The 121,896-nt window shown below is 42.2% G+C and overlaps 1 protein-coding gene across 4 annotated transcripts; it reads left to right on the forward strand.

Annotated features, from left to right (window-relative positions):
• The first annotated feature begins 18,411 nt into the window (after positions 1 to 18,411).
• TNRC6A (trinucleotide repeat containing adaptor 6A) lies at positions 18,412 to 120,577 on the forward strand. 4 transcript variants are annotated; one of them, XM_026515623.4, is made up of 23 exons: positions 18,412 to 18,584; positions 18,953 to 19,000; positions 42,028 to 42,115; positions 50,025 to 50,046; positions 80,839 to 83,421; positions 84,767 to 84,943; positions 86,113 to 86,288; positions 87,449 to 87,481; positions 89,072 to 89,152; positions 89,491 to 89,542; positions 93,927 to 94,069; positions 94,764 to 94,901; positions 95,352 to 95,480; positions 95,845 to 95,922; positions 96,172 to 96,382; positions 99,287 to 99,418; positions 108,754 to 108,912; positions 110,025 to 110,165; positions 111,939 to 112,046; positions 113,760 to 113,981; positions 116,306 to 116,376; positions 117,098 to 117,237; positions 117,681 to 120,577. In XM_026515623.4, the coding sequence occupies exons 1-23, from the start codon at positions 18,580 to 18,582 to the stop codon at positions 118,054 to 118,056; spliced, it is 5,313 nt and encodes a 1,770-aa protein (XP_026371408.2). In that variant the 5' UTR covers positions 18,412 to 18,579; the 3' UTR covers positions 118,057 to 120,577. The 4 variants fall into 4 exon arrangements, with proteins under 4 accessions (XP_026371408.2, XP_048080753.1, XP_057171420.1 ...); XM_057315437.1 differs by lacking the exons at positions 18,412 to 18,584; positions 18,953 to 19,000; positions 42,028 to 42,115 and adding an exon at positions 79,465 to 79,558; XM_057315438.1 differs by lacking the exons at positions 18,412 to 18,584; positions 18,953 to 19,000; positions 42,028 to 42,115; positions 50,025 to 50,046 and adding exons at positions 70,891 to 70,983; positions 72,118 to 79,558.
• The last annotated feature ends 1,319 nt before the right edge of the window (positions 120,578 to 121,896 follow it).

Below are 121,896 nucleotides of genomic sequence, written 5' to 3' on the forward strand. Positions count from 1 at the left end.
AGGTTGAACCATATGAAATTGCCTTTTTTTCTGGCAATAGCTTTATTGAGATATAATTCACATACCGTACAATTCACACATCTAAATTGTACAACTCACGGACGCCTGTAACTAACGTAACGTTATGTGTCGACTAAAACTGCAATAAAAAAAAGTAAAGCGTGCTATTCGGTGGTTTCTAGTATATTCACAGAGTTGTGCAACCATCACAATCTTAGAACACTTTTATCACCTCAAAAAGAAACCCCAATATCCTTTAACTATCACCTCCCAGGCCCCCAACTCCCCACCCATACTCTAGGCAACCACTAATTTACACGTCTCTATGGATTTGCCTGTTCTGAACAGTTCATATAAATGGAGTCAGTCATATAATATGTGATTTTTTTTTCTGCCTGGCTTCTTTCTCTTCACGTAATGTTTTCAAGACTCATTCATGTTGTAGTGTGTGTCAGTAATTCACCCCCCCCTTTTTTTAAAGGTTTCTTTATTTCTTTGAGAGAGAGAGCACAAGCAGGGGGAGGAGTAGGAAAAGGAACAGAGGGAGAAGCAGACTCCCCGCTGAGCAGGAAGCCCAACACAGGGCTCGATCCCAGCACTCTGGGATCATGACCTGAGCCAAAGGCAGACGCTTAACCTACTGAGCCACCCAGACATCCCCAGTACTTCATCCCTTTTTATGGCCGAATAATATTCCACTGAATGGATATACTCCATTCATTTATGTACTCATCAGTTGATAGACATTTGGGTTATTTCTACTTCCTGACTATCATGAACAGAACTGCTAAATACATTTATACACAAGTTCTTGCCTGGATGAATGTTTCCATTTCTCTTGGGCAGATACTTATTTAGACGTGGAGTTGATGGATCCCTGTGGTAACCATGTTTAACTTTTTGAGGTACTGCTACATTGTTTTCCAAAGTGGCTGCACCATTTTATGTTCCCATCAACAGTATATAAATGTTCCAACTTCTCCACATTCTTACCAGTCCTCGTTATTATCTGTCTTTTTGATTACAGCAATCCTAGTGTGATGAGTAATATCTCATTGTAGCTTTGATCACGTTGAGCAAATTTTCACGTACTATTGGCCATTCGTATATCTTCGCGGTGAACTGTCCGTACCCATCCTTTGCGCATTTCTTATTTGGGTTACGTGTCTTTTTATTCTTGAGTTATGAGTTCCTTATATTTAATTTCTAGATGCAAGTCTCTCATCAAACATATGAGTTGCAAAGGTTTTCTTAAATTATATGGGTTATCTTTTCAATTTCTTGGTAGTGTCTTCGGATGCACAAAGTTTCTAATTTTGATGAAGTCCAATCGATCTATTCAATTAATCTATTTTGTTGTTGTGTTGCTTGTGCTTTCAGTGTCATATCTAAGAAATCATTGCCAAATCTGAGGTCATAAAGATTTACTCCTGTATTTTCTTGTAAGAGTTTTATAGTTTTTAGCCCTTACATTTAGGTCTTTGATCCATCTGGAGTTATGGTTTGTATATGGAAAGAGATATGGATCAAGCTTCATTCTTTCACATTTGAATACCCTGTGTCCCAGCACCATTTGTTGGAAAGACTTTTCTTTCCCCCATTGAATTGTTTTAACATCCTTGTTGAAAATCATTTGATCACAAATGTGAGGTTTTACTTCTGTATTCTCAGTTTTATTCCATTGATCTATGTGTCTACCCTTGCATTATTATCAAACTGTTTAATTACTATGTTTTGTGGTAACTTTTAAAATTGAGAAATGTAAGTCTTCCAACTTTGTTCTTTTTCTAGCTGCTTTTAGCTATTCTGGGTCCCTTGCATTTCCATATAAATTTCAGGATTGGCTTGTTAATTTCTATAAAGAATACAGCTGGGATTCCAAAACAGACTGTGTTATATCTCTCGGTCAAGTTGAGGAGTGTTGCCACTTAAAAAATATTGAGTCTTTTGGGTGTCCTTCCATTATTTAAATCTTTTCTGATGTAATTGCTATTTTTGTAATTCCAAAACATTGAATATTTGCAATTTGGTATGGTTCAACTTCACAGTGAAAAGAAAGTCTTTCAAACTTTTCCACAAAGACAGCATAATGTTGATACACAAATCAGAATTAGTAGCACCTTAAAACCATAGTGCACCACAACCTGTTAGCAAGGAGGACGGTGGTTTCCTGTGTGGGAGGGATGTAGTGTTGAAGCTGGGAGGAGGATGTGGGGATCTTCTGGGGGTAGAGTTGCATGTGTGTTATTAACTTTTACAGCAGTGCATCCAGCTTTGCACTCTTTGCTCCCATAAATACATAAGTTTGTTTGTTTATTTATTTATTAAGATTTTATTTATTTATTTATTTATTTATTTATTTGAGAGAGAGAGCACAAGCAGGGGGAGGGGCAGAGGGAGAAGCAGACCCCCGCTGAGCAGGGAGCCTGACACAGGGCTCAATCCCAGGACCCTGAAATCATGACCTGAGCTAAAGGCAGATGCTTAACCCAACTGAGCCAGCCAGGCACCCCTGGTTGATTGTTTTATAAAGGAGGGGACAAAGGCACAGAAAAGCTAAGAAAGTTGCTAAGTGGGCAATTGGGAGATCTAGAACTTGAACCAGACAGAGTGACCCTCAAGTTCTTTGTCACACAAACTCTTTATTGATATTAGAGAAACCTTTCATACTGGCTGCAGAAGAATGACCACATGACCCTTCTTAGAGACTAAAAGAGTATTTAATAAATTTCAACATCCATTATTGACATGATAAAAACACATTTCAGTTTTAAAATGCGTCATGTTTAAGATTGGACGCGAGAAGCATTTTCCATTAAAGCCGGCAACGAGATAAGAGGAATATATTGCAACTATTATTTAACATTATTCTAGATGTAACAAGATTTAAAAATAAGAAGTTTAAGAACTCCAAAGTAGAGACAATCTGATAGTTATTTTTAAGTAACAGAATTGTATATCTAGATAATCCAAGAGAACTAATTGAAAATCTCTTATAAACAGTGAATTTAGTCAGAAAGGTAGTTGGTTATAAAATGAATACCCCAAACCAACAGCATTTCTATGTTTCAGAAAAAAGCTAGAAAGAAAGAAAGAAAATATTGTGCTTAAAAAAAACGCCAACACCAACTATTACCACATCAGCAACAACGAAAATGAAGGAAAATGAAAGAAGAAACAAATGAAAGACATACCCTGTTCACCAGTAAGAAGATTTGATGGTGTACAGACGCATGTTTTTGCTACATGAAACTTTACATTAATTTTATACCAATAAAAATACAGTATGAGGGTTTTTTTGGAAGTTGACTCACTGAGTCTAAAGTTCAAATGGAAAAATAAACAAGTGAGACTAGCCAGGAAAATTCTGAAAAAGGAAAGTAATAAAGAAGGATTAACCCTAGTATGTATCAAAGCATACTATAAAGTTGAAAAAAGTTTGGTACTTGTACATGAAGAGAAAGGTAGATTAACAAAACAGATTAGAATCTAGAAATCAACCAAAATATATTTGAGAAGCTAGTATATAGTAAAGCTGTTTTGAATCAGGGAGGAGGGCTCCTGGGTGGCTTAGTCGGTTAAGTGTCTGCCTTTGGCTCAGATCATGATCTGGGAGTCCTGGGATCAAGTCCCCCATGGGGGGGGGGGGCGTTCCTGCTGAGCAGGGAGCCTGCTTCTCCCTCTGCCTCTCCTTCCAATTTGTGCGCGTTCTGTCTCTCTCAAAATAAATACATAAAATCTTTTAAAAAAAGAAAAAAATGAATCAGGGAGGAAAAAATGAAAATATATAGTACAGTAATTGGTGTTGGGGTGATTGGCTAGTCATTTGGGAAAGTGTAAGTTAATACTGGATGCCTATCTGATTCCATATACCAAATAAATTCCAGACAGATAAATAATTTAAATGTAAATACATGAAACAAGGAAGGGAGCCTGGGTGGCTCAGTCAGTTAGATGTCTGACTCTTGATTTTCACTCAGGTCATGACCTCAAGGTTGTAAGATCGAGCCCCATGTAGGGCTTCATGCTGGGCATGGAGCCTGCTTAAGGTTCTCTCTCTCCCTCTCCCTCTGCCCCCTCACATGTGCATGCACACATGTACACACTCTCTCTCTCTCAAAAAATTTTAAAATGGCTGCACAGTATAAAAATATCACAGACTAGGGGCACCTGTGTGGCTCAGTTGGTTAAACGGCTGCCTTCGGCTCACATCATGATCTCAGGGTCCTGGGATCAAGCCCAGAGTTGGGCTCCCTGATCAGTCTGCTTATTCATCTGCCTCTCCTGCTGCTGCTTCTGCTTTCCCTCTCTCTCAAATAAATCAATAAAATCTTTTAAAAAATTGCACAAAGTTAAAAGGTAGGTAACAAGCTTAGAAAAAATAGTGTTAAAATCCAGACAACAGATTAAAAAACCAGTGTCTTCAATATACAAAGAGCTCTTAAAAATAAAAAGGAAAATAGGAATAGCTTTAAAATTGGACAAAGAATATAAAGATGTAGCTCTTTATATAAATACAAATTGCTTATAAATACACAGAATGTTTCTCAACCTCACTAGTGACTAAAGAAATATAAATTTAAATGAAATAACAGATTAGCAAAGATACAGGTGTTTCATAGTGCCCCAAATGAATAAGGAGATAGGTGCTTTCATAAATTGCTGGCAAGAGTATAAATTGGCACAATCTTTTTGAAAAGCAATTTGGTAATATTTATTACATTTTTAAATGTTCATATCCTTTGACCCAACTAGTCTACTTCTATGAATCTATGCCACAGAGATCTCAGATACGTAAACAAAGCTGTAAATAGAATAATTTTCTTTAACCATCACAAACTTAACAGAAAAGTTGGAAGTACAGAAAAAGAACTTTTTTCTGGAACTAACCCACTGACACAATCTGGAAATAGACCCAAATACATGTCTCCTCACCTTGGAGTAAGTTCTATTTCCTACAAGCTAGGAAATTCTCCTTAACACAATCACTGAAATCAGGAAATTAACATTGATGTTATCTAATCCTGAGACCCCTTTTAAGCCCATAATTATCTTAATAATGTCTTTTTAGCAAAGGGATCCAGCTGAGAATCCCAACATTGCTCTTTTTGGTTTTTTTAAGATTTTATTTCTTTATTTGAGAGAGAGAGAGCACACAAGTGAGCAGGGGGAGGGGCAGGGAGAGGGACAAGCAGACTCCACAATGAGCAGGGAGCCCAATGTGCTACTCCAGCTCCGGACCCTGAGATCATGACCTGAGCTGAAATCAAGAGTCAGGTGCTCAGCCGACTGAGCCACCCAGGCGCCCCTCCCACATTGCTTTTAGTTGCGCTGTCTTTCGTCAACCACAAACAGCTCTGGAGTCTCTTCTTGACTTTCATTAACCTTGACACTTGAACGAATTACAAGCCAGTTATTCTGAAGAATGCGCCGTTATTTCATTGGTCTGAGTTTTCCTCACGGTTCGGTTCAGTGTACGCACCTTTGAAAGGACTCGAGCTAGAGCTTCTCCTCAGTGCATGCTACCAAGTGCTAGATTTTGAGGTGTCCCATTCTGACAACATTTACTTTGATGGCTCTGTTAAGGTGGTGTCTCTCAGGCTTCTCTATTGTAAAGTTACTCTTTTAAGTGTCTTGTGGGAGGCGTTTTGATATTATATAAATATCCTGTTTCTCATCAAGCTTTTTGTTTGTGGAAATGGCCTATTGCATATTTAAAAATGTGTAATCTGGTAAGTTTTGACATATGTACACAGCTGTGAAACTATCACCACAATCGAGATAATAAACCTCCATCACCCCCCAAAGTTTTCTCCTATTTTTTTATAATCTTTCTCTCTCACCTTTCCTGCATCTTCCCCATCCCCAAGCAAGCACGGATCTACTTTCCATTGCTATAGAATAAGTTACACTTTCTAGACTTTTATTTAAATTGAGTGATAGTTTCTTCTTTCTTGGGGTCTGAGTTCTTTCTATCGGCATAATTATTTTAAAACTCAATCCATGTTGTATACAATAGTTCATTCCTTTTAAGTGCTGAAGAATATCCCATTACATGGATGTACACCCATTTGTTTCTTCCGTTGATGGACAATCAGGTTGTTCCTAGTTTGGGGGTATTACAAATAAAGCTTCTATAAACATTCACACACAAATCTTTGTATGAAGAAATGTTTTCCTGTCTCTTGGGTAAGTATCTAGGCTGTAATGGCTAGGTCATATATCAGGTGTGTGCTTATTTTCTTAAGAAACAATCAAAATGACTTTCCAAAGTAATCGAGTGATTTTACATGCCTGCCAGCGTGTATGAGAACTACTGATGCCTCACATCTTCACCAGCAACAGTACGACCAGTCTTTTTAATTTTGGACACTCTTACAGTCGTGTGGTGTTATCTTACTGTGGTTTTAATTTGCATTTCCCTAATTAAACTAAAGATGTTGAGCATGTGGTTATCTTATGAACTGAAGTGTCTGTTCAAATTTTTGGCCCATTTAAAAAATAGGTTGTTTTCTTATTATTGAGTATTATATCTCTTTTGTATATTCTGAATGCAAATTCTTTATTGGATACGTGATTGGCTGTATGCATATGTCAAAACTTATGTCCCAGTCAGTGGCTTGTTTTTGCATTCTCTGAATAGTGTCTTTTGAGGAGCTGAATTTCTTAATTTTTATGTGCTATGGATTATGTTTTTGGTAACTATGAAATCATTGCCCAAAACAAGGTCACAAAAATTTCTCCTATATTTTCTTCTAGAAATTCCATAGTTTTTGTTTTCATATTTAGGCATAAGATCTGTCTGGAGTTTATTTTTGTATATGGTATAAGGTATGAGTTGAGGTATTATTTCTTCCATATATATATATCCAGCAGAGTTGTCTTTGTACTCTTTGCTGAAAACAGATTGACCATATGTGTATAGGTTTATTTCTGGATTTCTTGTTCTGTTACATTGACCTATTTGTCTCAGTTGATGCCAATAACCCACTGTCTTGATTATTACAGCTTTCCAATAAGTCTTAAAGTCAGGTTGTCTATATCCTCCAATTTTGATCTTTTTCCTTTTAAAACAATTTTTTATGCATTTATTTTATTTTTAAGTAAAGCTCTACGCCCTCTGTGGGGCTTGAACTCACGACCCCAAGATCAAGAGTTGAGTGCTCTATATGGACTGAGCTGGCTCAGTGCCCCAGTTTTGATCTTTTTAAGATTGTTTTGGCCATTCTATCTCCTCTGCAGTTCTATATGAGATTGAGAATCAACTTAGCAACTTTTACCAAGCCATAAAAAGCCAGGCCTCCTGGGATTTTTATTATTGTTGCATTAAATCTATAAATCAATTTTGGAAAAATTGACATCTCACCAGTATTGAGCCTTCTGATCCTTAAACACAATATGCCTCTCTTTATATTTAGGTATTCTTTAATTTGTCTCAGCAGTATTTTCTAGTTCTCTGTGTATAGGTTTTGCATGTGTTTTGTCAGATTTATCTCTAAGTATTTCATAGTTTTTGAAAATGGCTGTGCTTTTAGTCCCAATTTCTTTTTTTTTTTTAATTTTATTTTTAAGTAATCTCTACACCCAATGTGGGGCTTGAACCCACAGCCTCGAGATCAAGAGTCACATGCTCTACCAACTGAGCCAGCCAGACACCGCTTTAGTTCCAATTTCTGATTGATCATTTCTATTGTATAGAAATGCTACTGATTTTTTCTGTGTTGCTTTTGCACTCTATAACCTCATTAAAGTCATTTATGAAACCTTGTAGCTTCTTTGGAGTGCCATAGAATTTCTGCCAAGATCATCATGTCATCCGTGAGTAAAGATGGTTATACTTCTTCCTTTCCATTCTTCTGCATTGGTCAGAAGCTCCAGAACAATGTTGAATAGAAGAGGTTCAAGCAAGCATTTCTGTCTTCTTCCTGACATTAGAGGGAAAATGCTCAGTATTTCATCATTCACTATGATGTTAATTGTAGAATTTTTGTCCACATCGTTTACCATGCTGAGCACATTCCCTTCTATTCCTAGTTTTCCATGAAGCTTTTGCTTTTTGGGGGCTTTTTTGTTTTTAAAGAATTTATTTATTTTAGAGAGAGAGAGTGCTTGAGAAGGGGGAGGGGCAGAGGCAAAGGGAAAGAATCTCAAGTAGATTCCGCTCTGAGCACAGAGCCCCACACAGGGTTTGATCTCACAAGCCATGAGATCATGACCTGAGCCGAAAGCAAGAGTCAGATGCTTAACTAACTGAGCCACCCAGGCACCCCACAAAGTCAAATTTTTAAATAGATATAGGACTATGCAGGCCATTGATTTCTTCCTGAGTGAGTTTTTTAGTTTGTGTCTTTCAAGGAATCTGTTCCTTTTACTTAAGTTGCTGATTTTGTGGGTATAAACTGGTTCACAGTATTTCCTTATTGTCATTTTAGTCTCCACAGAATTTGCAGTGATGTCACCTCAGCTATTTCTGATATTACTACTTTGTGTCTTCCATCTTTTGTCTTGGCCAAAAGTAAAATTTTTTTCATTTTCTCAAAGAACTAGTTTTTTGTTTCATGGATTTTTCTCAATTACTTTTCCCGTTTTCTGTTTCACTTACCACTCTGAGCTTTATTATTCCTTTTTTTCTCTTTAAGTTGATTTTCATTTGCTCTTCTTTTTCTGGTGTCTTAAGGTAGAAACTACGGTCATAGATATGAGACCCTCTTTTCTAATACTGATATTTAGTCTGCTATAAACATCCCTCTACTGCATTAGCTACATTCTACAAAGTGTGGTGTGCTGTGTTTTCATTTTCATGTATTCATACATTCTAGTTTTCCTTTTGATTGCTCCTTTGACCCTTGGGTTATTTAGAAGGGTATTGTTTTGTTTCCAAATATTTTTTTTTTCCCATCAGGAATTACTGTCTTTCATTGCTTGATTTTCAATGTCTTAAAAACTGTTGTTTCATAAATTCTGTGTGTGTCTTTAGTTGTTTTAGAAGGGAGGGCAAATATAGCTTTGTTTGCTCCATCTCAGTTGGAAGCAGAAGTTCTTGTTCCTCATTAAACATTGGTTGGATGGATGGATGGATGGATGGATGGATGGATGGATAAATGTAATACATTTGTGTCTATACAAACATATAGTTTCCTATTTTATTGAGTGGGTTATAATACCTTACTGTCCTTATTTTTTTAAAGATTTTATTTATTTATTTGAGAGCGAGAGAGACAGCTTGCACCCAGAGGGTGAGGGGGAGGGAGAAGCAGACTCCCCACTGAGCAGGGAGCCAGATGCGGGGCTCGATCCCAGGATCCCGAGATCATGACCTGAGCCAAAGGCAGATGCTTAACCGACTGAGCCACCCAGGCATCCCCTTTGCTGTCTTATTTATTTTAATGTTAAAACTATCCTAAGTTTGGTTATTGACTCTAAAAAATTTAAAATATAAAAATGTTTTCAATGAGACATTTCTCCACCCAAATGAATGGACCGAGAGTGAAGAAGTTTGGTCCTCAAGGAAAAGCAGGATGCCATTATCACTTGGTTCATTCAGAGAAAAAAGTCAGGAAAGAACAACAGATTATTTTTTTGGAAAGATTTTGTTTTTAAGTAATCTCTACATCCAACATGGGGCTCGAACTTACAACCCCAAGTTCAAAAGTTGCACTCTCTACCAACTGAGCCAGCCAGGCACTGGAATAACTAATTATTTTAACAGTGAATGTCTAAGAGACCTAGTAAGGGGCAGAAGTGCCCACTTTCTTCTCAACGAAACAGTGAAGGGACCTGGTGGATCTGATGGCAAACAAGTGCATTATAGAAAGAATATTGTTTGCATCCACAAGATAAAGCAAAACCCAGCAGATCTAAGAAGCCAAGCAGATGTTTAGATGAATTTAGTTCTTGCTGGCAGTCAAGACTGTAACAAGCAAGTACCTGGGAGAACAATGATGACACACATTATGGAACTGCTTGGAACAAAGACATTCATTCTTCATCATTCAACAAGTATTAATTCAATGTTTCATACCTCCTAGGCACTGCTGTAGGTCCTGGGGAATACAACACTGAACAGACAGGTCCCCACTCTCTGGGGCCTTCCATGCCAGCAGTGTCTGGATAAAATGAGTTATCTTATGAGAACATGTGAAATTCCAGCCATAAATGATCACAGGGTTCTTTCCAGAGGGCTGAGTTTCCACCTGAATAGGAGGGGACAAGAGTCAGTGAAGTCTAAGTTAGGATTGGTACTTGAATCCCATCTACATTGTTATGAGGTCCAGAGAATCCCAGGGAAGGCTTGTCAAAACATTGGAACCAGGCTTTGAAGCAGGCGTTTGTTAGGTGGACGTAATAAGGAAGGCATTCCACTCAAAGAAATAACACGTTCGAGTCTCAGAGGCATTGAAAAACACGAGAGAGTAGGGATGATTCGGTATCACTGGAGCACAACATAAGAATTCTAAGAAATTGGGCAGGCTTGGTTAGTAAGAATTCCTGAAGGGCCTTTTATGCTAGGCAAGGGGTTTCAGATAGTGTCCTATAGAATATAGAGAGCCATTCAGGAATTTTAAGCTGACCAGATTTACTTATTGAAAGACCACTTTGGGGGCATTGCGGATGTTTAGATAGAGGGAGGGGAGTAATGCATGGAAGAACCATTCCTTCACTTAGTATTATTAAGGACCTAATACGTAGTAGGCATTTGTGATAGATGCTAAAGATACTGTGAGAACAAGGCAGACATGGTTCTTGCTCTCCTGGAGCTTACAGAGAATCTGGAGAATCAAAGATTAAACAAATACTGACAGAAATACTACATCACAAATGTGCTCGTGCTATAAAGAAGTTGAGAATGCCTTTAGAATATGTAATTGGGACACCTAACAGGTGGTGCTCAGAAAGTCCTTCCTGGGAAAGTTACAGAGGGGTTGGAGAACCAATGGATGGTTAGCAGTGGGCGGGATCAAGGAGCTGGGCACCTTTTAGAAAGTGAAAGAAGGGCCCGAGAAAGAAATCTTACCTGGACTTAAGAACAGGGGGAATAACCAGAGATACCATTGAGGAGGAACCACAGACCATGTTAAAGCTATTAGGCTTTGAATCAAGAGCCTTGGAAAGTCTTTCAATTATTTTAAGCTAGAGAGTAAGATGATTAAGTTTTCATTTTAAGAAAAAGTCATGAAAGATGCTATGTGGAGAATGATTTCAAGTGGCGAAGAGTGAACATGTGTGGTCCTGGCCAAGGATGAGGAGCAACAGAACTCTTCCCGGGATTGGAAGGGTAACCTGGTGGAACCATTTTAGAAACATTCTAGAGTTTCTCATAAACTCTCATCTACACTTATCCTGTGATTCGGTAATTGTGTTCCTAGTTATTTATCCAAGAGAAAGAAAAACATATGTCAAATGTCCACAAAAAAAGATGTGTACAAGAATGTTCTTAGCAGCTTTATTCATAATAACCCCAAACTGGAAATAACCCAAATGTCAATCAACAGAAGATGGTGAATAAGCTGTGGTGCATTCATTCAATGGAATACTTCTCAATAATAAAAAGAAACACACTTCTGATACTTTCAACATCAATGTCTGTCACAGACATTGAGCAAGAGAAGCCAGGCATGAAGGATAGATACAGTGTGTGACTCCATTTGCAGGAGTTCTAGAATGGACAATACTCATTGATGGGGATATAAGTCGGAAGCACAGTCTCCTGGTGTCAGAGGTGTGTGTGTGTGTGTGTGTGTGTGTGTGTGTGTGTGTGTGTTGCAGGTAGCAGATGAACGACTGAAAAGGGGCCCAAGGGAATATTCTAGGGGTGATTGACGTGTTCTATATATTGACTGTGGTAGTGGTTACGTGTGTGTTTATTTGCCAAAACTCATTGTTTTTCACTTCACACACGTGCATTTTATTTTATATAAACTGTACCACAACCAAAAAATAAAAGAGGGAAAAAGGAGAGAATCTGTGGAGTTTTTAGGGAGGTGGCAGTGGAGAAACAGAGGAAGGGAAATAGAGAAGTTTGGAGACGAAATAATTGATTGATGCATTGGGTGAGGTGGAGGGAAAAGTCAAAACTGATTCTTAGGTTTCTGGCTGGGCAGTTCAGTGACTAATAGCGTTATTACTGACCTAAGGAAAACTGTCCCCTTGGGGATACATTTGTGTGTGGTGGGGGAAGGGAGTAGAGCAGGATGAAGGAGGCTCAGCTTTGACATGTCAGTCCGAGATGTCTGGGAGGCATCACTTGGCCCCATTATACTACTCTTACCCTGTTTTCCCTCCTCCCTCACTGGGTTCCTCCCTGGAGTATCAAACTTCCTCAAGACTATTCTCATTCCATAGCAATGGTTCTCAATAAAATAATACCTCACCTCCGTTCCTCAGGAGGTTTGGGAAAACCATTAAAAGTGGTTTCGGTTGTCACAAAGTGGTGGGGTGTGTGTGTTAAGATTCAGTGGATAGGAGCTGTGAGTGCTGGAGAGTCCCACAAAATGGAAAATTCCTTGTCTTGCTGGACACTGACACAGGTGAAAGGTGTGTTTATAATTATCTGAGGACCTAACCCCTTAACATTTTCAGTTTTAATAGACCCTAACTTTCATGCAATTACCACGTCAGTTGAAGGAGAATTATTGTCTAGTTGTTCAGAACTTGAGGATTGTTCTGTGTTCCAGAAAAACGTTGCCTCCAACACCACTACAGTTCTTGGTGTGTGAGGAATCCGTGTGACACTACCATGTCAGTTTGCATTTGGAGTAGGGATTCTACACGAAGCTGCCAGCATCTCCCTGCTTTACTAAGGCTTCCAGGGGTCACCATTTCCAAGCATTTACTTGGTGAAAGACATTTTATTTCATATTTACTTTTCTCTTATTTCTCTTTTAAATCAGAAATAAGTCATTATTTATGTGTTAGGTAGATTATATTATCTATGCTGATCATTTTGGGATAGTGAGGGGTGGTGTTACAAAATATTTGTTATCAAAAGGTCCTGCAGAGTCTACTATGGTTGAGATAAACCAGTCTACAATGTAGTGGTTAGTGACATGGGCTCGGGAGTCAAATTGTTTGGTTTTACTACCACAATTTATGTGACTTTGGGCAAGTTAATTAATTATCTTCATCTGTAAAATGGGGATCACACTCCTACCGCATGGAGCTGTGAGGAAAACAATGAATGTTTAGTTAATATTTGTAAAGCACTTAGAACAATGCATGCCTGGCACATAGTAAGTGCCAAATAATTTTAAAAGAAAAGAAATACTCTCTCCAGGAAATCTAATTTATGTTCATGCCTTCAACTCCCATCTATACATTATTGTGGGAAATTTTCTAAATTTAAGAATATTTTGAGTGAGCTTTGCCTAAAAAATACATATATAGATATATCATGATGACATTTGGTAAAGACTTGGAAGGAAAAAAAAAATCATTTTCTGGGGTGCCTGGGTGGCACAGCGGTTGGGCGTTTGCCTTTGACTCAGGGCGTGATCCTGGTGTTATGGGATCGAGCCCCACATCAGGCTCCTCCGCTGTGAGCCTGCTTCTTCCTCTCCCACTCCCCCTGCTTGTGTTCCCTCTCTCGCTGGCTGTCTACCTCTGTCAAATAAATAAATAAAATCTTTAAAAAAAAAATCATTTTCTTTCAAGCACAGAATTTCCCAAGTCAAGCTAGTCATTTACTCTTCCCAGTGAGATAAAGAAGAGAGGGCTGGAGAACACTTATGTTCCGGTAACCTCAGAAACCAAAGAAACAGGAACCCAAAGAAGAAAGACAAATGGAGAAAAGGTCTTACTTATATTTAAATTTGTACAGCCTCTGCTTCTTATTATGCTCACTAAGAAGAAAGAAGAAGTTTTCTGAGATAGTTACAGGTTATTTCATAAAAAAGTTATCATTGGAAAAGCATTTCATGTTGCATCCAAATTCTCAATAATGTAAACTTCAGCAATGAGCCATGCAAAATATTCTAATATTCACTGAATCTAGGGAATATGCTTGTTATAGGAAATGGCATTTGCTTACTTCAGTGAGCAGTGGTAATGAAACCCATTACTCTATATACAAGACCTTGTTCCTGGTTGTGTTCTGAATTGATTATGTGATTAAAATAAAAATGGTGGCTCCAGTGGATTTAAAGCCAAATGCAATGCAAAGCCTGTTTTCATCCTTAAGGAGGATGCCCAAATGTAAACTTCCAGCCTGAGAACTTTCCTCTCCTGTTCCCTGGGTCCTGGTTGGCTGCCGCTCAGCCTTCAGCTCTCAGGTGTAGCTTGACATTTTCAAAGAAACCTTCTTTGACCACATAAGCTATGTTATGTTCCTTTGTTTTACACATGCTTAGATCAACATTCCTTCTGTGCACTTGTCATCATTTGTAATTATACACTTTATAGTTTGCTTAAAAAAAAATCTCTCTGCCCCATTAGACTTAATCCACCAAAGTAGTTCCTTACAAATGGCAGAGAACCAGGCCCTAACCCAGTAGCTAGCATACAGTAGGTGCTCAATAAATATTTGTTGCATTGGTGATCTGTCATTTTGGTATTCTGGGCTATGGGCTAAAGTAGGAATTTGAAAATCCTCTGCATTGTGTGATATGGGCTAAAGTAGGAATTTTGAAAATCATCTGCATTTAAACAGCATTTGGGTACAAGAAAATGTATGAGATCACCCATCCCAAGGAGAAAGTGGAAAGAGAGGGGGAAAGGTCTGGAACAGAGCCTTGGGGATCCCTACATTTATTTGGTATAAATCGGGAGATGCTGGCAAAGGATACAAAAAAAAGGAATGCATAGAGAGATAAAAAGAAATTTAGGGAGAATGTGCTGCCAAGACAGCCAAAAGAAGAGACTCTCAAAAGAAGGTAGGAGCAGCCAGTTGTGGAAATACAGCTAAGAACTAGGACCATGCAAGAAATACTACCATTGAGTTTGACAGCTTCAAGGTCTTTTGTGACATTAATAAGAGCAATTTGGGGGGAGGAATAGCAATGTCAGGCAAAAGTGGGTTGGGACAGAAGGTGAGCAGTTGGAAGTAGCTGGTGTAGAACACTTTCCCAAGAAGCTTTGCTGGGAAGGAGAGCAGAAAAACGGAGCTGAGGGGGAGTGAGGAGGCACCAACTGAGTTTTTGTTGTTGTTTTCTTTTGTTTTTTACTCTAACATCTTTATTGTTTTAAAACAATTGTCTACATGAATTACAAAATGGTCAGCAAATCCATTAAAAGAAATAACCCGTATCTCCATGTAAGGAGCAAGGAGCATTTTTAGAAAATCATTTGAACATGTATCTTTTAAAAAATAAAGTATAATTAACATACAGTGCTCTTTAGTATCAGGTGTACAATACGATGATTCAACAATTCTGTAGGTTACTCAGTGCTCATCATGATACATGTGCTCTTAATCCCCTTCACTTATTTCACCTATCCCTTTACCCTGTTTTATATGTTTTCTTTTTAAATTTTAATTCCAGTATAGTTAATATACAGTGTTATATTAGTTTCAGTTGTACAATGTAATGATTCAACAATTCTATATGTTACTCAGTACTCATTGTGTTAGTATTTTTTTGAAGTGGAAGTTACTAGAATATGTATGATACTACAAAATATTCAGTAGAAAGAGAGACTACTTATTTAGTAAAGAGAAATGATAATAAGAAGACAACATTCCTTAGAAGGTTACTGGTAAGGAATCCCTGCTGGTCTTACAAGGTCATTCTTCTTTGATCTACCTCTATGCGTAAGAGCTCATTAAAAAGTGATTAGCATGACTTCATAATGCAGCCCTGGAGGGGTCATGTCAAGTCACTCTGGAAAAAATCTTCAAGAAATCCTACCTTCTCAACTTCCCTGGGGCTGGTAATAAGTTCCAGGGCGTCTTGGTTCAGATACTCTTGTGTTGTGGGGCTGTACTTTGCATAGTAGGATGTTTGGCTTAACCCATGACCTCTACCCAGTAGATACCAGTAGCATCCAGTTGTGACAACCAAAAACCAGACATTGCTAAATGCCCCAGTTGACAACCACCGGGTTACTCAAACTTAAGGAAGTCTAATTTTTTAAAAAATCGGCTAATCTTAACAGCTCTGTAAATGTTGATAAATATTGTTTTCATTGTGTTATGTTGTCATGGAAAATTATTCATAAACCTGGTATGAAAGCATACTGTGCTATACATACATGTTCATATTTTTTAACTCCTAAGGAAATGATGTAATATAATTTTTAACAATTTAAGTAGAAAGAACCATAAAGGAAAACCAAACCAAATATATGTATGGATGGACCTTAGGAATGATGGCCGGAAAAGGAAAGTCACTTAGCATTTATTTGGTGCCCTTTACATTTTACATTGTTTAAACCTGATTTTTTTAAAAAAGATTTTATTTATTTGACACAGAGAGAGAAAGTGCACAAGCAGGGGGAGAGGCAGAGGCAGAGGGAGAGGGAGAGGGAGAGGGAGAGGGAGAGGGAGAGGGAGAGGGAGAGGGAGAGGGAGAGGGAGAAGCAGGCTCCCCACTAAGCAGGGAGCCCTATAAGGGGCTTGATCCCAGGACCCCTGAGAACATGACCTGAGCCAAAGGCAGACACTTAACTGACTGAGCCACTCAGGTGCCCCACCTGATTTTTTTTTTTTTAAGATTTTATTTTTGGGGTGCCTGGGTTGCTTAGTTGGTTAAGCGTTGGATTCTTGATTTCAGCTCAGATCATGATCTCAGGGTCCTGAAATCAAGCCCTGCCTTGGGCTCCGTGCTGGGCGTTGAGCCTGTCTAAGATTCTCTCTCTCGGTCCTTCCCTCTGCCCCTATCCCCTCTCTCTGGCTCTGTCTCTTAAAAAAAGATATTTTATTTTTCAAGTAATCTCTACACCCAATGTGGGGCTCAAACTTACAACCTCAAGATCAAGAGTCACATGCTCCACCAACTGAATCAGCCAGGGACCCCTACAAACCTCGTTTTCTTAATTGTGTGTATGTGTGTTTTAACATGCTCATGGTATAAAAATGAAACAAAACAAAAAAGCCAGATACGTTAAGAGAAGAAAATTAAAATCCTCATAATACCAACAGTTAACATTTTGGTGCATATGCTTTAGGACTTTCTGTGCATTCATTCATTTATTCATTAACTTATTTATTACGCATCTCCCTCAGAACTGGGCAGTGAAGTAAGGTTTTTTGTTTTTGTTTTTGTTTTTTTAATGGGAGAGATTTGGGCATGTTTTAAAGCCAGTGGAAAGAAAGACCTAGTTTAGAAAGAGGAAAATGGGATGATCCTTAGAGTGAGGTTTCTGAGAAGGAATGGATTTTAAGCAGGAAAGGAGGGATCGTCTTTTGATTAGAAAAAAACAAAAAACAACAACAACAACAAAAACGCGTTTTGAGAGGACGGAAGGAAGAGCCACATATACACACGAACACATGTATCTAATTGTATCTACATGTAAGTATATTGCTGTATTTGCCTGTAGGTATGTATGAATCTCCCACAGACACTTAGGTAGATATTTTTACTTTACTACACGTATGTATCGTATTGTATCTATATGTTCCCTACCATGGGACCGAGTTTGGAACCCGCTTTTTCACTTACTCTATTGTAACCACTTTCCCCCACGCCGTTACTTTTCCTCCCCATCATTTTTGCAGTACCCTAACGCCCGCCAGTAGTTCAGTTTTTAAAGCCATCTCAGTGTTGGACATTTTGGCCGTTTACAATTTTTCACCGTTATCGTTGCCGCAACTTAACATGTTGACGGTGAAATATTTGTAGATATCCAGGATTGTTTTCGGAACAGAAATTCATGCCAGTGGAATTGCTGAGTCAAACGGTCTGCAAAATTCGGTGGATAAAAATCGCTTTTAAGCCTCATAGTCCGCCTCAGGTATGCATTCTTTACCTGAGGAGGAAGCAGAGGAGCAGCGAGGTTAAATAACTGGCCCAAGGTCAAAAATAATTACAAGTGGCGGATTTCAAAAGCCGCGCGGGCTCATCTTGCTGCGGCAGGGGTAGAATTTGCGGCTTAGCCTTTCCCTCCACCCCCCCACCCCCCCACCCCCCCGCCTTGGTGTGCTTCGGTGGGGGAGGGGCCGGGCGGCAGGGAAGGAAACTTGTGTCGCAGCAAAGAAGGAGGAGGAGGAGGGGCGGGACTCCAATCGGATCGCAGCCGGCCGCGGCGACAGAGGCTGGGCCCGGGGCTCGGCGGGCCCCCCAGCCGCTGTGCGGGGCGCCTCTGAGGCGGTGACCCCCGCCTTCTCAGGGAGGTCCGGCCGCTGGCCGCGAGCCGCACCCGGGTGGTTGCCAAGGGCCTGCCCCGGCTGCGGGGTTAGTTGCTAGGGCCTCCATCTTGAGGCCGGTGGCCGCGGCGCCCCCGGAAGGGGTTGCCGAACAGGGCATTCACTTCCGGTCTGGGGCCTGCGGCGGCGGCGGTGGCGGCGGCGGCGGCGGCGGCAGCGGGTCGGTGTAGAAAATGGCGCTGGTGCAGCGGCTCGGGCCTCTCCCCGCGGCGCTGCGGAGGGCTTGAGGCTCGCGAGCCTCACTCGCCGCGCCCCACTTGCTCGTGCACTTTACACACATGAGGTGAGTGGGGCGGGGGCCTCCCTCAGGGCGGGAGGAGCCTGGGGCGCTGCCGCAGGGCCCGCTGCTGCGGGCGGCGGCAGCGGCGGCGGCGGCGGGCGTCCCCGAGACCTCGGGCCCCGGCGGGGGGGTGCGGGGGCGCCGCTGCGGAGGCCGGGCTGGAGGCCCGGAGGGGACGCGCTGCGCCGCTGGGGCCGGGCCGGGGGCTGTGGCTCGCCCGCACAGCCTGCCCGCAGTCCGGGCTGCAGCCCCGCAGCTTTGTGAGCACCCCCGGGCTCCCCTCCCCTCCCCCATCCGCCCCGGCGCGAGCCTCTGCCGCAGCAGCTCCGTTTTCACGCGCATCTCTCTCTCTCTTTTCTTTTCTCTTGCAGAGAATTGGAAGCTAAAGCTACCAAAGACGTAGAAAGGAATCTTAGCAGGTAAGATGGGCGAGCTTCCGTCTGTCGCCCCATTAATCGTGTATTTCCACTCTGGTTCGCCCTTTCTGGGTTTAGAAGTTCCCCCGTGTCATTTTCTTTTCGCACGCAGGGAATAGACATTCGGGAAAGGAGGCCAGAGGGAATACTGGATGGAGGGATTGCGGGGAGATGCGTAATTACGCGTGTGTTCTTTTCTTTGGGGAAAGAAAAAACAGTGAAAAGCAATTCTTGTAAACTTAGTTAAAGCATTCTCACCCTTTTAGAATTTAATTAGGGGACTTGTGCATTAATTACTATTGTAAATGGTTGCAGGCATTGTGTGACTCATGATTGAGGCGGCCCTTATGGCGGGCTGTCAAACTGTTTTGGCTTCCCCGTTATTACTTTGTAACTCAAATTGTTGCCTTTATAAGAAGATACTATGTTCGCATTTTTTTCTCCCAACACATTGTAGTCAGGCAGATTCTGTTGCACTGGAAACAGTTTTGCCCTTGAACTTTACCGAGCATAAACTGCGTTTTGTTTTCTTTTGAAACTACATTGGTGTCTATGTTCGGTGTGTGCTCTTTTTATCAACTGGTAAAATAATTAAAAATCTGTTCCCCATAAGTGGTTATCGTTTCTACTGGGCCTGAGTGTTTTTGCCCTGGTAACTTAAATCATCACCACAAAGGGAGTTTTTTGGTTTTTAAACGTTGCCTTTATGGAAACGTTTAGCTTTAGTGAGCTGTAATTGCTTAAAGCATCAGAGCATTGCACTGTATTTAACTCTTTTTCAAATTCATTTTCTTACGGTCTTCCTTTGTTGGCCGTTTTCTTTTGAATCATATGGGGAGACTCAGAGAAACTTCTAGATGAACCTTATCAGTGAGCAGCTTTCTTTTTCACTTGGACAGGATAAAATAAAATCTCTCCTATCTCAGGTCTTAATGTAGTTTGTCCTTGACGATTGTAAGTTTTAGGTTTATGGTGAGGTTAATATCACTCCGTTCAAATCATGTGAATATTTTTTCACCGTATAAAATCATCCCAAATTGCCAGTCTTTTGAGGTTTATAGATATTAATCTGTTAAGGTGATAGTTAAAAAATCTTTTCAGTGGGTGAAGGTTGGGCATCATTGGCTTATCAAATAAGAAATTTTCTTACAATTATCATTTCTTTCAATTATGGGGACTGGTTCAAGGAAATTAAGCCTGACATCACTGATTAAACAACTGTTCTTTGGGCATTTAATAAGTTTTGTTGGCAAAAGCTTTTTAAAAATGTTAAGATACAAGACCATTAAAGAAAACAGGTTGAATTTTCAGCGGCAGAAAGGAGGTTGGAGTCTATTTCTCCCCCCATTTTTGCTTTGTCAGGTGACTATATCAGTATAATTTCTGTGGAGGTTTTCTGGGGCTTAATTAAAAATTGCCTCTACCACAGGTATAATTTTCATATGCTGTTATAGTGGGAGAGAACTTAGAGTGTCTATATCGGTTATGTATCAGAGTTTGAATCCCAGCGCTGCCACTTAGTATGACCTTGACTCTTGGCAAATCACTTAGCCTCTTTGTGTGTAACCTATAAAATGAGAGGTTTGGGCCAGTCAGTTCCCAAGGTGTGTGAGGCCCCTTGGGTTGTGTTAAAAAGGAGTTAAGTGTCGTCCCTGGCCACAGAGAGAACGTACAGTCTGGTAGGAAGATTGTCATGTGTACATAAATAACTAATACAAGGTAGATGGTGTAGAGGTTAAATTACCATCTCATTCCATACTTGAGGCTGCTTCTGCAGTTGGTAATCAGGCATAAAAAGGAAGAGCAATTATTAAGGAGGTTACAGGGCAGTGTATCAGGACTGTGAGAGAGTAGCATTGCCTAAAGGTTAAAAGGTTCCAAGGAGGGAGACATGTGATTAGGTGGGCAGATGCTTTCCTTCAACTCCGTCTCTAGCTCTGTGCTTCCTTTTTCCCAAATAAGGAGAGTGTGTATGTCTTGAAGCATTTATGCTTTCCTCAGGAAATCAAGGCGTTATTCTGTATTCCTTTAGCAAACATTTCTTGAGCATCTTCTATGTTCCAAATGCAAGGCTAGGCTCTTGGGAGGGGAAGAACAGAAGTAGCTAAGTGTACTGAATGCTTACTGTCTGCCTGGCACATTCTTCGGAAGACTTTGCATGGACTCCTCCGATCTCTGGATCACTGTGTGAGGTAGGTACTATTATTCCTGTTTTACAAATGAAGACTTTGAGGCACAAAGAGGTTAAGTAACTTTCAGGAGTCCACATCACTGGTACTGGAGGAGCTGTCAGGCTTCGGATCATATTGTATCGTCTCTTACTAGAGGCATGGTTCTTCATCTTGAAAAATTTGAAAATATCTTTGAGGAGGCAGAACCCACAGGTACATTTGATACTTCTAGATCAGAGTTTCTTAACCTGGGCTCTGTTGACATTTTGGACCAGCTAATTGGATCGTGAGGTCTGCCCTGTGCCTTGTGGGATGGTCAGCAGCATCTGCCTGTAGCACTCCCCGCCCAGTCGTGACATTCAGAAATGTCTTCAGATATTGCCAAATGTTCTCTGGGGGATAAAATCACTCCCAGTTGAGAACCGTCATTCTAGATCTTCATATTCCCAGAATATAACCAAATGTATGAACTTCTAATGTCAAATATTTAAATGTTAAATTAATTTTTACATGTTTTAATACCATGGAAATCCACATCCTATTGCGTGGGCCCCTAGTTTGAACCCTCTAGTTTCTGAATGTCAGAGTTGTGTTGCCATTCTCCTTTCCCTCTGCTGAGTGGCAAATCCTCAAGACAGTGTGCCAGGTAGCCAGTGCCAGTTAAACTTGGCACAAGAGAAATTTAGTTTACTACCCGGGGTAAGCATTATTTCTTAATTCACTGTTGGCCATTAAAATTGTCACTTTATGTCAGTATCATGGGCATTCAAAAGAGGGAACTGTGATATCTAGATGGGGGTGGTCACCACTGGAACTGAACTTTAATTTTTTCAAAAAAGATTTTATTTATTTGAGACAGAGAGAGAGAGAGAGTGCACAAGCGTGGGGGGAGCAGAAGGAGAGGGAGAAGCAGACTCCCCGCTGAGCAGGGTGCCTGATGTGGGACTCGATCCCAGGACCCCGAGATCATGACCTGAGCCAAAGGCAGACGCTTAACTGATTCATCCACCCAGGCACCCCTAGAACTAAACTTTAAAGGATGAAATCAATTTTGAAAGGCAGAGAAAAGGGCAGTGTAAGAAGAATAGAATTAATGGCACAAAAGTCAGGAAGTACAGGGAATTTTGAAATAGCAATGGGCAGTTTGGTTGGATTGGCACAGAAGAGCAGGGGCAGACGCTGAGGTTCTTTTTTTTTTTTTTTTATAAGATTTTATTTATTTATTCAACAGAGATAGAGACAGCCAGTGAGAGAGGGAACACAAGCAGAGGGAGTGGGAGAGGAAGAAGCAGGCTCATAGCAGAGGAGCCTGATGTGGGGCTCGATCCCATAATGCCAGGATCACGCCCTGAGCCGAAGGCAGACGCTTAACCACTGTGCCACCCAGGCGCCCCAGACGCTGAGGTTCTTGAATATTAGGTGGAGGATTTCTGGCATAGATCTTTTCGGTAGTATGGAGCTATTACGTGCTCTTGGGTAGGGTAGTGTGATATGCTAGAGTAAGGCAGGTGTTGATGAAGACCTGAATTACAGTGGTGGGGGAAAAGAGCTGAGAGTGGGAGATACTGAGGAAGTGAAATCTGGGATTTGGCAGCTAACTAAGCTGGGATTAGTTGTGAGAGGGGTCTAAACACCATCTTGGGTGAATGCGAGATTGACCCAGCCTCTGAACTGAAGAGGGGGCAGAACAGAAATAGGAGTTTGGTGAGAGAAGATGGTAAGTGACATTTTCTAGTTGTAAAAAAATCTAAGGCAACTGATCTAATTTTAAAAAATATTTTGGAGGCCAAAGCCATAGAATCATTCAGTATTTAGAGCTGGACCATGACATCAGAGAGACCGGCCAGTATTCTGATCTCTTCCATTTTACAAATGAGAAAGCTATGGTTAAGACATCCAGTAACTCAGTCAAGGTTATATTCTCTCAAGTGACAGAGCTGGGATTCCAACAGGCCTTTTGACTCTAATACTGAGGTCTCGCAAATGTACAATATTGTATTTTATATTGCACAAGAGAAAAATAACTTTGATTTCTTCTTTCTTTCTGAAAATGTTAGAACGCTTATCTTAATGTATTTTGTGCCCATTCTGGTAATTAATTTATTACTATAACATAGGGTATATTGTCTAACGTAAAAGTTACACACTTCATGTTAGCTGATTCTTTTTCCCCCAAACCAACTATTAAACACTTACATCATTTAAGAAAAATTATTAAAGATGCTGTAATGTCATATAATGTAGCATTTAAACTGGGACATGGTTATCTGAGGCCCTTTTGCCTGGGACAGGTGCTAAATAAGAGAAGACTAGGGACAGCAGGAATAAACCAGAGTGTTAGGTTTTGCTAGGTACGGTGGGCCCTACACCTGCAATTCATCAACGTATATCTGAAAAAAAAGTTATCTTCCAGTTTGTTAAGCTTCTCTGTTGCCTTCCTGTGGTACGGTTTGTAGGCCAACAAATTCATATTGGTAGGTTTCTTTCTAGCCTAATTTGGCAGCTATGTGGTAAGTCAATTGATAGAATAAATGAATCACAAACTGTAAGCTTAATTTAAAAATGCGTAACAACCCTCTGTGGAAAATTTAAATATGAACATCATTAAAAAGTCTGAATGCCACTCTGTAACCTCTTGTGCTTTTGGCATCTGAAGTCTGCAAGTATAAATTTAAGTCCCTTACAGTTCTGTTTTCTGACAACCTCAGAAGTATTGCCCGTGATTGGAGAGACTAAAATAGAACGTGCTGTATGTTTTCTGCTCAGACTGACTATGACAGTCTCTCACTCAAAGTCAAGAAAATGTCCTCCCATTTAAAATTTTTTAAAAATAATTCTAACCTTCGGCAAAATAGCAAGAATAAGGCGGTGAACACCTGTATCTCTCCCCAGGTTTGCCGAATATTAGTATTTTGCCATATCGTTTTATCATGCCAGTTCATCCCTAAGTAAAGCCAACACGCATCTCCTGAGAACAAGGGTATTCTGTATAACAATCACATTATCACGCACGGGTAAGTTTAACTTTGTCACAATGCCTTTCTTTCAATATTCAAATTTTCCCAACCATCCCAGTAATGTCTTTTTAAATATGTTGGTTTTTTTCTCCCTTCACTCCCTAACCCGGGGTTGCTTTTAGTTGTCTATAATTTCCCTACATCAGGAGCAGCCCCTTGCCCTTTTCTTCCCCTTTCATGGCATTGACATTTTGGAATAGTCCAGACTAGTAGTTACAGGCTTCAGTTTGGATTTTTCTGATGGTTTCTGTAGGATTAGAGTCAGTGAAACCTTTTTGGCAGGAATAGTGCATAGGTGATGTACTCTCAGGACATCACATTGGGCTCCTTCTCCCACCATTTTTGAGCAAATTAGCTGAAAGTGGACCCAGTACTTTTACTTTCGTGCTCGCTCTGTCTCTTTCATTTTTGGACGTGCCAACAATTAGGTCAAACTGAGATATAATTTTAAATAGTTGAGGTTGCAGTAATTACAAGTCTTCATGTTTAAACTGATCTCTTGTAACGATTGCACTTTTTGAAGGGTCATTCTGAAAGTAGCTTCCTAATTGTTAGACATAAAAGTTGCTTGTTTTCAACTTTCAGCACTGATAAACTGATAACCTGGGTAAGAAAATGAAACATAGGGCTTGGGCTTGTGATCTGCCTCCTGAAAAAGGATGCCAGCAGAATGGAGATTCTCTTCTCATGGTGGATTCCACACAGGGATACGGATGGTGTGAAGTAGTTTGAAAAATTGAATGTGTGCTTTAAAAAAAAAGATGGTCCTTAGCATTTATCAGGTTTCAAAGGGTCGTGGCTCCCCGAAGAGTAAGCAACAATGTGTTACAGGGAGGATATCAGGAGCTGAATAGCGGCAACAAAAAGGGGGATTTTAAGATTTGAAGAGAGAAAGTAACGTTCGATAAAGGCGTAGTTTCTCTCTTAAAAAAAAAAAAAGACCCATGGAAATAAATATAGTTTAAATTTCCTATGAAGGTGGTCTTATTTTAAAGTTGATTTGCATACTCTGGGTGTGTGAGTTGGCTATGAAGCAGAAATCCTAGCCTTTCTACTCTTCTAACTAGGGAAGAGCATTTTGAATCTGCAGCAGTATGTTGGACGCCGATGACTCAGCTGACTTCCCGCTTCAGATGGAATGTTCACAACAGATTGAAACCCGGTTAAGGAATTTTATACTTTGAACCCTACAAGATATTTTCTGCAAACAGCGATTGATTGGATTTGGTATAATAACCAACAAGATTAAACCGAGTCACTTGTTTTGCTGTTCTTACTAGGGGTTTTGAGTCAGCTAGCATTTACTGAGCAGCTTGCTGCAGTGATAATTGAATATTTTTATAATTTTGACATCTGTGTTTTGTTGACTTTGGTCTTTTCTCATTCTTTTGAAGTATCCCTCTAAAACACAAGGAACTAGTACTATGTGGTGCTCAGATACACACTGCTTTTATATGTGTTTTTAAGCATTACTTCACTGTCTGTAATTGACCATACAAAGGATGCCAGAGAGAAAGGTTTTGCTTAGTATTCTGCTTGTGAAGCTTTAGGTGATACGAGACATCTGCGTGTGTGAGATTCTTGCCATGTAAAGATAGGAAGAGGCATCAAGTGCATCCTCTACACTGCTGCAACTTTTTCTTTTTAAGGTTTTATTTATTTGAGAGAGAGAGCATGAGAGATAGAGCATGAGCAGGGGGAGAGGGAGAGGGAGAAGCAGACTCCCCACTGAGCAGGGAGCCTGATGCGGGACTCAGTCCCAGGACCCTGGGATCATGACCTGAGCCGAAGGCAGACGCTTAACCCACTGAGCCACCCAGGCGCCCCTACACTGATACAACTTAATCAACCTCAAGCCACAGTTCTGAGCTTATCCCTTGCTATTTCTTTGAAACCTTGGCTAGCTCCCCAGTGACTGGAATTTAAGCCCAAACTCTTGCTGTGCTCAGCTTATCTATCTCTTTAGTTTGTCCCTTCTACTCTTGCCCTATCCTCAACTTTTCCTCTGAATGTTTCCCTCAGTTTCTCCCTCATTTATTTATTTATTTTTTTAAGTACACTGCATACCTAGCATGGAGCCCAACACAGGGCTTGAACTCCCAACCCTGAGATCAAGACCTGAGCTGAGATCAAGAGTCTTATGCTCAACTGACTGAGCCACCTGGGTGCCCCCATCTCCCTCAATTTTCTTTTAAGATTTTATTTATTTATTTGAGAGTGAGAGAAAGCAAGCAGTTGAAGGGGGAGAGGCAGAGGGAGAGAGAAAGGGAGAAGCAGACTCTCTGCTGGGCAGGGAGTCCGATGAAGGGCTCCATCCTAGGCTCCTGGGATCATGATCTGAGCTGAAGGCAGTCACTTACCCTACTGAGCCACCCAGGCATCCCTCCCTTAACTTATTTTATTTTTTTAAGATTTTACTTATTTGTCAGAGGGAAAGGGAGAAAGTGAGAGCACCCAAGCAAGGGGAGTGGCAGAGAGAGAGGGAGAAGCAGGCTCCCCACTGAGCAGAGAGCCCAATGTGGAACTTGATCCCAGGACCCTGGGATCACAACCTGAGCCGAAGGCAGACACCCAACCGACTGAGCCACCCAGGTGTCCCTCCCTCAACTTTTTAATAGCAGCTTTATTGAGATGAAATTCACAAACCATAAAATCCAGCCTTTTAAAGTGGCTTTTAGTGTATTCAGAGTTGTGCAATCATCACCCCTACCCGGAACCCCTGGCAGCCACCATTCTACACTGTCTCTATGAATTGGCCCCTTCTGGACATTTCATATAAATGCGATCATACAGCATGTCTTGTCTGTTTTACTTAGTATATTTTCAAGGCTCATTCATGTTGTAGCACGCATCAGTACATGTTTTTATGGTTGAAAAATATTCCACTTTATATCTATACCACATTTTTTAAAAAAAGATTTTATTTGAGAGAGAGGAAGAGAGCACAAGCATGGGGGAGTGGCAAAGCAAGAGGGAGAAGCAGGCTCCCTGCTGAGCAGGGAGCCTGATGCGGAACTGGATCCCAGTCTGGGATCACGACCTGAGCTGAAGGTAGATGCTTAACCGACTGAGCCACCCAGGCACACCATACCATGTTTTTTTTTTTAAAGTTTTTCTTCGTTTATTTAAGTAATCTCTATACCCAGTGTGGGACTTGAACTCAGACCCCGAGATCAAGAGCTCCATGCTTCTCTGATGGAGCCAGCCAGGCACCCTGATATATCACATTTTCTTTATCTGTTCATCAGTTAATGGGCATTACTAGGGTTTTCACTTTAGGGCTGTCATGAAAAACGATGTGAACATTCCTGGATGAGGGACCATAATGTTTTCAATTCTCTTAGGTACATACCTAGAAGCCGAATTGCTGGAACATATGGTAATTCTGTGTTTAACTTTGTGAGAAACTGCCAGACTGTTTTCAAAGTATCTAAGCCATTTTACTCTCCCACCAGTGATGTACGAGGGCTCCTGTTTCTCTCCACCAACACTTGTTACTATTCCTTTTTATTATCGTCATCTTGGTGTGAAGTGGTATCTCATTGTGGTTTTGATTTGCATTTCCCCAATAACTAATGATGTGAGCATCTTTTTGCATGCTTTTGGCCATTTGTGTGTCTGATTTAGGGAAATGTCTATTCAGATCCTGTGTCTGTTTTAAAATTTGGTCATTTTTCTGTCGCTGAGTTATAAGGATTCTTTTTTTTTTTTTTTTCAGATTTTATTTTTAAGTAAACTCAAGGGGCACCTGGGTGGCTTAGTCGGTTTAGCATCTGCATTTGGCTCAGGTCATGATCTTGGGGTCCTGGGATTGAGCCCCATGTTGGGCTCCCTGCTCAGCGAGGAGCCTGCTTGCCCTATCCCAGTGACCCCCCCATCATGCTCTCTTGAGTGAATTAATAAATGAATTAATTAAATGAATTAAATGAGTTTAAAAAATCTTTAATCTCTACACCCAACATGGGACTTGAATTTACAACCCTGAGGATCAAGCAAGATCAAGAGTCTCATGCCCTACAAACTAGCCAACCAATGCCCTATAAGGTTTCTTTATATATTCTAGATACAAGTCCTTTATTAGATACACAATTTACAAATATTTTCTCCCATTCTATGGGTTCCCTTTTTTCTTGATGTTGTCCCTTGAAGCACAAAAGTTTAAAATTTTGGTATGTCCAGTGTACCATCTTAACCAATTCTGAGTGTGCATTTCAGTGACCTTAACTACATTTTCACAGTGTTGTGCAACTGTCACCACCATCCATCTCCACAACCCTTCTCATCTTGCAAAATTGAAACTCTGTACCTATTAAACAATAGCTCCCCATTTTTTCATCCCCTCAGCTCCTGACAACTACTATACTGCTTTCTGTCTCTGTGAATTTGACTGTTCTAGGTGCTTCATATGAGTGGAATCATATAAATATTTGTTCTTTTGTGATTAGCTTATTTCCCTTAGCATAATGTCCTCAAGATTCATTCATGTTTTAGCACATCAGACAATTGATTTTTTTTTTTAAGAGAGAGTGTGTGCACGCTCTCATACGTGCTGAGAAGTGGGGTGGCAGAAGGGGGGGATGGCAGAGGGAGAGAGAGAATCCTAAGCAGACTCCATGCCCAGCAGGGAGCCTGATGTGGGGCTTGATCTCACGACCCTGAGATCATGACCTGGGGTGAAATCAAGAGTTGGACCCCTAACCGACTGAGCCACCCAGGTGCCCCACTCAATCGATTATTGTATGTTGATCCTGTATCCTGCAGCTGTGCCAAACTTGTTTATTATTTCTGGTAGTCAGTGTGTGTGTGCATTCTTTAGGACTCTCTCTTTATAACATTGTATCATCAGTGAATAGAGATGGTTTTATAACTTCCTTTCTGATCTCGGTGCCTTTTGTGTATTTTTCTTGCCCAGTTTTTCTGAATGGAACCTATGGTACAGTGTTGACTAGAAATGGCAGGAGCAGTCATTCTTGTCTCAATTCTAATCTTAGAGGAAAAACATTCATTTTTAACCATTATGTGTGTCGTGAGCTGTGGGCTTTTTATAGATGACCTTTATCAGGTTAAGGAAGTTTCCTTCTATTCCTAGTTTGAGTGTTTTTATCTTGTTATGAAAGGGTGGATTTTGTCAAATGCTTTTTGTTTACGTAGTAAGATCATCATGTACTTTCCGTCCTTTGTTAATATGTTGTATTACATTGATTTTCATATGCTAAACCAACCTTGAATTCCTGGAGTAAATCTCACTTGAGCATGGTGATTAGTCCTTTTTATATGTTGCTGGTTCAGTTTATTAGTCTTCTGTTGAAGATTTTTGTGTCTGTATTCTTAAGGGTTATTGGTCTGGAGTTTTGATATCTTTGTCTTCTTTTGGTACCTGGTATTTGGTTTGGTCTGGTCTGGAATCTGGGGTCTTGAATTGTTCTGGCACCTACCTCATTCTTCATTGTGCTATAATAATTGTTTTTATGTATTGCGTTCTGTTTTCATTTTTGCTTTTTAATTTTTTCCAGCTTTGTAAGGATATGATTGACAACTCATTTTCCCCCCAGTGGTTAGTGCATTGCCCTTGTGTACTGTTTTTTTTCCCCCCAAGATACTGGAATCTAATTTTGTGTAAGTTGAAGGTGTAAAGTGTGCTGGTACAATATGTTTATGTATGTGGTATGATTACCACCATAGTGTTAGTTAACACCTCTATCATGTCACATAATTAGCATTCCTTTTTGGTGAGAACATTTGAGATCTAGTCTTTTAGCAACTTTGAAGTATCTAGTATAGTATTTTGGGCTATAATCACTATTCTGTTCATTAGATTTCTAGAACTTACTCCTAGTTGCACATTTGTATACTTTGACAACATCTCCCCAATTCCCCCATTTCCTAGCCCCTGGTAACCACTGTTCTTTTTTTTTTTTTTTTTAAGATTATTTATTTATTTATTTATTTATTTATTTGACAGCGAGAGAGAGAGCGTCAGCGAGAGAGGGAACACAAGCAGGGAGAGTGGGAGAGGAAGAAGCAGGCTCCCAACGGAGCAGGGAGCCCGATGTGGGGCTCAATCCCAGGACCCTGGGATCACACCCTGAGCCAAAGGCAGATGCTTAATGACTGAGCCACCCAGGCACCCCTAGTAACCACTATTCTGCTTTGTTTCTACAAGTTCAACTTTTTTTAGATTCCATGTATAAGTGATACACAGTATTTGTCTTTCTCTGTCTGACTTATTTCACTTAGCATAGTGCCCTAAAGGCCCATCCAGGTTATCACTAGTGACAGAATTTCCTTCTTTCTTGTGGCTGAATAATATTCCGTCGTGTGTAGACATGCACAACACAGACACACGTGCACCACATCTGCATCATTCACCGATGGACACTTGGGCTGTTTCCATATTTTGGCTGTTGTGAATCATGCTGCAGTAAACATGGGAGTGCAGATACCTTTTTGATACCTTGGTTTTATTTCCTTTGGATATATACCCAGAAATGGGATTACTGAGTCATTGGTAGTTGTATTTTTAATTTTTTGAGGAACCTCCAAACTGTTTTTCATAGTGGGTTCACCAGTGTACATTCCCAGCAGTGCACAGGGTTCCCTGTCTTCCGTGTCCTCACCAGCACTTGTTATTGTTTGTCTTTTTGATGACAGCCATTCAAAGAGCTGCATCCATTCTGTTTTCTGCTGTAGGTTCTGCCTTCATTTGGAACCTTCGTGTCCTAACTTTAGCTTTAGTGCAGTGTTTTGTACCTAAGTCTTGTAGTTAACAAGTGTACATTCCCAGCACAATGAATGTGCACATTCTGTGCATCTGTTAAGCACTTTCTCTGCATTACTTAATTTCCACAACAGCCCTTCGTGGGAGGAGGTACAATTTGAGACTTCTCATAAATGAGGAGATGGAGGTTTAAGAGAAAAGAAACAAATTGCTTACACAAATAGGTAGTGGAGACTGAAGCCCTTAAGTTGGATGGTCCTTAAGCAGAATGTGGGTGGAAGGAAGAGTGAAAAGAATGCCTCTTTGGTGGTGGTGGTAGGGAGTGATAGTAGAAGCAAGGAAGCAGGAGTTTAATTGCAGTGCCCAATGCTGGGGAGTACAATACAAGTAGAACTGGTTTTTGCCCTCAGAGCAGCAATTAGTCCTATTTGGAAGAGTGAGATTAACATCTGAAATAATTTGAAAATGAGCATTGTTTAATGAGAGGTCAAGGGTGAGGTTTGTGGGAGTTGGAAAGAATCATGAAGGAACTAGTAATTACCTTAAGCCTCAGAAGAGGAGTAGAGTTTAGGAGGGTAGTTTAGCAAACCAGATTTTGGGGCAGCTTTACCAATACTTCGTACCTAGTGTACAAGTCACTTAGACTTTCTGATCCTTGGTTTCTAAGTGTCAAGGAGGAATGACGTCAGTTCTGTGTGTCAGCATTGCAGGTTCCAGTGGATAATCTCTCAGAGCGCTGGCAAACCATAGAGTGCTTCTGTCATTGTGGTAGGGTATCTGTTCTCCTGTTTCTAATTTCACCCAACTGTCTTCAACCTAAGCTTTTTATTTTAAAGTAATTTCAGATTTAGAGAAATTTTGCTGGAGCAAAGAATTCCTGAATATCCTTCACTTGTATTCCTCAAATGCGAACATTTAACCACACTGACTTTACCATTCTCTCTTGTTACATACATACTGTGTTTCTCTGAACCTTTTTAGAGTGACCTGAAGGCATGATGTTCCTTTAGCCCTAAAAACTTTTAAATAGTTATTTCCTAAAATCAAAGACTTTTCCTTTCTTTCTTTCTTTTTTTTCTCTTTTTACTTTTCTTTTTCTTTTCTTTCTTTTTTTTTTCTTTTTAAAAAATAGGCTGCCAACGAAGGGCTTGAACTCACAATCCTGAGATCAAGACCTGGGCTGAAGTCAAACGCTTAACTGATTGAGCCACCCAGGCACCCCAAAGACATTTTCTTAGTAACTACAGTATCATTATCAAAATTGGGAAAGTAATATTGGTGCAGTCTTAAAAGCGAAGCTATAGACCTTACTCAAATTTTGCCGGTTGTTTCAATAATGCCTTTTAGAGAAAAAAAAATTTTTTTTTTTGCTTGTCAGATTCAATCCAGGAATACAGGTTGCATTTAGTTTTCATGTTCGTTTAGTCACCTGCATCCTGGAAGTTTCTCTGTTTTGGAAGACCTTGATATTTTCTAGAGAGTCCAGGCTAGTTATTCCGTAGGATGTCTCTTAGTCCATATTTGTGTGATGTTTCCTTTTTTTTTTTTTTTTAAGATTTTATTTATTTATTTGACAGAGACAGCCAGCGAGAGAGGGAACACAAGCAGGGGGAGTGGGAGAGGAAGAAGCAGGCTCCCAGAGTTGGAGCCTGATGTGGGGCTCGATCCCAGAACGCCAGGATCACGCCCTGAGCCGAAGGCAGACGCTTAACGACTGCACCACCCAGGCGCCCCTGTGACATTTCCTCTTGATTGGGTTCAGGTTATGAAGTTTTGGCAGGAGTAGCACAGAACCGATGTTGTGTATTAGCTAGTGTGTCCTGTCAGGAGGTGCGTGGTGTTCCTTTATCCCATTACCAGAGATGGTAACTGCAATTACTTGGTTAAGGTGGTATATGTCAGGTTTGTAACCATGAAGTTTGGATTTTTGCTTTTGTAAGTAATAATTGTTGGGAGAACTTTGAGACTGTGTAAAATACCTTGTTTTCATCAGGATTCTTGCCTGAATCAGTGGATCACCAAATAGTGACTTTCCAGGGCCGTCATTCTTTCTACATTTGTTGACATTCTGCCTCAAGTTCTTTCCCTTTACTCTGTTCGTTCAGCCACCCATCCGTTTATTAATATCAGTAAGGACTCATGGATTCTTATTTATTCTATTCAATGGGTTGTAATCCTTTTTTTGCCTTATTTTGTTGCTCAGATTATGGGGCCAGTGGAAGCCCCCTTTATGCTCAATCTCTTACTTTTTGAAGACACCCAGACTCTGTATCATCAGATAACACACTGCTGTCTCTGTCCTATTTTCCTATTTGCCCTTCATTCTTAAGAAGAAGGTATGCTGACTCTTGACTACCACCCAGGCCTCCAGCACTAAGCTTTCGATCTGTGCTTTATGGTTCAAAATCAAATAGTATCTAGAAATATACCGTATTGTTGCCATCCTTTCTCTGGTCCTTTTTGCTCCCCATATTCCTGCCACAAATAGATACTATTATTTATGTGTGTGTTTCCAGAATTTCTTTATGTAAATACAAATACATAGGAATATACATTTTTCTCTCTTCCTTCCTCTTAACAGAAAACGTAGTATACTGAACTTTAGTTTTCTTCCAGTTAACTGCATGTCTTCCAGGTCCTTTCCTACCAGAACATGGAGGTCTTCTCTGTTTTATAGTTGCATAGTATTCCATTTTGCGGACGCATCACTTTTACTGAACTCCTTCAGCATTTGTGGAGATTAAACTAGCTGTGACTGGAAGCTAGCCTCTCTCGTGCCATCCTCTCTTCCACCACTTCTTCCAGTACTTTTTTCCCTGACCCCTTTTCTACCTGCAAATAAGTACTAGTCATCTTTATTTGTAAAACTTCATTTTATTCTGTTTTCTTCATATCACTGCCAAAGGTTTTGAAAAACTTCTCCAAACCCCTGATTTCATTCTTGCCTATTTTTGCTGCCGCTGGGTTTCCATCTCTACCATGTGGCAAGATCATAGTTTTGACGGTTACCGGTGGCTTTGTTCTGTGGGGTGCTAGACTGGCTTTGGTGATTAATTTACGTGTAGGAGGACGAGAAGGACAGAAAGAGAAGGGAGGGTTGGCAAGCAGCTAGAAAAGAGGAAGCAGGAAGGCTGGGAGAAAATAGAATGTAAGGGGAAAAGTAGGAGAAGAGCATTTTTGGCAGAAGATGTGAAACGTATTTTCATAACCAGCTTGTCACATCCAGCTGGCTTCTGCCTGGTGATGAGCAGCCTTATGGTAAGTTGCTGACCGATAGGTTAGTTGGGCCCTCTGGAACACTGCCCTGGGTCTTCTGTTTCGTAAAACAAGATCTAACCCCTTGTCCCGTTACCGTATGATTAGTTTTAACAGCGGAGCCTCCATTTTTAAATGTTTGCTTTCTAAAATCTGAAGTTGTCATTAACCTACCTTTCCTGTCATTCTTAACACTGTCAACTATTGCAGTTTCTCATGATTACCTTGGTGTTACTTTTTGCTTTTCATTTGCAGTTCAGTCTGCCATTGTGGCTAGGGCATTGCACATTTCCTCGAATCGCAGCAGCCTTTTCACCCTGTTTAGCAGTTTATGTCCTACTTTTACACAGCTTTTCCTCCCCTTTTTTTTCCCTGTCAGTCCTGTTCTCTGAAATCACCATGCTGACAAGTCTCCCTGCTTTGCTGGTGTCTTGTGCCCTTCTGTGCTCCCTTGCCTGCAGAGGCCCACTTCTCTGTCTATAGAAGATTGTTCTTTAAGATCCTTCAAGATCAACTTCCTACTGCTCCTCGAAGACTTCCATAGCTCTAACAGTTCATGTGCATATCTTATTTTCCTAAACGTGGCTTACAGCTTCTACCAAATGACTGCTTGTTTCCTTATTTCGGGTGTGTTCAGTTGTTTCTACAAAATTATAGTTTAAAATCATGTTTTCTGCTTAGGTTCTCCCAGTCCACAGAGACTGCTTGGCTTATAGGAATTCCTAAGCACAGTTTTATTGGTTTATGGACTAAACATTGCATAGATTTTCACTAAATAATTTTGGATACAAAATCAGCTCATCCAGGTACCTTGAGAGTCTGTTTCCCTACTGTACTGTGGAAAATGTGTACTTTTTAATGGGATTTTCTTTTTGTTTTTCTAACAAATGATACACTGATCTGAATATTGCCCTTTTCTTGACTCAGCAATGTGTCCTAGAGGTCTTTATCTGTAAAGCCATGTTTGTCAGGTGGTCCCCAAGACCACCCTCAGGTTTGATGATTCCCTGGGATTCAGCATATAGTTATACTCATGGCTATGATTTATAACATCAAAAATATCAGCAGAGGGAAAAGGCACATTGGACAAATTCCAGAGGAAATGAGGTGCAAGTTGCCAAGAGTTCTCTCCCTGTCATGTCACACAGGACATGCTTATTTTGTCTAGCATCAAATTATGACAACATGTGTAAAATGTCTACCAGGAAAGCTCATTAGAAATTCAGTGCCCAAGTTTTCTGTTAGGGACCGGTCACATATGCATCCGCTGCCTAACATGTACCAAAATCCCAGATTCCCAAAAGGAAAGGTTTTCAGCATCAACTGTATTGTTTGTACAGTTTACCCTTATCAGTTAGGGAATGCTGGGAACCTCTCTGAAATCCAGCTTCCTTGACACCAGCCAGGGGCCAGGCTTTCTAAGGATCACAGTCTCAGACCTGCTTTGTTAGCTCTTCTGCACACCATGGAAATCTACAAGCCCCCTTCCGTTTCTTAAATTACTGTGTAGGAGTCCATGGTATGAGTACATTATGGTTTGTTAACTTTTCTCTGTTGACTGGCTGTTAGGCTATTTTGCAGTATCTAGTTTTGTACAATTTCTTTTTTATGGGCTTTGATTGGAATTGATGGGTCATAACATAGTGACATTTGAAAATCTGGAATTAGATACTTCCAGATTCTTCACCGGTGGGCTTTATTAGTCCATACTTCAACAGCAGTTTACAAGAGTACCCTTTGGAAGTGACTACTTTTAATGATAGTCATGTTGGGGATGTAGGAAAAACTGACCTGTCAAGCATCAGAAAGAGCAGGACAAGGAGAGGCATTCTAGATCCCATCTGTGTCCTGCTGCCATCATGGGCACTTGCCTTACCGATTCTTGTCCTGCTCCCAAGACTCTTGGTTTTGACACTCTTGCTTCTTCCTCTGTCTCTAATCTCCCTCCTTGTTGCCTTTAATCGTTCGTGTGGAGGCTTGTAATTTTTTTTGTCTTTTATTATGGAAAATTTCAAACATACACAGATAAGAAGAGAACAGAATCAGGAAGATGCATGCACTCGTTATCTGGTTTCAGCAGTTGCCAACATTTTGTCAATCATGTTGCATTTTTCTCTTTTCATTTTTTTGAGCAAGGGAGTGGTGCCTGGATAGTGAAAGCAAATCCTGGACATTATGGTGTTTTAAACATTACTTTGGTACTAATTTACAAAAATAATGTACATGTAACACAACATTTCAAATTGAGATATACTTTTTTAAAAGTTTATTTATTTAAGTAATCTCTACACCCAGCATGGGACTCGAGCTCCTACCCCAAGATCAAGAGTCGCATGCTCTTCTTACTGAGCTAGCCAGGAGCCCCTGAGATGCACTTTTTAAAAAAAATGTAATAATTTCCCTAAATACTTGGTCCAGTTGTGAGGTTACTCTGATATTCCTAGTTCAGGAGGGTGCTTCCTTGTGTCTTTCTCTAAATTTGTATAAAGTTGTTCACATACACATACAAACAGCTTGAAAAAAGTATGGGATAACATGTTCACATTTCTGCAACTTGCTTTTCTTATTTTAAAAAAGGAACATTCCTAGGATGCCTTACTGGCTCAGTCAGTGGAACATGTGACTCTTGATTTTGGGGTTGTGGGTTTGAGCCCCACGTTGAGTGTAGTGGTAACTTAAAAAAATAATAAAAATCTTAAAAAAAGGAACTTTCCTTCAAATCAATAAACAGATCAACTCCTTTTCAATACAACATGCTATGCTATGCCATACAAAAGCCATTTCTTTATGGATGGACATTCCATTTTTCTGCTTTTCAGCCCTTGTGAACCTTGCAGTGAACTTTGATGTGCACATGGCCTTGCGTACTAGGGGCTTATTGCCATCAGATGCGTTCTGCAGAATGGGGTGGCTTGGTAAAATATGTATAACTTCAGTTGTTAAAATTCTTACCACAATACTTCCCAAAAGATTATAGTAGTTTTCCACTGGCAATGTAAGAGAGAACCTCTTAACTCTCATTCTTGCCAGCACCAGATATTATTACTCTTGAACATTTTTAGCAATAAGATTAGTAAAACAAAAAAAAAAAAGGAAAGAAAAAAGGTATAACATAATAGTTTGATCTTTTAATTTGCATTTATCGAATAGAAAAACTAGCAGTTTGTTTTTAAAAAATAGTCTTTATTTTTCTTTTTAAAGATTTTATTTGAGAGAGAGAGCACAAGTAGGGGGAGCAGCAGGCAGAGGCAGAGGAAGAAGCAGGCTCCTCGGTGAGCAGGGAGCCTGATGCGGGGCTCGAACCCAGGACCCTGGGATCATGACCTGAGCCGAAGGCAGTCTCTTAACTGACCGAGCCACCCAGGCACCCAAAACAACAGTATTTAGAATTTGGTTTATACTAACAAATGCAAGCTTTGTTCACTGCTAGAAAATCCATCAAAACAATTAATCTTATCAGCCATCAAAAGGTGAAAATCATATAACCATTTCAATAGATACTGGAAAGAAATCTAACAAAGTATAGCATGCACCCAAGACCGAATCTCCCAGCAAACCAGAAACCAAGAACAGTCTTTTACTTTTTAAATATTAAAATATACTCATTTAATATTAATGTTTGACAATTTTTTTAATATTTAATTTTTTAAAAACGATTTTACTTATTTGAGAGAGGGAGAGCACAAGCCGGCACAGGGGGAGGGAGGGAGAAGCAGACTCCCCACCCAACAAGGAGCCCAGTGCAGGGCTTGATCACAGGATCCTGAGATCATGACCTGAATTCCAGGCAAATGCTTAACCTACTGAGCCACCCAGGTGCCCCTAATATTTAATTTTTTACTTCTGTCATTCACAGATGAATCAGAAATTAAAATATATGAAAAGGTTTGTACAGGGAGAACCTTCCTCACATTCCCCACCTGCCCAGTTCCTCCCTCCTCCTCCCCACAGTCACTACTTGTTTCTTAGGTGTTCTTTCACAGTCATTTTGTACACGTACAGGGGAATGGGAGTCCAGATCCTCTGTCTTGCTTTTTACACAGATGATAGTGTAGTATGTACTCTGTCATGCACCTGGCATTTTCCATGATGCGTTTTTCCTCAAGGACAAACATTTTTGCTCATTCTGGTACCATTCTAGCTACCTTCCTATTTCTCTCTCTGTCTCTCTTTTTAAGCTGTTGAACTCTTCAGATGTGGGATCCTAACAGTCATTCACTAGTTGTGTTTAGTTGTTTCTCCCACATCGTCCCCCTACAGAGCTTCACAAAATAAGTGCCGCAGTTGCTGTCTTAAAGGTCACCAGTGCCTGGTCGCCTCTTGAGATCAGTGGCTGTTTAGTCTTTCTCTCTGATTTTTTTTTTTTTTTTCCTGTTCTTGCTCCTGATCACACAGCCGTGGTTCTTGGAACTGTAATACTTTGTCTTTCCTGCAGTATATTCTGTTATAAGTGTTTTTATAAAAGGTGGAAGGAAATAAGGAAAGGATTGTGGAGTCACACAGTCTGAGGAAAAGATATATTGTCAGTAAGAAGATCTATCAGTCTGTCTAAGGCAAAAGGATTTGTTCTCTGTGGCTCCTTAAAGGAGCTAGTACTTTACTGTGGAAGGTTTCATGCTGTAGAGGAAAAACCAGGACTTTGAGAGCCTTGATTTGAATCTTGTCTTGTCTCCACTCGGTACTAGCTGTATGATCTTGGACAATTCATTTCACTTTTCTGTGCTTCAATCTCTTCATCAACATCTTTATCATTTTTTAAAAAGTGATAATGAAATGGGAAAATATACATAAAGTGCCCAACATAGTTACTGACATTTACTTGCTTATTTATTTATTTATAGAGGGAGAGATGGGGTGGGACGGGGAGGGGCAGAGAGAACCTTAAGCAGGCTCCACACTCAGCACAGAGCCTGACTCGGGGCTTGATTTCACAACCCTGTGATCATGACCTGAGCTGAAAACAAGAGTTGTATGCTTAACTGACTGAGCTACCCATGCACCCTTAGTCACTGACATTTTAATCACTCCGAGGTTTGTTCTCATTCCTAGGTCCAGGACTCGCAGATTTGGGGTACTCTGCCACTAACTTTCAAGGAATGAATGATTGCTGACTGGAATGTTGTCTCCGTGGAGCATATGTCGAATATGATGGACCACTTAGACCTATCAGATCCATCAGCCCTTCCTCCTTTTGATAGATATCTATGTAAATGATAGGGTCAGATGTCTTAAATGAATCTACTAGGCTGTAAATCCTGAAAGCCAGAGTGGGCACAGGTGGCATATTTATGTATTTTTCCACTTGGGTTTCTGAAGGAGATGTGGGTCCAGTATGTTGGCTGTGATGACGGTGCTGAAGAACAGAACTTTCCTCTGTGCTTAGAGTATCAGCTGATACCGTAATAGTTCTTTGAGAGCTAATGTACTACATCTTTTAACTACTAAAGCCACCATTTTGGGCCAGGAAAACACTTGCAAACCTCATCAAGAAGCCTTCAAAATGAAATTTGAGACCAAAAAAAAAAAAAATTCCAGGTAAATAGTGAAGGAGCATGCCGTAGGGTAGAATTATAGTGACAGAAAACAAGATTGGACAAGGACTTGTGTCTGTAATTCATAGGAGGACACAGAGAACAAGTGCTGAAGATTCCCGATGTTTCTGCTTCATAAGTGCCCATAAAATCTTGGCAAAAGTAGGGTAAAGACAGTTGTGGGTGCTGCTGAGAACTGGTGAGAGGAGTTCATAACTCGGCATTTGAGTGCTTGCTAGAGGCACTGTGTTTAAGTAAGGACTCTTCATTTAATCCTTAAAAAAAGTTACAAAGTAGAAGTACAGAAATTAATCTCCAGTTGTAAGGAGGACGCTGAGGCTGCAGAAGGTGAAGTAGTTGGAGCTAGTAATCTGCTTTTGATGGACGACATGACAGTGATGTAAGTTCATTTGTTTACTGATTTTACTCTTAATCATATGCCGTGGCTAGCCCGGTGCCTGACTTACCCAGGATTACAGTGTGAGCTCGCTCGCTCACTCTCCTTGCCTCCCTCACACAGAAGAGGCGAGAATGAGTCATGGTTGTGGTTGGCGTGAGTCTGTTTTGCTACTCCGTTAGCCACATGGCAGTTCTACTTGGAACAAAGTGACAACGGAATATAGCAACAGTTCTACTCTCCTTCCAGCTTCTGATTTTAGCAGTCACATACTCAACCTTGCTGGATCACCAGCAGTCATCCGTGATGGCACTGTTTGTTTATCACTGCCTACCTGTGGCTCCTCTCAGTTCCTCCGTCAACAAACCAGTGTAAGTTGAGTGTGATCTCATTGCGCTCCCCATGTGGCACCCCTTGCAGTTTCCTCTCTTTGCTTGTTTTTCTCATTTTCTCTTCTGCATCCCCACTGCCATCTGCATTTCAGCCTTGATAAATTATTTGCAATTCCTCAGATGTCTAGTTCATGTTCCTTGAACCTTACCTTGTCTGCCTGTTATTTATAATGTTCTCTCTGGGAAGTTTCCTTGCTTCCTCAGGGCAGAGTTAGGTATTTTCTCTTTGTTGATTTTCTTCTAGTATCTGATTTTTGATTGTTGATATTACGGGTGAAGGTTTAGGTTCTAGAATCTAGGGTTATTAACGTAGGTAACTGGAGTGAGTTTCCTCTAACTTTTCTTCCAACTTCCCTCATTCTCTAGAGGCTCCTACCTTGACCAGAAAGGCTGGTACTGAGCTCTGTGTCTGAGAAGTGAAGTGATTGGCAGGCTTCACTTTAGGGTGTGATGGAGGAGAGTGGTGGTAATTTCCAATAAAGAAGACTTTGATCTGGGGCACCAAAACTCTTGCAGGAGCCCTGCCTGCCTCCTGCCTAAATTTTGTTTCTTCAGAGGGTGTTTCTTTGGTTTTAGGTTGGATTCAAGTGTCGCTGCTACATGTGGCCATGTAGTCATGGGGATGGAAAGTAGATAGAAGGAGTTGAATAGTTGTGGCCAAAAAGACACCACAGTCTTTTTGCTCCGTGCCTATTTCTGCTCTCCTGCCTCTGTTGGAGCCTCTCTAGAGCTCTACCAGAGGATGGCACATACATCAATTCAAGACTTTTCTCGAGTTTATTCTTGGTTTGTAGCTTTCTTTGCTCTTGTGTATGCCTGAGCTTGGAAGAAATATGTTACCTTGTTTCCTATCATTTCTGTAAGGTAGAGTGGAAAGGAAGAGGCAGACCCATTTACCCAGTCTGTCTATCATTTTGAAATCCTGAACCAGGGGTTCTGTTGACAGCTTTCAGCATTTGTGATTTTAAGAATTGAAACAAACTTATATAATGAGTGTATTATTGATTCCCACATATTGAAAAAATAGTTTGGAATGTTTATGGGATATGAAATTATTGTAAAGGTGAAATACACGATCTTTTTATGAATAACTTGTGTTTAAAAAATCATTAATAAAGCTTTTTAGAGCAAGGAAAGCCAACGATACCCCAGATACCTGGGCAGAGAGGATTGTGGGGAAGTCTGAGGCATTCCAACTAGCTGCTAATTGATAATTGGGGCCAGAAGCAAGGTAACTCTGGCTCACACAGTGTTTACATTCTAGAATCAGAGGGAGTAGCTTGTTTCCCAGAGTAAAATTTGCTAATTTTAGGTTGTCTTCCTTGACACGACATGAAGATCAAAGCTCTGCTCCTTGTGACTTACTAAAGCAGAGTACTGATAGTGGCTCCAGAGTTAGATGGAGGCTGCAGGCTGGGTTTGATGTCAGTGAATGATGAAAAGAGTAATTTGCCATGTCTTCTAATAAGAATGAAAATGAATCTGTATGCAACATTATTTTTATTTCTTAATACATTTTGGGAAAGTTAATTGCAACTGTGTGGTTCAGGGATTTAGTGCAAGAAGAAGAACAGTTGATGGAAGAAAAGAAAAAGAAAAAAGACGACAAGAAAAAGAAGGAAGCTGCTCAAAAGAAGGTAGTATATATGTGTAAACTGTCTATATTAAGCGGTCTAAACGGATTTAAAAAGAAAACTACTCTTACTGGATTTTTTAAAGCATTTGTTTGAATGTTTTAATTTCAGTGGAGATTCATTTTAATATTTAATGTTTTCGAATATGCATATGTAGTAACTTGCCAAGTGTGTACAATTTAATGCATAGTTATTTAATCTTGCCGATAGTTGTTTCAAAGGTAAGTGCTTTTAATAGGTCTTTATCTTTCAATTAGCTGTTCCTAGGTTTTCATGATATATACATCTCTCTATACGTGAGAAGAGCATGGAATTTGTAGCTGCATAGAGAGCTGCATTGAAATCTGGCTCTCCCACATGGCGTACTGCATGGCGTGTCCTTCAGCTTTGTTTAGCCTCTCTGGGCCTTAGTTAACTTTATGTTTTGTAAGATGAGAATTTAATTAAATGAAATAACGTAATACACATCATGCACATAATAGGGAAAAAAGTGTCAGTTTCCTTTTCACTTTTTGTTTAGTACCTGGGCTGATTTCAAGAATTTGCCGTTTACATTAAGATATTTGAAAATAAGCCTAAGGCATAATATGCTGCAGAAGGTCTCTAGACAGTACATTGTCAGAAACTGTCACCAAAACAATACAAATTGTAGAAAAAGAAAAGATTATGTTCATAATTAGAGAGACTTTTTAAAATTAACAGTGAATCCTGATGACAGCTGGGTACTCATCTCCTACTTTATCAAGGTTTCAAGGACCTTAAAAATGTTCTAAAAGACCCCGTGGAATTACTGTTCTACTTCTGTATTCAGTGACAGTTCTGATTTTAATTTCTTACCTATACCCCTTCTGTGCCAGGCACTGTGTTAAGCCACACACCTCTCTTCAGATTATTTAATAGGGAAGAACACAGCATCCCAATCCGTGGTAGGTAGGGAGCAGATGAAGCACAGAAAACCGCTTCACTCAGCATGGAGTGGGGCCGATGGAAGGGAACATTTTCTTAGAGTAGAAATTAGCCAAGTGAACAAGGAGTGGAATAGAAAGGGATTCCAAGCAGAGTAACATCAGCGGTAAGCGCCCTCGGCCTTATAGAAGTATGGGTTTTGATTGGCGGGGGTGGGACGCCTAGAGCAGAAGTGTCAGGGTGAGACTGCAGAGGGTGGCGTTAGCTGTGGATGGTTCTCCGGGTTTTGGCCGTTAAGTGTTGGGGAAGACACTGAAGGCATTTCAGTAGGCTGATGTAAAAGTTTGTGCTTGAGAATGTTTACCTTAGCAAACTTTGGGCTTGGATTGGAAGAGGTAGAAACTAGAGGCTCAGATGCTGGTGGAGGGAATGTGGAAAGAACCCACAGAGTTTGTTGGAAGGATATGAAGGGAGAATGACTTTGACGCTCCGGTTCCATATTGACTGACGGGAGTACATCTCGGGAGCAGCTAACCAGGTTAGGGAACAGAAAGGAGGAAAGAGGATTTTGTTCTGGAGTGCTGAGCTGACAGTGTGATCAGGGAGAACGGGGTGGGAGGGGTAGAGTGTAGAGCGTTGGATGATGGAGAGTGAAGAGGTGATAGGTGGCCTTAGCATTTGGCCTTTTGCTTGCTCTCAGGAGTGACTGGGAGGGATGCATCTGTAATTGTCATTGTCAGGGTTTAGAATAGGTTTCTAGTATAGAGTTTTGGCATTGATGATGCCATAGACCTCTGTCAGAGGCCTGTGATACAGGTTGGTCTTTGCAATGTGATCAGTCTTTAGCTGAGGAATGTTGTGGAAAAAGTTGTATCCTCTGTAAGTTAAGGTTGGGGAAGGCTTATGAGACTCTTGGTCTGTGCTGTGAAGGCCATGAGTGAAGAGAGCTAAGAAACTTCGGAGACTTGTTGAAGAAGGTGCTTTAGGTGTACCTTATGTAGAATCGGTAGTTTGGCAAGCATCTGAGTGTTGTGTTAGCCCCTGTTGATCCCTGCTTCTAAAGAATTCAGAATGTAGCTGGTAAGTTAGGATGTCTGCGAAATGGCTAGAGAAGACGCCTAAGGTACTATATAATGAAGCATGTTTATTTAGGATTTACCCTATTTACTGAGAAAATTCTGAGAAAGGGAGGAAGTCACTGGAATGATTTCTTTAAAAGTTATATTTTTAAAATGTGTGATGTGAGTAAATTTTTTAAGGTTGCAACAAATACAGATAATGGCTCCAATTGCTAAGGTTCATCTTTACATTCTTTCATAACTAAAGCTCTGACTCACTAAGTCAGTGTCTTTAACACGTGAATGATGCTTTCTTACCATTTGGCCTCTCACCAGATCTGAAGTGACAGCTTTTCATACTCTTTCCCATTCCATCCCTGCCTCACCCTGTTCTTCTGGTCTCACCCTAACCCTGTCCTGCTGGAATCATCACAGAGGCATAGAGATAATGGGGAGCGTTTCCTTCTTTTGCCAGATCTTCAGCATTGGTAGGGTATTCCTGTGTATCCTGTAGACACAGTAATATCTAGCCACTGAACACAATCATTTTATTTTTAAAAAATTTTTTAAGATTTTATTTATTTATTTGAGAGAGAGAGAGCACAAACGAGGGTGGGGAGGGACAGAGGGAGAAGCAGACTCCCCGCTGAGCAGGGAGCCCGGCCTGAGGCTCCATCCCAGGACCCTGAGACCATGACCTGAGCCGAAGGCAGAGGCTTAACTGACTGCTGAGCCACCCAGGCGCCCTGGCCACTGAGCACAATTTACCTCTAATAAATGTTAAGTGTAGCGGGTTAGACTGCCACTGTAAATAAGACTGTTCTTCAAATTCCAAATAATCAGCTTACAACTGAATTTGAATAATACATGTTGTTATAAGCGAGGACAGCTGGTATTTCTATAGGCTGTTACCAAATAGCTATTAAAGAAAACAAAACAAAAAAGAATCCCAAGTTGGCACACTTACAGCCCATATGAAAGATTGTGAGACACAAGAGTTTTAAGACAAGTTTCTTCAAGCTTGTTTTTTGTCTGTAGTAGGAGCCAGCAGGTGTATGCAGGTAGGTGGCAGACATCTACATGAGACAGGTAGGCAAGCCCATTTATATGAATGTTGGAACATAAACTCACTACAGTAAAAACAATCTGCCTGTTTTATGTAATGTACGCACATGTTAGAAAAAACCTATATATTTTTATTTCTGAAAAAGACTTCGGATAACTGTCTGTTCTGATCTATTCATTTTTGCCAGAAAGCGGTCAAGCATTAAAATGAGTTAAAGTGGCCAGCCATGGTTTTGTCAGGGTGACAGAACTAGGGATAGGATGGGAAGCTGCTAAGACTCCCAGCTGACACTTTTTCAAAATTAGGTGCCACGGTGTTGTCCTTTGTCCTTTTTTTTTTTTTTTTTTAAGATTTTATTTTTGAGTAATCTCTATACTACATCTAGGGCTCAAACTTACAGCACCAAGATTCAGAGTCACACGCTCCACCGACTGAGCCAGCCAGGCACCCCTATTCTTTATACTTTTTGCTTTATTTTTCACAACCTAAAGGTGAACTTTAAAGCTGCAAGTAATATATCATGGTAATTTCTGTAAGGCATTTAACAAGTCTTTATTCCATGTGTACAGAAACATGGTCCCCGGTGGCCACTGTATTTTTAAGGAATTCAAATTCAGATCACAGATTATTTTCTATTTTAAATAGAAACCAGGTAACACAGCTCCTTCTATAAATGATGAGACACCAGCAAGGCTCACTGTAATGTTTTTACTATGGTAGTTTTTTATTTTGTCTACTTAAATACAAATTTCAAGTATCTAAATTCCTCTTTGAAGAAATTTTACACGAAAATTACATGCTTTTCATTATATTTCAGGCTTGGTACATCTCTCACAGTGAGATCAGTGACTGGATGGCTTTATTTTTAGTTTTGTTTTTTGAAAAGCTTTCTATTTCATATCTAAGAGTCAGGGCTGTTTACTTATCTCTTCTAATTCCAAGGCTTAGGAAATAATTTGATACACAGTATGGGAATGTAGTTTCCGCACTTAAAACGGGCAACAGTGGTAGCAGTAGCTTGTTACCATGGATTTATCTCCAGGTTCTGTTTTTAGGAGAAATTTCTAGAAGGAATCTTGAGAGAAATGTAGTGAAGGGAAAAGGAGGTTGAGAAATAGATTAATTATAGAGGGGGTAATGTAGTATAACCTTTACTTTGAGCATGTAATTGTAGTTCCTAGAAAGCATATAATGGTTGAGGAGCCGGAGGGAAGCAACAATACAAATTGGGATCTTTTAGTGTTGAGAATGTTTTAAAGTCAGTGTTCATGACTATTTTTGTTACTGTGTTATAGGAGCTGAGGGGATCGTTACAGGCTTTGTGGATTTAAAAGTACTCAGTTTGGGTTTAAGCGAGACTTACGTTACAGAAAACTTCCAACTTTCTTTCCCCTTTTCGGAAATTTTAGTATCAATCATCATGTCTCCTAAAGGCCATGTTGGTCTGAGGCTAGGGATCCTGTTCAGCAATGCAAGGAGCAAAGTTTCTCAGTAGCCTGGGGTGGTAACGTAATCAGGCCTGGAGCAGTGCAGCCCTCTAGGGCAGCCAAGTGTTCGCTTACTGTCCTGCCCCCGATTTCAGCTGACTGGTCTCCACTGGTCTCGGTTCCTTTTTTTTTTTTTTTTTTTTTTTTTAAATAAAACACTGTATGCAGCAGACCTGAGGTCTAGGCTGAGTGCTGCTGGCTAAGAAATCCTAGAAAAGCTTTCTGACCCCTAATTACCTCATTTAAAATAGGCGAATTTGACCATCAATTCTTCATTCCTGATGTTAGTTTCTAATACCTGGCACTGTGAAGATATGGTAGATGATTAGGAAAAGAGAAAAAAAATGGGACTTGGGAAACTGGAGTGTGTTTGAGTTGGGCCATTTTCCAGGGTGCAAGGACTGAGCCAGGGCCCTGGCAGGTGTGGCTGGTGGCAACACCGGCAGTGGCGGCTAATACCTCTTGAATACTTCCTGCATGTCAGACAGGGTCCTTAAGCCCTGCCCCCCCCCTCCCCCGCCAGCTTTTCATGAGTTGGATCCTTCTAGGCTTACAACAGCTCTGGGATAGGTGTTTTTGTTCCTGTCTTACAGTGGAGGAAACTGAGCTTTAGAGAAGTTGACTAATTTTGACCAAGGTCACATCAAGTGTTAAGTGGTGGAGTGAAGATTCAGAGTCTGGCTTCAGACACTGAGCTCCTAGCCACTCAAGTATGCTTAGGGAGCTTAGGGGTCGAGGGGTTGGGACAAGTGGTGCAGAGCCTGACAGAAGCAACGTGGCATGCTGTGTGTCTGCCATTTGTCTGATACCTTCCTTTATGAAGTGATGCAATTGTAGTAATTGCTTGTGGAATCACAGCTCAGGCTTTTTTTTTTTTTTTTTTTTAAAGTAGGCTCTGCATCCAATGTGGGGCTCAGACTCATGACCCTGAGATCAAGAGTTGCGTGCTCCACCGACTGAGCCAGCCAGGTGCCCCATTTTTTTTGTTTGTTTGTTTTTTTTTTTAAAGAAAAAGATACTCAATATGGAAATAATTTTGCTTCTAGATTTGACAGAATCCTTTAATTCTGTTGTACAAGAGGATCTACAGTGATACCTCACATTTGAATAATGTAAAGAGAAAGTTTTTGTGTTGTATTTGGGCCTCATAATAGCCCTGAAAGGTAAGCAGTACAATCCCCGCCTCCAATCTCCCCATTTGAGGAATTAGGAAACTGAGACCCCGAGGGTTTAAATGACCAGGTCATGTAAAAGTAAAAAAGAAATTTGAAGTTAGTTTTAACATATTTTATGTGACCATATATATCCAAAATACTATTCTAACATGTAGTTAGTATCAAATATTATTAATGAGATATTTTACCTTCTTTAAGTACTGAAAAGTAGAAGTCTGGTATTTTACACATAGCAGTTTGGACTTGGTTTACTTCAGGGGTCAGTAGCCACATGTGGACATGGCTGCCGTTTTGAACAGTGTTGACAGATACTCTTAAAGTCACTGATCCCATTTGGAAAATTATCTTTTGAACAGTTTGAGTAATATGCTAGGTCTCTGGACCAACCCACAAAGACTTATTTTAAAGAAGTGGCACTTGCGGAGTTCTGTTTCCTCTTAATCTGTTAGAAGCTCTTGGGTTCTGTTCTTCACATTCCTTCAGTATTAGTCAGTATTCTGATGGGCAGACACCTTTGGGTGTCTTCTTGGTGCCGTTCTCTGTGGATGACAGAATACTGAATGAGGTTGACTGTTGTTCTAAAGCAGTGTGGATTTGTTTTGAAGTTGTTTTTCCGGAGGAGTTGGAGAGTACATATCCTTTATGTTAAGGCCCCCGAGAGCAACACTGTCTGTCTTGGGGATAATGTGGTGATCATGGCTTCTGTGCATTGTAACTTAGTTTCCTTTTGAAGTAAACCATAGAAGAGCCTAGGAGAGTTTAAAAAAAAAAAAAAAAAGATAGATTTTCAGCATGTAAAATACTTTTTGTGCTATAATGTTTTGGCTTCAGAAAATTATGTATTTTATTGTTTGACATAGTACTTCTCATAAAGTATTCATATACCAAGTTCTCTCTAATAAGACTGTTTTTCTACCATCAGATTTTAAAACAATTTCTCCAGAAGTAAATTAAGTGTTCAGGCTAGTTAACTGGTCTTTTGCCATTGTCCTTTCATCAGTTTTTTGTTTTTGTTTTTTTTTAATTTTTGATCCATATGAAGTAAAAGATGGGCCTCCATTATTTAGCATAACACTAGTGCTCTAAAGCTTGGTGAAGGCGCTCACCGCCTAGACTGACTCTCCGGTTCTCCAGGGAAAGATTGTTTGGTGTGGCTTCAGGATTAGGGTAATTGCCATTTAGTCCTTTACCATCTAGCTCTATAATGATCTAATTCAAAAAATGCTATTTTTAGTAACAGTAATTTAATATGACTAAGCAAAAATTATTGTGCCCCATGACACTTAAGGAAAGTTTTATCTTTATTTAGGAACAATTCCTGGTTATTTGGCTATGAATTATTCAGTCTTTCCTCACCTCCCTGCCTGTCTTTGTATCTTTTTTTTTTTTTTTTTCCGGACTCCCATGCAATTGGTCTTAACTAAAAAGTTGATTTTTGCTTGTGGCCTCTGTCTGTAATCCGTTCCTTCTTTTTGGGGCCCTTGAAGTTTGAGTGAGGTATCTTGAGGCAGCTGCTGCCCTCAAGCCCTGCTCCTTGTTATGTCAGAGACAGCGGACAACAGGGCAGGCGTGGCAAAGCAGGGTTTGCGTCAGTTTAGCTTCTGAACACAGTAATTTTAATGAATTGTCAGATGTGTCAGAAGTGACAGATATATTTGAAATTTTTTCCCACTCAAAAATACTTAAAAGTTAACTATGTTTAACTGAGAGAGCAGCCTAACCTCCAGGAGTTAAATTTAATACTGATTTGGCAAAGTGGTTACATTCAGCTTTTCTTCCAGAAAACTTAATTCATTTTTTATCATTTGAAATAAGAATTTTTGAAACCATTTAAACTTATGCAAAACTCAGTAGATCCATTAAATGTTAAAGGTGACGGTTATAGAAAATTCATTTAAAAACTAAATGAGAAAAGTGCAGTGCCATTTTTTTTTATTATTTACTGTCATACAATGATGTCTTCTCTGCTTTGTATCTAAAGAAACATTTCAAACATTTTTTATTAATAAACATTGTATCAGGGACAATGGGGCACATCTGTGGGAAAAGCATGCTTTCTTTGCATATCTTTTCCTATGCAGTTCACCTAAATGACAAATTCCTTATTTAATAAAAGTGTATATGTCTTATATAGTAGTAATATATGAACATTTTATCATAACAATCCATTTCTTTCAGTTTCATATTTACATTGTTTTTTGTTTGTTTGTTTGTTTTTAGGCCACTGAACAAAAAATCAAAGGTACGTTGTTTAAAGCTATTTTTATCCCTTTTTTTTTCCTCCATTAAAGCAAGGTTGTTGATATGCATTTTTATTCACCTCCAGGATTGGGAGAGCGAAGAGCGTGAAAGAACAGAGGGGTGGGGACAGACTTCTTCAGTGACATCACCTTGGAGTCATCCCTTGGGGCTAATGGTTTACATATTACCACTTTTAAAATATACCACCTCGAGACCTCCCTTACAGCCGTCTCCTAGGATGGGCACCACTTCCTGACACACTTCTTGATTAGAGTCTTCGAGCACATGTACCTGCCCTTCAGTCTTCTGTGTAAAGAAGTCTTGTCGGAGGTTATCTCTGGGACTCTTGCCTTGTCCCTTGCTTTTTATTCCATGGTCTCTGTATACAGTTGTCCCCCACTCCTTCCTGGAGGCAGACCATGATACCCACTCCAAATTTAATTAGTGAGAATAGTAGATTCCTAACCTGATGGTCATTTTGCCAGGCTGAACAGCTCCCAGTACACATCAAGCAGGAGCCTTCAGACTGCTAAGGAAACAGGAACATCGTTCCTCTCAGATCCAGGAACTCTTCACCCTCTCAGGAGTTGACTATCTGGTAAAGGTGTAGGGCTCTCAGGTGTTGAACTTGTTAGGCTTGAAGATTCTGAATTTTTACATGTAGCTATATCAGAAGTATGACCTCTGCATTTGGTTGAGATACACAGTACTGCCTATTTTTATTCAAGGTCAGCATTTGTTAAGGTAACATTAGGTGCAAGTGTGTAAGAGCGAATAAGAACATCTTAGCTTACATTTTACCAGAGTAAGTGACAGTAGAAGGACACACCTAAACGCAGCATAGTATCATGTGATTTGCTTCAGGTAGAAATGCCATCGTTGTCCTGGAGCACAGAGGAGTAATAAGTAGCTTATTTGACACAGGGGGTTAAGGAAAATCTCCTTGAGATTATGAATCTTAAAAGATGAAACAGCCAATCCAAGAAAGGATGAAATGACAGAGGGATCAATCAGGTGATTGACGGTACCGAGACAAGAAATAACGTATTTGCGGCAGATATTCCTAGAGCATTAAATATCCAGCAATAAGTAAATAGGGTAGAAGGATTTTTCTGAAGAGATAGGTAGGGGTTAGGTCAGAGAAGGCCTTATATGCTCTGTGTACTAAGGAACTTGGACTTCTGTTTTATAGACAAGAGCCACTGAAGAGTTTAAGCAGAAGAGTGAAATGGTTTTTTTGTTCTTTTTAAAAAGCTGTCAGTTACTGTGCATGGAAAGTGTTGGCTGAAAGATGCAATGAATTGAAGAAAGGCACTGTCTGGGCAGAGGAAGAGGGTGGACAAGAAGAGGGAATATTCAGAAAATAAGTGTGGAGGTGTTGGGGGGAAGGGACAGAATATAGGCCTGGAGGTAGGGGGAAATCATAGGGCTTCATGCTGGTTAGAAAGAGGGGAGTCAGCCTCGGTGATGTATGCAATTGGTGACACTGGTAACACTGTGTGTTAACTATAGTGGAATCAAAATAAATAAACTATCAATTTGAGTCTTAAAAAAGAGAGTGGAGAGCCAGCAAAGTTCACAGTCATAAGCCATGCTTTAGAAGCACTTCTTGTTAGTAATGTCTAGCCTCACCAACAGAGGCAGTTCCAGCGAGGGAAGAGGGGGAGTAAAGAGGGTAAGGACGATTTGAACTGAGGCCTTGGCAGCAGGGGTAGGAGATAGATGGAAGATGTGTGAGGTCTAGAATTCACAGGATTGCAACTGGTGAGATCAGAAGGGGGTATTGACGGTGACATTGTGGCTTTGGATCTGGACATGTAAGAAAGTTACAAGGGTGTGGAATGATGTAGGGGGGGAGCATTGCCAGATTAATTTAGTAGGAACATGACCAGATTCTTCATCTTCAAGCTCCACTTTCCTCACGCCACTCCCCTCTATACAGATGTTAAGTTGTCCCTTTGCTCTGCTTCAAGACCAAACTCCTCTGCTTGGCTTTCAAGGCCCTCTTTAATCTAACCTCCCATGATCTAATCAGCCTGTTGCCCCTCTTTTATACTTTTCAGAGCATTCTCATCTCTTTCATGTTCATTCCCATTTCTGTTTCTTTTTGATCCAACTCCTCAGCCAAGAGGCCTTTCACTGTTTCCAGACCTCACAGAGCTCATCTTCTAATGGATCACTCCAATGGCCATTGATTCTCCCTTCCGATTTCTTAGGATGTTATGATGTATCTTAAATTTGGGGCACTTGAATATAGTCTGTCTTAGAGTTTTGACTGGCCCATGGGTATTTGTTTCTCCAACATGATCTTTGAATGCCTACTGTTTATATCCTTTCCAAATGTAAATCATCGTTTTACATCCATACATAAAATATGAGTGTATTTGAATCTTCTTGATTTTAGACTTTCCACAGCTCTGAGAATGTTAGGCTAAGTATATGAAAGTTGCTTCAAAAAGTATTATGTTGTTTTGCCAGCTATTTTACTCCACCCTTCTTTTGATGGCAGCTCCGTGATTGGTCACATTATTCTGATTTATGAAAATGTATTATTTATTTTTTGTGCCATGTATAATATCTATGTGGTATTTGTGATTTGGGGTTCATGGTGATTAGAGATTATAGACTGGAGACTTGTGGGACAGGTTTGGTACACACAGTTGTTACTGCTTACTAAATGTTTGGTTTTGGAATAATTCATGACTTACAGAAAAGTTGAAAAGGTAGTAGAGAGTTTTCCCACATACACCTCACTCAGTTTTCCCATGATTAACATCTTGGATTTCTGTGGCACCTTTGTCAAAACCAAGAAACTGATATTGGTATTAACAGAACTTGAGACTTCATTGAAATTTCCCTCTGTCTTCCGTTAACTTATTTCTAAAATCCAGCGCCAGATACACAAATGCATCTAGTTGTCCTGTCTCCTCAGTCTCCTCTGGTCTCCACACGGTGTTTTTATTTTGCTTTACATTTCTGGTTGCCAACATTTACAAATAGGAGAATCTGCATCATCGAGAATTGCGGTTTCTCTTGCAGTTTTTACGATCCACATCATTTTTTGTCCTTCTCTAGTAGTCTCTATCAGGCCCAGGGCTAGTAACTTCTGCTCTCAAGTACTTGAAAGAAGTGGGGCTGCTGTGACTGAGGAGTGGAATTTTTAGTTTTCTTAGGGTCTTCGTGATTAGCAGGAGTCCCGATCTTAGTGTTCAGACTGAGCATGACTGGCTAGGCTGCAGCACCCTCTCTGAATTCTGCCTTAATGAGCTGTTCTTTCTAAGGCTACTGCCATTTCTGGTTAAATAACACTAATGTTGCTTCTGCCCAGTGGTAAGACAGTTTGTATAAAAGTGGGGGTTTTGTAAAGTATCATAAATTAAATTCTTGACCAGCTTTCTTACATGAAGACAAGTCGATGTTTATTTCTTGGTGCAACGGATTCATAACTCATCTAATGAAAATGTGGGCCAACATAATGCGAGACATAATGAAATTCTTGAAAGTTTTATTCTACCTTGTGACTTGAACTTTGAAAAACTGTAAGGAGCATGCATATTTGAATGTTTGAATATTTGAAGTATCTTTTAAAAATATCTGAGTATCTCCTTGAAACGGGAGTGAAATGCTGAAAAATTTATGGTGAGGTATAGGAATAGATGGATAGATTTTTAAAAAGATGCCCTGTGGCCTACGTAATGTAAAGGCAGGGAAGGAGTTAATATTCCCTGTTCAGAATGCCTTTGGGAACTTGATTAAGAAAAGTAATTTTTCAAAAACAGCTTTTTAGCTCTGACACTGGCCTGTTTTGGAAGCATGCTCATTATACATTCCTTGCAAAAGAATAAGCGCTGTTAATTTTTGACAGCTAACACCTCCCTCCCTCTCTCTCTCTCTTTCTCTCACCCTCACCCACCTTCTCACCCCTCTCCCTCTTTCCCTCTCCCTCCCTTCCTCTGTCTCATGCCAGTGCTTTCTTAAGGTGATTTTATAAGCAAGTTACATTCCAGAGAATAACAAACCCCAGAGCTCTGAAAAGAGGTGAGAGGAGGCTGGGATGGAGGCAGGAATGGAGAATAGTGGATAAAGATTTTTTTTGTTTTCTGGTAATCCCATGGGGAACATAGTTTATTGCTGCTATTCTCTTTCTGGACTAATTAAAAACTCTTAATGAAAATTGAATCAACATTTAAAACACATTTTTGTTCCTTGCCACATTTGGAAGCCATTATTCTTGCTCAGTTCTTTTTTTTTTTTTTTTTTTTTCTTACTCAGGTCTAGCCTCACAATTTTTTAAAAGATTTATTTATTTGAGAGAGAGAGAGAGAACGAGAACAAGCGGGAGGATGCGAGGGAGAGAGAATCCCAAGCAGACTCCGCACTCAGCGTGGAGCCAGACACAGGGCTCGATCCCATGACCTTGAGATCACGACCTGAGCTGAAATCAAGAGTTGGACACCCAACTGACTGCACCACCCAGGTGCTCCACGATTTTTTTTTTTTAAGTCAAACACGATTTTATTGCTTAGCTCCATTGCTCCTGGGGAGTGACCAAAATATTCAAGAGCTAATAAGTCAGTGGCATGTCAGATCATATTGGAGACATCATGATAACTAACTTGGAGCACCTGCTGTGTGCCAGGCACTGCTTTATATTTACTTCATTTAATCAAGGGGGAATATTCTAAATACTTAATCACTAACAATGAATGGCTACCAGTTATTCAGAACACATACTGGAGCAGGGTCCTAAAAGCTTCATATACTAAGAGTAATCTTTAGCTATTGAATTTTGGGAAATGTGTGGAACTTAGGGGAGGGGCGAGGGCAGCAGGCTGGGAACTCTGAGGCTTCGTGAAGTCGGATATTTAAAAACGAATGTGGGAGTAGGGCTTCCTCAGTGTGGTACTAGAACAATGTAAGTCTGCATTTAATCCCTTCAGGAGCCCTGTGGAAGTAGATAGTATCATCACATTCGGAAGTGAAATTGAGGCTAAAAAAAGACCGTTGCCTTTTGGTTGCAGCTGGTGAGTGTCTGAGCCAGGATTTGCTGACTAACTGTAGTGGGCTCTACTGCTGCTTTCTCTTTGAAAACAGCCCTGTATTTACATGGAAAACAAAGTCGGAAGGCTACACCAGTGCTTTAATAATGTTCAGTGAATGTACTAAAACAATGCATGTTTTAAAAATATTCCCAGAAAGATCTTTTAACAGGTTTTATGGTATTTCCCCAAAGCACAAAGATATAAAAAGTTGTATCACCAGCATCATTTTGTGACTCAGGGAGCATCTGACAAATGCAGTGTGTAAAGTGTTTGGCTTTTCAGGAATCTTTAGAGAAAGCTCTGAAACCGTTTACATCATCTGTGTTGATGAAAAAGAGTTTTGGGGACCAAGCAAGAAGCTGATTTTCTAAAAGCTGCCTCCCTGTGTCAGACCTCTACACAGTGAAAACCAGTCCCTTTTTGCAGCAAAACCTGATTTCTAACTAAGTTTGAAATGCCTTGCTCCACCTCTTTCGGGGAGATGTAAAGATACTTTGACAAAATACCCACATCGCCTCCATTTCATGCGTTCTTCAGAAGGAGGGTCGAAGTACCTTCTGAGGAGCGTGGGCAACAGTCATGTCCCTTCTTTTCAGTATGCTTATTGACCAAGAGAGCCGATAAAGGCATGGGACGCAGTTTAACTGTGGGAATATGATTGAGATGACTGAGTCGAGGGAAGAAAGTGTTTAATTTGTTCCCTTCTCTATTAGTAAGTAAGCACTCTTTCCATTTTCTTTTCATTGTCACTGCCAATACCAGCTGTGTTGTGCAATTTCATGAGGTCATTTTGGGAAACAAAGATAAATGAAAAATAATTGGTAATCCATTCTTCTGAAGTTAGAATCCATAAAGTGTCATAATTTGGTTTGTTTGTTTTGTTTTGTTTTTTCTGGTTAGCATTCGTGAAGTATTTATTGTGTGCCGATCCTGTTTCGTGTACTTTTGTGGTCATTGTTGTGCATGAACAAAACCAACTCCAAGTCCTTGTACCAACTGCGCTTTCATTCTCATCTTTGTTTTAGTTTAGTAGAGGTAAATATATTTACCTGTGTTCTCAGCTTATTACTTCATAAGGTCTTAAGTCTCTCAGTCACAGTCCTGTGATAATGAAGTTCAGGAACTTTGGTGGCTTGGCAAAGAATTCCTGTGCTACATAGATTTTCAGAGGAGAAACTGAGGCCTAAATAGACGTGACTTGAGGTGTGTTGCCTGACCTTGTTCACATAGTGGCTCACGTACAAAATGGTATTAATGGGGCTGTTAGGGAAACAGAAGGGGCTACTCCCAGCTGAGGCCGGCGGTCCCGGAGAGTCTGGTCATCATCCTCCCCTCAGCACACCTGTGACTGTTCCCGTCACACAGGCAGGGAAGTTCTGTTAGAATTGGGGCTTCCATACAGTGTATTTCTCCATACTGTAGAGCAGAAACATGACTTCTGTGTTACAGGCAGGAGTTAAGTAATATTGGGCAGACCAGGTTCTGATTCCAAATGTGCTATCATAGTATGTTCACTTTATGAGGAATTGTGAAGGCAAACATGTGCCAACCGCTTTGAAGGAGAAGCAAGTTTCTTGCTGGTGAAGAATTTACTAATGGCAAACGTCTTTCTTCCTATGGAAGATGTCTTTGAGCTTTGTAACTCTTTGTAGCTCTGCACTAAAAGGAGGGGGGGGAATGGCCTTCTGCTTCCGAGGGAAATAGAGGTTTAGGTATATCGAAGTCACCATTTTTCCTTTCCTTCTATTGAGAAAGGAAAATGATTTGTATAGATGTATATATAAATCTAAATTTATATACTCAATGAGGTAGTGAAGGATGCTAAGGACCCTTTTATGCTTGTAAGTTAAGGGCCATTTCTAGCAGATGGAGGTGTGTTTGCTTATAAATACCAACAAATTATTAAAATAAATAACAATGAAAGATTTTGTAACTTCAGATGTTTGTGATGAGGCTGGGGTTGGGCAAAGACAGGGAAATAGGAGAAAACCAGAAATCAGTGCAGTCAGGAAAGCAAACTATTGTTGGAAAATAGATTCAGGGACCAATGATCCCATAGTTGTTGGAGGCTTGTGGGAGTATCCTAAGGTTGTGTACCTAAGCCCTGAGGTTCTGCTGTGGCAACAGTTAGGTCTTCAGTTACAAAGAAAACAAATCAGGGGCGCCTGGGTGGCTCACTCAGTTAAGTGTCTGCCTTCAGTTCTGGTCGTAATCCTGGGGCCCTGGCATCAAGCCTCATGTCAAGCTCCCCGCTGAGCGGGGAGTCTGCTCTCTCTCCCCCTGCCCCTCCATCCCGCTCATGCTCTCTCTCTAGCTCACTCACTCTCAAATAAATAAAGTCTTTAAAAAAATAAAAATGAAAAACCTACAGAGGAACAAACACATCTTTTAAAAAACAACAGCAACAGCAAGAAATCAGGAGCCTTCTGGTTTAAATTTTGGAGAAGTCAGGAGAGATTAGCAAGAACAGCTAATCAGGGGCGCCTGGGTGGCACAGCAGTTGAGCGTCTGCCTTCGGCTCAGGGCGTGATCCCGGCGTTATGGGATCGAGCCCCACGTCAGGCTCCTCTGCTGTGAGCCTGCTTCTTCCTCTCCCACTCCCCCTGCTTGTGTTCCCTCTCTCGCTGGCTGTCTCTATCTCTGTCGAATAAATAAATAAAATCTTAAAAAAAAAAAAAAAACAGCTAATCAGGTAAGAGAAAGCTCCAGACTAGGAAGTAACACAGTATATGTCCTAATTTGCACTTTTATGTTCTTCAGTTCTAATAAGTTTGGTAGCTGTGCTTCAAGAATGTGTACTGAGTGAGAGCGCTCTCACTGCTATAGCCTCAGTGAAAATGCACTTGATAAAACGGGCTGCAAAAATAGCATTTGGCCTGAAGCAAGAAGTATTGAATCTGCTGAATATGATAATCATGGAATCCTAGCATAAACACAGCATAGTGTTAAAAGTCCAGGCATCTGAGCCAGATAGGATTGGATTTGACTATTGCCTTTATAGTTCTTATTTCTGTGACCTTGGGCAAGTTCCTTAACCTCTACACCTCAGTTTGACTCTCTGGAAAGGAGATAATCGAGGCTACTTGCTGTTGTGGGAATGAAATAATACAGAACATAAATCACAGGACTGGAGACTAGTAAATGCTGAGTATAGACATCTTCTTATAGAAATTTTTGATTTGCAGCTTTCTAAGTGACTAAGCCATAATTAGTGACTTCTCTATTTTTGGAGAGTTTGATTTTGCTCTTAAAAGTAGGGGGAAACTTAATTTATACTAGGAGGAACATTGGTTTGGGAGTCTGATTTGGTTTTAAATTTCAGCTCTGCCTTTTACTAGATGATCATGGGAAGCCTTCTTCTAAGCCCTGATTGCCTCATCTGTAAAATGGAAATAATATTTCAAATTTATAGAATCATGAAGCTAGAGTGATATCAGATATAGTGCCTGGCATCCAGCTGATAACTTAGTGGATTTTAATTCCCACCCCATGGTTGTGCAGTATCCTAGCAACCTTTCAGCCTCTCGACTGGGCATACCAGCAGTGTCCCCAGTCACTTCAGAGTTCCTCCTCACCCAGATGATGATTTGGTTTTTCCTCTCATTAAAGTAGAGCCCAGCCCAGCATGGGTGAATCACAGCGCAGTGTCTCTGCCATAGTGCAAGAAATAGGGCTTGCAACATGAGAATGGGATATATCATCTTTATAAATTTGGCAGGCCCAAATTGGTATTTTATTGCTTTGATTTAGATTTGTTTATTGGTAAAATGGAATATCATATGTTTAATTACTTGTGCTTTTTTCATTTTATGACTTGCCCATTCTTGTTCTTAACCTCTTTACCTCCTGGGCCTTAGAACTTTTGTTACCAGTTTACACAAGCTCTTTGTATGATGCGCCTATTAGCATTCTGTCTCATATATTTGATGCAAATATTTCCAACATTATGGACTATATCATATGTTTGAAGTTGTTCTGAGAATGAGATACCAGGCAGAAATACCTGAATTTTGCCCAGTAGTAGACCCCATAAGGGGTATATATGCAGAGGATGCAAATACATATTTCAGAAGAAGGAAAGCAAAATTAAATAACCTTTATACTCTTAGCTTAAACTCTGGCCCTAACCTCTAGTGATTCTGTGGAATGTTTCCCTGTGTTAGCTGTAGGGGCCTTACCCTGAAGCAGTACCTCCTTTCCTTCTGTTAGGGAAAATTTGGGGTAGGCAGTGGGAGAGAAGAGAGAATGCATCCCTTCATTTGTTCTAAAGGACAAATATTTTTCTAGTTTGCCTTTTAATTTGGAATAAACACACATACACACCCTTGCAAAAATAAATTATATTGCATAATTTTATTTGGTCAAACTTAACAATTTTTACTTATTGATTACTTGACTGACTTATGCTGAGAAAACCTACCATTTATCCAGATTTAGAAAAAACTTTGCCTGTGGTTTTTTTTTTTTTTTTTAATTTTTAAATTTTTAAATTTTATTTATTTGACAGAGAGAGAGAGAGCCAGTGAGAGAGGGAACACAAGCAGGGGGAGTGGGAGAGGAAGAAGCAGGCTCCCAGCAGAGGAGCCCGATGTGGGGCTCGATCCCAGAACGCCAGGATCACACCCTGAGCCAAAGGCAGACGCTTAACAGCTGAGCCACCCAGGCACCCCTGCCTGTGTTTTCTAAAAGCTTTTTAAAATGCCAGCATTTCATAGTATTTATTGTTTGATTTTTATGAACTTTATTTTATTGATTTCATTCTTTTTAAGAGAGCAAGCCCACAAGTGGGGAGGGACGGTGGGGGGTGTGTGTGTGGGAGAGAATCCTAAGCAGGCTCCACGCGCAGCTTGGAGCCCAGTGCGGGCTTGATCTCATGCCCCTGAGATTGTGACCTGAGTCTAAATCAAGAATTGGATACTTAACCAACTGAGCCACCCAGGTGCCTCTGAACTTTATTTTTTTTCTAGTAAAAAAAAAATCAACTAACTGTCCTGTATTTCCTAAATAATTTATTATCTTCAGTGATTTAGGACATTTCCTTTATTGCATAAGTTTTGTGATCCTTCTTAATTTTTTTTTTTTTTTTTAATTTCAGTGTGTTTGGGACTTTGGTTGTTGCTCCTGTTACTGACTTCTAGTTGAATTGTTAGGTGTTATCTTTTTTCTTTCTTGAATCACGAATGGAAGTCAGAGCTCTCTAGATGTAGCTGCTGTATCTGCCAGAACAGTTTTCCAAATTTACTTAGACATGAGAACCACGTGGGATACAGATTCTGACTTGGTAAATCTGTGAGGCCAAAGAATCTTTTTTTTTTTTTTTTTTTAAACAATCATCCCTTAGCAGTTACAATTAAATTTAAGGATCACCTCTAGAATTGTAAGTTACGAAAGAGGCTTCAGGGCAATCTGACTTTTTTTCTTTCAAAAGCATGTGCCTCTGCCTGAAAACTATCTTATATCATCCCACTGTTCTGAATCTCACATATTTGGACAAGATTTGATGGATAGATTAACTACAGATCTTGAAAATACCGTGCTGTGAATATTGTGTGGATATCCTCTAGCTGTTAGAGAAAGTCTGTACTTTAGAACAGATTGCTCAGGCATTTTGCTGAAGAGTAGAGGATTGTATCAAGGCAGATCAGCTAGGTTTCTCTTCGCGTTAGTAATTGGAGGTGGGAGATGCTTGAGTAGGAAGTTCGAGTTCCCCAAGGGATTGGAGGTAGGTGCTTCCCTAAGAACCAGGAAAAGGTATGCTTCCCATTTCTGGATATTTGTGAAGTTAATTAAAATTAAATGAATTCAGTGTAATATTTATTTTAAATTCAGTATTTAATTTTGAGTTGATTGTTTATGATATCTTGCTGCGTGGTATTTTTCCTTACTTCAGGAACTTTTTAACTGAAATACTAAGATTTGTTTGTACCTGTGTAAAGTATAAATACAGTGTGTTATATTTCATATTAGTTTTTAAGTCTTATTTTTCAAGTTGTTAAATAGCTATTTAGTTCAACCTACTTGCTAAGGATTAACAGAAATTAATGGATGGACAAGCATTTAGGTATTTTCCAGGTTGACTAGTGGCACTTAAAACTGCAGCCATTTGTCCACAATGAAAATTCTAGCATTGCCTCTGTGTGTATGCATCATCTTAAAAGCCAGACTTGCCCCCTCTGTGCCCTTCAGTGCTCTTCAGCATTCCAGAACAAACTGAAGTTAGTATAGGACAGGGAATGTATATCATACAGGGGAATTACATTGTAAATCATCCAGGATGCTTATTAATGAATAAGAAGAGGATTTTCATAGTAGTATAATGTTTGGCCAAGTTTTAAATAAAGTTGATTTATAGGCTCAATTTTAATTGAACAGTATGCTCTTCACATTGTTTAACCAGCTGGCTTCTTTTTTCCCCTCCTGTCCCTCTTAAAATATAAGGCGATGGAATTTGAGTTATTGGGCCCCAAATACAGGGGAAGTTGGCCAGCAGTACCTCCATAGCAGTAAAATGAGCCTGTACCTTTCCTCCATTTTCTGTGGAAAGCTGTGGAGTTGGAAAGCAACAGAAGTTGGAAGCCCTCTTTGGAATTTCTTGGTATAGAGAATTTTCTAATCTGCTTGAAGTTTTCATTAGGTTTGTGCTTTTTGAAATTCTGTGTCCTGGTGTGATATTGCTGCTATTACTGATCAGGAAAGCTGGAAGACTTGATGTCACCCGTACTTGTTTGCTCTAATTCTGATCATGAGGCAGATTCTGTAAAGTAAAGAATATTGAAAACTACCTTAGAATGGTTGATTAGAGAGTTCAAGCTTAACGAAATTATAATTACTTATTGGAAACATTAACTGTAGGGAAGAAAGACAAATCTTATATGTGGTGTTGCCTGATACACAGTTACAATTTAAATATACGAGTTTGTAGCACGTTAGCTTTTCTTCCCGAAGTTATTTTGTGGCTTTTAAAAGCATAAAATCATTCTCTGTGATAAAGATTTTAAAGAATGTTTATAGATAACATTTATTTTTTAAAATACCATTTGAGCAACGGTGAGGATTTTCTTAAGTATCAAGCATTTAGGGTAACCTAATTATTGACAGCTAGAAATGTTGCCTTTTATTTTCTGGAAACTGGATAAAATTGCTTTAGTACATTTTTATCTTGTTGATTGCACCTACTCATATTTGTTTGAGAAGCTGGGAAATTTTTTCTTAAAAATAAAAAATACTTAGAAAAATCCTGTACTTTTGCTTTTATGTGAGAATAACATTTTCCAGCTGAGGAGCTTTCATGGGTACTCACTATTTGCCTTCAAAGAGCTTAACATGATGGTTTTGTTTTTCCTATATAACGATACATATTGAGATTAGAAATAGTTACTTTAGGTGAATTTAAAGTTGGCCTAAAGCAGTCTTAAAAAGCACTCTGTGTTCCATAGATGCATATTAAGTGTATTTTAAACTGGTAATTTCAACTGTTTCAGTTCTTTTAAGAATTCAGACACAAATCTGTGTATGGTTTTTATTTTTTGGAGGGCAGTTTAATGTTTCATTCTGTTAAAATGAAATCATGTCTTAAAATGGCATTTTTGTATACTACGCTGTTACTTAAGCCAGTATTTCTAGAAGATTTACAATGTAGCCAATATGAAAACTCTTACACAAAGCTCAGTTATAGACTTTGGTGGAAGGATACAAAAAAAGGAAGGGTTTGAGGTATTAAGTGATGATAATTCAGGATGTTGATGGCTGCTTTTTGTATTTAAACTGTTGTTTCTATTAAACTTGTAGATAGCCAATAGGAAGTTCACTCGTTTACTATTTTCTGAAATGCATTTATTTAAATGGTATTTTTAAATGTTATTTTAAAGATTAAGGAGAAGTAAATATTACTATAGTTTTAATTATTAATAACAGTAAATAAGTTAAAAAATTTTACAAAAGTGAGAACTTGGTATATTTAGGATTTGGGATATTAATTGTCTCTTATCTAATCTTGGTTTTTTTACCTGAATGTAAGACGGTTGCTGTGGGGTCCCCCCCCCCAATTAACAGACTATTTTTTCGAACAGCTTCAGGTTTACAGAATGATAGAACGTTTATACGTTAAGAAATACCAAATACATGAAAGTAGCAAAGGTTAGTAATTTAATTGTAGTATTGGTTCAATTTCTCCATTCTAAAAAAAAATTTTTTTAATTGTTTATTTCTGGGCCTATTGAAATTTTGCCCATCTACTTTAAACTGCGAAAGACCAGTTGGGTCACAGTATGGCAAAAAATGTAACATAAAAAAATTGTAGTGCCTATGTGTATTTTGTACTGACTGAATGAAATTCCTTCAAAATGCTTTTTTGGTGTTACGGACGATACCATGTTATGGCTGATGAGGATATCTTCCCAGATTAAAGCAATCATATTGACTGAACTTGTTCTCTGGATGCTATTTCTGGATTTTTTTAGTTAATTAATTAATTTTGAGCAGAGATGTGTAACCACTGAGTTTGGCAACATACTAACCGGCTACCATCATCTTCCTTACTCTTTCTACTTCTTTTGATCATTCTCTCTCCTTTACCCGTTCTTAATTATTCCACGTCTTAAGTGTTGATGTTGCACAATGTTTCACCCTCAGTGTCATTCTGTATTGTTCTTTGGGTTCAGTCATCTCATATGCTGATAGTTCTTCAGTTGTTCATTCAGCTAGCAGTTCTTGGCCGTTTGCTCTATTTGGTGCTGGGAATGCCAGTGATAAAGGGAAGGAAAAAGGAAGAACCAGCACTTATATTAAGCATGTGCAGTGAAAGGGATGCATTAAGAAGAGTTTTAAGGGAATAGAGGAGGGGAAATTGCTTGTCATAAAACGCTGTTAAGATTAGCAGAACCTAGGATGGGGGTGGGTGGCGATTAGTTATTTCCTAGAAAAGGTGGACAGGAAGATTTGCAAGAAAGGCATCAAGGCATTTTAGGCACAAAGAACATCATGAAAAAGAATGGTACCTTTTGGAGTGTTGCAGACCAATGCGTGTGGGCATAACAGGATATGAATCTGGCCATGCCAAGGACTTTAGATGATTTCTGAAGTCACTTTAGTGATATAGATAACTTGGGCAGACAGATGATAGATTTGGGGGAGAGGGTGAAAATTGGGGGGGTGCGTGTCAAGATGTAAGCGGAGACCAATCAGGAAGTTTTTGCAAGAGTAAATTAATGGAGGGCGGAAATCACAGCAGGGACATTGTAGATGATAAGGATGCATTTGAATTCTATCAAGGAGATAATCTATTGGGGATAGGGAGAATTTGAAGAAGAAATCCCTGCTTGAGTAAATAGTGAGGTCATTTTCTAAAATAAATGACCCCTTCTTTCCTACATCTCTGGCAGTCCTGACTTACTCTTGCCTTTACTTCTCTTCTTCTGTCTGCTACGGGAACCTGTCCTTTAGAGGTTGCCATTTCCCCTCGTTCTACTCTCATGACTTTTTTTCCCACCTGTATGATGAATCCTAAATTTATATTTTTTAGTTCATACTTTGAACTTTAGAACCATATATTCAGTTGCATTCTACACATGGATATCCTATGTCAGTGGTTTTCAGAGTTTATCTGAGGACTCCTGAGAGGCTGCCTGAAACTGTCATGAGATCCACAAGGTCAAACTATTTTCATAAAGATAGGAAGACTATTTGTCTTATTCACTTTTTTTCTCATGAGTACATAGTGTTTTCTAGAGGTGCCATGATGTGGATGTTACAACAAATTGGACGCAGAAGCAGATGTGAGGATGTACCTGCTTTCTGTTAAGCCACATATTAAATTCGGAAGAATGTCAAACAGTGTATGCTTTCACTGGCTTTTTGTTTGGGAAAATAGTTATTTCAGAAAATATATATTCATGTAAGAGTTTATTTTTTTAAATGAATTAATATTTTTTAAAAAATCTCCCTGTTTAAATAATATGGTGAATATAATTGTAACCCACATAAACAGAAGATTTTTGGTGTTCTTAGTAACTTTTTTAAAAATACAAAGGCGTCTGGAAACCAAAATGTTTGAGAATTGCTGTCCTGAAGTAACAACAAACCTAACACATCAAACACTAAAGTCATTCTCTCTCACGTATTTCCCACACTTAGTTTTTGTCTTCTGTTTCATGCCTTGGTAAATGGTACCACTGTCTACCCACATTCCAGGCCAGAAACCTGGGGGTCATCCTTACTCCTCTTTTTTTAACCTAGATGGCAGTAGTGGTCACTAACATTTATTGAGTGTTAGCCAGGTGCCAGGTACTATTCTCAGTTCTTTGCATCCATTATCTTGTTAAAACTTCACAACAACCCTACATGGTTAGAGGTATTAATACTTATCTCTGTTTTACAGATGAGGGAACAGAGGTACAGGGTGGTTAGGTACCTGGCCCACAGTTATACATGTAGTAAGTTGCAGAGCCAAGATTTGAATCTAGTCTGTCTTTTGTACCTGCACTTCTTTCTTCTGGAACAGTTTAGATAGATGGATGTGATATGTTTCTTGAGGATTTTATATGCACATTCCCAATAAAGTCATCTGGGCCTCGTGGGTTTTAGAGAGGTAAATCTTGGAGGACTTTTTCAGTGTCTTCTGTTATTATAGGATCTTCTGCTCTATGAGCTGATTTTGGTAAATTATATTTTATAGAGCAGACGCTGGGAAACTATAGCTTGCAAATTTGGCCCATTGCCTATTTTTGTATATCAGGTCTTGCTGGAACACAGCCACATCCATTCATTTATGTGTTGTCTGGGGCTGGTTTTTGTGCTACAATAGCAGAGCTGAGTAGTTGCAAGAGAGACTGGATGGCCTGCAAACCCTAAAATGTTTATTGTCTGGCCCTTTATAGGAAAAATTTGCCAGACTATGTTATGGAACATTGTTCCATTTAGCTGGGTTTTCTGTTTTATTGGTATAGATTATACATAGTATTTTCTTGTATTTCCAGAATCTCTACATTTGGAGTTATGTCTTTTTTTTTTTTTAATCCCTGGAACTATTTATATTTCTTCTTTTTTCTCCCCATTGTTTAGGATTACTAGAATTTTGTCAGACTTATTGGAAATGGTGTTGGTGTTCCATCTTCTGCTGTACTCTTCAACAGTTTAAATAGCATTAGACTTAGAGTTACATGTTTCTTAAAAGTATGCTAGTAAAAAAAAAAAAGTGTTGCAGTATTGATCAAACTGTCTGATCCTGATGGGGATTTCATCAGTTCCTCCATTTCGTCTGTGCTAATCAGTCTTTATTTTCTTGCCTTTTGTGGGGTCTGTTTTAAATCCTTCCTCCATCTTTTCAAATTATAGAGTTGAGCCTAAAGAAATATCTTAATTTTATTTATTTATCTGACAGAGAGCACAAGCAGGGGGAGCAGGAGGCAGAGGGAGAGGGAGAAACAGCCCCCCCCCCCCCCGAGCAGGGAGCTTGATGCGGGGCTTGATCCCAGGACCCCGGGATCATGACCCAAGCTGAAGGCAGACGCCCAACCAACTGAGCCACCCAGGTGCCCCAAGAAATATCTTAATTTTAGAAAATCATCTCATTTTTTTCCATTTTCATTTTTTAAAAATTAGGTTAACTACTTAATTTTTTTCATAAAGTCATGCGTTGGGGTTATTAGTTCACTTGTAAAGTCATTGATTGCTACTTTTATCTTCACTAATTCCTTCTTCTCCTTCTGTTAGTTCATTTTTTGACTTGAGTAAGATGCTTTATATTCATTCTTGTTTGTCGAAAATAACTAAGACTAGAAATTTTTCCTTGAGCACTGGTTTAGCCATATCTTAAAATTTATTCTGTGTATTGTTTTCACTAGTATTTTCTTTTCTTTTCTTTTTAAGATTTTATTTATTTAACAGAGACAGCCAGCGAGAGAGGGAACACAAGCAGGGGGAGTGGGAGAGGAAGAAGCAGGCTCCCAGCAGAGGAGCCTGATGTGGGGCTCGATCCCAGAACGCTGGGATTACGCCCTGAGCCGAAGGCAGACGCTTAACGACTGCGCCACCCAGGCGCCCCTTCACTAATATTTTCTTGATAACCCTGCAGTTCTGGTATTTCTTCTTCAGCTCAATATTTAAGGCAGTTTTATTTGCTAGTTTTGTTGTTTCTAATATGATTGCATTGTAATCCAGAAATACCATCTGTATTATTTGTACTTTTTGCAATTTAGTGATGTTTTCTTTAGTGCTATATGGTGTGTGTGTGTGTGTGTGTGTGTGTGTGTGTGTGTGTATTTTCTATGACTGTCCCATAGGTATTTGTCAAAAAGGTGTTATCTGTTTTCAAGGTAGATGGTTTTGCTTTTTTTTTTTTTTTACCCTCAGTTTTTCTGTCTTCATTTGGTTTACATGTTTTGATACTAAGGTGTGGTATGTAGGGTTCTTAGCTGTTTATATCTTTTTAGTTGGTTTCTTTTATCAGTATGAGATATCTCATTCTTTATGATGCTTTTCTGATTGAATTTTTTTAACCTGACATTAATATTGCTTTTATTTAAATTTTGTTAACATTTTTCGTCCTACAGTTGTCTTTGTACTTTCCCCCCTTCAACTTCCTGTATTGTTTTATCTCAGGACTGATTTTTGCAAAGTATTCCTTAAGTTTTTATTTTCTTAACAAACTGAAGATACTTGATTAACAAGTGAATTTAACTCATTCATATTTATTTTGATTACAGATCTTTGGGGGCTTATGCTTGGCATCTTTTTTGTATTTCATATTAACTGCAGTTCTGAAATAATTATTTTATTGCCTTTTCTGTATCTGTTGAATGGATCAGATTTTCTTGTTTTCTCATTTTTTCCCTCTTTCCGATGGTTTGGATATTTACTGACATAATGAACCTAAATTTTAACTGCACATACACAGTAGCCAAAATTATTCAGTAATTATATCTGTTACCCAGCAACCACATCTTTACCTCCCTATGTACACACACTGTTAACTTCTTCTTTATTCATCTAGTACGTTTCATGTTTACATCTGAAATTTCTCTTCAGATTACCTAGTTCAGTTTTATAATCAATAGTTACATTTTCTTAATGTTTTTACTGGTTTTGGTGAAATTTTCCGGCCCCAGAAATGAGGCCCTGTGTCAGCCTTATTTTCCCTGTGACACTTCATCTATAAGTATAGCAGCTCTCTGAATTTGAGGTAGGGATGGGGCTGCTATGTGACGTGTAAATCCTGCTTCTGAATTCCTGGTCGCTTTTAATGGAGTTTTGAGGTTCTTGTACATTCTTCATGTAGACCATTCACAGTGTTTGCCTGTGGGTTATCTTCTAGTTCCTTGAATGTATTAAAGAACATGTTCCTGTTGCTATCTCATATAAGCAATATCTTGTTTGGGTTTTAAATTGTTAAAATTTTTTCTTTTCCTGTTGGTAATGAAGTGACAGGCAAGTCTGGATTTTAGCAGTGGATAGTATTATAAACGTTATAAGGTTACGTTCAGTTGCCAAATACCACACTGTAGCCGGTACAGAACCGTAAAGGCTGCATTAGAGTTTTGTGTTCTCTATGATTTCATAGTTACATATACTTTATCTTTTTTTTGTTTGTTTGTTTCAGAAGTACTTTAGAATATTCTAGTGCCTTATTTTCCTTGTGAGAAAGGAGTATACATTATTGGTACTTCTGGAAACATTAAATTATCTGGGAGACAAAAGTTTCACACATAAAGTAATTAGACCTAGAATGTACTTGTCTCAAATTCTTAATGTGAGGCTTTTCAGTTGCCTTCAAGAGGAATGGAAAAGATTCCAAGCCATAGATGGAATATATGTGATTTTTCAGTGCAGGTCCTCCTGAACGATAATTTGCTTGTATTACTTTAGAAAAATCAGTCACATTTGAAAAAGGCCAGATCACATAGTAAAAATATATTAGTATTAGTGATGTAGGCTAAGTCCACCAGTGGCTCAGAGAAAGAAGGTGGTAGTGAGGCCAGACTGCTAAATGAAGGAGACTCTAGAGCTGGGGGGGGGGGGGGGGCAAGGGTGGTGACGTGAGGTTCGGGTGGCTACTGGATACAGTACTGGTGACCTCTTTATTTCAGCATCATGCACATTGTAGGCATTTGACAAACATTGCCTTTATTTGGCCCACGGAATAGCTTCTATCTACTTAGTTTTTACATTGTGCTGGGTACTAGACCAGGACTGCCTGTACTGTATAGACAAGGAGAAAGACGCAGAGATAACCCAGTTCTGGTGGCGGGCTAATCTAATTTCAGGACTGGAGCTCTCAACCCTTGAACAGCGTTTTCTCCTAGTGTCCTCCCTGGTCACATGGAGACATTTCACTTTATTTATCTGACAGTGGCATCTGTAAAGACGCATCAGACTCTCACAGAGACGTTCAGCTGTTACAAAAGTGTAAGGCGGTGTCGTGCTAATCATTAAAAAATAGCCACTATTCATATAGCTTTGTATTTGGCGCTCTGTAAGCGGTACCATATTTAACTTTAGGATAGCCCTGCAAGGTATAGGTTTTATCCCCATCTTACAGAGGAGACCATAGGCTCAGTCAGGTAGACACACCTTGCCCAGAGACACAAAGCTTAGAAAAGGCAGCCCTGGGATTAAAACCTGGGTCTGTCTAGCACTAAAAGTTCATATACCGTGCTGCCTCTCTGTAGTTTTAGAGATTGGGTATATCTTCACCAGTTTAAGGCATTTCCATCAGTTTGTTTACTTATTTAATCTCTTCTAAGAGTCTAGAAATCCACTGTTCATAGTTTCTAGTTGTTCATACGCTAGACAAATGGCTATTTCTCAGATTTGCTTAAGACAGGAGATCTAAGTTGTTTCTCCAGTTTTGATTAGTTTCATGGATTTCATTCTATAGTATTTGTATTGACTTCCCCATTCTGAGTTTGTCCTATTTGACCCAGACTTTACATTTCAACAACAAAAAATGCTGTTAACTTTGCCTTTTTGTAAAGAAACGGTCAGATTGTTTTCTACCCTTTCTGTCTGTTCTTGTGTTGTCTTTCAAAGATGAAGATTAGGCACCAAACACATTACAAATGAGGCAGATTAAGAATAGTTTCCAGGGAATTGAGGATCCTTTTAGGATGACCAAAACTTGATTCAGCACTTTTGCTCTTTTAGCTGTTGTGAGTTCCATAGTTGTATAATCAGTGCTTGTTCTCTGGTCAGAATAATATGGGCCAGAGCTGGTGAGCAGGAGCCATCATCCAGACCAGGGGATGCCAGTGGCATCCATGCCCTTGTCGGAGGGGTAGTTGCAGAAGTAAAATTGGACTCTCTCCTAAGAAAACCTGAGCCTGTGAATGAGGATATCCTCGCACACTTGAACTTCTGTTCCTTTAGGGTTGTTTTTCTTAGTGCCTTTTTACTTAGATGGCTTACTGTGGAGGTACACTTTACTGGCTAATCTTTTCCACCCCTTTTCTTTTGTTGGGATTAGTGCCAGAACAGATAAAGCCCAGTGTAAGCCAGCCTCAGCCTGCCAACTCTAATAACGGCACTTCCACAGCAACCAGCACTAATAATAATGCCAAGCGAGCCACAGCCAACAATCCGCTAGCAGCAGCAGCAGCAGCAGCAGCAGCAGCAGCAGCAGCCACAGCCGCCACAGCAGCCACAGCCACCACAGCCGCCACAGCAGCCGCCACAGCAGCCGCCGCAGCCAGCACAGGCCTTGCCTCGGTATCCGCGAGAAGTACCACCACGATTTCGCCACCAGGAACACAAACAGCTTCTAAAGAGGGGTCAGCATTTTCCTGTCATAGCAGCAAACCTGGGATCTGCTGTTAAAGTGTTAAGCAGCCAGTCAGAAAGCAGTGCTTTAACAAATCAACAGCCACAAAATAACGGAGAGGTGCAGAACAGCAAAAACCAGTCAGGTGAGAGAAGGCATTTCTTACGAGACTCCAACCGTCCTCATTAGCGCAGCAAGTTGATACATTCATGGCTTTTTGGGGATGTATTTGTGTCCGTCAGTACCTGCGTTGCAAAATAAGAGTTCTGTGCAGGGAGTTATGAATGGGGGAATCCTGAAATGTTTCCTGTAAGCTGACTGCCCATCCTACTCTTTAAATGATTATTTTAGTCACCCTCCCTCCAGGTTCTACCCATTTTCATTAGCAGCTTATAGCTTAAATCGATAAGACTACAGCTAAAATTGAGCACTGCCCCCCTAAGCATATGTGCTAAGCAGTTGTACATATTATTGCAATGAATCCTCAACAGCCCTATGAGGCCCGAGTTATTCTTTTTTTTTTTTTTTTTTTAAAGATTTTATTTATTTATTCAACAGAGATGGAGACAGCCAGCGAGAGAGGGAACACAAGCAGGGGGAGTGGGAGAGGAAGAAGCAGGCTCATAGCGGAGGAGCCTGATGCGGGGCTCGATCCCATAACGCCAGGATCACACCCTGAGCCGAAGGCAGACGCTTAACCGCTATGCCACCCAGGCGCCCCAGGCCCGAGTTATTCTTATCATCACTTTTCAGTAGAGGAAACTAAGGCACCAAGACTTTCGATCACTTGCCCATGATCGCTCGGTTACGCTGTGCTAGAGAAAGACCACGGCACATGGAAATGGTGTTCAGAGAGCACGTGCATTCAGTGATGGCCACAGAAGGGCCTTTCTGAGCTCCATAATGATGGGGAGGCAGACAATGTATGTGATTACAGTTTCTCAAAGGCCAGTTTGTTTCAGTATGTTCTGATAGGCTCTGATGGTTTGTTAGTCCATTCATTCCTCAAACTATTTTGAAGCATTTACTACAAGCCAGATAGAGAATTGAAGAGAATCAGGGTTCCCACGCATGAAAACACTAGCATATACTGGTTATGAACAAAGTCTCTAGAGCCAAATGCACCAGGTTTTTAAATCCTGGCTCCACATATACCAGCGTTTGTGACCTTGGGCACGTTACTTAATTGCTCCATGGGTCTGCGTCTCATCCGAGCAGCCATTGCTAACTGTCCCAGCAAGAGTTACTCTCTGTCTCTGTGCTCTCTTATATGTATTAGGAACTCCTCTGTCCATGCTGTTATGGTACTGCACAGCTAGCAAGTCGCAGAGCTGGCATTACATCAAGATCTTTCTGACTCCAAAGCTGTGCTTGTAACAGGCTTGCTGTACTTGGGCACCATGCTGGGTGTGGTAGGTAAGGAGGAAGAGGACACAAATGTGATTTTTCTAGCATGGGTAATTAGAGCAGCACATTATTATTGGAATGGATACAAACTTAAGTTATGACCCTGAGTTAATACTAACCCCCCTAGCCACTTACTACCTTATGTGGGCTTGACCAAATCACTTAACTTACCTCGACCCTCTCCTAAACTGTAAAGTATGGATATTAGTGCCCAACCTATATGGTTGCTTTGAGTATTAAATTATGTGATGTGTTTAAGCACGTAGCTTAGCACCTGATATTTAGGTACTGAATGAATTATATTCCCTCAGACTTTTGCAGAAGGACCCGTACTTTTCAGGAAGAAGAGTCTGGTTTAGACATATTACATGTAACACCAAGCAGTTAATTTGGCTTGAAGTTCATCTGAGAAATGAGGTTGGAAGCAGATATAGTGAGTCATCGGTATGTTGTTTTTTTTTTTTTTTTTAATGTGATCAAAGCCTTAGGAGAGGCTACTTGCACAGAGAATGCTTGAGTACCTACCTATTACAAGCTAAACAGTGGTGGTATCACACTTAACAAAATGAACAGGGAAGTGGGCTTGTAAATTTAGAAAATGGTATGTTGAGTACCATTTTCAAAATTTGGGAACAAAGGTGTTTTTGAAATGGAAACAATAGGAGTGTAAGAATGTTTCTCACAAATGGGTATGGGTCAGAAATTCCAAAAGTATTAAAGGTGTGCATTCAGATGAAAAGAAGGCCTATGTGAGCATAGAAGAAGTCTTCCAGCAAAGGCTGAGAAGGACAAATACCCACCTTGTTCCACAGAGGACTTGACGAAGGGGCGCCGCGTTCATGTGGAGGTGGGAATAGAAGCCAGGAGGGCACAGCAGTCTCTGCCCGAGGTCTGGAATTGATGTGGATGACCAAGGCAGAGCACTGTGCAGGAAAACCAGATCTGTGCTTTTGTCTTTTTTAAAAACATTTGTGAATCCCCACTTACCAGCATAGGTCACATATTTACATTAAAATATCTGTGTAAGTGCTACTAGGAGTAGTAGCAACTTCAGCCCATAAGAGACCATCAGGTGTCTGTGAACTAGGGAGGGCTTCTTAGACCGTTAGGTCTGCCCTGGCCTCTGAGGTTATTTACAACAGTGATGATCACAGTGGTCCGGCGACTAACCCTCATGGGGTGTTCGCTGCCGCACACACGCTATGTTAACACATTCCGTCCTAACCTTACAGACCAGAGATCAGTGAAGAGCAGTGTCATGTACGTTACACACAGCATGAGGAGTAGTCTGCAAACACAAAAGTTGCGTGTTGTGAATCAGAGGTAGTTCAGAACTATGTGAACATAATCTGAACTGTTTTTATGTTGGTATTTCTGTTTCACTTTTTTGTTTCCTGAGCAAATACAGTTAAAGGAGTAGATTTGACGTGTAGGTCAATACATACAATAAATATGCACACAAAAGTTTACTTAAAGTTTTTGTGGTAAAAGTGAGGGGTACAGTGCTGGATACACTTCCCTTGTCCTCACATAATTCAGTTCTTGTTCATTCAGTGCAATCAGGGAGCAGGGATAGTCCCTAGATGAGAATATACTTTATAAATCAGAGAACCTAAGCTGAGCACCTTCAGGCCAGCAGGTAAGTGAAGTAGCAGATGAAAAGGAGTGATGGGGGCAGGGGTAAATATATTGGCTTTGTACCCCACCTGAATGCCTTTACAAGCCTGTAGAACCCTGCTCTGGTCAAACGAGACAGCTCTGTGGGCTCAGCTGCCAGTTTGTGGCTATACCTCAGACACTAAGTGATGCTTTCAGTCAACATCAAGACTTCTCTTGGGCAGTTGATTTCTTAGAGCCTTAGGGTGTTGGGCTCTGCTACTGCCCACATAACTCTCGAAGCTGGGGGACTTACAGGGCTTCATGTAATAGAGGGTCTGAAGGCGGGTGGGGGGGTGGCAATCATATACCTAACAGGGCTGGCAGCAGTATTGTTCTTATGGTCCAGAGTATTCCAGCACACATTTTATCATCCAGCTGACATGTACCACGAAGCTAAAAGAATAGAGAAACAAATACCCATATACTCTGCACCCAGGTCCAGCAGTTAGTGTTTTCCCATCTTGACTTCACACACATAGCTCCTTTCCACTCCTTCCTTCACCTTCCTCCTCAACCGGACATGTACACCTTCCCCATCATATGTACATACATATGCACACATATGTACATTCATTATATTTCACCTTTAATACTTCCACAGGAAATCCCCTGAGAATAAGGATAGCCTCCTGTACAACCATGATACTACGATCCACCCTTAGGCAAAAGGGGAGGCACATTCAGCCGATCTTGTAATAGGTAGTTTGTGTTCACATTTCCACTGGTTGTCCCAAGAATGTCATTGTTTGTTTATAGTATGATACCATTTATATAAAATGTAAAGCTTCTGTGTTGCTTAGGGATGAGTTCAGATTTGAGGGTCCCCGCTCAGTGACCCACTGTGGAAGGAAGATGTGATCAGAGAAGGGGTACACAGGAGTTTTCTCTATTAGTGTATTTCTTAAGGGGAGGAGTATGTGGGTATTGTCTGTATTAATCTTTATAGCCTTTACTACGTTTGAATTTTTCTTTTCTTTTTTTTTAAAAGAACCTCAAGGACATTTGAGCTGTAATGGTGAATGACCAAGAAATGGGGCTGTTTTAATGGGGAAAAAAATGTTAAAGAAACATTTAAAGATGAAAATGTTGTCCATCTGCCTATGCTCTTTACTGTGTTTTCAGTGTGGGATCTATCCTTCCTGTCCTGGAAGTTCCAGTTCTTACTCTCTACTTGTACCCCTTCCCCCTTGGTCTGTAAACATAGTTACGTTTGTATCATCTTTCTTAAGAAAAAAAATTAAACCCCAGTCTCTTGAGGACATTATAGACTTTCTCTCCTCCCCCTTCTTACAGAATAGTCTATGTTTGCAGTCCCTAATACATGACTTCAGTCCTCTGTAATCTGGCTCCTGCTCACTTGACTAAAATAGCTCTTACTAAGGTCATTGGTCTTCCGAATGTCAAATCCAGGCTTAGTGATTTTCAGTTGTAGCTGTGGTGAAAAAAACAACAACAGGCTTTTCCGTTTCATCTTCATAGACAGTGACTTTTTTTTATTGTTGATCACTTCCTCTTCCTTAAAGCTCTTTCATTCTTTCTCTTTTCTTTGACCAGTTTTCAGATTTTATTCCCTCCTGCAGCTTTGCTTCAGATCTCTCCCGAGTTTTAGGTTCATGCCTTCCGATGTCTTCAGCTGATGTCGGGCCCCTTAAGCTCCACACATCCAAAATTGAACTCCTCGTCTTGCCACATACCAGTGTCATTTTCTTTTTTTTTTTTTTTAAGATTTTATTTATTTGACAGAGACAGCCAGCAAGAGAGGGAACATAAGCAGGGGGAGTGGGAGAGGTAGAAGCAGGCTCATAGCAGAGGAGCCTGATGTGGGGCTCGATCCCATAACGCTGGGATCACGCCCTGAGCTGAAGGCAGACGCTTAACGGCTGCGCCACCCAGGCGCCCCACCAGTGTCATTTTCTGAGTTCTGTTGCTCAAAAGGTAGGCACACCCAGTCACCACCCATCTAGAAATCTTAAAATCATGTTTGGCCATCTCCATGTCTCACAGGCCACTGGTTCACCCCCATGTCCTGCTGATTTCAATTCCAAAACGTCTCTCAGCTCTGCTCTCTTGTGTGCACGGCCATCAGCACGGCCCTAGTGGAGGCCCTCACCATCCGGTGTAGAGCAGCAGCCCTTAGATTGTCTGTTATGGCTGTCTCCCCACCATCCTGACCTCATCTCTCAGACCAGAGACCAGTCATGATCCATGCATTGCATTTGATTGGTAGTATTACTTTTGTCGTCTTTAATCTAGAACAGAGGATGGCTTGCAGCCCATTTCAGTCTGGTTTTATTGGAAGACTGCCACGCCCACTCATTTACATGTTGTCTCTGGCTGCTTTCAGGCGACAATGGCAGAGTGGTTGCCACAGAGACCATCTGGCTGCCAAAACTGAAAATATTCACTAATTGGGCCTTTACAGAAGAAGTTTGCCAGCCCCTGGACTAGAGACCGGAATAACTGAAAGAAACATTTGACCTTTGTCACCGAGTGCTGTTTGAAATTGTGCATGTCAGGTTCTCGCATATTCTCAAGTGATAACATGTCATATTTCTCAGAAATACTCTAAAACCCGAGTACATTTACTTCTGAAGACTTTGCCCTTCTGGTGACAAGGAAAAGTCTTTAAGGCAGAAGGCACGTATTTAACTATTTTGTTTGTTACATGCTGTATATTTAATAAGAAAAACAAATGAATTTTCCTGGACTTAAATTCTTTCTGAGCAGATTATACTGTTTCTTTACAAATCACTTGAATTATCACAAGTCTTCGCTCTGCCCCCACATAGCCCTTTGATCTTTGTGAATAGGTGCCGTGAAGTGCACTGTTCTTTCTGAGGTGAGGTGCTAGAGCTGCTCCAGTTCTCCTGTGTGAAAGTGGGAGCTGATGGTATGATTTTGGATTTCCAGTGTTCTTTAGTAAGGCACAGTCTTCCAAATCTTCATTTGCCTACATCAGTGCAGTGTGTAAAAATTTGTATTTTGCACCACACTCCGTAAAACTCAGCTGCCCCCTTTCCTCCTACCAGCTCGGGGCTTCACAGTCTTACTGTTTTTCCCTGGAAAAACTTAACAGGATTGTTAATTATGTTCCTCTGTGTTTATCCTCTGGATCATTCGTGATGATGGGTTTGGCTTCCTGTCTGTAAGGGAAACATTAAAATTCACTTCTCCCAATTCTGAAAGAGTCTCTGTCTCTGTGAAATGTTTTAGTTGCACTTGCTGAGGAGTCCTCTTCTTTTCACAGCTCTGGTTAGACTGGGATCTCCCCACCTCTGTCTGAGCTATACATTTTTCATAACCAAAAGATCTTTGGTAAATGTAGTTTTTGATACAGCCTTTTAATTTTGGTTTTTGAAAGTATCAAGTAGTTTTTAGATTAAAAATGAAATTTTAGCCAATAAATGCTGACGGTGTCTCTCATTTTCCTAAAATACATAGGAATATATAGCAAAAGACAAATTTAGACCATCCTCGCCCTCTCCAAACAAGGTCATGACCAGATGCTGAGAGAAATTTTTACTAACATTAAAGGTGATAGAGTTTGGTTTGCAGAATGGATCCTACTATTTGCTGGGGTTTTTTTTGTTTGTTTGTTTCCTTGCTTTTGATGTATTCTGACATAAATGACTTCACATTTTGGGTAAGTAGTCAAATCTGTGTCATTTCTTTTGTGGTGTCTTTGCTTTTATGCATAAAAAATTCTCATTCACTGGTAACTTCATGGTTTCATCTTTTAACACATTAGTCAGATGAAATTATTTTTGATAAATTTTCTGATTTTAAGAAATCTTTTAAAAGTATCAAATATTCCTTTTCTCCTACTGATTTAAAATACTAATGTTTGACAAACACTTGGGTCTGTCCCTGGCTTCCTTGTGCCGTTCAGCTGAAGTTTAGCTACTCTGGCAGTGGGCACTGGTTAGCTGTCGCATAACTCTGCAGCTCCCCCCACCCCCACCCCACCACTGAAGTTTTCTTTCTCGCTCTCATGTTTTATGTGGATTTTTAAATCACTTTAACCAGGTTACAGACTCTTGTTAGCAATTTCTTATAATTAAATTCTAAGAAAGAATATTATTCTATCTTCCTATTCAGGAACAAGTTTCTGTACTTAATCGAGTTGTCTTCAGTGGCCTGCAATAAAATGTAATCATGTATGACTTTAAATATTTCTGTTAGCTTTATTCCAAGTTGCTTTATAGTTTTTGTGGCTGTTGGAGTTAGGATCTTTTCTCAATCACATTTTCTTGTCCACTACTTCTGACATACAGGAAAACTATTGCTTTTTACATGTTACCCTATTTTGTTTCTTTTCTGCTATGCTTACCTTTTTTCTGGGTCCTCTTCCATCGGTCAGTACTTCCAGCACAAGGCAGAGTATTAGTGTTGAGGACAAGTACCCTGCCTTTGCCCTGTCGGTATGAGAATGCTTCTGCTGTTGCACTGTTAAATTCCGGGTCTGTCCTTTCGTGTTCAGCCTAGGTCGTTTTGTCTGACATTCCCAATCTTGCTTTGTTACTCCTGCGGGGTGGAAGTGGCAGGAAACAGTGGCGAGTGTGAGAAAACAAACAGTGGCAACAGGTACTTTTACTCATGTCTTTGAGGTGATGATGATGGTGATGGTTGCTTGATTGTTAGATCTGGAGAAAAGTGGTTGGATTTGGGGCTTGGTGGTGTTTGGGATTTGCCATGCACAGTAAATGAGCAAGAATAAATCTTAGGTTTTAGGAAACTTACTGAGATGAAGAAAACCATAAAGAAACAGTATTTTTTTTTCCCATTTGGGAAGAGGCATCTGTGGGGGGATAATCCAGGAGTTAGCGTTCTGTTTGAGATCTTTAAGTAGAGATTTAAAGTAAGCAAGTTGTATGATTTCTCATTTTGCTCCTCATGAGGTAGACGTGGTGGGGTGAAAAATGTGCTTTGAAAAAAATCACGAGAGTCGTCAATATGTATTAATTAGTAATAATAACAGCCCTCATTTATTAAGTATCTAATTTGAGTCAGATATGGTTCATAGCATTTTTAAGTATTAACCACTTAGTTTTCCAGCAACTGTTTAGGACAGGTGCTATTCTTATTCCCCCTTTACAGATGAGGAAACTAAGGTACAGTCTGGTTGCAGAGTTTTGCTCTTAATCACTGTACCAGACTGCCCCTCGTGGAGCACTTCGGCACTGAACTAAATACTTCACACAGGACAGTACAGTTAACAGCTGGGTAAAGAGGTACTGTTTGTAGCCCTGTTTTGCAGATACAACTGCTGCATAGAGCCCAAACTTGAGTCTTGGTGTCTGTGAGAGTTCAGCCATGTTCTCAGCCACCTTGATTTATTACCCAGTGCTGAATCTCTGCCTTCCTCATGTGATTTGTTATAACTTAACCTCCGGGCCTCGAATTCCCCATCTACAAAGTCAAGGTAGTAACTGCCCTAGGGTTGTTCCAAGGAATCAGTGACAAAAATGGATAGAAAACACGTGATCCATGATCCGTGCTGAATGATATTGCTGGTGGTGCAGGTGCTGGTGTATTGGTTTGTTTTTATCCCTTGAGACAGACTGTTCGGTATCCTGCGTTTGATGAGAAAAACCTCATGGGCACTGAAAGATGACAGACTTCATTTGGCAGCTTAAAACAGTGATTCCCAAACAGTGAGTGGAGATCAGAGACTCTTATGGAACTTTAAGATTCATGTATTTGGTGAATTACATGTACACTTTTGGTCTCTCTCTAGTCCCCCCCCCCTTTTTTTTTTTTTGCTATTCTTTCTAGCTCATAGAGTTTTGCTGCTTGACAATTGTGCTTTGAGAGAAAATGATGCAAGATGAACCTGATTTTCCGTATTAGCAATATACCAGTAGAGAGTTTACATTTGCTTTCTAGGCCTACAATCCCTGGCGGTTGGTTCGTTAAGTCTGGGATGTGACTTGAACATGTGTGTTATTTAAAAACACTACATAGGATTCTGAGTACTACTCTAGTCAAGAACTACAATATAAGCAACCCCCTAAAGACAGTCTAAATGCAGACATCTTATGCAGGTTAATATCTCTGAGGAACTTCTAACTACCAGATTCTTAAACTGAATGAGAGGAATGAATCTGGGGAGGTATTAGAAGCATGAGAACTGCCTGCCCCCTACCTGCAGGAAAATAACTAGATGATAATACATAGCGGTGAGTCCAAGATCATAGGATTCCATGACTGGTCATTAATGGTGTTTAGTGTCATCTCTTGATCTTTTTAATCATCATAATTCTGTGATTTCCTATAAAACATGTCTATGAAGGTAAACTAAGAATTTTTATGAAGGAGGATGCAACTAAAAATATTCCTACTTGCGTGCAGTATTTCAGGTTGAATAAAAACACTAATGAAATGGAAATAAAATGGAAAAGGCTTTGTAGTTTTTATAAACCTGTTCTGATCCCCAAAACAGTTGTGTGAAAAAGCTCCTCTAAGAAAGGGAAGATGGGAAAGGATTTCTGGTATATTTCTAATACATGTAGTCAAGTTCACCCTGTTCACTTGTCCTCACCCAACTCCTTCCCACCCCTTCTTTCCCATGTCAGGCCTCTAGGCTTGGGTTGCTTCATTATCCTAATACATTACTACAACCTAGTTCTTCCTCACACCAAAATTCTTTTACTTGCTGATGAATACCCATTTGTTCATTCAGCAGATATCTATTGAGAGGGGCTCTTGCTTCCAGGCACTGCCCTAGGCTCATAGGATAGCATCAGTAAACAAAGCAGCAAAATACCGTGTAGTGTGGAATTACTGATTGGATAAGAAAAGTTGGTGGCTGGGGTATAACCAGTGTCCTTGTAACCATACTGCCAAGTTATTGTCGAGGAACCACATACGTTTATAACATACTTATCGTCTTTTCAAACACTTCATAAATTTTTATACTTCTCCTTTATTCTAGATATAAACCACAACACTTCAGGATCCCATTATGAAAATTCGCAGCGGGGACCTGTGTCTTCTCCGAGTGACTCTAGCACAAATTGTAAGAATGCTGTTGTAAACGACTCCCCTGAAAAAGAAGCATGGCCCTCAGCCCCTGGCAGTGATCCAGAGTTGGCTTCAGAATGTATGGATGCTGATTCTGCCTCCAGTTCTGAATCAGAGAGAAACATCACTATCATGGCTTCAGGGAGCACCGGTGGTGAAAAAGATGGCCTTCGGAATAGCACTGGACTCGGTTCCCAAAGCAAGTTTGTGGTTGGGAGCAGCAGCAATAATGTGGGCCATGGAAGTAGTACTGGGCCATGGGGTTTTTCCCACGGAGCCATAATAAGCACATGTCAGGTCTCTGTGGATGCTCCTGAAAGCAAATCAGAAAGCAGCAACAATAGAATGAATGCTTGGGGCACTGTAAGTTCTTCATCAAATGGAGGGTTAAATCCAAGCACTTTGAATTCAGCTAGCAACCATGGTGCCTGGCCAGTATTAGACAACAATGGACTTGCCCTCAAAGGGCCTGTAGGGAGCGGTAGTTCTGGCATCAATATTCAGTGCAGTACCATAGGCCAGATGCCTAACAATCAGAGTATTAACTCTAAAGTGGGTGGTTCTTCCACCCATGGTACCTGGGGAAGCCTTCAGGAAACTTGTGAATCTGAAGTAAGTGGTACACAGAAGGTTTCATTCAGTGGTCAACCTCAGAATATTACCACTGAGATGACTGGACCAAATAACACTACTAACTTTATGACCTCTAGTTTACCAAACTCCGGTTCAGTACAGAATAATGAACTGCCTAGTAATACAGGGGCCTGGCGTGTGAGCACAATGAATCATCCTCAGATACAGGCTCCGTCGGTTATGAATGGCACTTCCCTTTCTCACCTTAGCAATGGAGAGCCAAAAAGTGGAGGCTCTTACGGTACTACGTGGGGTGCCTATGGTTCTAATTACTCTGGAGACAAATGTTCGAGCCCTAACGGCCAAGCTAATGGTGACACTGTGAATGCAACTCTAATGCAGCCTGGCATAAATGGGCCTATGGGCACTAACTTTCAAGTGAACACAAATAAAGGAGGAGGCGTGTGGGAGTCGGGGGCAGCGAATTCCCAGAGTGCATCATGGGGAAGTGGAAACGGCGCAAATTCTGGAGGAAGTCGACGAGGATGGGGAACTCCTGCACAGAACACTGGCACTAATATACCCAGCGTGGAGTGGAGCAAACTGCCTAGCAATCAGCATTCCAATGACAGTGCAAATGGCAATGGTAAGAAGTTTACAAACGGATGGAAATCTACTGAGGAAGAGGATCAGGGTTCTGCCACATCTCAGACAAATGAGCAGAACAGCGTGTGGGCCAAAACAGGAGGTACAGTGGAGAGTGAAGGTAGTACAGAAAGCACTGGACGCCTCGAGGAGAAAGCAACTGGGGAAAATCAGAGTAGAGATAGGAGAAAAATTGATCAGCACACATTACTCCAAAGCATCGTAAACAGAACTGACTTGGATCCACGTGTCCTCTCCAACTCCGGTTGGGGACAGACTCCTATTAAGCAGAATACTGCCTGGGATACGGAAACATCACCTAGAGGGGAAAGAAAGACTGACAATGGGACAGAGGCCTGGGGAAGCTCTGCCACACAGACTTTTAACTCAGGGGCATGTATAGATAAGACTAGCCCTACTAGTAATGATACCTCATCTGTATCGGGGTGGGGAGATCCCAAACCTGCTCTGAGGTGGGGAGATTCCAAAGGCTCAAGCTGCCAGGGGGGATGGGAAGATGACTCTGCTGCTACAGGAATGGTCAAGAGCAATCAGTGGGGGAACAGCAAAGAAGAGAAGTCCGCATGGAATGATTCGCAAAAGAGCAAACAGGGATGGGGTGATGGACAAAAATCAAACCAAGGGTGGTCCGTTTCTGCTGGTGATAACTGGGGGGAAACTTCAAGGAGTAACCATTGGGGTGAGGCTAATAAGAAATCTAGCTCAGGAGGTAGTGACAGTGACAGGTCCGTTTCCGGTTGGAACGAACTTGGTAAAACTAGTTCCTTTACTTGGGGAAATAACATAAATCCAAATAATTCATCAGGATGGGATGAATCTTCTAAACCTAATCCTTCCCAGGGATGGGGAGATCCTCCAAAGTCTAATCAGTCTCTAGGTTGGGGAGATTCGTCAAAGCCAGTCAGTTCTCCAGACTGGAACAAGCCACAAGACATTGTCGGGTCTTGGGGAATCCCACCAGCTACAGGCAAACCTCCTGGTACAGGCTGGCTGGGAGGACCTATACCAGCCCCAACAAAAGAAGAAGAGCCCACAGGCTGGGAGGAACCATCCCCAGAATCCATACGTCGCAAAATGGAGATTGACGACGGAACTTCAGCTTGGGGAGATCCGAGCAAATACAACTACAAAAATGTGAACATGTGGAACAAAAACGTCCCAAATGGCAGCAGCCGTTCAGACCAGCAAGCACAGGTACACCCGTTGCTACCGTCTGCAAGTGCCATCTCCAGCAAAGAGGCGGGCAGTGGCTCTGGTAAGTGTTTGCTTAATGTGGTCTGACCGTGTTACAAGATACTTCACAGCCTTGTAAGCCTCTTTTCAATGTACTGTTGCTGCTATCAGGTTTTTTTAACAGAGTATTTGGATAGGCACACAAAGGGCTTTCCCCCTCTAATCCAGGAGGAGCTTCTAGGGAAGAAAATAATACACAGGGCATTTAACATCAGGGAACAGAGCTCTGCCTGTGGCCGCGCTGGTTGTGAGTCTCACATACTCCGTTCTCTGCTAGGAAGACTTCAGAAGGCAAAGTCGGGAAAGTGGTGTCACGTGGGAAGGCCCTACACCTCTTAGTTCTTCTGAGCAAAGCCGTTGCTTTTTGGTGTTGTTATTTGATTACAGTGTCTCCAGAAATAAAACAAGCATCCAAATACAATACTTCCTAAATACCAGGTGCTATATTTGGCCTTAAAAAGGATTTATTTAAGTAGGCATGAAATCCACGTCTGATAGTTATACAGTGTATATGTTTGTACTTCAAACATTTGGTAATACCTTTCTGGCGTCTTCCCACATATTCCCACTCTCACAACGAGCTAATTCCTATCTGCAGATTATCTTGACAATGACATCTTCATGAAGTGTCATTGGAATGCATTGTCTTTGTTAATGGATATTTTAATGAGTAATAATCAGTCCATCGGAGTTAGCGCTAGGAGTGTTATCATGAGCTAACCTTTCAGCATCCAATTTTTTCCCCCCAAGTATAGTTTATTGTATTAATTTAGATTTAATTCTTACAGGTATGTATCTAAGGGAAAGGCTGTTTTGGTTCTTTTGAGTGATGTTTACAGCTTTGCTTTGGACAATGTGATAACCTCAGAATTTTTAAGAAGCATTGTCCAGCATGTATACAAATAGGATGCCTAGGTATTGTTAGTCTTACAGTTGGTTTGGTTTTTTGTTTTTGTTTTTGTTTTGCCCCAGAACAGTGATGTTGAAAGGTTGCACCTATGGTAAAAAGTGTATGCACACAGTTACCCAGCTTGATAACCCGCTTGGATTCAGTAGGTTTGGCTCAGAATTACTTGACTTTTCCATGAATTAAATTCATTTTCAGAGGAGGTTGACTCACCATAATTGAGGTCATTCAGAACAATCTGCTCTGGGGGGGCGGGATTCACACCGTGCAGTTAAATTATGATAATGATTTGTCTTCTTTGCATAAAACAGATGCCATTGTTTATGCCCATCACAGCATCATTATTTGATCTGTGAATGTGAAAGTCTTCATCTTTTGTTCCCTAAGTATTCCTTATTGCCCCTTATTCCACCGCCACCCTACCATGTGCTGATGACTTCTTTTCCCACACTTTTCAAAGGCTGGGGTGAGCCCTGGGGGGAGCCTTCTACTCCAGCCACAACTGTGGATAATGGTACTTCAGCATGGGGTAAACCCATAGACAGTGGTCCCAGCTGGGGGGAGCCCATTGCTGCGGCATCCAACACATCCACGTGGGGCTCCAGCTCTGTTGGTCCTCAAGCATTAAGCAAATCTGGTAAGTTATTGGTAATTCCTGGTAGCCATTTTGTTGCAGCGGTGGTCTCTCATTGTCTATAATTAAGTTATCGGATAGTGTTTATATCATTGATAAATATATCCGTGTATCATCATATTAGATGATTTCACTGTTTGCCTCTTCGAATTTGTAACTTGGTTTGCTCTTTTAGCTTTCTGAATTTTCTTGTTTTTCCTTAGAACTGTGTTAACTACAAAGGATTTGCATGTACTTCACCAAATCTAAGTTATATTTTATCAAATAAGATGACCTAGTCAAGCAACTTCATGTTATCTAACTTGAAAGACTGGATTTATAATCCTGTGAACACATACCCAAACTGTCTGGCTCAGGTTCCAAATAACTCCCTGAATATTATACAGAAAATGAACAGAGTTCAGGAGGGACCTGATTCAACATTCAGATGAACATTGTCACTATCCCATTAAGTTATGTGTGGGGTGCCCCATAGGAATTCCGAAGGCTGAGTGTAGACTTGAGATACTTTCTGCTTATAACTTGCAATACTTTTTTGGCCATTCTCTTTGAAAATATATATCAAAATGAATTTGTTGAAATTTCCTTGATCCTGTTTGCCCTGTGTGTTGCCATGCAGGTTGTTAAATGAGTATGAACAAGAAGGCCACCATTGTTCCATGTTAGGAGCCTTCTGTCTGTAAAAAGCATGGGAGATGTTTCATTGATTTTTTTTTTTTTTTTTTTTTTTAAGTAGGCTCCACACCCAGGGTGGAGCCCAATGGAGCTCTTGAACTCACGACCCTAAGATCAAGATCTGATCTGAGTTGAGATCAAGAGTCGGACACTTAACTGACCGAGCCACCCAGACGCCCCTGAACTTTTTTATTAAAAAAAAATTCTTGTTTAGGCATGCCTCACCGGCTCAGTTGGTAGAGCACGCAACTCTTGATCTCAGGGTCGTGGGTTCTGGTCCCATGTTGGGTGTAGAGATTACTTTAAAAAAAGTCTTGCTTAGTGGAAACTTCAAATCAGTTTAAAACATACATTCCTACCATGTAAATTTGGGAAGGGAAATGAAAGTGGGTTTTTTTTTAAGGTTCCCCATACAACCCCCTTAATGAGTGCTCATCCTCTATAAAGAACTGTTTGATTAAAGCATGTTTCTCTTTATATCACAAATCTACAATTAGGGCCAAAATCTATGCAAGATGGCTGGTGTGGTGATGATATGCCATTGCCTGGAAATCGCCCCACTGGCTGGGAAGAGGAGGAGGATGTAGAGATTGGAATGTGGAATAGTAATTCATCTCAAGAGCTTAACTCATCTTTAAATTGGCCACCATATACAAAGAAAATGTCATCGAAGGTAAACATTTCAAGGGCAAAGCCCTTGAAACTTCAAATTCCAAAGGTAGTTTACCCTCAGAAAATTAATGTTCTTCCTGCCCATTTATGGCAGTCAGTACAGTCCAGGCAGTCCCCAACTTAGGTATAGCCTCTTATATGGGCAGCCACCTAGAAAACCATAAGACCGCAGGAACTTCCTTTCTCCCCACTGCTACAGCTTGGGATTTCTTTTCTCTCCCCCCCCCCCCCCCAGTGCTGCCTGGGCCAACCCCTCACCCCAGGGTGGTGCCTGCAGTGGTGGGGGTGAGGAGAAGGGCAAATCTCCATGTTGACTCTTTCCATCCCACTGCCAGTTCATCTCCCATTCCACATCACCTGCAGTCTCTGACCTACCCTTTACCCAACCAGAATCACCATCTTCCTTTTTCATCCCTTCCCCCACCCTGAAAGGTCCTGTGACAAAAATCCGTAGGAATGAGCAGAGTTTGATTTTTCTCTGATAGGTGACAAATCTTATTCCCAAACCTGTTGGTACATCAGAATCCTATGGCATTTGTTACAAGTACATCTTTCTGTACCCCAGGCCTACTGTAGTTTTGGAAATTGGACCCCAGATGTCTCTGATGCAGAGCCAGAGCTGAGAAGCACTGACATAGAACACTTTTTCTTAAGAGGTGGTATTGGACGCTGGTGTCAGATTCTCTTGGGGACCATATTCAGAATATGTGCCCAGACCCCCAGGTGTTTCTCCCCACCCCACCCTGTTTGAGAACCAGTCTCCCCCTCCCACCCCACCACCCCCACTCCAGACCTTAGAGGTCAAATATCCAGTAGTTCCACTAGCTGCCCACCAGGATCCCTCCCTTTTAATCCTGGGATTCTCAGCCTAGGACCTACCATTTTCGTTTAAAAAGATGTTTCATTTGGTCACATTTGCCTCTTGCCTCTCCATATACCTTATGAAGTGCTTTCCCATATTTTACATAAGCCATTTGATCCTCATGACCTTCTGAAGTAGAATACTGATGAGGAATTTGAGACCAGAAAAGGTGATGACTTGCCCAAAGATGCATAACTAGTAAGTGACAGAGCAAGGACTTAAGTTTAGGTCTTCCGATTCCAAACCCTGTGTGCTTCCCACTGGACCATGCTGTTTTGTGACTTTGTCTTTCCTTACAGGGTCTGAGTGGCAAAAAAAGGAGAAGGGAAAGGGTGTGTAGCCTTTTTACTCTTTCTCCTTTGTTTCTGCTAGTAAAAATCTTTTAGAAAGCAACTGCAAACATTTATTTAGCCTCTGCTGTGTGCCAGGTACTGTGCTTGGTGCTGGGGGTTCAAAAACACTAGGAAATGAGCTGCACCCTTGAGGGGCTCAGAGTCTAGTGTAGGGCCGTAGGAGAGCACTGAGGAGTGGCCACTTGAGCTTGGAAGACGCCTGCGGGTGGGATGTGCCAGGGAAAATAGTAGTCTGACATACGAAAGGGTAGAATTTCTAGAAGGGTGATGAAATCTGGCTCTATAGTTAGATTAGGGGCAGATAGTCAAGTCTTTTCAATGCTATGCCAAAGAATTTGAACTTTATTCTGTATAAAATATGGAGCCGATGAAATTGCATAGAAGGCAACATGAGTGGGGGTTGGTAAATTACTCTCTTTAAAGAAAGCTAACCAGTGATCCTATGAAAGATAATCGGCACAGAGGAGAGATCAGAGTTGGGGAATCTCAGGAAGCTTCTGCACTCATTCGGGTGAGAAGTGAGGGCCTGAATTGGGAAGCCAGAGTGGATATGTAGTGCAAAGGACTGATCAGAGAGGCATTTCAGAATAGAACAGACAGAAGGCCTTGGCAGCCATTTAGGCATGGGGACAGAGGGTGGGGGGCAGAGGAATCACTTCAGAAACCTTGGTGAGGGTTAGGTGCTTGCTTCAAAGACCTGCACTTGGCGGGGGGGGGGGGGGGGGGGCGGGGATCATGAAGTTGTGTTCTGTCCCACAGTCGGAAGGAACAGGCGGTAGCAATGGGAAAGGGGAATTAAGGCAATAGATTGAGAATGGCTGGCCCCGTGGTCTTCGTATTTACGGGAGACCTTGGTCCCTGCGGCGTCTAGCCTCCCTGTCAGCCAGGCTCGTCGTTGTCGTGGACCATATTCCCCTCAATGCATGTCTCAAAGTCGTTTCTGTACTGCCCGTGCCCGACCAGCCATGGCAGCCAGCACCAAGGTGCAGGGGTCCCCAGCCGCCACTGGGGTACTGTGTTCTCAGCAACACGAATTGAAATTTTAAAATAACTTTTCATTTGGAAACATGCGGTGCTTTTTCAATACAGTGCACATAGCATAATTAAATTACAGGTTACATTGGGTTTTTTGAACTAATCTGTGGAACCTGACGACCACTTTTACTTTAGTGTGGTGTCAGAACTGCACAAATCCAGATTATAATTAAGCTCTTAGAACACAGTCCATTTGTAAACTGGAAACTGATGAGCGGTTCTCCGTTAGTCCGAGGACCTTGTTTTCTTTTTGTGGGTCGTCAAGGCCCTTTGCTTCCGTCTTTTCCTTTTGACTGCTTGCCTTTGGAGATTTATCTGTACATTACAGCTATACCAGAGGACTGGAGCAAAGGAAGTTGAAAATCAAATAAGTTGATTTGTAATTGTTAACAACTCTGCTAAGAGTAGGTTGGAGGAGAAATTAATTGCCTAAAAATGAGATTTGGGAATTGTCTTGAAGTTTTATTAATCCGTCACTGTACCCAGATCAATAGAGGTGGCCATGGCAGCTTTCTACTCTTTTGTTTTGCAAAGGGAACCATGAAAGGTGGAAACAAACAAGAAGAAGCATGGATAAATCCATTCGTTAAACAGTTTTCAAATATCAGTTTTTCGGTAAGTGTATTTTCCTAGCAGCCCCTTCCCTTTTAATGGTGGTCTGTAAATTTACCCTAAATTCAGTTTTTTATTTTCTTAACAAATTATTACTATCTTTCAGTCCATATGAATATGCTGGAGGTTAGAGTAAAATTGGCCATCACACCTTCTTTATTTTTATAGTTTTAGCTAAAAACATTGGTCACGTATTTTTAAAATTTTTTCTTACTAGGCAGTGAAGAGAGTTTGCAGTCCGCTTGATTTTTGACAAATGAAATAAAGTAAAAATTTTCATTTTTAATTTATTTTCATTGATAAAATAAGGCCTGCTAACACGCTGTGTTTTCTTACTTCAGAGAGACTCGCCAGAAGAAAATGTACAGAGCAATAAGATGGATCTTTCCGGAGGTAAGAAAAAGTTAAATCACTTGGGGTTTGTATTCATCATGGATGGACAAATGTTACTGTGCCGTGATAGTTCTAAGTGAGTTCTGACCTAGACCAGGAGAGGAGAGATCTGGGTTCTTGTCACAGGATTCCTTTGCTCTCAGCATACACTGGAGTGTGATGGTGTATGAGTGGACTGCCTTCAAAGTACAAATCACTGTGCAGATCTAAGGTCGTGGTGATTTTAGTCTGTGATGACCTCAGATTTAGTCCAGTCAAGAAGGCGTTATCCAGGTGGGTGATAGAGTCTTAGTAATTTAGGAAACAGTAGGTGCAAAGGCCCAGATCATATGACAGAGACAACTTGAACCATGCTGGAGAAGTGGAAGTCGTTCCATGCAGTAGAAGAAGAAATATACATTGGTTGTAGTGGTGGGAATGTGGTGATGAGAGAAGCTTCCCCTGGTGGAAGGTGCTAAAAAACGAGGCAGGTGCTAAATCATGAGGAGCTGGGGGGTTTGAACTTCATTCTGAAAGTATGGGATTAAGTAATTTTAAGCAGGAGAATGACATGATTGGGATTTGTGTTTTTTAAAAAAATATGGCTGCATGTTGAAAAGATCCCAGGACATAAAAGATTGGTGGCAGAAAACGGACAAAAAGATACTAAACATACCAAAAGCGGTTCAAGATTTGTTGCAGTAGCCAATGAGGATTTCAAAGCTCTAAGATAATAGGTGGGAAGACTCAATTCAGTGGAGATGAAGGAATTAGAATCAACGAAAGTTCATAACCAATCTGAGCCGGTTCGTTATAGCAGTGGGGAAGTGGGTGTGGTAAAAGCTGATTTCCAACTTGCTTGCTTGCTTTTTTTTCTTTTCTTTTTTTTTTTTTAAGATTTTATTTATTTGAGAGAGAGGGGGAAGGAGCAGAGGGAGAGGGAGAGATTCCAGCTTTCTTGACTGGATGCTTTAGTAGGTGCTAGTTATTCTCTTAGTCTGAGTCCAGACAGGAGAGCAACTACACGGTGATTTGATTATGTGTTTAATATAAACATAAAGAATTATTAGCATAACAAAGATTTGGCTAGTAAGAGGTAAAGAGACCACAAAAGAAGATAGAGTAGCAGAGGTAAGGAGAAGTCACTAACCTGAGGACAGAGACACCATGCCCATGGAGGAGGGCATCTGAGCCAGGGCTGAGATCCAGACTCTTGGACCTGGCCCTCTGCTCACCACATGGCAGAGACGTCACTTTGGTACCACCTCATGGAACCGCAGGAGATCCGCCTTCTGGGGAGGTGTCTCACCTGTGCTCTGCTGCAAAACCACCAGGGTGGCTGCTGGTGGGAACAGTGACCCTGGTCAGGGCCTGCGGCTGGGGCAGCTGCCTGTGCGGCAGGAGAGAGCACCCGGACCTGGGAGACACCGTCTGTCTTCTGGCTGTGTCTCTTGCACCCTCTACTGACAAAGCTTCCATGTCAGCTGGCAAAGGAAAAATATGTAAAGGGTCCAGATCCTTTTTTTTTCAGGGCAGTGAGAGCCAAGAGGCAGTAGGTTGATGATTGGTACAAGTTTATCCCACCCTCTGACCGCCCATCTTCCATACGCACCCTTCTGCACACAGTTCTGTTCCACTCTCTTCTTAACCAGGTACAGCTTTCTGTCCTACAAGTGAGGAAATCTGCCCTCTCACCAAACTTGAGGAGACAGACACAGTCCCAAGAGTCATTGCATTTGTCATTGCTGTATTATTACTGCTCAAAGTCAGTCACAATTGAGACCGAAAGACTAAGTTGTAAATTAATTTTCAGCAGCTTGTGAGTAAAATAAAAATGGGAAAGAGAAGGAAGAAAGTGGTCAGCCTATACAGACAGCCACACTCCTATAACAAGCCATAGAAAACATGCAGAGCAAGTCCCGCCCTCGTTTCTGTCGCGGTCACAAGCTGTGGTTGGTGTCCATGGCTTCTCTCCTGCAGCACCCGTTCCTACTGCCCCACTCTCAGCCACACCTCAGCACCCTGGGTTCCTTTGCTGGTCGAGTGACTCAAATCTGTTCCCAGAGGGTCTGAGCCCTTATTCATCTGCCTTTTCTTTCTTTTTTTTTTTTTTTAAAGATTTTATTTATTTATTTGACAGCGATAGACAGCCAGCGAGAGAGGGAACACAAGCAGGGGGAGTGGGAGAGGAAGAAGCAGGCTCACAGTGGAGGAGCCTGATGTGGGGCTCGATCCCAGAACGCCGGGATCACGCCCTGAGCCGAAGGCAGACGCTTAACTGCTGTGCCACCCAGGCACCCCTCATCTGCCATTTCTTGATTGCTGTAGTTTTCGTTAACCTTTACTAGTGGGCCTGGAAATACTAAGGCGCGCCCCGCCGGGCCCCCCCCCCCCCAATGCCAGAGAATCCCCTGGGTTTCAGAGTCCTCGTGGCCTTCATTTTGTATTAGAAAACCCATTTCCCTTTGGTGATCAGAATCAATCACTCCAGCCAGTACATAAGCCCCTTTTTGCCTGGTGGTTCAGTGCCACAAGGAAGGCAAAATGTCCAGGTCTTAATGTCTTAAAATTCAGCAGCCTGATGTGTGTCCTGGTAGAACCATTTTCTCTCTTGAGGACTAAGATTCCAAACCTGTAGAGTTGCCGAAACAGGAAGCGAGAATTCTCTGAGTGGCTTATGAGGTATGATAGTGAGAGAAGCCACTCCGACTCACACCTTCTGTTTCCCAGACCTCTGTATTCTGGTGATGTTGGAGACACCGTGTCCTGTGAGGCAGAAGCCTATTCCCCCCCACCTGTTTTCTAAGATTTGTTTGTTTATTTGAGAGAGAGAGAGAGAGCATGAGCAGGAGGGACAGAGGGAGAGAAAAACTCAAGCAGATTCCACGATGAGCGCAGAACCTGACATGGGGCTCGGTCTCATAAACCTGAGATCATGACCTGAGCCAATCCAAGAGTCAGACGTTTAATCGACGTGCCACCCAGGTGCCCATCCTTTACGGATGTTGTCCCCTGACTTGCTTTGTAACCAGTTCTACCTATCAGTTTGGCTAGCTACTTTGGGTGATGATGTATGCAGTCAGACCAGTTGATGCCACGGGCATGATCCCATTACTGTTCTCCTTTTGCTGTGAAGTGAGTTCCTTGATCAGACACAGTGCTGTGAGAATGAGGCCTTCCGCGAGACCATGGATGGCAGAAGCTTTACAGGCAGGTAAAGCAAATTCATATCCGGAATACGGGTGTATCCCTGTGAGGGCAATGCTCTGCCTCTTCCCTGGCTCAAAGAATGGCAGAGAAGTTGCTCTGCCACTGTGCTGGTGGGACTTGCTGGAAATCTGCCCTCTAGGGTGCTGGGAAAAGCTGTTCATAGAGAGGTGTCTCACCATTTGGAGGTATGTGGGAGTGCTGGGAGACCCTGGTGAGGCGCTGCTGCTGAGCACCCTGCACAACAGGAGTGGGGCAGTGGGGAAGCTGCCAATTGAGCACTTTAACTTCCTCCTGCAGTGGCTCTCGAGCGCCCTCTACTGAGAAAGCCTTGGAGCCAGCTGGCAAAAGAAACCTGTAAAGAGCCCAGATGTGCTTTCACTGAGCAGTCAAAAAAGGGTGAATTTGGAGCTGAGAGACATTAAATCAGCCAATAAATGGCCATTGTTAGAGATAAGAAATATATAGGAATAACAGGTTCAGTAGGCAAGAACTTGCGTTTAAAGTTGCAGAGAAGTTAAAACGAGGAGAGTAATGGACAGAGGAAGACCTGAGAGAGAGGAAGATATGAACCAGCCTGGTCTCCAGTTTCCTCATCTGCTAAACGGAGGTGATAATATTAGCGATGGGGCGCCTGGGTGGCACAGCGGTTAAGCGCCTGCCTTCGGCTCAGGGCGTGATCCCGGTGTTATGGGATCGAGCCCCACATCAGGCTCCTCTGCTGTGAGCCTGCTTCTTCCTCTCCCACTCCCCCTGCTTGTGTTCCCTCTCTCGCTGGCTATCTCTGTCAAATAAATAAATAAAATCTTTAAAAAAAAAAAAATATTAGCGTTACTGGCATTAAATTCGAACACACATTTTGAACAGTGCCTGGCACATAGTGTTCATCTATCATCTATATGGTGCTTTGTCTTGGCTGTTTTTATTATTAAATTAAGCAGATTGAAGATCACCAAAGAAGTCTTAACCGTCTTATTACTGGTCCATTTTCAGGTTAATTGGTTCAGTAAAATAACAGTACTTACTAAACCCAACTTTACTTCTGAGGAATGCAAGATTTATTGAATGCATATTTCACATGTTCTTGTCAAGGCAGAAGTCATCTCGGGGAGTGAATATTTTGCTTTCTGCTGTAAATTTATCTGAAGCCAATGAGATTGTCTTCCTACATGATAACATAGTTTCCTGCATTTCTTAGGAATGTTACAGGACAAGCGAATGGAGATAGATAAACATAGCCTAAATATTGGTGATTACAATCGAACGGTCGGGAAAGGCCCTGGTTCTCGGCCTCAGATTTCCAAAGAGTCTTCCATGGAGCGCAGCCCTTACTTTGATAAGGTAAGTTGTTTGTTTTGTTTTGTTTTGTTTTACCCCTGTGGCTGATAAACCAGTACACTTAATAGCATAATTTTCTCATCAGTGGTTTAAGGCATTTAATAGAAGGTACTATAATCCAGCGCAGTTACTGGATTTGTAGTTCATTCTCCTCTTTATGTTTCAGTTTAGCATAGGGATTGCATTTGTATTTTCTTCTTAATCCCGTAAAATGTGTCTGGTTCTTTTTATGTACTCTAGAATTAACACTAATCTCTTCTGTTTTCTGCCCGTTTCCTGTTGGTGCTGCAATGTCACGTGACTTCTCTTCTGTTCCTGCAATGATTTCTCCCTTCTGCTTGTTTGCTTGGCTGGTGTTGCACATCTTTCTGTCTGTCCACTCAGGATGGCATTGTAGCAGATGAATCCCAAAACATGCAGTTTATGTCCAGTCAAAGCATGAAGCTTCCCCCTTCAAATAGTGCACTACCTAACCAGGCCCTTGGCTCCATAGCAGGGCTGGGTATGCAAAACTTGAATTCTGTTAGACAGGTAAGTCCACGTGTGTATTTTAGGCTCTCTGTTGAATGATTTGTATAAGTAATGAGATCTCTCTTACATGTAGTTACTGTGTTTAATCAATAATACAGTGTGGTGTTGCTATGTCTGCCTCTAAAGAATCCCACCGGCATTCTGTCGCTGTTGCTTGGTTTTGTAGAATGGCAATCCCAGTATGTTTGGTGTTGGAAACACAGCAGCACAACCCCGGGGCATGCAGCAGCCTCCAGCACAACCTCTTAGTTCATCTCAGCCGAATCTCCGTGCTCAAGTGCCTCCTCCATTACTCTCCCCTCAGGTAATCACTCCCACCCTACCCTCTTCTCTTGACCTGGAATAACTTGATATTTGAATGAGGCAGCTAATTGCTCATCCTTGTGTCTTTGAGATGCAGCTAATTCAGGATCAGCCCTCCTTACGGAAGGATGTGGGTAGTGTGAAGAAAATGAGTCCAAGTTTAAATGAAACCTAAAATTTACCATTACCTTCCGTAAAACATCTTAAGGGGAGGAGGACAGTAGCGTTTGTCTGGTAAATTGGCTGGTTTAAGATTCACCCCCTATCATCTTCCAGTTGACCCAGGAAAGTATGTATGATCAGTAAAGCAAAGAAAAACAGAACATAACCAGCCCTCCAAGTAATAGTCCACAGATTTAATTCCTCTATTGACAGTTCAGAAAACACCATACATTTAGTTAGTTTTGAGTTAATTTGATCAACATTATTAACTTGCGGTTGTGATCCTAAGGTTCCAGTTTCATTGCTGAAGTATGCACCAAACAACGGTGGCCTGAATCCGCTCTTTGGCCCTCAACAGGTAGCCATGCTGAACCAGCTATCCCAACTAAACCAGCTTTCTCAGATCTCCCAGTTACAGGTAAGTAGAGTAACAGCCTTAGTCGGTATATACATTTAGTGAGTGTCTACCGTGTGCAGGAAGTGTCGCAGCAAACAGAGCCAGCGTGGTTGCCCTCAGGAAGCTTACGGTCTGTCGGTGAGGACAGACTGTGAACTCGAAGGGCAGGCTGCTCTGCGAGCACCCCTAGCCGGGTCTGAGGGGTGGAGGGGGTAGGGTGATCGGAGAAAATGCCCCTGATGAAGTGCAAGTTTAGATTGAACAACAGACCGAATTGGACAATGGCTTGAGGCCAGGGAGTCCCAGGAGGAGGTGACGCCAGATGAGGCCACTCGCAGCTCTGTGACGCAGCAACACTGACGGCCTTTCACCCTCTTCCCTCCAGCGATTGTTAGCGCAGCAGCAAAGGGCCCAGAGTCAGAGAAGCGTGCCTTCTGGGAACCGGCAGCAGCAAGACCAGCAGGTAGATGACACCCTTAACCTAAACTCATTGCAGTAGAATGGTAACGAGATGCAAAATGCCTTTATTAAAATGGAAATCCGTGGTTTGCTAAGTCTCTTGTTTGCCCAGAAGTCGTATTAACTGGTATGCGGTGATGGTTCGCCTTCCTGCTGGGGAGGAGGGGGCTGAGTTTGGCAGTGAGGAGGAATATGTGGCTATCTGGGAAGCCTTTCTGTCCACTATGTTTCCCAATCATCTCGCTGTTTCCAGGGTCGACCTCTTAGCGTGCAGCAGCAAATGATGCAGCAGTCCCGGCAACTCGATCCCAGCCTTTTGGTGAAGCAGCAGACCCCACCATCTCAGCAGCAGCCACTCCATCAGCCAGCCATGAAATCTTTCCTCGAGAATGTCATGCCCCACACTACACCCGAGCTGCAAAAAGGGCCATCACCAATAAACGCTTTCAGCAACTTCCCGATAGGTGGGTTTCTCACTGCCGTGAGCATTCAGCTGATGCTCAGGGGCCACGGGCTTACTGTGTCTTCTCCCCGAGCGGCACGGTTCCGTCCCCCCAGGAAAACCATGCTGGCCCCGGGACCCTTTCCTCCCCGAGAGCTGCCTTGCCTCTTGTAGGTTCACCTTGGGGGAAGGCCTCTCTCCATGCAAGAAAATTACACTGTTTCCAAAATTTCCCGCTCTTTTACAGCAGGTTAGAATAAAGGTGAAGTCGCTCTTAAGCCACCAGGTCGCTTCCTCGTAGGGCAGAAGGGGGAGACACCCTGAGCCGCGCTGCTCTGCGGGAGCAGCTCGGAACAGTCACTTCTGTGCTTTGGGTACCTGTAATTGTGATTCTTGCCTACATACTTAGAGATGGTCTCTGGTCTGAGCGTAGAAAATAGAGGCGAGAGGAGGATTGCCTTGGTTGCCCCTGCTGTTGCCCCCTCTTCCCTTTCTTCGTTCTGTCCCCAGGCTTTTATTCCCTCTGGAAATTTCAGGCCTTGATGTTTTCTCCTTCTTTGGGTCTCTTTTCTCCTTGTGCCTTTGATTCTGTTTTGAGCCTTGATTGTTCACACCCTCTTCATTTTGCTTTCTCCTTCAGTCTTTTCCCTTAACTAAGAGTGGTTTCTTGTAAACCAGCTTGGTTGGTTGCTGGCCCAGCTGGGTCCAAGACGGTTAGTTAGGTTGCGTGTTCTGGGCTGTGGGCAGGGACTGGGGCCTGCTGTTGCTTTTCTCTGGCTGGACTGTACACGATTTGGCTTTCCCTGGTATTGTTGTGGACTCTTCAGCCAGGACATAGGTTGCATTTTGAGTCCTTGGGATTGTTAACAATCTCTTTATGTTTCCAGAAGCAGTTCCCTTGTCAGTTACCATGGCAGGTGAATACCTTAGAAGCCATTTGTTGTGACCCTCTGATCCTGGAGACAATAGTAGGTAGGGTAGTGAAAATACCCAAGTATGTTGAGACGTGGTCTTACCAGTGAAGGGAAGTGACTCTTGCTGTTTGCATACTAGACATATAAATTGGGCCAGTGAGGAGATAAGTTTCTGAATATGGGATTTCCTATTCCAGGGGCTCCTGGGTGGTTCAGTCCAACTCTTGGTTTTGGCTCAAGTCATGATCTCAGGGTGGTGAGATTGAGCCCTATGTCAGGCTCTGCACTCAGTATGGAATCTGCTTGAGATTCTTTCCTCTCTCTCACCCACCCTCCTCTGCTCCTCCCCCTGCACGTAGGTATGCCTGCACGCACACGTGCACACTCTCTCTCTTTCAAAAGAAATAAATAAAATCTTTAAAAAAAAAAAAAGTGCTGCTCCTTCTTGATTAGGAAGTCTGCTGAACCCATGCAAACACAGTATGGTTGTCTAAATCAGGCATTGGCAAACTAGAGCCTGTTGGCCAGATTTGTCCAGCTGCCCGGTTTTGTAAATAAAGTTTTATTGGAACAGAGCCATTCTCTTTTGTTAATGTATTATTCTGTGGCAGCTTTTTTGCTCCAACAGAGTTGCATAGAGACACTGGGACCTTGTGGCCCACAGAGCCTGAGATAGTTACTATCTGAACCTTCACAGGTTCACAGAAAAATTTGCCAGGTCTTGGGTCTAGCTGAGGAGTCCAGAGAGCAGCACATGTAATTGCTCTCCCCCAAAATAGGGATGATATTAGAGAATTCACGTTGTTAAAGTCTCCAAGTTTGACTGACCTGATACCACATGGACTGTCGTGAAATCCAAGTATTTAAAACCATTTGTTTAAAACTTTAGAATAAGAACCACCTGGCTGTGTGTTAAACAGAGATTCTGGTTCCCACTGAAGTCTTTTTTTAACAAGCATCTCTGAGGATTCTGATATTGATGGTCCTGGGATCACACTTAAGAAACCCTGGCTTAATGGTCAGTTTTCTGACCAGAATATCTACGATGGAAATTTCCATCCTTGTTCCAAGAGAGTATCTGACTCTGATGTGTGTCATCAGCAAAGTTCAAGGGAATTGTGCCTTGAGGTGTGAGAGTCTCACCCTTAAGTATAATTGTTAGTGCAATACAGTTTTACTTTTAAATGGCAGTGTCTTTTATCTGGCCAACCAGTTGAAAATTGTTGTTTACAAGCAAAAAATAACAACTGAAAGTGATTATTAATATTTCTTCATGCATGGTGCTCTTGGGGGATAGCTAAAGAGATCTATTTTAGGGGTGCCCTGGGTGGCTCAGCTGGTTGAGTGTCTGACTCTTGGTTTTGGCTCAGGTCATGATCTCAGGGCTGTGAGATTGAGCCCCATGTCAGGCTCCACGCTAGGCATGGAGACTGTTGAGATTCTCTCCTCCTCCCCCTGCCCCCCGCCCCCATCCTCCCCCATGTGCACACACTCTTGCTGTAATACATAAATAAATCTTTTTTAAAAAATAAAGATCTGTTTTATTGGAGATAAATTTTTAATATTTGGCTTCCTTAAAATTGTCTTTTCTTTTATCAAGGAATTTTAAAATAATCAAAATTATATGGAGAAATAGTTTTCCACAGTTGACACAATTATGGTTTTAACAGTTTTATGGTTTGAAAACACTGAGTTATTGAATATTAGAATAGCTGTGTAGGATTTCTATTTGTTTGCTCTCTCTGATAATGTAGCCATGGCTCTGCTCTTGAGGTTATTTCTGCACAACCTTGGCCAGGGGCCCAGAGTGTCTGTTCTGCCTGCCTTGCCTTTGTCTGTAATTATTTGGCTGTGCCACATTGGCAAGGTGACATTTATTAAGGAAAATTCACAGGATTGAAAACAGATTAGTTACATGTGCTTTTCTAGAAAATGGAAGTTGTGGTATCAGAAGGAAAATGTGCTATATTTTATAAAGTGGTTTTTCTATTGAAGTATTGTTTTGTTTTTAGGCTTGAACTCAAACTTGAATGTAAATATGGATATGAACAGTATTAAAGAGCCACAGTCAAGACTAAGGAAGTGGACTACAGTGGACAGCATTTCTGTGAACACATCTTTGGATCAAAACTCCAGCAAACATGGTAGGAAATACATTCTTGCATGTTGCACTTAAAAAAACAAACTGTAGAATACTAAATTTAGGCCTTTGTTTTATTTTATTTATTATTTATTCATTTGTTTTTAGAGGGGCGGTAGGGAGGGGCAGAAGGAGAGAGAATCTTAAGCAGGCTCCACACCCAGTGCAGAGCCCGGCTCAATCTCATGACCCTGAAATCAAGAGTCAGATCCTTACCCAACTGAGCTACCCAGGCGCCCCTAGGCCTTTATTTTATTTTAATGTTTTTTTGTAGCCAAATCCTCTTAGAACCTTTCCTCGTTATTGGAAAATGCTTTATTAGTTATTAAATCTTAGTTAAAATCAAAAGGCAAAATTAACCTTTATTACACTATTGTACAAAGCAGAGGTTGAGTATACATTTGTGTTTTAAAAATTATTCCTCCTTTGATGGTCATTTAGGTTTTTGCAATTGATCTTATTGTTCTCATGTTCTGCTTAACGTTTACTCAATTTAGTATGATAGGGAGGGTATTAAAAACTCCCAGCATAATTTGATTTCTGCCCGTTTTTTGTATAACGGCACATTTTCTTCATACATTTTGTTGCTATGTGTAAATCATATAGGTTCAGTATTGTTTTCTCATCTGTTAATTAAATTTTTTAAAGAAACATCATTTCATCTTATTTAATATTATCAATTCATCTGGCAGATGTTAATGGAGTATCTTCTGCTTTCCAAGGATGGTGCTGAAATACGTAGATACACGTGAACATGTGTGCACACAGTTGAGTGTATGTAAGCCAGGAAGAATCCTTACCCTGAAGGAGCTTATCGTTTGGTCATAGAAATAAGCATGTGAACAGCTTTAGTATGCTGTGATAGGTGCTATGAACGTGAATCCATATGATGGTACAAATAGTATGATAATGTGAAGGCCATTGGAAGACTGAGTCAGGAATGAGAACTGTGGGTGTGGTGGGAGTGGAAGGGCTTCACAGAGAGACTGCTGAGCCGAGTTTTTCGGCTTTACCACACAAAGGAGTAGAGAAAGAATTAACAAAGAGTCTATAGCATTTGAAAAGTTCAAAAACAGGACAGCCTGGTGGGTTCTGTTGTGCAGGCCTGTCACGGAGGTGAAGGGACAGAGGAAGGAGGAGGAAGGCAAAGTTACAACAGTAGGTATGGAGCAAATCGCAGACAACTTTATGCCATAAATCATTTAAAACTTGGAAGTGGTGACTCTCCAGAGGCACAGAAGACTCAAAGCAGTGTGAGACAGAAGGCAGGGGATATGGAGGGAGTGCACCAGAAAGAGCCTTAGACGTGAGGATAGGGGACTGGGTAAGTGACCTAACTCCTTGGGCCAACACGTGATCATCCGTAATGTACTACACTGCGCTTGCGTGGTCGCTCCGCACGCTGCGGCACTGTGAGCATTTGCTGGGCGGGAGCGTGCGAGCGCGGGAGCACAGGTAATGGTGGTGGAAATGTGGCACTCAAAGCAGGCATGCTGGGACAGATACTGAATTGATCGTAGGCTTGTTGAGTGTGGTATTTTGGAGATTGCACAATGTGGAAAAGCCCAGTAAGAAATTAGGAATAGAGGCCAACACTCGGAAGAAAAATCTGAGCTAGAATAAGGTGTGGTATTCATCAGAATGTTGAGGTCATGGACATGGATGAGGTTGCCCAGAGGGACAGAGCCTAGAAAAGAACAAGGACAGCATCCGGAGTCGCTAGTGGTGAAAGGAGTGTCTGGAGAGGTCAGATGTGGAGAGCCCAGAAAACGCTTCTCCTGTGTGGTTTGCTGTCTCTTCAGGTTAAAAGGGATATTTCCATGTCTGCTTTGCTTATCCGAGCCTCAGTTTCTTTGTAATAATGACCTCTTCCCTTCCTTGCACTGCTGTAGCAGGTGTACCATTCCCTCACCTGTTCTCTGGGGTTCGGCGTCCTGGCGGATGGTGTGTGTCGTATACAAGGGGTCCTTGGGCAGCATAGGTTTTGAAGTCAGATAATACTTGGGATTCCATCCCCACTTTGTTTTCGTTTTTAAACTTACTATCAGTCAGTTTTTCACTGCATTTTATTGCGTACATAGTTCTCTTTTGCACAAATCTGTAGTGTGGGCAGTAAATTGTTTTTTAGTAATTAGCTTAATAAATATCTTTATTGTTGTATACATTGCAATCCAATGAATGTATTCTAGAAATGTTCCTCTTTTCAGAATAAGGAGGAAGAGATTGATACTTTTTCTTTACTTGAGTCTAGATCCCTACCATTCTATTTTTTCCCCCTACTATTCTTCATTTACTTAATTGACACTTGAAACTTAGTCGTTCTTGGGCGTCTGGGTGGCTCCATCGGTTAAGCGTCTGCCTTTGGCTCAGGTCAGGATCTCGGGGTCCTGGGATCAAGCCCTGTGTCCCGGCTCCCTGCTCAGTGGGGAGTCTGCTTCTGCCGCTCCCCCTCTTTGTGTGTGTGCATGTGTACGCTCTCTCTCTCTGTCAAATAAAGTCTTTAAAAATATTTAAAAATTATTTTTCTATTAGTAATACTAATTACTTAATATTTACCTGCTCCCCCACCCCCAGAATGTTCTTATTTCCTTTACTTTAGCAAGTGGTGTGATTAGTATTAACTAACCCAAGGCCAGTAGTCTTCATTTCATAGGTACTGTTTGATATCCCCAGGCTTTTATTTTATCCTCTTAAAATCAAGACTGTTTGATAAGATGTATAATGTTTGGTTGCTTCTATTCTTTCTTTGTGGCTGTATTTTTTTTTTTTTTTTCTTTGTAAAAATGACTTCAGAAATACCCCTTGACCTGGTTGTGGTTTTGGTCTTCAGCTCCAGAAAGAAAGTTTGATATCTGTATGTAAGAGCCTTCTAAATTTCAAGTCTTAGAATGTTGGGTTTTTTAGGGGCACCTAGGTTTCTCAGTCAGTTAAATGTCCAACTCTTGATTTTGGCTCAGGTCATGGTCTCGGGGCTGTGAGATCAAGCCCTGCCTCAGGCTCTGTGCTGGGCGTGGAGCCTGCTTGGGATTCTCTCCCCTCTACCGGCTCATGCTTGGTCGCTCTCTGTCTCTCTCAAACAAAAGGAATGTTGGCTTTTTAAAAAAACTTTTGAATCTGTTTAAAGAAAGTGCTTACAATGATAACCCTCCAGTTGCTCATACTCTCGCTTCCTCCCAGAACTGCTCCTTCTTGATCAGTAGTTCCTCTTCATTTCTCTCTCTCCTGGCAGAGACTTAGAATCTTCTTCTCAGGCACATTATTTTTATTTGTTGGCTTTGTTTTCCCTTTTCCTTATATTAGAAAAAGAGAGAGAGAGAGAGAAATGTTAATCATCTTGTCCCTTATATTTTGGCACAGTTTCCCTTACAAAAATAAAATTCATATCCAGCTGCGTTCAGGAGAGCTCCCAAAGCTGCCAGCCTACAATTGATGTTTTTTAGACCCTCATTATTTTTGAAAGTCATCTTTTTGAACCATATCTCTGTAAACATGCAGGAAATTTCATGTACAGATTCAGACTTCTGGCATCTCTTTGGAAATATGCAGGTCTGGCAGCACCGAGCTCCAAAGCAGTAAGCAGCCAGAGCAGAGCAGCTGCTGTCCACGTGCTTGCGGCTCCTTGCCATTCCGCGGTGTCTTCTTGCTCAGCTCAGTGGTGGCGTCATTTGCCATTTACCTTTGCACTTACTGGGGAGTGTGGTTTGTTTTGTTTCATTTCTCTTCCCACTGCCCTCACACCTGTGCCCTCCCTTCCATTGGTGGAGAGAGATTTTCCTGTAGTCCCTAACCAGAGAAATATTTGCCTGTAGTCATATCTCTTTGGGGAAGGACCATGGAATTTTGCCTGTTGCCAGCCTCTTTCACTTCTTTATAAACCCCGAGTGGCCTTGTTGGCATTTGTGTTTCCCCGTTGTAGAAAAGAGGGGCTGTTGTCCTCTAGCAGTAGAGCGGCGTAGAGGTCTTTGTCAAGAGGGGTGATGTGATAAGTAGTATTCAGGCTCACATCAGACATAAGCTGAGCCTGGGGAGGGGAGAGGCCTGTGGGGAAGGCCTTGGGCTGGCACTGACCACTTGCAACACAGTCTAAGGTGGGTTCTCTTTTTATCACCATTTTTATCTTTTATCTTAGAGAGCCAATAAATTAATTGTGGAGCAGAGAAGAAAGGGCAAATGCAGGAGACCTGTGTCAGAGGTCCCCAAGACCACTTTCAAGTTCAGTGGTTTGCCGGAAGAATTGACAGAACTCAGAAAAGCTGTAATACTCATGGTTATGGTTTATTACAGCAAAAGAATCAGATGAAAACCAGCAGAGGAAAAAGGCACGTAGGGCACAGTCCAGGAGAAGTTTCCTATTGTCCTCTCCCAGTGGAGTTTAACGGGCCTAATTTCTCCAGAAACAATGTGTGAAACCACGTACAAAGTATTGCCAACCAGAGAAGCTCCCCCAAGCTTTAGTGTCCAGGGTTTTTACTGGGGGTCAGTCACATAGGCATCGGGCACCTGCGTGACTCAATCTCCGACCCATGCAGACCTCTCGGATGTCAGACAAAACTACAGTATGACCCAGGCCTCAGGCAAACAAAAACAAGCATTCACCAGAAGTCACACTGTTGCCGTCAACTATCTGGCATGGCTGAGGCCCAGGGTCTGCACAGATAGTCTTACCTGCAGAATATTCTGTGGACTTGGAGGAGCCCAGAAGTGGTTGAGGGCCAGGCCTGAAGCGCTTTACAATACGTATGCCAGGCCTACTGTGCTAACCCTTTATTCTACACTCTCCAGAATAAGAAAAGCCAGACTTCTTAAGGGAAGTGGGTGGAATGGAGGCAAGGACATCTGACCAGTAAATTGTGCGTCACAGAAGGGTTGGACTAAGTTATTTATGATGCTTTTTGGTCCTAAGATCCTGCGACTAGAAGGCCATTTATAAAATCTTTTTCCCTTGTCAGCCAGCACGCAGCACAGTGTTCTGGGGACCGGGCGCCTATACAGAAGAATATTTCAGCCTTACGGTTGAGGGCAGTAGGGAGTGAATTCCGGAAGGTCTGTGATCTCTTAAGCTGAGATACAAAAAATAACAGGAGTTAACCAAGCAGAGGTGATGGGAGGGGACCCCTGGGGTGGTGGGTGAAGGCCTCATAAATGATTAAACAGTTTGAGTGTTAGGCCCTCTGTCCTGGGGGACTAACTGTTGGAGAGTGTTAAGCTGGGAAGTGGCGTGATGTGTGTTTGGGGATTACTCTGGCTGCAGTGTGGCAACCTGGGGAGTGGAGGTAGACGGGCAGATCAGCTGGGGAACTTCAGAGCTTAGCCAAATAGGAGACGACTGTAGCCTGACCTAGTGTAGCAGTGCTCTGCCATCAAAGCTGTGCCTCCATTTTGCAGTATATACAAATACTGAATCATTATGTTGTACACTTGAAACTAATAATGTTCTATGGCAGCTATATTTCAGTAAAAATATTTTGAAGACAAAATTAAACAAGTTATAAAGACACCCACTAAAACAGAAATTGAAGCCCTCCACATTTTCAGAAAAGATTGAAACAGATAACACACTTTCAAAGAATTTTTAAAGAATCTGCAAAGAAATAGAAAGCATCATATAAAATAATGAGAAACTGGGACCAAATATATATGTCAAATTGATAACTATAAAAGGGCCAAACTGATTTATTAAAATAAAAGAAATCTGCATTGAATCATAAAGCAAAATCCAACTCTTTGCTGCATACAAGGAACCCAAAACAAAATAATTCAGAAATCTTTGCAGTTGTGCCAAAAAAGCAAAACAAAAACAAAGCAAACAACTGTAGGAAGCAGAATTGATAGGACTTAGTGATTTAAGATAATGGGAAGGGAGCCAGGAGAGCCTCTCTGCTTTCTAACTTAAGCGACATCACATCTGTTCCTCTGATTAATACCAAAAGGACATTTTTGTGACATTTGTTCCTTTCTGTTGGATTTTGTCCTGTAACTTTATTTGACTAAATGTGGCTTAAAGGTCAGTTTGCTGGTTTGTGAACATTGAACTGATGATTATCAGAAATTGAAGGTGAAATTGTCATGTGGTAGAAAGAACATTGGACCCTAAATCAAACACAGCTGAATTCTAAGTCGAATTTGCCACTCGGTGGCATATATCACATTTAGAGTTTTTCTCAAGAGTGGGAATGTTAGGGATGCCTGGGTGGCTCAGTCAGTTAGGTGTCTGCCTTCGGCTCAGGTCATGATCCCAGGGTCCTGGGATCAAGTCCCAAGTTGGGCTCCCGGCTCAGGGAGGAGCCTGCTTCTCCCTCTATCCCCCACCCCCCACTTGTACTCTTTCTCTCTGATAGATAAAATCTTAAAAAAAAAAAAAAAGTGGAAATGGTCGTTGACTCAGGTGACAAAATCGCACAGTAAACACAGGCCCTGGATTTGAGAGCTGGCTCTGCTGCGTATGCGCTTCCGTCAAGTAGCTTAACCTGTGTCTGCTAAGTGGGGATATGACATGGTACCCCCGAGGTGTTGTGAGGATGAATGCAGCCGCACTGAAGCACTGGCCCGACGGTGGGGGCTTCCTTACTGCGGCTGCCTTCATTGTTGGCTCCCCGCACGCCTGCCTCTAAGACAACAGTGTGTCTCCGGTGAGAATCCAGCCTGCTTGCGTCCCGCTACACCTGCCACCTGGACAGCCGTACCTTCCATTTTCCGCACCTTCCCCCGCACAGCGGTTCGTAGAGTGTGATTGGATTCCAGCTGCCTCTGTGTCAGGCCTATTTTCCTTTTTAATAAAATGAAGGTTTAATAAGTAGAAATGGATTTTTTGTACTGAAAAGGGGGAATCCTTTTATCAGCTCAGGTCCTTGTAGAAAAATTAATCACTGAAAATGTGGCATCGATGCCTGCTTACTGTGTTACGCAACTGCTGCTTTGTTCATACCACTGAGCTCACAGGTGGTTTTAATTCACTTTACAAACAAGATACACAGTTTACTCAGATAAAAGTAACTAGATAAGGAAGCCAGAGAAGAGGGGATGAAATTGGTGGGATAACTAGGCCTAGTTATCAGGGATAGGTTAGTGCTCACCAGTGATGGTGCCGTGAGGTCCCGTCGAGCCAGCTCTGCCCCCTGAGTCACTGATAAGGAAGCTTGGGTGTTGTGACTGCTACCAGGGGAACACTGGTCACGGAGTAAACGAGGCTAAAGCAACGTTCGGGCTCTGCTGTATTTCTCCAGGAGCTCCTAGCGTCTGTGGCCAGGGCTTTTCCTCACACCTGCTTCAAAGCGGGCACGAGTGGGTGGGTGTTTGGTTTTCTTCTTCACCCTCGCTCCTCCTTAGCCAGCAAGTGTGCCTCCTGTCGGGTTATTGAAGTTAGAAGCTGGAGAGAGATCCCCCCCCCACGTTCATTGAGATAATTTACATACAATACAATTCTCTTTATAAAATATACCATTCAGTGGCTTTTAGTATCCTCCGAGTCGTGGGAGTCAAACGTTTCCCCTGTGCCTGATGAGCCCCTGAGGGGTTGCTCCTCACACCTCCCAGACTTCCCTTCCCTCCCAGCCACGCGTAAACACGAGTCTGTTTTCTGTGGCTTTGCCTTGCTGGACTGCTCACGTCAACGGAAGCATGTATTACCTGGTCCTGCGTGACTGGCCTTTTTGGGGGCATAATGTTTTCAAGGTTCATCTGTGTTGAAACGTGCATTAGCACTTGTTCTCTTTTACAGTCGTGTTGGATGATGCCACATTTGGCTTATCCGCCCATCCCATGCTGCATGTCTGGGTGTACGAGCTGTTCTTGATTTCTTCTTTTCTCCGAACTCCACATCCAGTCCGTCTGTGAATAGTGCCCATTCTTCCAAAATGCACAGCACATCCTTAGCACCTTGCTGCCTCCATTCTCCACATGCAGCAGCAGTGATCTCAAACGAATCAGGTTGTCTCACCTCTCTTCTTACAGCCCTTGCCGTGTCCTGCAAAGCCCTGCATGAGGGTGTTGCGAAATCTGATGCCTTCAGGGAACAGGCAGGGCGTAGGCCAGTCTGGGGGTGGCAGGGCCTGGGGCAGCCAGAGCAGGCCCTCCTCACCTCTGGACCTTCCAGTTCCAGACATTTAAAACAAAACCTATGGGGTCATCCCTGTGCCTCAAGGTCAGGCTCCACCACTCTGTGTTATTCACTCTCCCGCTGACTTTTTGGTTCCTCACACGTGCCAAGCTCCTTTTCTCCTCGGGTCTTTGTGCAGGCTGTGCCCACTGCCCGGCATCTCCTCCCTGGACCCTTTCTTCATGCCATTGCAGCCCTCCCTGCCACTACTGGTCCCCTTTCCATTCTTTGTGTGCTCCCCGGGCTGTGGGGAGGGCCGGCACTTAGTGAGGCAGCCAGAGCCCATCCACCGAGAGAGGGATGTGTTTGCCGCCTGTGTCAAGCATTAGTTATTTTAAGATGTGTTCGAACATGGGGGCGCCTGGGTGGCTCAGTTGTTAAGTGTCTGCCTTAGGCTCAGGTCATGATCCCAGGGTCCTGGGATCGAGCCCCGCACTGGGCTCCCTGCTCTGCTGGGAGCCTGCCTCTTCCTCTCCCACTCCCCCGGCTTGTGTTCCCTCTCTCGCTGGCTGTCTCTCTCTGTCAAATAAATAAAATCTTTAAAAAAAAAAAAATAGATGTGTTCAAAGATGAGTGTGGAGAATAAATCGCCAGAAAACAAATGATCATTTCTAAGCGAGAGTAAGTTGTCTTTTGTGGGATTTCACACTCATTTCGATAACAGGTATCTTTACCGATACTGGTATAATCACAAGGGGGTGTGTATGGGTAGAGCTGTAAACATCCTGATCGAAAAGGTTATTTGTTTTCATCACATACAGGGGTCATGGCAATTTCCTGGATTCTTGGATACATCTCTCTGCCACTTAAAATGTTCTCCACAATTCTCTCTTTACTGTAGCTGGGTTTCTTGCCTCCGGTGCTCCTCATTCACCAACAACACACATCTCCCTGACAAGGAGTCCACTGTGCTTGTTCTCAGTTTAGGCCAAAATACAAGTGTTTTAATGATTTGGAAGTAAGTTTGTACCCATACTCTGGTTAATTATTGACGATTATGGTCCTTATTCTCCTTGAAATAAAATTCACTATGATAATGTTCAGATCTCAGGACATAAGAGAGTTAAAAGTGATTGGAAGAGTTCAGAGCTGGCTTTCCTCCTTGACTTTTCACACAGTCTACAGAACACAGCTTGGAACCCACAGATCTCATACAGAGTTATCTTGGGATGTTTGAGAAACCACAAGAAATAAATTCACTGGTGTATTTTGCCTCATAGTCACTATCATTTTTCTCTCTTTAGGTGCTATTTCAAGTGGTTTCAGGCTGGAAGAGTCTCCATTTGTTCCCTATGACTTTATGAACAGCAGTACTTCTCCAGCCAGCCCTCCGGGTTCAATAGGAGACAGCTGGCCACGTGCCAAATCGCCTAACGGCTCTAGCAGTGTTAACTGGCCACCAGGTAAAGTGCTGACCATTTCTCTCATGAGGCTCTGCTTCCCTTACGGTATCCTTACCCCTGGGTGCTCTAGTGATGTAGGCCAGTGGGGGCGGATGGCGGTGGGAAGATGCATGTGGGACGCATGGAGAGCAGACCGTCGGGTCTCAGGCAGAATCTGGCCTGTTAGCAGTGCCTTTATGCTGCAGGCAGTGAAGGCCCGCGTGAGGAGTAACATAAAACCTTTGTGCGGGGTTCCTCTTCATCTGCGCCAGGGGACTAACTTGACAGCGTTTCATCTGCAGTGAGGCATTACCAGAAATGGACTCACGGCCTTCTTTTCTGTTCGCGTTGCTACGGCTTGTGATTTGCTACAGCACCTAAAATGTCAACGGTTTAGGGGCGCCTGGCTGGCTCAGCCTATAGGTCACGCGACTCTTGATCTCGGGGTTGTGAGTTCGAGCCTCACGTTGGGTGTACATATTACTTAAAAATAAAATCTTTTTCTTTTTTTTTTTTTTTTTAAGATTTTTAAGAGGGAGAGAAACAGACTCCCTGCCAAGTAGGAAGCCCAACATGGGGTTTGAGCCCAGGATCCAGAGATCATGACCTGAGCCCAAGGCAGACACCCAACCAACTGAGCCACTCAGGTGCCCCAAAAACAAAATCTTAAAAGAAAAAATGAGGGCTCCTGGGTGGCTCAGTCAGTTGAGCATGTGCCTTTGGCTCAGGTCATGATTCTGGGGTCCTGGGATCGAGTGCTGAGTTGGGCTCCCTGCTCTGCGGGGAGTCTGCTTCTCCCTCTCCCCTTGCTTCTCCCTCTGCTCATCCTCACTCTCTCTGTCAAATAAATAAATAAAATCTTTTTAAAATAAAAAAATTTAAAAAGTTAAATGTAACTGTTTAAAAATATATAAACCCTGAGAAATGATTTCATTTGCAAAAATGCACAAGTTATTCATAAATAGCAGCTTATGTTACAGTAACCATAGTACTGAATCAGCCTCTTAGAGTGCTAGTATTAACTGGAAAATGTTTGAGAATTGCATAGGCTTAGGAATACAAGTTTTGGATATTTAATAATGGATCTTTAAGTGACGATTAAGCCTGAACTAATTTTAAGTTTTTGTTTACAGAATTTCGCCCTGGTGAACCATGGAAAGGTTATCCAAACATTGACCCTGAAACTGACCCTTACGTCACTCCTGGCAGTGTCATAAACAATCTTTCAATTAATACTGTGCGGGAAGTTGACCACCTCAGGGACAGGAACAGTGGTACGTAGCCGGATACAGTCTGAATCTCCAAATGATGTTGGATGACGCGGCTTGAGAGTGGTTCACAGAGGGGGTGCCGGGGGGCTCAGTCAGTTAAGCGTCTGCCTTCAGCTTGGTCATGATCCCAGGGTCCTGGGATGGAGTCCCGCATAGGGCTCCCTGCTCAGTGGGGACTCGGCTTCTCCCTCTCCCTCTGCTCCTCCCCCCTGCTCGTGCTCACTCTGACTCTCTCTTAAATAAATAAATAAAATCTTAAAAAAAAAAAAAAAAAAGAGTGGCTCACAGAGGATGTGAAACTTTCAGCCCATCACAGCACCTGGCATTCAAGGGAGTCATGAAAATAAAAAGTGAGTTCTCAGTTTTCCCATAGGTGATTCTTTGCCACTTTAAAGATGATGAGGATTTGTTATCACTTGTTACGGTAAACACATGTAGTCACTTAATTATCCCAAAGGACCAACAAATATTTGCTTTCTAGGAATTGTAGTAGCAACTGAAATGTTGTTACATACTTTATAACAAGTTTCAGATCACACAGATATCACAAGTTGTGATTATTAAGAAATGGGTGTTTCATATAAAAGATGTTACATTAATCATTCATTTATACACTCTTGTTGTTAAAGGACTTTTGTGTGGAGAAGCAATTTACCGTTCTTTGTCTCTCCAAAAGTGAAAAATTAGGACCCCTTGAGGGGTCCCTCCAGTTCAGAAGCACTTTTAATAGGTTATCAAATATAGTCATCCTACCACCTACCATATAGTTTTCCCTCACTCCAGTCATTTAAAGTATTCTCTGCGTGCACCTGAAGGAAGGGAAGGGAGGAAGGAAAATACTTTGTTTCCATTCGAAACCTACCTCCTCCTATTCCTCTGAACAGTTAGCATTTTACGTTAAATATGTGATTTTGTTAACAGGTGGTTGGGTGTATCACAGCGGCAAGGAAAGAGTCCTCCTCATTCTAAAGTGGCTGAGTTTAACAGACAGCTATGTAGAAGGAGTTAAAGTGCCCGCTGCTTTCCCAGCAGGACAGCGGGGACAGAGCCAAGGGTAGAGCCTCACAGCCTTGTATGTGGCTAATGGAAGAATCCGGCGGCTTGCAGAAACGGGCTTCTTGTTTGTGGAAGATTGTCAGGAGAGGAGTTTAGATTTGATGTTAGAAGACATGAACCATTGGGGGTTTTGAGTGGAAGTCTTGCCACTGAAGGCAGGTGGTCTGACAGTGGGGAGCAGATGAGACGGAGTTGGAAGCCAGGCCGGAGCTATTACAGATCCAGATGACAGTCCAGCCTGCAGCAGGGCGAGTGGTCGAGGGGGGTTCGAAAAAAGGGGGAAAAGCCTGGCTTTGGGAGGCTGCTGTGGGGCGTGATGGAGGGCGAGAGCCTGCTGGTGCTGGTGCCAGGTTCCCCCGGGGGGAGGGATTGTGGTGAGAAGTTGCTGGAGTTCAGTCAGGGGTTGGGGGCAGGAGGAGGTAGGCTGCCTCCTGGAGCCCTGACTGGGACCCGGAGCCAGTGTGGTCTCGGGGTGTCAGGCAGAGGAGGGCAGCTACCTCCCTGAGCCACGGTCAGAGCAGTGAACAGGCCTTCTGGGTGCGCTGTTGTGAAGGCAGGAAGGGAGGTGCAGTCATGGGCACCGTCCCCCCGACCCCAGCATCCGTTTCCTTTCTCGTGGCTCACTGTTACGTTGCAGCTTCACTGGAAGCTTCTGCTTACTCATCAAGTGCCATGGCTCTTGCTCTGGGAATGACTAATTGGGCTCTTCCCCCCACATAGGGTCATCCTCATCCTTGAACACCACGCTGCCTTCAACTAGTGCCTGGTCATCCATTCGTGCCTCCAACTACAACGTTCCCCTCAGCAGTACAGCACAAAGCACTTCAGGTGAGCCACGTCCTGGGCCGGCCGAGGCCGTCAGAGGGACGGGGTTGTCAGCACCGGGGCTGGCACTCTTGTATGGAACCCTCTTCTCTTTATCTGAAGTCTTCTCAGGGAGGTAGGAGAATATATTTCTGAGCCTGGGAAAATACTTGTAACACCATTTGTCCGTTTTTAAAATTGACTAGACCCAGCAGTCTTTTCTAAAGCAATCCCCTTTTGCTGAGCCACTCTCTCTTGTCTGAGAGCCAGCGCATTAAATGCAACTTCATTTGAAGCAGTTCTCAAATGAAGCAGCTTTTATTTTTGTAATTTCCAATCCTTTGCAGACTGATACTTCTGTAAAGTATAGCAAACCTGACCTTGGAATTGCCAGAAAAGCAATCACGTTCGTGGGAGCCGTGGCCATGTCCGATTGCTGTCTGCTTACAAACGCTCGCTCTGAGTTTCTGTACTTGTTCTGTCAGAGACCAGTGGGAACCTGTGTGGTGACCAGTCTTCCGACCACACTTTGAGTCTCGCTGACTTAAAGGACATATACTTCATGAATCAAGTAGAAACATAGTGACAAAAGTTACAAAATTTTGCATCCACTTCTGCCCCCTCATGGTTTTTTAGGATTATTTTAAACAAGTTAACTGTGTGCCTGATCCCTGCACACCCCCATTGCCATGAGGCAGCACATGTCAGGAAGTGAGCTTTCTTCTTCTTCCTTCTTCTTCTTCTCCTTCCTTCTTTCCTTCCTTCCTTCCTTCCTTCCTTCCTTCCTTCCTCCCTCCCTCCCTCCCTCCCTCCCTCCCTCCCTTCCTCCCCCTCCTCCTCCCTCCCTCCCTTCCTTCCTCCTCCTCCCTCCCTCCCTCCCTTCCTTCCTCCTCCTCCTCCCTCCCTCCCTCCCTCCCTCCCTTCCTTCCTCCTCCTCCTCCCTCCCTCCCTCCCTCCCTTCCTCCTCCTCCCTCCCTTCCTCCCTTCCTTCCTTCCTTCCCCTTCCTTCCTTCCTTCCTTCCTTCCTTCCTTCCTTCCTTCCTTCCTTCCTCCCTCCCTCCCTCCCTCCCTCCCTCCCTTCCTCCTCCTCCTCCTCCTTCTTCCTTCTTCTTTCTTTCTTTTTTTTTTTTTAAGGCAGGCCTGGCTATGCACAGAACCCATAGGCAAGTTGCTTAACCTCTCTGACCTTGGCAGGATGTGTGTCAGGACTAGAGCTAGTAAGCACCAAGTGCCCACCATTCTGGCGCTCGGCACAGAGAGGTTCCCGGTGAACGCTGCTGTGAGGACTCCCTGCGTTGGGGCTTCTTTCGTGGTCCTTTTTCCTGTGTGTAAAGCAGAGAGTTCTAAAACCTATTTAATGACCTGTGTGATGATCTCAGGTGACTGAGTTACGGTCATAGCAGTGCGAGTCCCAATTGCTGTTCGAGAGCAATTGAAAGCAGTGTGTTTTGTTTTGATGTCGATTGCAGTATGGTTTTGTACACTGGGCTAAGAATTTCGTTACGTCTTGAAATTTTTAATAACAGACAAATGGTTTGAGTGTTTTGAGTCAAGGGAGCAATTTCCTTTTGGCTTTTGTGGGGGGTTTTAGCAGTTTGAGTTGGGGATTTTTAATAGAGCCTTCTTTTTGGTTGATTTGCTTTTTGTGGGAGAATGGGTGCTGTCATTTAAATTTTCTCTTTTCTAAAAACATTATTTCTTCCCCCGTTCTCTGCTGTGTTTTTTTCCTGTGAGTAGCCAGAAATAGTGATTCCAAATTGACATGGTCTCCTGGTTCAGTTACAAACACCTCTCTGGCTCATGAGCTGTGGAAGGTCCCTTTACCACCTAAAAACATCACTGCTCCGTCCCGCCCACCTCCGGGACTGACTGGTCAGAAGCCACCCTTGTCTACGTGGGATAACTCTCCCCTTCGTGTAGGTGGAGGATGGGGAAATTCTGACGCCAGGTACACCCCAGGTAAGACAAGCACAGTGCTCGGGATGGCTTCTTGGGGTTTCTTTGCTGAACAGGAACAAGTACGCACAATTGTCTCACAGGCCTATGCGTTACCCACTACAAAGTAGGATTCAAACTTAGACACGCGTCTCCCAGCACATTGCCATCTTCTGCAATTTCTAGGTCTTTGTGAGTCTTAAATTTTACTTGAAATTGTTCCTGGTTTACTTAAGAACATGTGAGTGACCAAAGCCACACAGAGTCAGTAGTCAGGTTAATGGAATGGACGTCATGTCTCTTCCGGAAGTTCCCCAGAGCCCGTCTGGGAACGTCTGCTCACTTCCTGCTCGTGGCAGGCGCGCAGAGTAGCACCGTGCCGTGGGGAGAGGCTGCGGAAGGTGGGAGCAGCCCGGCTCGGCTTTGAAGAAGGGGTTCTGTTTGGGTGGAAGCTTGGCCTATATACTTCAGGCGATCCTACCGAGTCTTGTTTCAGCCGGGACGTGTGAGAGCGGAAGGAGGTACTGGTAGTTAACCGTGCGGGGCCGGCAGTCCCAGGAAAACCGCCCCCATGTCCCCTCCCTCCCTGCTCCTCCTGCACGTGACTGGCCCTGGATTCAGACTGGGGTTGTGTCCCCGCCCTGACACACACACAGATTGAACTAGCCGTCTACCAGTTCTACCAGTAAATACGGTCTTGGTCTTCGGTCTCCTTAGTCCCAGAGCTGTAGCTGACTTTCTCATCTCTAGGCTGAAAATAGTAAAACTTGATAGCGATGTCTGATCTTTAGACAGGTGATTGGCTAAAAGAAAGCTCGGCAGTTTCCTTTGGGGGAAAGTTTTAAGGGAGAGGGTGTGGAGTTTTAATTCCATGGAGGGATCCAGGCTACTAAATGCTCATGAATGTAGTCGGTGTCCTGTGTGAGTGGCTCTGTCGGGCCCCAGGCACTTCTGGGTGCCAGCCAAGAGGCCGGCAGTAGTGCGCAGCGGCAGGAGAGAATGCGGTGCTCAGGAGGTTGGTGGGACCGAGTAAGGGCAGCCCAGCAAAGCAGAGAGGACACGTATGCTAAGGCGAGCAGCCCGGGCAGGCACAAGCGCTCCTTGTTGGAGTTGCTGGAGACTTGGGGGTGGGGTGAGCCAGTGCAGGAGAGATGAGGGGCAGAGCCGTGTCACAGAGCCATGTCACAGAGCCGTAGTGCTCAGGCGTGCTGACGTGCGGTGAGGGTCCTCGGGTACTCCTAGGAATGACTGGCTCATGAAGTCGCGCCGCCGGGAGCGCGGGCCCCTGGAGCTGAGCAGGAGGGCCAGTGTCGGAGCTCCTCGGGAGCCAGACAGACACGGAAGTGTCTGGGCGATGGCAGGTTGCTCTTTCCGGTTGAAGTCCAGTGGACACACAGCATTACGGTAGTTTCAGAAGTGTGACACAGCGATTGAGCAGGTCTCTCCATGACGCTGTGCTCGCCACAAGTGTAGCTACCATCTGTCCCCACACATTATTCCAGTACCATCGACTGTATTCCCGACGCTGAACCCTTTCCTCCCTGTGTCTTACCCATTCTAGAACTGGAAGCCTGTACCTCCCTCTCCCCTTCCCATTTTGTCAACTCCTCACCCCCTACCCTTGCCCCAGCAACCATCAGTCTGTTCTCTGTATTTATAGGTCTGATCTGGCTTTGTTCGTTCGTTTGTTTTATTTTTTTTAATTCATACAAGTGAAATCGTACGGTATTTGCTTTCTCTGTCTGACATATTTCAGTTAGCATAATACCTTCTAGGTCCATCCGTGTTGTCACATGAGGCAAGATCTCATCGTTTTTTTGTGGCTGAGTAATACTCCATCGTGTATCTGTGCCACGTTTTCCTTTCCATATTTGTCTGTTGATGGACACTGATTGCAAGCTTTTCAGTCCCCTTAGAGCTTCACACCCTGTGAGACACGCACGCAGTCAACAGACCGTACCTTAGATAATAGCAAATGGAGGCCTTTCCCCAGAGCTACCATTTTGAGATAGTTTTAGCTTTATAAATGAAAAGATGGAAAAAGGATATGCCCTTTTGTGGCTCCCTAGCCTGCTGTCTGATGAGCTGGGGGCTGTCTGAGCTCACTCTCCCCAGAGGCAGAGCCAATTGCCCCAGGAAGTCATGCCTGGTCAGAGCTGGTGCGAGTGGCACTCGGAGCCGCGGGGGAAATTACCCCACGTAGACGTGCAGGCGGGTGGGAGGGCAGGGGGGACGCCAGGGGCCCCTGCGTGCCTCCTGCGCGACTGTCACTTGACTAGGATGTGTTTGTCCTAAGTGTCATTCGGGCCACAGTTGTGGAAAACTGACTTGCCCTGCTTTGTCCTTAGGTTCCAGCTGGGGTGAGAGCAGCTCAGGGAGAATAACAAATTGGCTTGTTCTAAAGAACCTTACACCTCAGGTAAGAATGTCAGGCATCCTGGCCAATAGGCACGCGCCAGGGAGCACGGGAACAGAGGGTTCCAGTCTTGTTTGAGAGGAGTTTCTACCCAGGCCTACCTAGTGCTACCGAGTAGACGTCAAGGCCGGGCCGAGGAAGGAACAGGATGATCTCTGGATGCCTCAGGCAGGCTGTGGTCTGACCCAGCTTGTTCACACTATAAACTGTGCACGGAGCTGACCAAAATAGCTTCCTTGGTCTCGCTGCAGAGACGCTGACTAAGTAGGTCCGGGCGAGGATCGGGGTCTGCACTTTCATGCAGGTGGTCCTTGTACTGCAGTTGAGAAACCCTGGTCTGCCCTTGTAGATGAGAACATCTCCTTAGGCCCCGGACCACCCCTCCTCTGGAGGCTGGATGTTAAGAGCCCACCCCCTCCTCTCCCAGGGAGCAGTGCCTTGATGAGTCCTGTCCTCAGGGCAGGGAAGAGAGAAGACATGAAGCCACAACAGGGGCATGGCTAACTAAGGAAGTGGGGATCTGGGGAGTGTCCAGGAGTCTAGAGGCCACAGAGGTACGGCTCTGGGACCAGTGGAGGTGGGGAGGGGGGCACTGGGCCCCGGCACAGCAGTGAAGAACCTCGGGCAGGAAAGAGAGGAGCAGAGTCCCAGCCTGGGACGCCCTCGCCGGATGGTCCTCGTGACGGCTTGTCTAATCGGCGGCTCCCCACGCTCTGTCTCCTAGATCGATGGCTCAACTCTGCGTACTCTGTGCATGCAGCATGGCCCACTGATAACATTCCACCTGAACCTCCCACATGGAAATGCTTTGGTCCGTTACAGTTCAAAAGAAGAGGTAGTGAAGGCACAAAAGTCTCTGCACATGTAAGTTGGCCCTCGGGTGCGAGACACCTGGATAATGCCCTTGTGATTGGAAGAGTTCGGGGGTCCCTTGTGTGTGGAAGCACAGCCGATGACACTGTGTCATCTCCAGGCCAGCGTGTGGGGTCCTGCCGTAAGAGGGCTGCTTCGTAAGGCGGCAACCTCGCTCTGTCTTGGGTTCCAAGGTCAGTACTCCTAAGAGGAAGCATCGCTCCTCAAAATGGCCGTAGAAAATCTAGAACCTAGACACCACATGTGACAACCACACATGTGGGGTAGGTTTTGCTCTGGGTCCTGGAGAACCCTGGGCCAGGCGTGTCACCGCCACGCCCCTCGGCCCCGTCCCCCTCGGCTTTTGAGCTGAGGCTGAGTGCTCCCATCACCTCCAGTCAGACCCTTGAGACACCCTGAGTCTTCACCGCGTCCCCTGTGTCTCTTCCCTCCAGGTGTGTATTGGGGAACACTACTATTCTTGCTGAGTTTGCCAGTGAAGAGGAGATCAGCCGTTTCTTTGCACAAAGTCAGTCTCTGACCCCTTCTCCCGGCTGGCAGTCTCTCGGGTCCAGCCAGAGCCGGCTGGGCTCCCTCGACTGTTCCCACTCGTTCTCCAGCCGGACCGATCTCAATCACTGGAATGGTGCTGGGCTGTCGGGAACTAACTGTGGAGACCTTCACGGCACTTCACTCTGGGGGACCCCACATTATTCCACAAGCCTGTGGGGTCCTCCCAGCAGCAGCGACCCCCGGGGAATTAGCAGCCCATCCCCCATTAATGCTTTTCTTTCTGTTGACCACCTGGGTGGGGGTGGAGAGTCCATGTAACGTGTAGATGTAGACTCACGAACTGTGACCTCAAGAAGCGAAAGAAAGGAGCACTAAGTTGGGCTCGCCGCCTGCAGCCAGGGGCCACCTGTGGGAACAGCTCTTCTCTGCACATTTTCCACTTTGTTTTCCCTGAAACATATCAGTTTGAATACTTGAATCATGCAGGCCAATATTATAATGTGAAAAGGTATCTATCTATTTACACTCCCAAATAGCGCCATACATGCTAAACCGTATAGAATGAGCTCACTTGTGTATATTCATCATGTTTAGCCTTTGGGTTCTTTTTTTTTTCCTCCCCACCCCTTCCCCCCTTCCCTTCCCTGTTTCCCTCCCCATCCCTCTCCCCTTGTTTTCCTTTTTTTTTTCTCTCTCTTTTTTTTTTCTTCCTTTTTTTGCAAAACCATTTTTTTGGGCTGATAATGTATGAGCTTTTAACTTTGCACTGAATGATGTTCTCTCGTCTAATCGGCAATATGGGGGGGCAGCTGTTCCAGTGTAAATGTTTACTCAAGGATGTTCTTAAAGGTGTGCGCTCTCTACTATGCCTTGATGTTTGCCTACCTTACTGTGGTGTCGTGGAGTTTAAAAGACCGAGTTCTGATGCTGACTTAGGACTATAAATGAAAGTATTGCACCAGTGTTTTCATGTTCTAAAACTAAAGAATTTCGCTCTGCAGTTTGAAAAACTGTGGCCACAGCTGTGACTTGCAGCCCCCCTGCCACCCAGGACGGGCCCTGCACTTTGAATAGGCTTTCCATTTTGTTTTGAAGGTTCCCACGGTGAACCTTCTTGTTTACAGATTTTTTTGTTTGTTTTTTGAGAAAAAAAAATGTTTACTCTTCCATCATTTAAAAAAAATTTAAAAGACAAAAAAAAAAAAAAAACAATGGAGGATGATTTACAAGATGCTTTCTATCTCTGGGAAAAAGGAGCAGCATTTGGCCATGTTCTTTTGTTTTCTATTCCTGTCCTAAATCCAAGAGCATGGTTCTCAGGAAAACCAGTTCCCCAGTTAGGAAAAAAAAAAAATTTTAAAAATAAAAAAATAAAAAAAAAATCTCCTTGTAGTTTCTTATAGGAAAAAACAAAACCCCAACTTTTAGCACTGATACTACGTATTGCTCTGTTAAAGAATTTTCTCTGCCAAAAAAAAAAAAAAAGAAAAAGAAAAAAACAACAAAAAAAAACGCTTAAAGCTGGAGTTGACATTCTGCTTTCAGATGCTGTCTTTTTAATAGTGAGTGATGATGGTTTGCTAATAATCAATAGGTGATAATTTTTTGTAACCCCATCAAGTGGCTCTCTCTGTTTCTGCTCTCCTGTGACTGTGTTAACGTTGAACTGTGTACCTTAAAGCCGAAATCAGTAACTATGCATACTGTAGCCAAGGTATTGGGCTTACAGAATTGTTCGTTGTATAAAGAAAATTTTAAATGTTGTTGGAAACTAACGAGTTACACCATTTTTAAACTTACTTTCTCCTCGCCCCCTTTTTTTGCCCACAAATGGTATTATAATGCTTGCTTAGTCAAAGAAGACGGGCCAAACAAGGGTAAACATTTTAACAGCGCCGAATTTGCCATCATTTCATTGCCTTGATCTAACTGTTTGTGTCCTAAGATGCAGAAGAAGTCAGTGGCTTTTAACTGTTTACAAATAGAATGTGATTGTAAAATGTACAGTTTGGTTGTGTTTGAATTATGAAATCCCTCCCGATATAATAAACCATGACTTTTTGGCTGCTCAACATTAATTGTCTCTTTTTTGTGAATTTCTTTGTACGCTCTTTTTTACAATGAACGTTTCAACGTTGCTGTATATGAGGGTCCTCATAGAGCAACCGAGTACAAATCTAAGCAAATATTTGAACATTCTATCCGAACTTCTCCACAATTTCACCCTGAAATAATGTGAGAACAATGGGAAACTGTAGCTTGCTCCTTCCTGCCCGCTCTGAGCGTCTTTGGGATCTTGTTGCTCAAAGCTCGCCTGTGACTTCATCTGCCCCACCATTTGTGCCCATCTCAAGCCTCAGCAAGAGACCATTTGGAACATGAAGCTTAATGACTTGCCAGTGTTCTAGTGTTAAACTCTCATACCTCTGTTACAAAATGAGAAATGCCACAACCTGGACTGGCCTTTTCCTTCCCCTTCACGGCCCTCCCTCCTGACCACGGGAGTTCTGGGGCAAAACCTGTGTGTGTATCCCAGTGTATGACTTCAAATCCTGCTCCGGCTTGCCAGGTGTGAGCTCATGTTGGACACCTTCCTATAAGCAAATGTTGTTCAATGCATTCAATGTATATTGACTTCCATACTGGTTTTTCCAAAAACCAAAGGTAGCTTTGAAAAACCACGTTTGGAAATGTTTGGAACGTTAAGCTGATTGACCTTTTGGGGCTTTGAGTAGTATATAATTGAATTCATAACTGCGTTAATTGTATTGTTAAAGTGTTTGGGAGTTTTTTGCGCTTGTTATGTGGAAATAAAGTGTTTGATTTAAAAAATTAAAAAGTGGTTTTGATTTTTGCCTCGTCCTTAAATCCTTACAACTCTGTTCCCTAAGTGGCCGTGGGACTCCTAAGTCCACCGTAACCTCTCTCAGCTGCTCGGGCCGTTATTCTGACCTCCACGTTCACGTGGCCACATGGCCTCGAGTCGCTGACCGCCTGCGGGAGGCGGTCTAGACGTTTTCTACGTCGGGTCATGCATTATTCCCAAGTACAGCTCACAACAGCCACGCGGCTCCCGCACCCCCGGATGCGTGCTGGGCTTGGCATTGCTGCCGGGCTCGGCTTACCCGCGTGTGCTGTCCCCAGCACGAGCAGGCACTTCTGTCCCACCTCTGTCCCACCCCCACCGTGGCCGCTTGCTACAGGATCGGGCACTGGGCCAGGCCACTGGGGTGAGCCACGTGCTCAGATGGGTGGTAGATGCTGGGTAAATCCTGGAAGGAATGACAGCTGGTCCCCTGTTGACATTTGAAAACCAAACATCGCGATAGTGCCACTTGTTGAACTGGGTGCACCAGGGAAAGTCAAGGTGAAGTTACTGATGGCGGGGGGGTGGGGAGGGTCAAATCCAGATTAAAGGGCATGGAGAGAACAGCGTGAAGATGGGTGGGGGTCAAGGGGCAGATGTTTGGATCAACAACAAATGGAGGTCGCACTGAGCAAGTTGGCTCGCTGTTGGGTTAAATTAGACCATTTCCGAGCATTGGAGAGTCAGTCTTCCCCCTTCGCCGAAGCTTACGTCATTTCCTGCGGAGCCTTTGATGCCAGATGCAGGCAGTGGGGTCACTGGGCCAGAGCCAGAATCCCAGTGAGCTTTGGGGGTCCCTCCAGCCAGCCAGCCCTGGGCCCCGCTGGCTTCCTGCCCATCCTCCAGCGTTTCTGACCCTTGCCGCCTTGTCAACTTTGGTTGCCCTGTCGGTGAGGGCTGGCTGCTCCTCTCCTGGCCGTTCACACGCCTCACAAGGGGCCTGGAGACCTCCTCCTCCTCCTCCTCCTCCTCCTCCTCCGGTCACAGCCTTCCGAGCAGCCCCTTCCGGCCCCCTCCCCCCCACCGTGCAAGACTTGCTGAGGAAAACAGAATTGGTCCATATTCAGGTGTGGGAGAGACACAGTTTCCCCAGTGGTGCAAGGACCAGCCCAAGTTCCTGCTCTGGAGCTCCAAGGGGCCAAGTGTAGGGGTGGGGGGGTGGTGTAGGAACCTGGGGAGGGAAACGGGGACTGAGTCATCCTGCTGTCCTAGAAAGGCAGCCAGCTGGGTGGTGTGTGCGAATGGTGGTTGGGGAAAGAGGCTGAGCCAGAGAGGGGCTTGCAGCGAGAGCC

The sequence above is a fragment of the Ursus arctos genome, unplaced genomic scaffold (assembly GCF_023065955.2).
Source record: "Ursus arctos isolate Adak ecotype North America unplaced genomic scaffold, UrsArc2.0 scaffold_2, whole genome shotgun sequence".
NCBI lineage: Eukaryota > Metazoa > Chordata > Mammalia > Carnivora > Ursidae > Ursus > Ursus arctos.

Bases quoted from the DNA above. Each gene is read 5' to 3' on its own strand.
- TNRC6A (XM_026515623.4), top strand. The intron at 95,481-95,844 runs GTAAGTAGAGTA...TCTTCCCTCCAG, and splicing joins CTCAGATCTCCCAGTTACAG to CGATTGTTAGCGCAGCAGCA. The intron at 116,377-117,097 runs GTAAGAATGTCA...TCTGTCTCCTAG, and splicing joins TAAAGAACCTTACACCTCAG to ATCGATGGCTCAACTCTGCG.